Raw genomic sequence first — 144,179 nt, forward strand, 5'->3', positions numbered from 1 at the left:
ATGTACTCGAAAGGGAACTAAGCATTTGGCTCTGCGCACAGGTGAACTGAGCCTCAACTAACTCCTCAAGAGCCATTAGTTTACCTGCAAGGAACCTCTACCAAGCGAGAGGAGTGACAAAGGATTATAATTCGAATCAATAATCATAAATTAGGCAAAAGAAACTGAAAGAACTGTGTAAGGAAAAAGCAAAAGGAATTTTCATAAATTACTTGAAATGGGCCGAATAAAAAACCCTCCTTCATGCCTATTCCCGAATAATGAAGACTGAGAACCCGTGGTTATTGTTGAAGGAGCCATAATAATTTAGTAGAAAATTCATGGCAGCAGCAGATAAGAATAAACAAAACTACATGTTAATTGTAAGCAAAAGGCAAAGGAGTCACCTACGCCTGGAAGACTCCATATAGAACAAACAGGAACCCCCTCCAGGGAAGAACAATGAAAATGAAACGAAGACTATAGCGGAGGCAAATCTCAAGGTCGGCGACGAAACAAACCCACATTAAAGTTTTCCGATGAGCCACCTCACCACCTAGGTCGTCACATAAGTTGAACGTTAAGACAACTGTCAGGAGGTCATTTTGGTGGCATAAATGAACATAGGTTGAACTGCATATAGTCATAGTTAAATCATAAAGTCCTGCCTTAATACGACTGTAAGGAGGCCGTATTGGTGGCATAAATGAACAGAGGCTGAACTACATATAGTCACAGTTAAATCATAGAGTCCAACCTTTAGGTTGCATAACCTTGTGGCAAAAATGTTTGTCTCACATCAATGGCAATGGGCCTGTAATGTTTAACGCTATAACCTTCGATTACTATGAAATATCATAAACCCTTAATTGGTAGATATTTCAAGGCATGTCAAATCAAATAGGATCAAAACTTTTTACATATAAATAATTTCAAATACTATAATATGTAGATCTCGTTGGAAATCATAACATGTATGGTAACACTAATATTTACTCGGTGAAAATATTAAGTAGGAAAAGCATATAGTAATTTATTTTTTTACTTTGATCTTGTTTAACTTTTGGAAGTGTTACACTTTACCATGGATATTATTAGCTTCTAAATAGTGTTTGTTACAATACCATGGCTTATCAATACCACATGTCGAAAAACCATAACTCATTTCACAATAAAAAATTAAAATGTAAAATATTCTAGACATTACATATAACATTACATAGAGTGAAAATTGTTCATCATATAGATGGAGGGAGGGAGAGAGTGGTAAAGGGAGAGATAGTTGATTACATAGAGTGAAAATTCTCCATCATATGGATGGAGAGAGAGAGAGAGAGAGAGAGAGAGAGAGTTGGATGGGGGGAGAGAGAGAGTGATGGGTAAGGGAGAGAGAAAGGGAGGTGTAAGAGAGAGGGAGAGAGAAAAATGAAGAGAGAGAGAGGAGGGTGGTGGGGGAGAGGAGAGAGGGAGGGAGAGAAAGATGGAGTTGGAGGGGGGGAGAGAGGAATGGAAGAACAAAGACATAGAGAGATAGAGGTAGAGAAAGACAAAGTGACAAGGTAGAAAGGGAGAGAAGAGATGTGAGAAGATAGAGAGAAGAGGTGAGAGAGAGGGAGAGAAAGGGAAGAGAGATTGGGAGACAAAGAGATGGAGCGTTGAGAGAGAGGGGGGGAGAGAAGGAGAGAGGGAGGGAGATAGTGAGAGTTGGAGGGTATAGAGAGAGATGGGGGAGAAAAAGGGAGAGAGAAGGAAGAGAGAGAGGAGAGAGGGATAGAGAGAGTAGAGAGGGAGGGAAGAGAGATATAGAGAGAGATGGATCCAACCTAGATATGGTATATGTATATAAAAACTAGTCTAGATCCATATTAACCCTAGATCTATCAAATATCTTATATCTCAATAGATTTGATCTATCAAATATCTTACATCTAAAGGGATTTGATCCTTTGAACACTTAATAAATTCTCATATTAAAATGGATCTAGATTGATCTAACATGATAATAATATTATTTTTAACAATATTTCCTCGCCCATTCTCATAAAAATTAAATAAATAAATAAAAACTTGAACCGAACACTAATCCTTAAATCTCTAAAATCGAAGATATAGGACGGGGATTCTAGGGGTTTAGTTTTTATTCTGTATTTTTTTGGTTGATAGGAGGTGGATGAAACCTTTCTCAGAGTTATTAAGAGATGCAACCCAGTTTAATATTCTAATTAGAGTAGCAGAATTTGTTGATATTCATGTGTGTTTCGGGTTCTATCTCTCAAGCTCAGTCCACAGAGGCAATGAGAGGTCTGCGAAGGGAGTCACTCTTTCCTTGGTTTCCTTGGATATAGCATGCAACCATGGTCATGTTTATAGGGTTGAATGGCATGCTTACCTATTTGCATACGACAAGAATCCAAACCTTACAAAAGTGACAATAGCACGAACAAAATACTAACCACAAGGAAGTAAGAAGGCATTGATAACCATGCAACTTAATTCCCTAGTTAACCCCCAAAAGAAACTGAAGATCCATTGTGTGTGTCCAGTAGCAACTTCGATCTTGACAGCCATGAACGTGGCACCCTACAAGAGAAACTAGATGAGCAAAGCATCCTTGTAGCTACAATCCCATTCTTCTGCCCTATTGAACTTCACCACCCAATGGAAGGAGCTTGAAGATCACTTCAACGAGCTGCAGAAGCTCATGAAGAAGTGCTTTGAAGAGCTCGCATGAAAGATGAAGGAAGATGAAAAGGAGAAAAAATCTGCTATAGAAAAGATCACTGTAAACCCTGACAAGACCTCAGAGAAAAATTGCGCCTCAGAAAACAGAACTGGAAACACTAGTAAGATTCCGAAGAAAAAATTCACCGTAGAAAAAAGCACTAGAAGCCCCGGTAAGACCTCGAAGAAAAATTCCATCATAAAAAGTAGCACTGGGAACCCTAAGAAGAGCTCAGAGAATAATTCTATCACAGAAAAGAGCATTGGAAACCCTAGGAAGGCCTTGCTCACCCTAAAAGATGTCGTGAACTCACTCCCGCAACTGAAATATCTATGCGAGAGAATGGATGGCGAGGGCATCCAGAAATTCCTGGTTGATTCCAGCAGTAAGGTCATGACGATCCGTAACGAAGCCCCAACAATGCTAAGATGTGTCACGGACCCTACCAAGCTAGTTCTACCATGGAGGACCTTTATCTGGATGGAAATGGCAGGGGAAATAATACGATCCTTCAAGCAGATTGACAAGTCTGTCATTTTCTCATGTAATCCCTGCCTTTTATACTGTCGCTTGGAGAGGTGTCATCGGAGGCAAAAAATGATGCTCAGAAAATTGCTGCTGCATGGAAATCTAAACTCAACCTCGACGTTGTGATCTCTCATGGGGAGGCAAACGTGTTCTTGTAGTTCTTGCTTTATTATGGAATTTTGAAGGAATTTCACGATGACGATGTCCTTTGTGTGCTAGTCATTCACATTTCCCATCTCCCGGAGGCTCCCGAGCTCTACCGTGCACTTCAAATCAGTCACAAGATGCCAGGTTGGTGGAATTTACCTTATTTTTCTTTTGTTTTAGCTGGCCTTTAGGTTCAGTTTAATTTTTGTATTTAGGCAAAGTTTTCCCGGGGTTACATTCTCAGTTCATTCTGTATTTTTTATATGTAAAATAAAAGTTACACCATTCATTGGCAGCTAGGGTTGGAATTCACTATTTTTTGTGCTTTAATTTGTTTTTCCCATGTTTTTGTATTCGTTTGTTTCAGTGGTTAATTGTTTCTAATCTTCTCTTCCATTCCACACTTAGACTTCTCAGTTCTAGCATATTTTCACTTTTGACTTCTTAGTTCTAGCATTTTTTTTTTTTTCGCTTTTGTAACTTCTCAGTTCTAGCATATTTTTCACTTTTGTAACTTCTTTCATATCTTTCCCACCCATGTTCTATCTCTATTTTTCTTGCAACCTTCTTTTGTACTTTGTTTTAACTAGAGTGGGACACATTCTATTTATCCCTGCACTCAGGATTGATCTAGTAGTTGCCTTTTCACTTCCCCATTTTGTTACCTAGACTTTTGAACTCTTTTAGTCTCATTGACATACTTTTTCCATCACTTCTTGTTAGACATTAATGAACTTATTGTTGGAAATATTGAGAGGGGGTAAATCAATATTTCACTTCAATTAATTAATTTTAACATCACAGAATATTGATTATCATTAGTATTAGTTCAAAACATAAATCAGTAACACAATTCAACAATGCATAACATTACACGAAATTTTTAGGTGTGAACCCTTCTGAAAAACCATCGAACATTTTTCATATAGGTCTTAATGAGTACATCAATAGGAAGCTTCAACTTCCGAGATTCTCTGACAACAACTGGAAGGAGGCTCCAAAACCTTGATTTATCAACTCCAACTGAAAGGATACTCCAACACCCTAGTTTACCAACTCCAATTGGAAGGATGATCCAACGCCTTGGTTTTATTAGCGCTGACTGAAAGGATGCCCCAACACCTTGCATATGCTCCAACCTGCCCTAGCACCACCCTACTGCCCTGAAGTGTTCTTCGGTTCCAATCTGAAAGAGACTTCAATCTCTGCCTTGCACCACCCTGCCACCTTGCTCAACAAGCCACCACTTGCACTGAAGGTTCCAACCTTCAATTCACCACAGTGAACCATGTTTCATAATTTTCAGATTGGATCCACCTGTGCTCAATATCAAAATATCAAAACAAACAACTGACACTATCAGTTTGCAACACTGGCACAAGGTCGTTAGCAACAATAACAATTTCTAGTGCTCAAAAGATCAAACCCCAGCTTGAACAATCCAAAATTACTCAATACTCTCTGCCCAACACTTAGATCCAATGGTGCTCAACATGTATATAAGTTGACAAACTCTAGCAACATAGAAACACGAACTCATTGTATTAAACTATGCTTCAACTGCCTCTGAAATAAAATATAAATACAATACTCACTCATGCAATTGAAACCCCATCTCAACAATCAATAACAATCTTTGCTCAATAATGCACTTTCATTGTCATACCCTAGCAGCATCAATATGCTCTCAACAATGCATTCTTTGATAGATATACTTGTAAAACAATCCTGAAGCTTTTGGCCATAATTAGCAACAAACCCTAACTACTTCAACTTGGAGAGAGACCTTATCAACAATATATTATAATGGTAACAATATAGCATATATCAAACAACCAATTTGAATATTTTGCTCATGAGTACGCAAGGTACAATATAACAGTACTCAGTTTGAACAACTCATGACATTCTTTTACAAATTTTGTTAGCAATTTGTAATTGTTAATTGTAGGTATGTTCTATGCTTAGAGAAATTTATTTCAATTTTCACAGTCATCTCAATATCTTTTCAAGATTAGCAATCACATCAACATTAAAGTAAACTGCAGATAGAACATAAACATAAATTGAAAAAGACAAACCAAGAAAAGATGACACAAGATGTGGCGCTAGCCGGGACAAACCCCAATGAGGGGAAACCCTTGATCAATTCTTCTTATATTTTCTTCAATAGTTCAACAGAGAGATAGAGAGAGTGTTAAAATTGGCAACTAGGGCCAAACTCCATGTGGGTCACCTCATTTATGGCCGCTGATATTTCCTATATTCCTCTTATCAAGAAGTGTAGGATTGATCTAAAGATTATCTGATTCCGACAATTATTTATGGAGATATGAATTTATTTGTATTTACTTGACAAATTGTTAAGGTCAGCAAGCAGTTAAATGTGTGGCACACATGTCCAGTGAATTATATAAATACAAAAGATTATTGATTCATTTTCTCATCATCTCATCTCACTCATTCTTCTCTCTCTCTCCTTAGCTTTGGGTTATACTAGGAGCAGTTCACATGTGGGAAGAAGGAGGACGCATTAGGACAAGGAGGATGCTGAAAGGAGGACACAGAACTGTTGAAGGTCTCTTTGACCTACGTTGACCAAGCATTGACTCATCAAGGGTGTGGTTGCCTCTCCTAGGCAGGCCGCAGATTTTGGCATAAAAATCGAGGCAATCCATCCACAAGTTTGACCAGTGTTGACTGCCCTAGTTTTGGGCAGTAGGTTGACTTCAGTCAACAACAATTTGATTGTTTTTAGGGCTGTTCAAGGGCTGTTTCTTCAGGATTTTCGAGGGCTAGTTGACCGTAATTAACCAAGCATATTGCAGGTCAATTTCAACTCGTTTGACCAAGTTTGACTTTGCTGATCTAGGGTTTGCTACTGCTGATATAAAATTACAAAATTATGTTTTTGTACTATTTCTCTTTGCTGAACTATTGAAGATAAAAGAAGATTTGATCAAAGGGTTTCCCCGCATTGGGCTTTGTTGCTAGCTAACTACCACATCTTGTGTCTATTGTCTTGGCTTGTTTTTTGTTATTCGTTTAATGTTCTATCTGCACTTTACTTAATATGTGATTGCTAATCTATGGCTAATAAGAAGAAAAGAAGTAAATTGCTCTAACCATAGAACATACCATATTTTAACATGGTATCGGAGTTGAGGTGAAGACAAAGCCCAAGCAAGAGCAAGATAAATCACCGAAGAGAAGGTTGGGAAGGCTATCCTAAAAACTTCATGGGGTCCTCAACACTCTTCCCCACCGAAGACAATCTCCTTGAGAAGTCTGACTATCACGGATGGAAGATGCCTCTCAATCTGACTTTAGAAGATTAGGAAGTGTTGGACCATGTGACAGGCAATATTGTTGTGCCTCCATCAAATTCATCCACTGCTGCCAAAAGCAAGTGGTCTGAGGGAGAATTCAAAGCAAGGAAGATCATCCAGAACTCTATCAACAAGCTCCTGGTGGCCTATGTTTCCGAGCTGACAACCTCTAAGGAAATATACGATAGACTGGTTAGTTTATTTAATGTTAATGATGCAAACCAAGTTCTAATTCTTAGAAATAATCTGAAGGAAATTAAGAAGGGAAAAGATGAGAGTATGCAAGCATATTTCTTAAGCATCACCGAGATCAAGAATGATCTCCTATCTATTGGGGAAGTAGTTCCTGACAGGGAAATGACTATCACAACTTTTGGAGGACTGCCACCTGAATGGTATATATTCAGGACTACTCTTCTAAAAAATAATGTCATCCCAGGATTTGAGGAATTAATGGCTAGATGTATTCAAGAAGAGACAAGGATGGAAGAGCAAGAAATACCCGCACTTAAAGGCCACCCCTCTACCTTTTCTTCTTATGCTAAAAGAAGGGACAATTCTGGGGCTAAATCCAAAGAGAAGGTTGGACCAAAGGGTGGAAGAAATAGTTTTTGTTACAATTACATCAAAATGGGCCACCATGCGAGGGAAGTCCACTAGGTGTCATGTCTTGTGACACATCACTTCAGTCCGAACTATGGCATCGAAGGTTTGCTCACATTCATTATAAAGCTCTATCCAATGCAAGGCAAATGGTGACAGGAATGCCTAAGTTCCAAGTAGAGCAAGAAGGTGTATGTCCTGGATGTGCCAAAGGGAAGCTCAAAAGGGGACCATTCCCATCAAACCAAAGTAAGACCTCCGATGTATTGCAATTGGTTCACTCAGACATATCTGGTATGATGCCCATGAACTCTTTGGGAGGATATTTATATTAGGTCACTTTTACAGATGATTATTCTCGCAAAACCTAGATATACTTCTTGAAAAAGAAGGATGAAGTGTTCACTTGGTTTCATCACTTCAAATCCTAGATTGAGATTCAAACCGAAAAGAAGATCAAGATCTTAAGGACTGATAATGGGACTGAGTATGAATCCAATGAGTTCCATGACTTTTGCAAAGAGGATGGCATTACGAGGGATACTACATCACCATATACTCCTGAGTAGAATGGTATGGTGGAAAGGAAGAATCGTACAATTGTGGAAGCTATCCATGCTATGCTCAATGATCAAAGACTTCCAAAGTCTCTATGGGCCGAAGCTATGAATACCGCCGTATATGTGCAAAACCAATGCCCTCATCAAGCATTGGGTTCCAAGACTCCCGAAGATATGTTCACTGGTAAGAAACCTGACGTATCTCATTTTAGAATTTTTGGAAGTCCGGTATATTTTCATGTGCCGAAGGAGAAGAGGATTAAATTGGGTACATTGAAAGAAAGGAATCTTCGTGGGCTATAGCGAAAACACTAAGGGCTATAGAATCTATGTGGCTTGTCAAAGGGAAATCGAGATTAGCCATGATGTCACCTTTGATGAAGATATGGCTCTTAGCAAAGTTGACAATCTTCTTACTCGAAGGGGATCTAAAGAAACTGACACCAGGGAACCAAATGAAAATGAAGATGAGGTGATGCCCGATATGGAAGAACCTATGGATCTTATTGATCCCCCTTCACAAGAGCCTTCCTCTTCTAGGAAGAGGCCTTCATGGCTTAGGGGGGGACACTTGATGATGCTGAAGGGCATGTTGCACCCAGGGGACCTTCCAGGAAAGTAAGAAGCCGACCAGGTATTAGGGATACTTGACCATCATGAGCACGATCATCCAAAATGAGCCTTCATCATTCGTAGAAGCTGTCAAGCATTAAGTATGGAAGGATGCTATGACTGAGGAATATGAGTCCATCATGAAAAACGGTGTCTGGGATGTGGTCCCCAGACCCCAGGACAAAGCAGTTATCACTTCGAAATGGCTTTACAAGATAAAGCATGCAGTTGATGGATGTGCGGAAAAGCATAAGGCTCGTTTTTTTGCTCGTGGCTTCTCTCAGAAGGAAGTTATAGACTATGACAAGATATTTGCTCCTGTTGCCCGATATACCACCATTTGCTCGATCATAGCCCTTGCTTCTTCGCAAGGATGGAACCTACATCAAATGGATGTCTAGATCGTGTTCTTGCATGGTTCGATCAAAGAGGAGGTCTATGTGGAGCAACCCGAAGGATTTGAGATTCATGATCGAGAATCTCATGTGTGAAGGTTGAAGAAGGCCCTCTATGGGTTGAAGCAAGCACCCTGAGCATGGTATGAGAGGATCGATAGCTACTTGATGAAGCTAGGATTCACTAGGAGTGAAGCAGACCCTAACCTTTACTTTAATATTGAGGATGATAATCCTCTCGTACTAGTGTTGTACGTCGATGACCTCTTTCTAACAGGTGCAAACCCTCTCATTCACAAATGTAAGAGGGAGTTGGCTTCTAAATTTGAGATGAAGGACCTAGGACTGATGCACTATTTCCTAGGACTAGAAGTCTGGTAGAAACCAGGGGAGATTTTCCTATCTCAAGGAAATTATGTGTTGAAGATATTGGAGAGATTCGGTATGGTGGACTGCAAGCCCGTGACTACCCCGATGGAGCTTGACTTCAAGAAGTTAAGAAGTAGTGCTGTCAGACTTGTTTTATGAAATGCTACCGAGTATTGTCAACTCATCGGAGCATTGATGTTCTTGGAAAACTCTCGTCCGGATATATGTTTTGTAGTCAACGCGTTGAGTCAACATATGGTTGAGCCTCACCACTCACATTGGAATGGTGACAAGAATCTGTTGAGATATCTTTGTGGCACAATCACTCATGGGTTGAGATACACTGTTGGAGATGTGAGACTACATGGATATACTGATGTTGATTGGGCAGGCAGTGTGGTCGACTGAAAGAGTACTTTTGGGTGTTGTTTCTCTATGGGATCTGCCTCGATATCCTGGATGAGTAGGAAGCAGAAGTCAGTGGCTTTGAGCACCGTCGAGGCAGAGTACATTGCTGCTAGTATGGCCTCTTGTGAGGCAGTCTGGTTGTGAAAGCTCTTCAGTCAACTGTTTGGATTTACATTAGATACCACCGTGATCATGTGTGACAACCAGAGCAGGATTCGTTTATCAGAGAATCTCGTATTTCATGATCGCTCCAAGCATATCGATATCATGTACCACTATATTTGGGATATGATGTAGTGGGGAGCAATAAGGCTCCAATATATCGGTACAGATGAATAGGTCGTTGAGATTTTGATGAAGCCCCTAGGAAATGTCAAATTCTTGATTTTCTGATAATGACTTGGTGTCGTTCAAAGACCCTCTTATGATGGTTGAGTATAATGTATTGAACTCTGGGAGCTCCAGGGGGGGGTGCTGGGTACTTCTTGGAGCGAGATGCGACCACAGGGTGACTCACCATCCCCTGGTGGTGCACTATGTACATGGTGAAAGGTTCAATCTTCCCCTATGACACCCTATGGCGACCATGGAACAGGATGATTAGTTCTACTGGCAACTGTGGAATAGGATGATTAGTTCTCTTGTGGGTTAGGATAATTAGTTCTCTGTGGTGACTATGGAACAGGATGATTAGTTCTCTTGTGGGCCAAGATGATTAGTTCTCATGTGGTGACTGTTGGACAAGATGACTCGTTCTCCTGTGGACAGGATGATTAGTTCTCCTATCGAGGCATCCTACCCATGCAGTCTGGGACTCATGGGAAGTACCTCTCATCTGATCAATGAGTAGGGAAATGGGGATAGGGACCATTAGTAGTACTATCGATGGACGCATCGTTGTATCTACCATACTCCCTATGCTAGGATGACCTCCATTGATCTGGAATCAATGATCCCGATCTGGTATCAATGAGAGTGGTATGACACACTCTAAGACTGACTTCGAGTCAGTGGAGGATGGTATGATACATCCTGGATCGTTTCTTCTTCTTCATAGTTTGAGCACAGCAAAGTAGGGCCAAGTAGTGCAGGGCAGTGCATTTGATGGTTGGGATAGTACTGACGGTCAGAAGGATTGCTGATGGAGTTCTTCCTAGTTGAGAGGGAGTGTTAAAATTGGAAACTAGGGCCAAAATCCATGTGGCCCACCCCATTTATGTCAGCTAATATTTTTCCTAGATTCCTCTTATCGAGAGGTGTAGGATTGATCTAAATATCATTCAATTCCGACAAGTGGAGATATGAATTTATTTGTATTTACTTGAAAAATTGTCAAGGTCGGCCAGTAGTTAAATGTGTGGCACACATGCCCAGTGAATCATATAAATACAAAAGAGGTTGATTCATTTTCTCATCATCTCATCTCACTCATTCTTCTCTCTCTCTCCTTAGCTTTGGGTTATACAAGGAGCATCTCACACGTGGGAAGGAGGAGGACACATTAGGGCAAGGAGGACACTGAAAGGAGGATGCAGAACTGCTGAAGGTCTCTTTGACCTTATTTGACCAAGCGTTGACTCATCAAGGGTGTAGTTTTGGTGTGCTTGCTCTCCTAGGCAGGCCGTAGATTTTGGCACAAAAATCAAGGCAATATGTCCACAGGTTTGACCAGTGTTGATTGCCCTAGTTTTGGGCAGCAGGTTGACTTCAGTCAACAATAATTTCACTGTTGTTAGGGTTGTTCAAGGGTTGTTTCTTTAGGTTGTTCGAGGGCTAGTTGACAGGTAATTGACCAAGCATATTGGAGGTCAATTTCAACTCATTTGACCAAGTTTGACTTTGTTGATCTAAGGTTTTCTGCTGCTGATACAAAATTACAAAACTATGTTTTTGTACTATTTCTCTCTGTTGAACTATTGAAGATAAAAGAAGATTTGATCAAAGGGTTTCCCCACATTGGGGTTTGTCCCTAGCTAGCTATCACATCTGCACTTTACTTAATATGTGATTGCTAATCTGTGGTTAATAAGAAGAAAAGAAGTAAATTGCTCTAAGCATAGAACATACCATATTTTAACAGAGAGATAGTATATTTACAATAGAAGTCAACACTTTGACTTATCTAGATAAGAGCATAGATCATCTATAAGAAGATGATACGTGAGATTAGTTGAAGACATGTTGCTTCAACTAATTCTCCAAGGTGACTCCTTCACCTATCATTGTGCTGAATTTTGTCATCATGTTGCACCTCACTGTGCTGCACCCATCATCACTATGTTGTATCTCATCATGCTTCACCAATCATGACTGTACCATGTACTTGCTGCACCAAGAATCATTGTTGTCCCAAGTACTATTGCTGCACCATGTACTTGCTGCACCTTGTTGTTGCTGCTATCCCATTGTGCCATTGCTGCACAATGTCATAGTTGTCCCATCATAGTTTTGTCCCAACATGCTGCTATCCCATCATTGTTCTGAAGCTGATCATGTTGCCACACAGCTATCCCAAGTGTGATGTTGAACCATGTTTCCACACAACATGTCTCATGTGCTTGCAGCAAAATGCTTTCCATGATGTCCATGCTTGCCATAGCATTCCTTTGTTGTCCCATTTACTATATAGTTGTCCCTTGCCACTGCTGCCTAAATATATAGGTGTAACTGCTGTCCCTAACAGTTATGATATACCTTGCTGTTGTCCCTCTAGCCTTGCCATACCTATTGTTTTACTATGTGTCTTAGTAGCACCATGTAACCCATCTATCCCATTTATTAGCATTGCTATCCTGGGCATGTTTGAGTCCTCAAACTCTCACGTTGTCCCTGTTTTGAGGGTCACCTATAGCCCACCTTTTTAGCTATATTAGGCTTGCATCTAGGGCACCGTAGGTTAGTGTTAGGGCTGCCTTTAGACTATGTTAGGGTTGCCTTTGGATAGCGTTTAGGGCTGCCATTTAGACAATTTTTAGGTCTGCTCTTAGACTGCGTTTAGAGCTGGTCTTAGACTGCGTTTAGGGCTGCCTTTTGGACAGCATTAGGGCCTTTCTTAGACTGCGTCTAGGGCTGCCTTTTGACAATGTTTAGGGCTGCTTTTACACCGCGTTTAGGGCTGCTTTTACACTTCGATTAGGTCTGCCTTTTGGACAGCGTTAGGGCCTCTCTTAGGCTGCATTTACGGCCGCCTTTTGATAGCGTTTAGGCCTGCTTTTAGACTGTGTTTAGTGTTGTCTTTTGGACAACGTTAGGGCCTCTCTTAGACTGCGTTTAGCACTGCCTTTTGACAGCGATTAGGGCTGCTATTAGACTGCATTTAGAGCTGCCTTTTGGATAGCATTAGGGCCTCTCTTCGACTACATTTAGGGCATGCTTCCTTGACAACGTTTTTGACTTCTTCTTTGACAACGTCTAGGGCTACGACATCTCCTCTAGGGAAGCTCCCTTAGTCTTCTTTCCTCCAACATCTAGGGCTTCCACTCCTAGATTTCTCTTCCACTAAAACCCAAGACAAGTGGAGAGAAATCAAGATAGTAGTGTGTGTGAGAAATGACTCTCAAGTCATCTCCTTTTATGCTAAAACATTGAGCACATGTGGGGTTTATTTTGTTTCTAGCCGACCTTGACGAATTGTCTTATAAAAAATTAATTCATAACTCCATGAATACTTATCGGAATCAGATGATCTTTAGATCAATCCTACACCTCTTGATGAGAGGGATCCAAGAAAAATATCAGCTGCCATCAATAAGATGACCCACATAGAGTTTGGCCCTAGTTTCCAATTTTAATAGTAATACCATCACAAGATACTCTTGTTGTTCAACAGTACATCAACCCTCTGCTACAACTGCTCCTTAACCATAACTTCATCCTTCCCTTGAAACTATTTCAAATTTGGCCTTTGATTTACTATGAATGAATGTTACAGGTTTACTTCTTGATTTAGATCTATCAACGGAAGGCTTCGAAACATGTCATGTGACAAATCATTCAAAATTTTCCACAGAAGGCGTGTTGTGGATCAGTTAAATTATGACCAAAAGAATATTCAACAAAGGAAACAATGTGCCTTAGAGATTTGCTTCTAGATGTACCCGTAGAATAAATGCCCTTTATAATATGATTTAGAAGGTTGACCTCAAAACTTGTTAGCCTTCAAATTCAACATATAATTGGTAATTCACCGAACAAAATCGCTTTGCAAATGTCAATTTCGGATTAGGGCTTAGAAACCTTGTCACAATATGCTTTAATTCTCTCCTAGAAATGTCTAGATAAGATCCTGAATGTTGGATTTTTGTAGCTATGTTCGGTCTTCATAATATTCATTTGTACCTATAATGATGAAATATAAATTATATTTGTAAAAGAAAATATTTATTGGCTTTTATATTCAAAAGAAAGATTATGAAAGACATGTTCTTCATGACCTTTGCAAAATAAAATTTGAATTTTTCAATTTATAGTTTTGCCTCCACAAGTGACCAAGTTGGCCCTCCAAGCTATCATGTCAGCTTGCCCAGAGAGACACCCATTTGCATCACCTAAAGGCTATAAGCAGCCTATTCATCCTCCTCCAAGGACACACTTTGGATTATCACACATATCTCTATTCTAAGCAAAGAAAGATAAGGAATACAAGGCCGAAATTAGAAGGAAGAGATACGTTTCAGTTGCCCTTGCTATAGTAAACAGAGGAGGCCGAGTTCTAGATGATTTTTCTGTGGTACATCTGATGAAAAGGATAACTGCAGTGAGGCAATTTCCCTTTCGTTATCATTAATCCTTATGTGAACCTGTGGGTTATGGCCCACACTTACATCGGAAGCCTTTACAATGGTGTATTTAACAAAATCCCGACCAATCACCAAACAACGGAATACAATGAAACTCGACAACGAACGTCGGTCCCACTTCAAACGCACAAGACCGGCCCCAAATAAAATAAACCCGCATCCATAACTTCTCGGGTTCGCTCAAGCCAAGCCTTATCGGCTTCAATCTCCGCCATTGATCTCACCTTCCAATCCGACGGTTGATGATTCACCCGATCATCGAAACTAATCGATGATCCTCCACCGTTTGATCAAGGAACACTTGATCCAACGGTCAACATCGATATCGGATGAGTCACTTGCACGACGTTTACCCACCCTTATAGAGCCGATAAGGATTATAAATCCTTGATCTATAAATGTTCGGGTCCGATTTAGGAATTAAAGTTTGATCACTTTATGACCTGATATTCGATGGATATAAGAGGCCATCAATCTACGGTTTGCAGGACTTCAACTAGCACACGGATTAAAACGACCTTAACCCCCGTAGTTGACTGATCACCATTGATCTAACAGATCTGATGATCCAGATCTATTCCTCTGCCATTCTTCTTCCACCATTAACATCCGTCGATCTAAACGATTCGATGGCTCCCTCTGCGCTTGACTGCTTATGATGGAATTTGCGTTATAACACAACTCCACATACTCTATCTACACACTCACTACATTCATAAAATAGTTAACTCCTTTTATCGTTGGATTGCCATCGATCCTTATAGCAGGGAAAATTTTAAGAACCCCCCCTAAATTTATAAATATAATAAATGAGCGAATCTCCATGGTATATAGGAAAAATGGAAGGCGATTTTATCAATAATATAATATGTATATATAATTTTTTGGCGAATCTCTCACCAGGCATGGCGAATATTTTACTCAATTATAAAATCTTGTAAGATCTTGGCAAGTCTTTCACTAAATAATAAAACTTTGTAAAGTCCTAGTGAATCTTAGCATAGGCTATATGCTGGTTTAATTCCCCCATTTAAATAGGCTACATTCCAGGTGAATACCATGGGTCAATACCATGTGCCATTTTGGTGAATACCATGGGTCAATACCATGTGCCATTTTTATTTTTATTAGAATATTTTACTCAATTATAAAATCTTGTAAGATCTTGGTGAGTCTTTCACTAAATAATAAAACTTTGTAAAGTCCTAGTGAATCTTAGCATAGGCTACATGCTGGTTTAATTCCCCCATTTAAATAGGCTACATTCCAGGTGAATACCATGGGTCAATACCATGTGCCTTGGTGAATACCATGGGTCAATACCATGTGCCATTTTTATTTTTATTAATTCTAATATTAGGGTTAATAATGGTTTTTTTCATGGTATTAATAAGTTTCACCTAAATATAACCCATTTTTTGAGTGTTCGTAAATATAAGGTGACTTATGGAGTAAATATAAAAAAAGTTTTATTTGTTTACCATACCTCTCGTTTATTTATATTTTTTATTAATTTACCATACCTCTTTTACAAATATGGTATTTGGCCCATAGGATTCACTTAAATAAAACCTCTTTCTTGAGCCTTCATAAATAGAACGAGGGTTATGGACTAAATATAAAAAGAGGTTTTATTTATTTACGATACGTCTAGTTTATTTATATTTTTATTTATTTACCATACCTTTTGAGTAAGTATAAAAAGAAGTTTTATTTATTTACCATACCTCCACTTTACTTATATTTTTATTTGTTTACACCCTTACATGTAAGTATAAAAAGACATTTTATTTATTTACCATACCTCCACTTTACTTATATTTTTATTTGTTTACACCCTTACATGTATATAAGGTGACTTATGGAGTAAATATAAAAAATGTTTTATTTATTTACCATACCTCTCATTTATTTATATTTTTATTAATTTACCATACCTCTTTTATAAATATGGTATTTGGCCCATAGGATTCACTTAAATAAAACCTATTCTTGAAAATGGGCGAATGGATTCACTTAAATAAAACCTATTCTTGAAAATGGGCGAATGGAAGGTTGTAAGTCCTAATTTCAAGGGCTAAATTTACCTTTTTTACCCTCTCCCTTAAAATAAGGTGGGCTATTTGAGGTGATTTGTAAAAATGTACTATGATACAAAATATTCGCCCACTAAAAATTTAAAACCCCTTAATTTCGCCAAAGGGCGAACATTCGCCCCTAAAATTATCCTTGCCTTATAGTGATCGATGGTCGATCAATAACCTGTCACATGAAATTTAACTCTTCCAACACATACATCTAAACTATAGGTCAAACATACACATATATACAAAAATCCAAATAACACGTATATTCCTATTATATACGTAATTCGATTACAGACTAAGGCATTTAAGCCTTAGGCACAAATTCTCCTTCAACTACATTGTATCCTATCTCTCTGTCTGTGCTCTATCTATCAGAACATGTAGGTTCATAATATATAGAAATAACTATAGAATCATGGATCATTCTAGATCCATGATCTTCTCCTAAAATCATTCAAAAAATTCCCAAATCTTTCAACACACATACATGGCAGATAATGACATTAAATTAAGTCTTCTCGAGACTTATCAATTCCATCAAATTAGCTCTTTTTTAACATAAATTTGCTCCTGGTTTACATGATTGTCCACGTCTCCTCCTCCATAGCTCAAAATTTGAATTTTGTTTAAAGGTGGTCAAATGCTCTTGCATTAGACTCCCGAGGCACAAAAATATATGACCTCCTGGTCATATGCTTCTCCTCCATCCCATAGCAATTCTACCCACTTCCTCAGTGGAACTACCTTCATGATCTTTCTGTGAGCTACAACAAAACCTCTGTAATAATAGTCTTCTCTACTACACGATACCTCACCAAGCTTCTCTCCTCGAGCTTAGTCTTTTAGCATCTCTCTGGTTCTCTCTTCTCGAACCAATTGAACACTCCTTGCTCTAAGCTGTAGCAAATTTCTCACCTTCTGTTAAAGACCAAAACTCTCCAATCTTCAACTTGACTATATCTCCTCCTTTTTCACAGAAACTCCTCTCTCGTGGGAACCCTTTCCCTGCTCTGATACCACTTGATGAAAAGGATAACTGCCATGAGGAAATTTCCCTTTCATTATCATTAATCCTTACGTGAACTTGTGGGTTATGGCCCACACTTACATCAGAAGCCTTTACATTGGTGGAATTAACAAAAACCCGACCAATCACCAAACAACGGAATACAATGAAACCTGACAATGAACATCGGTCCCACTTCGAAAGAACAAGATCAGACCCAAAATAAAATAAACCCACATCCATAACTTCTCAGGTCCGCTCAGGCCAAGAATTATCACCTTCAATCTTCGCTGTTGATCTCACCTTCCAATCCAACAGTTGATGATTCACCCAATCACCGAAACTAATCGGTGATCCTCCACCAATTGATCAAGGCACACTTGATCCAACGGTCAACAGAAATATCGGATGAGTCACTTGCACGACGTTTACCCACCCTTATGGAGCTGATAAGGATTATAAATCCTTTATATATAAATTTTCGAGTCCGATTTGGGAATTAAAGTTTGATCACTTTATGACCTGATATCCGTTGGATATAGGAGGCCATCAATCTACGGTTTGCGGGACTTCAACTAGCACACAGATTAAAATGGCCTTAACCCCTCAGTTGACTGATCACCATCGATCTAACAGATTTGTCGATCTAACGATCTAGATCTATTCCTTCGCCATTAACATCCGTCAATCTAAATGATCCGATGGCTCCCTCTGCACTTGACTACTTATGATGGAATTTGTGTTATAACACAACTCCGCTCTGCCATACTCTGTCTACACACTCATACAACAATTAACTCATTTTATCGTTGGATCGCCATCAATCCTTATAGTGATTGATGGCTGATCAATAACATGTCACACAAGATTTAACTCTTCCAACACATACATCTGAGCTATAGGTCAAACATACACATATACACGAAAATCCACATAGCACATATATTTCTATTATATACATAATTCTTAGGCACAAATTCTCCTTCGACTACTTTGTATCCTATCTCTCTATCTATGTTCTATCTATTAGAACACACAGGTTCATAATATATAGAAATAACTATAGAATCATGGAACATTTTAGATCCATGATCTTCTCCTAAAATCATTCAAACAATCCCCAAATCTTTCAACACACATACATGGCAAATAATTACATTAAATTAAGTCTTCTCGAGACTTATCAATTCCATCAAATTAGCTCATTTTTAACAGAAATTTGCTCCCGGTTTACATGATTGTCCACGTCTCCTCCTCCATAGCTCAAAATTTGAATTTTGTTTAAAGGTGGTCAGATGCTCTTGCATCAACATCTTCTGTGACATAGTGCGAAGTCTCAAGCAAATTTGCAAGACGAATTTCGGCCCTCTTGGATACCTTGTTTATGTGATATGTTTTTGTGGCATAGTGCGAAGTATTAGGTAGAGTTGTAGGATGAATTTCGGATCCCTTGGAGACCTTGTTACAGAGCATATGTGGACAAAATCTTGGAAATTTGTCTTAGATCATGTGGAGGGTTGACTTGAATCTTGGTGGATGGTCATCTTGTTGGTTAGTTGACTTTGTTGTATCTCTTGTTGCATTGATTCTATAAGGAAAAGGTTGGCTGGGTTTTTCCTCCATTTTGGGTTTTCCAAGGGTAAAATATTCTTGTCTCTTTGGGCATTGTGATCTCTATTTCTCTATTGCCTCTATGGTTGAATTTCTGAATGTGTAATCACTTAACAATACATTGAAAAAGCTAAAAAATCATCTACATAATTGGAAGTAATTATCAAGCTTCAAAAATAAGTACTTGCATCTTTTGTACTTAAAAAAAAAAAATCAACATTGAAGTTGGGTTGGATTAGATCTTAATGATAAATTTAAACAGGGAAGTCTAAACCTCAGATTTTGCTACAATAGGACCTCTACTAAGCAAATTTTAATGTTTCAAACTATTTCAATAATTGAGATATGAATCTATCCTTTCATTATGCCCAAGGAGAAATCTTAAGCCTGAAATTATCAACACTTACAGGGCTACAAAGGCCCTAGAAACCTCTTCTCAATACAAATTGAACCAACCCTTAAAACATGCAAAAATTGACCTATGAAGTTTGTATAGACCCTTATCAAAATGAGAAATTACCTTCAGTCAAGCGTTCAATTTAATTTGATCAATAAAAGGGTCAACCTACCTTAGCCATGGATTGAATCTTGTTTTAATGCTCTCAAATTAGGTCTCACAATAGGTCCGAACTAGGGCATAAAAGGAGGTTTCCAGATCTATTTCAAATCAATTGGAATCACCCTCAAAATAGTGCAAGGTTCCCAAAGTATGTTTCCTTTGGTGGTTTGAAATGATGAAGCCTCAATAAGGTCTGAACAGGCCTAAAAAATGCCTATAACATGTCTTGGAATAACTTGCAATAGTCCTCAACTAAATACACCAGATTACCTTTGAAATTTCCCTTAGAAGAGCTCGGATAAAAGCTTAGGATATTGTTGAAATTTGGGCAACTTTGGGATGAATTTCCCCAAACAAAAACCTATCGTGCCCTAAAGAGGGCTTATATTGGTCAAAAAGAAAATTCACTTGGACAAAAGGGAAAATTATGATTATTAATTTGATAAAGAAATAATTTGAAAAATATATTTAAGGAGAAATTGAGTTTGGGTTTTCCCCCCAAATAGTTTAAGTCAGCTTCACTTTTGATGGATCCATTTCCCCCATCAAATTGTATATAAAGAGAATCCTTGTGATAGATTATCAAATGAGGAAAAAGGCTTGCATCTTTATACTCTGCGTTTCGCATGATTCATATTAATCTGAGGCTCGATACACTTGTGGCTCATATTTCATTATAATCTATGATTCAGATCTGATTTGAGTTGTTACATTTTGAGGTTCGATACACCTATGGCTCACATTTCATTATATTCTATGCATTGAGTTGTTGCATTTTTAGGCTCGATACAAGTATGGCTTGTATTTCATTATATTTTATGTGTCAGATCATTACAAAATTCTATGGCTCGCAATTTTTCGATGGCTCGTTAATTGCAATGATCCACATTGCATCATCTGAGGTTCAATATTAACACAGTGATATCACCACCATTGTTATTATAACCAAACCAGTGATCAAACTGGTAGACCCCCCAGATCGAGAATTGGTCAAAACTGGACAAAAACCAGTAAAAAAAACTAGACTAAAATACTAGTCAACCAAAAACAAATAAAAATTCAAACTTTCAAGAAAACCACATATATTCATGTGCATCCATATGAATCCAAAATATTTATACACAAATAAGCAAAAAGTCTCATTTTTAGAGTATGTAAGGGTGCACATAACCAAAATAACACCGAGTGCAATTCATAGTTGAACTGAAAATACATCAAAAAACAAGACCCAGATGGCCTCTAGCATCCAAAAAATTCATGCTACAATAAATACCTATATATCATCAAATTATTTGACTATATTGGGATTTTTATCATCAATATCACCCTCTAAGCATTAAATTAAGATAAAAAAAAATGTTTAGCATGTCAATTCAATATTTTGTTTGAGTGTGGGTACATTTTTAGTAGCATCATGAAAGAAGAGTTCAACAAAAAATGCCACTAACATCAAGGTACATAGTGGGATGGATGCTCTTTATTGAATGTTGGTTTGATACCCTCATATATGACAAAATCCAATGGAAACATCGTAATCCCCCCAATCCTGCAATCCTGAAAATACTATTAAGTCTGCTAGATTTTGAGTGAGATCTAAAATTCTACTTTCTCCATATGAATTCCAATGAGGTCGGAACCACTCTCAAACATCCTGAGTCATTTCATGGTAATGTTAAAAATTCAAGAAAGTAAAAGGATGAAAACAAAAGATAAAGGATAATGTCACTTTTACTTTAAGAATTTAACATTACCATGAATTGCATAGAAATAGGAGGGCCACAGGCTTGAATATTAAGCACCTATTGTGGGGTAGTGCCCAACCACGACAAAAATTAAAAGAAAAAAAATCAAAACATACCTCACTCGTTGCACTCTACCGGGTTTAGTGAACTGTTACCAAAATTGTTGGTTTAGGGAAAATGGTCGGTTCAGTACTGAACTGACCGGTTTCATTATATAACTAGCCAAAAAAGGTTCAAATCATCTATCCAAACCAGCAAAAAATGGTTCAAATCATCGGTCCGAACCAAATTTTTCCTCAAAACGGTCATACCAATTGGTTTAAATTGTTTTGGTCTTGTCCTAATAACGCTAATCACCGCTGCAATAACTCTATGGTTCACATTATAGGGGCATCATATCACATTTTTTGTGGTATAAATTTTATATTAGGTGGCTTGTGTGATTTATAAGGTTTGCATTTGGTTCATTGATATCTCTTGTGGGATGCATTTTATATTTTGTGGCTCGCGTGGTTTATAATGTTCACATTTGATTCATTGACATATCCTATGGCATGCATTTTATATTTTGTGGCTCACGTAGTTTATAAGGCTCACATTTGGTTCATTGACATCGCTCAGTGTATTTCTTTATTCATAGTGACATCAGTGGCATAAATTTATACACAAGTGATATCGCATTAGTCTGGCATTACTTTTACAGTGATACTCTAAGACTCAGACTCATATACTCAAAGGGGCTCAACTATACATAACAACTCAAATCCATTTTTATGGTTCACATTATTACTCTTTGTGGTTTGTTCTATCACCTGTAGCTTGATTCTATTCTCCATGGCTTGAATTGTTATTCTTTGTGATTGCAGTTTATGGAAATTCTCATATGGCACAACAACCTTGATGATCTTTATGATAGTAAATCAGTGATATATGACAGTGAACAAGTAACTCAGTTGATAGTGATTTTGAGAAACCTATTATGGTAGTGACCTTGAGTGATATTGGTGTATGATATATGATAGTGATGTATATGTATAACAATGACCTTGACACAATCACCTTGACTATGGCAGTGACCTCGTTGTGTAACAATGACTTTGATGAGTGACAGTAAACAATGACCTTGCTATTATGAGATATGATGACAAAGACCATGCTCTTATGATGACAGTGAGATATATGATGACAATGACAATGCTCTTATGATAACATGGACCTTTCTCTTATGATACATGATAGCAATGATGACACTTGACAGTGATTATGTTCCTTGATAGTGAAGACTCTTGATATTAATGACACTTATTGCAGTGACATGGATGATGCTACTTGAGACAGTGATATGATAGCAACTCTCGTAGACTTAATTGATTATTAGAGGTTAGATTGTTCAATTCGCAAACGAAGTTGTGAATTGACTTGGGTTGGCTCTAGTAGGCCTGATGTGATTGTTGCATCTCATTCTTATTGTACTTTGTATCTTAGCTGAAAAATTGATGAATATCTAATAGACGAAGAATCTTGTTGGATTTCTCCCCTTGTGGGGTTTTTCCTTCGTCACTGACCTAAATCCTGGTGTCCCTATTGTGCTTGCTTTTCTTCTACTGTTCTTTTATTGTTTTGTTGCTTTGTCGATATTATTGTTCTCTCTACATAATATTGCTAATAACGATATGATGTCATGGGGTGAATGTAATGTGAAAATGTTGAAAAGCTTATAAATTCAATCATCTAAAACAAAGAACAATATACCCCTAAAAATTAACATGGTATTAGAGTTGGGCTGAAGACAATTCATTGAGATCACCCCTGTGAAGACACATATGCTGTAGTTTATGGGAAAACAGAGTGAAAGGGATGAAGATGGTGAAGACGTAAAAGAATGCTAGGGTTTGAAGGAAAATCTAGGAAGCCTTTGTTTTTGCAAGCAAAAGCTATGGTTTGGGAGAAACCCTAGGAGTGGCCTTGATATGGAAAATGACTTGGTATGATTCAAAAAATTTCATGATGTGATCAACAAGAAGCCTTTCGATTATTCAAGTAGTTGTGTCAAATTTAGAGAAAACCTAGATAAACTTGTCTCCTACCTAATAGGAGATGATATGATATATATCCAGTGATCATATTGTACATTGACAAGTTGGGTTTGGCTACTGATGAAAGAGATCAAGAACATAAGTGGTGCTCAAGAGGTTGTATTTCTTCTGAAGATGACATTATCATATGGTTGATGGACGAAGTGACTCATGGAGGCAGGATCAAGAGGAAGCTGATAGCTTCCTACAATCCCCAGGAAAGATAAATACTTTTAAGAACCTATGTTATCTTCTGCTCTTGTTTTATCATTCTAGACTATTGTTTATTCTTCTTGCATGAATGTTTGAATGATTCTTTCACTAACTTCTTAGATGAGAATGTGATCAAAGAAAGAAGATCCTAAGGATCATAAGGATGAAGGGTAGTACAAGAAGAGTAAGGTTCAAGAGGGAGCTGTTGTAAGATAATGAAGAAGCTACTCTCCTATCTAGAAAATGGATGACAGTCCTTCCTCATCATCAGGTACACTTTCATTATCTACTTTTGTTATTATTTCTCTTAATCGTGTCCTAGGGTCATCACATATAAAAAATGGATGTAAGGACTTCATTCTCAATATCGAAATTGAGAAGGATGCAAAACCATCCCATGAAGTAGAGTGGCACTTGAAAGATGAATAAGAGCTCGGATCTTGAAGGAAGGTTGGTTTCTATGACTTAAGAAGCTTCCTATTCTGAGGGAGTAGATTGTTAGGTTGAATATAACATTTTTAGGAGATGTTGAGAGTTATACATCCTCCATAATTGGACCATTCTTAATGACAAAGATGTTGCAGTGTCAGATGCTTCTGCGATACTAAACAATGATAAGGAATATGCTCTCAAAAGGAGAGGATTATGAAAGGATCCTAGCACCTGTTGTCTGATTCTTTATTATCAGATGTGTGTGAAGTTAGCTTCCTTCATGATGTACTTAAGGAAGAAACGCACTTGGAGCTACCTTAGGGCTTTGAGGCACATAAGAAGAGACTCATGGTTTCAGATTGAAGTAAGTCCCATATGGACTTAATCAAGTCTCGTGGACTTCGCATGCTTGGATTGATGGACATCTGATGCAAACTCCAACCTCCCTTCAAGTTAAAGGTATGTATTTGATATTTGATTTGATATTCTAATTTATTCCTAATAGGATCATATCATCTTAGTATTCAATGCCAAAGGGAGCTGACCTGTGAGCCCAAATTATCAACATCTCGAGATTGGTGATGAGGACTTCATTCTTAAGGGAAGTATGCTTCCTAAGACTTGGCATGATGAGTTACACTAAAGTAGTTTAAAGAGATTCCTCTTTAGGTTCAGATTTTCATGGATCCCATAACGAGATGACAGTGAGATGAATTGTTACTCTAGCTCATAGATATGTATATTGGGTTGTTTCTAAACATGTGCCGAAATATCTACATGAAACTATTAATCATGAGTTGAGATACATTGCCAGAAAGTCGATAGATATATTGATGTTAACTAAGACTGAAAAATTTTGTTGACAAGAAAAGCACATTTGAGTTTTTCTATAGCTTGGGGTTTGCCATGATTTTTTGGATGAGCCGGAAATAAAAATTGGTTGATTTAAGTGCAATTGAGGCAAAGCAAATTATTGAGGCAGTCTGATTGAGAAAGCTCTTTGGAGAGTTGTTCGAGCATGTGCTAGGGCACGACTATGATATATTGCAATAGTAAGAATGGGATCTAACTTTCGGAGAATCTTGTGTTTTACAATTAGTCCAAGCATGTTATATTAGATATCACTATATCTATGCTCTATGGTGTAAAGAGGAGCAATAAGGCTCCTCTTGATGAGAAGATAGTTGACATTATTATTAAGCCTTTGCCGAAAGTGAATTTTTTGGTCTTTAGAGAGCAACTTGGACTGGTGGATGTGACCCTCCTATTAAAGGGTCACGGTTGATCAAGAACAGTGAGCTATGTTATTCCTCCATGTTTGAGCTATTAGAATAATGCTATTTTAGTGTTTAATGCTCATTTATGTATTTTATTTGGATAAGATCATCTGTGATCTTATTAGTATTTTTCTTATTAGAAACTTGTTGTTTCTATTTCTTAGTGGAAACTTGTTGTTTCTGTAAATACATTTGTATTATTTATTGAGCATCATTTCTCATTGTAAATCAATTCAATTCATTCATTGATTATGAGCTCCTAGGGAGAGGAATTGAGTTGGAGCACTCCTAGGGTTAAGGGAACTCTAGAAAATAGGGAACTCTAGAAAAGAGATGGAAAATTAGCCCACCTGCGAATATTAGCCCTTAAAAATTTCCTTAACAGATACTAGTGAAATTTGCCACAAAAGCTTGCATTAGGCCTCAACTATTATTGCCTTAGAACCAGTGTGAAGTGCCTTAGAATGTCCAATGAATGTCCATAGAGAAGCCTCAGGGATAGGCCAAATTTATGCCTCAAGAAAATTTACTTCCCAATGAAATCCTCAGATCTGTCACAAATAGCCACCACAAAAATATCAAAAATAATAAACCCAATAGAACCTCATATTTTGGCCTTCTTCTAATCTCATGCTTTGCCTAGGCCTCCAAAATTTCAGAGTGAATAAGAATGAGAAAATAAGTTTGCATTGTTGTGTTTGAAAGGAGCCCAACCACATATTTATAGAGGATGAAGGGGCACAATAGGGGAGCCGACATGCCCACAAAAATAGTGAATTGACCTTAACCAAAATTAAAATTTGAATTTGAAAATGAATATATTTGGAGCCAGAACTTTAGTCGACTTGAAGTCATAAAATTTTATTTTTAGGAGCTGACTTTAGACAATCTTTGGAGCAAATATGTTCAATAAAAAAATCCACCTTTACAACTCAAAATGGACTAGAATAGCTTGATTTGGAGGGCTGATAAACACAATACAATTCGAACAATTTTTTGAGTATAAATGCCATCATATAACCAAACATCCCTCTTCCATTAACATCATAGTTTGGGGCTCTTTGACCAAATTTCGGGGCTTCAATTTTTAACAACTATATCTCCTCAACTGTGAGGAGATATGTGGTGTGCCGCCTACTATTAGAATCAACACAGAGAGATCTATCAATTGATGATGATCTCGCTTGAAATTGCACTGATATTTTTATCCCAAATATTCATCAAAATCAAGATAGCATGACCATGCCGCATGAGCTTCTCACCCTTCCAAGTCTTATTGTTCATTGGAGCTTCTAATCAATGTTTCCTTAAACGGATATTGAGAGCATTCATGGCTTGATGTTCACATCATTGAAAATGTCATCCAACATTCTCCCCCTTTGTCATTGATGGAAACACACATAATCCCCTTGTGATTACTACTCCCCTTGCCTTCATGCTTCTAATATTCTTCTCCTGATTTTTCTACCCCTTTGACGTAAATGGAAAAGGGTTACTCTCCTTGATGAAATATATTACTTCCTGTAATATGCCTTTATTGGTTTGGATTTTCTCTCCCTGACATGCTTTGCCTCTCACAACTTGCCACAATTGATTCCACCTCTCAATATGCATTACTAAGAACCAGATTCCTTCTACGATTTTGTCCATGAATTTTCTTTCAAAATCTTCTACAAGGCTGACTAATCTGCCCACAATATTGATTACTACTCTGGTGGCTTCTTCACATCGACCATTCCAAATCAACATGCTAAAGGATGTATCTTAAAATTTGCAACCACTGCTATGTAGACTCCCCCCTTTTCAACCTGGATGGCTAATTCCTTGGAAACCTTCACCCCACCCAAATGTTCTACCCTCTCTAAACTGATTCTATTTTAATTAAACTATAAAATAAGATAGGATAAGATGTCCAATCTTTGTTTCAATGTTTTTTTTACCTATCAGTATCCCATCAGAACTTGAGAGCTGGCGAAAATGTTGATCTAGCTTAGTTTAGTTTTATCACCCATTTGATTTTGGTAAGACATTGAAGTGTTGCCGAACTTTTAAGTAGCTTAAATTAGCTACTTCATAACTATAGGCTACATTGACCATTGGGTGAAGGGTTGAATAGCAATTAAGGGTGGCTTTACTTATCTTTGTAGGAAACCGTGAAGGATTCATGAGTAGTTTTTGTATTGGCTTGTTTTTTGAGCAATTATTTTGATGTAATTGTGTCCATAACAGGTGCATTTGTAGGAAACTGCTTGTAATATTTTCATATTAGTTGTTAAAATGCATAGGCGTCCCTTTTCAAACTATGCATCTAATTTCCTAAGATAAAATGAATGCTAATATAATTTTTGAACTATACAGTTTACCCCTTAAAAAATGATAATTTGAGGACTGGACTGTTAATCACCTGATATTTTGGTTCTTCAAAATGATGTTTGTTCTTTCGGCAGAAGATTAGGTGCCCAGTAACCGTGCTTTTCTTAGTTTTCCTAAGGGTTTCAGAGCCTTATGGATCTTCAGATGTAGGGTTTTCCAAAGGGAAGCTTAAAGGATCTACTCCTTGTGAAGTATGATGCCGAGTTCATTTGCACGGGTTTCCATCCTAGCTCAGTATTTTAGAAGTTGATGTTTATTTTTAAGTACAAATACTAGTTGGCTAATGATTTCATTCTTCAGACGGATCTTTATTATGCATACTATGCCTTCAGTAGAAAGGTATGTTGAACTTACTCTTGTGGTCTACATTATTTTGAAATTGGTTACCAAGTTGGGTCATCTTTCCAAGATGGGGTTTATTCAAGTTGTTTGCATTACTTTTGATCTTCCAATGATCCTGGATGACATGTTTGGTTTTTTTTTTTTTTTTCTCATCGATGTTGTAGAAAAAATGAGTAGTAGCGGAAAGCAAATTGAGGCCATACAATTTATCTATGAATTTGGACTTGTAGAAAAATTTACACCTGTGCCTTTGTTGTAGGCATATCTGAAGGATGAAAAGAGAGCATCAGAGGAATTAGCAAAAAAGGGAACAGAGTTTGTTTGTTCACAAGTATGTTTATTCTTGTGTGTAGGGCATGTTCCTCTCTCAAAGTGTAAAGCTATGAAAATATTAACTTGTCTTTCAGACATATGCTCTGAACACTTCCATGTCTTATTGCAGAATACTGGAGATTCAAGATAAATTTCATCGTTGACTACTGTAATTAAGTGTATTGAAGAGCACAAACTTGAATCACAAATGTCTACTAAAGATATTGAAAAACATTTGGCTGAGTTAGAGAAAGCCAAGAAAGAGAGGAAAAGATCTTCAAAAGCCATTAAGTCTCAGTCTGAGAAAGCCAAGAAAGAGGAGAAAAGGTCTGTGAAAGCCATTAAATCTCAAACTGAGAAAGACAAGGAAGAGGGGAAAAGATCTACAGAAGCCATTAACTCTCAGACTAAATGGGCTCATCCTAGTATGGTGGTGGTGTTGTTGCTGGTGCTGGCATTGATGCTGGTTCACTGCTCCGTAAACCTTCACCTCCCAGTTCCTTTTCCCTTCTCAATTCTTCTACACTGCTCCCTAAACATACCTTTTCCATTGCCTTTGCCCATTCCACTTACTCTGACTTACATCGTCCTGCTCTAGTGGCTAGCATCCCATTTTACAATTTACCTGGTTAGGGTATATATGACAGGGAGAGCCAAGGCATCTATCGATCAGCCTATAATGTTGGAAGCAACCCATCATCTTTTTCAAGATCTCATTTATATCCATCGGACAATCTACTGTCCTCTTTATATGGGGTTGGCTCTTTTCATGGATCAAAAGTGGTGTGCCTCCACCATCTTCTTACCGGTCTTCATATTTACATTAGGTTTGCTTTATTTGGTCTTTTGGAAGCCATGTCACATGCTGCTGATCCTAAGTAAACTACCTTCTAATTGAACATTGAAGTAATCACTTCTTAGCTACAAGTCTAGGAAGCATAACCTTTTCAACTATCCAAGTGTAATTTTTTTTTTTTGAAGATAAAAGAAGATTTGATCAAAGGGTTTCCCCACATTGGGGTTTGTCCCTAGCTAGCTGTCACATCTGTGCTTTACTTAATATGTGATTGCTAATCTGTTGCTAATAAGAAGAAAAGAAGTAAACTGCTCTAAGCATAGAACGTACCATATTTTAACAGAGAGATAGTATATTTTCAATAGAAGTCAACACTTTGACTTATCTAGATAAGAGCATAGATCATCTCTAAGAAGATGATATGTGAGATCAGTTGAAGACATGTTGCTTCAACTGATTCTCCAAGGTGACTCCTTCACCTATCATTATGATGAATCTCATCATCAAGATGCACCTCATTGTGCTGCACCCATCATCATTATGTTGTATCTCATCATGCTTCACTAATCATAACTATACCATGTACTTGCTGCACCAAGCATCATTGTTGTCCCAAGTACTATTGTTGCACCATGTACTTGCTGCACCTTACTGTTGCTGCTATCCCATTGTGCCACTGCTGCACAATGTCATAGCTATCCCATCGTAGTTCTGTCCCAACATGTTGTTGTCCCATCATTGTTCTGAAGTTGATCATGTAGCCACACAGCTGTCCCAAGTGGTATGCTGAACCATGTTGACACACAACATGTCTCATGTGCTTGCAGCAACATGCTTTCCACGCTGTCCATGCTTGCCATAACATTCCTTTACTGTCCCATTTACTATATAGCTGTCCCTTGCCACTGCTGCCTAGATATATAGGTGTAGCTGCTGTCCCTAACAGTCATGCTATACCTTGCTGTTGCCCCCTTAGCCTTGCCACATCTATTGCTGTCCCATGTGTCTTAGTAGCACCATGTAGCCCATTTGTCCCATTTATTAGCATTGCTGTCCTGGGCATGTTTGAGTCCTCAAACTCTCATGCTATCCCTGGTTTGAGGGTCACCTACAACCCACCTTTTCAGCTGTATTAGGCCTACATCTAGGGTATCGTAGGTTAGTGTTAGGGTTGCCTTTAGACTTTGTTAGGGCTACCTTTGACAGAGTTTAGGGCTTCCCTTTAGATAGTGTTTAGGGCTGCTCTTAGACTGCGTTTAGGGCTGCCTTTTGGAAAACTTTAGGGCCTCTCTTAGACTGCGTCTAGGGCTGCCTTTTGACAACGTTTAGGGCTGCTTTTACACTGCATTTAGGGATGTCTTTTGGACAACATTAGGGCCTCTCTTAGACTGCATTTAGGGCTGCCTTTTGATAGTGTTTATGGCTGCTCTTAGACTGTGTTTAGGGTTGTCTTTTGGACAACGTTAGGGCCACTCTTAGACTGCGTTTAGGGCTGCCTTTTGATAGTGTTTAGGGCTGCTCTTAGACTGCGTTTAGAGCTGCCTTTTGGACAGCGTTTAGGGCATGCTTCCTTGACAAAATTTTTGACTTGTTCTTTGACAACATCTAGGGCTAGGGCATCTCCTTTAGGGCAGCTCCCTTAGTCTTCTTTCCTCCAACATCTAGGGCTTCCACTCCTAGATTTCTCTTCCACTAAAACCCAAGACAAGTGGAGAGAAATCAAGATATAAGTGTGTGTGAGAAATGACTCTCAAGTCATCTCCTTTTATACTAAAACTTTTAGCACATGTGGGGTTTATTTTGTTGTTGGCCGACCTTGATGAATTGTCTTATAAAAAATAAATTCATAACTCCATGAATACTTATTGGAATCGGATGATCTTTAGATCAATCCTACACCTCTCGATGAGAGCGATCCAAGAAAAATATCAGCTGTGATAAATAAGATGACCCTCATGGAGTTTGGCCCTAGTTGCCAATTTTAATAGTAATACCATCACAAGATACTCTTGTTGTTCAACAATGCATCAACCCTCTGCTACAACTGCTCCTTAACCATAACTTCATCCTTCCCTTGAAACTATTTCAATTTGGCCTTTTATTTACTATGAATGAATGTTACAGGTTTACTGCTTGATTTAGATCTGTCAATGAAAGGCTTTGAAACATGTCATGTGCCAGATCACTCAAAATTTTCCACAAAAGGGGTGTCGTGGATCAGTTAAGTTATGGGAAAAAGAACCTTCAACAAAGGAAACAATGTGCCTTAGATATTTGCTTCTAGATGTACCCTTAGATGAAATTCCCTTTATAAGATGCTCTATAAGGTTGACCTCAAAACTTGTTAGCCTTCAAATTCAACACATAATTGGTAATTCACTGAAAAAAATGGCTTTGCAAATGTCAATTTCGGATTAGGGCTCAGAAACCTTGTCACAATATGATTTAATCCTCTCCTAGAAATGTCTTAGATAAGATCCTAAATGTTCAATTTTTGTAGCTATGTTCGTTCTTCATAATATTCATTTGTACTTATAATGATGAAATATAAATTATATTTGTAAAAGAAAATATTTATTGACTTTTATATTGTATAGATAATCTTCGGCAAAATCACATAACCAATCTTTTGTTGACGCGTTTCGAACCAACCAGTGTGGTTCATCGTCAGGACAAGTTGAAGAACCAATCTGGTTTAGCTGATTAAATAGAGTGTGCAGAGACTCCAACGGCTAATTTGCCGAAGATTATCTATACAATGTTATGGATCACAGAAGTCTAAATTCCTTAATGACTTTTATATTAAAAAGAAAGATTATGAAAGACATGTTCTTCATGACCTTTGCAAAATAAAAGTTGAATTTTTCAATTTATAGTTTTGCCTCCACAAGTGACCAAGGCGACCCTCCAAGCTATCATGTCAGCTTTCCCAGAGGAACACCCATTTGCATCGCCTAAAGGCTATAAGTAGCCTATATTTCCCAGAGAGACACCCATTTGCATCACTTAAAGGCTATAAGTAGCCTATTTTTCCTCCTCCAAGGACACAGTTTGGATTATCACACATATCTCTATTCTAAGTAAAGAAAGAGTAGGAATACAAGGCCGAAATCAGAAGGAAGAGATACGTTTTAGTTGCCCTTGCTATAGTAAACAGAGGAGGCTGAGTTCTGGACGATTTTTCTGTGGTACATTTGATGAAAAGGATAACTGCGGTGAGGCAATTTCCCTTTCATTATCATTAATCCTTACGTGAACCTGTGGGTTACGACCCACATCGGAAGCCTTTACATTGGTGGATTTAACAAAATCCCGACCAATCACCAAACAGTGGAATACAATGAAACCCAACAATGAACACCGGTCCCACTTCAAACGCACAAGACTGGACCCCAAATAAAATAAACCCACGTCCATAACTTCTTGGGTTCACTCAAGCTAAGCCTTATCGGCTTCAATCTTCACCATTGATCTCACCTTCCAATCCGACGATTGATGATTCATTTGATCGCTGAAACTAATCGGCGATCATCCACCATTTGATACAGGCACACTTAATCCAATGGTCAACATCGATATCATATGAGTCACTTGCACGACGTTTACCTGCCCTTACGGAGCCGATAAGGATTATAAATCCTTGATCTATAAATGTTCGGGTCCAATTCGGGAATTATAACACTGTTTTAATCTGTGTGATAGTTGAAGTCCTTCAAACCGTACATTGATGGCCTCTTATATCCAACGTAGTGTTGCAGGAAACGTCCCCCCCTGGATCAAATAATCCCCAAATCCTTCAACACACATACATGGAAAATAATTACATTAAATTAATTCTTCTCGAGACTTATCAATTCCATCAAATTAGCTCGTTTTTAATAGAAATTTTCTCCCGATTTACATGATTGTCCACGTCTCCTCCCCCATAGCTCAAAATTTGAATTTTGTTTAAAGGTGGTCAGATGCTCTTGCATCAACATCTTCTGTGACATAGTGCGAAGTCTCAGGCAAAGTTGCAAGATGAATTGCGGCCCTCTTGGAGACCTTGTTTATGTGATATGTTTTTGTGACATAGTGTGAAGTTTGAGGTAGAGTTGCAGGATGAATTTTGAATCCCTTAGAGACCTTGTTACAGAGCATATGTGGACAAAATCTAGGAAATTTGTCTTGGACCTTGTGGAGGGTTGACTTGATTCTTGGTGGATGGTCATCTTGTTGGTTAGTTGACTTTGCTATATCTCTTGTTGCATTGATTCTATAAGGAAAAGGTTGGCTGGGATTTTCCTCCATTATGGGTTTTCCGAGGGAAAAATATTCTTGTCTCTTTGGGCATTGTGATCTCTATTTCTCTATTGTCTCTATGGTTGAACTTATGAATGTGTAATCACTTAACGATACATTAAAAGAGCTAAATAATCATCTACATCATTGGAAGTAATTATCAAGTTTCAGAAATAAGTACTTGCATCTTTTGTACTTAAAAAAATCAACATTGAAGTTGGGCTAGATTAGATCTTAATGATAGAATTTAAACAGGGAAGTCTGAACCTCAGGTTTTGCTACAATAGGACCTCTACTAAGCAACTTTTAATGTTTCAAACTATTTCAATCAATGAGATATGAATCCGTCCTTTCATTATGCCCAAGGAGAAAGCTTAAGCCTGGAATTATCAACACTTACAGGTCTACAATGTCCCTAGAAACCTCTTCTCATTACAAATTGAACCAACCCTTAAAACATGCAAAAATTGACCTCTGAAGTTTGTATAGACCCTTATCAAAATGAGAAATTACCTTGATTCAAGCATTCAATCTAATTTGATCAAGAAAAGGGTCAACATACCTTAGCCATGGATTGAATCTTGTTTTAATTCTCTCAAATTAGGTCTCACAACAGGTCCAAACTAGGGCATAAAAGGAGGTTTCCAGATCTATTTCAAATCAATTGGAATCACCCTCAAAATAGTGCAAGGTTCCCAAAGTATGTTTCCTTTGGTGGTTCGAAATGATGAAGCCTCAATAAGGTCCAAACATGCCTCAAAAATGCTTGTAACACGTCCTGGAATAACTTGCAATAGTCCTCAACTAAATACACTAGATTACCTTTGAAATATCCCTTAGAAGAGCTCGGATTAAAGCTTAGGATACTGTTGAAATTTGGGCAACTTCGGGATGAATTTCCCCAAAGAAAGGCCTATCGTGCCCTAAAGAGGGCTTATATTGGTCAAAAATAAAATTCATTTGGATAAAAGGGAAAATTATTATTATTAATTTGATAAAGAAATAATTTGAAAAATATATTTAAGGAGAAATTGAATTTGGGTTTTCCCCCCAATTAGTTTAAGTCAACTCCACTTTTGATGGATCCATTTCCCCCATCAAATTGTATATAAAGAGAATCCTTTTGATAGATTATCAAATGAGGAAAAAGGCTTGCATCTTTATACTCTGTGGTTCACATGATTCATATTAATCTAAGGCTCGATACACTTGTGGCTCGTATTTCATTATATTGTATGGTTCAAATCTGATTTGAGTTGTTACATTCTGAGGCTTGATACACCTATGGCTGGTATTTCATTATATTCTATGCGTTGAGTTGTTACATTTTGAGGCTCGATACATGTATGGCTCGTATTGCATTATAGTTTATGTGTCAGATCATTACAACATTCTATGGCTCGCAATTTTTCGAAGGCTCGTTAATTGCAATGATCCACATTGCATCATCTAAGGTTCAATATTAACATAGTGATATCACCACCATTTTTATTAGAACCAAACCGGTGATCAAATTGGTAGACCCCCCAGACCGAGAACCGGTCAAAACTGGACAAAAACTAGTAAAAAAAACTAGACTAAAATACTAGTCAACCAAAAACAAATAAAAATTCAAATTTTCAAGAAAACCACATATATTCATGTGTGTCCATATGAATCCGAAACGTTTATACACAAAAAAGCAAAAGGTCTCATTTGTAGAGTATGTAAGGGTGCACATAACGAAAATAACATCGAGTGCAATTCATAGTTGAACTGAAAATACATCAAAACAAGACCTAGATGGCCTCTAGCATCCAAAAAAATCATGCTACAATAAATACCTATATATTATCAAATTCTTTGCCTATATTGGGATTTTTATCATCAATATCACCCTCTAAGCATGAAATTAAGATAAAAAATGCTTAGCATGTCAATTCAATATTTTGTTTGAGTGTGGGTACATTTTTAGTAGCGTCATGAAAGAAGAGTTCAACAAAAAATGCCACTAACATCAAGGTACATAGCAGGATGGGTGCTCTTTATTGAATTCTAGTCTGATACCCTCATATATGAAAAAATCCAATGGAAACATTGCAATCCCCCCAATCCTAAAATCCTGAAAAAACTATTAAGTCTGCTAGATTTTGAGTGTGATCTAAAATTATACTTTCTCCATATGAAATCCAATGAGGTAGGAACCACTCTCAAACATCCCGAGTCATTTCATGGTAATGTTAAAAATTCAAGTAAAAGGATGAAAGCAAAAGATAAAGGAGAATGTCACTTTTACTTTAAGAATTTAACATTACCATGAATTGCATAGCAATAGGAGGGCCATAGGCTTGAATATTAAGCACCTATTGTGGGGTAGTGCCCAACCACGACAAAAATTAAAAGAAAAAAAATCAAAACATACCTCACTTGTTGCATTCTACCGGGATTTAGTGAACCAGTACCGAATTGGTTGGTTCAGTGAAAATGGCTGGTTTAGTACTGAACTGACTGGTTCCATTATATAACTAGCCAAAAAAGGTTCAAATCACCTGTCCAAACTAGCAAAAAATGGTTCAAATCATCGGTCCGAACCAAATTTTTCCTCAAAATGGTCAGACCAGCTGGTTCAGATTGGTTTGGTTTGGTCCTAATAACACTGATCACCGCTGCAATAACTCTATGGTTCACATTATAGGGGCATCGTATCACATATTTTGTGGCATAAATTTTATATTATGTGGCTTGCGTGGTTTATAAGGTTCGCATTTGGTTCGTTGACATCTCTTGTGGGACGCATTTTATATTTTGTGGTTGGCGTGGTCTATAAGGTTCACATTTGATTCGTTGACATATCCTATGGCAGGCATTTTATATTTTGTGGCTCACGTGGTTTATAAGGCTCACATTCGATTCATTGACATCGCTTAGTGTATTTCTCTATTCATAGTGACATCAGTGAAATCAATATATACACATGATATCACATTAGTCTAGCATTACTTTTACAGTAATACTCTAAGACTCAGTCTCATATACTCAAAGGGGCTCAATAGTACATAACAACTCAAATCCATTTTTATGGTTCGCATTATTACTCTTTGTGGTTTGTTCTATCTCTTGTAGCTTGATTCTATTCTCCATGGTTTGAATTGTTATTCTTTGTGATTGCAGTTTATGGAAATTCTCATATGGCACAACAACCTTGATGATCTCTATGATAGTAAATCAGTGATATATGACAATGAACAAGTAACTCGATTGACAGTGATTTTGAGAAACCTAGTATGGCAGTGACCTTGAGTGATATTGGTGTATGATATGTGATACTGATGTATATGTATAACAATGACCTTGAGACAATCACCTTAACTATGGCAGTGACCTCGTTGCGTAACAATGACTTTGATGAGTGATAGTAAACAATGACCTTGCTATTATGATATATGATGACAAAGACCATGCTCTTATGATGACAATGAGATATATGATGACAATGACTATGCTCTTATGATGACAGGGACCTTTCTCTTATGATACATGATAGCAATGATGACACTTGATAGTGATTATGTTCCTTGATAGTGAAGACCCTTGATATTGATGACACTTATTTCAGTGACATGGATGATGATACTTGAGACAATGATATGATAGCAACTCTCTTGGACTTAATTGATTATTAGAGGTCAGATTGTTCAGTTCACGAACAAAGTTGTGAATTGACTTGGGTTGGCTCTAGGAGGCCTGATGTGATTGTTGTATCTCATTCTTATTTTACTTTGTATCTTAGCTAAAAAATTGATGAATATCTAATAGAAGAAGAATCTTGTTGGATTTCCCCCCTTGTGGGGTTTTTCCTTGGTCTATGACCTAAATCCTGGTGTCCCTATTGTGCTTGCTTTTCTTCTATTGTTCTTTTATTTTTCTGTTGCTTTGTCGACATTAGTTCTCTCTACATAATATTGCTAATAACGATATGATGTCATGGGGTGAATGTAATGTGAAAATGTTGAAAAGCTTATAAATGCAATCATCTACAACAAAGAACAATCTACCCCTAAAAATCAACATGGTATCAAAGCTGGGTTGAAGAAAATTCATTAAGATCACCCCTGTGAAGGCACATATGATGTAGTTTATGGGAAAACAGAGTGAAAAGGATGAAGATGGCGAAGACGTAAAAGAATGCTAGGGTTTGAAGGAAAACCTAGGAAGCCTTTGTTTTTGCAAACAAAAGCTATGGTTTGGGAGAAACCTTAGGAATGGCCTTGATATGGAAAATGACTTGGTATGATTCAAAAATTTTCATGATGTGATCAACAAGAAGCCTTTCAATTATTCAAGTAGATGTGTCAGATTTAGAGAAAACCTAGATAAACTTGTCTCCTAGCTAATAGGAGATGATATGATATAGATCCAGTGATCATCTTGTACATTGACAAGTTGGGTTTGGTTGTCGATGAAAGAGACCAAGAACACAAGTGGTGCTCAAGAGGTTGCATTTCTTCTGAAGATAACATTATCATATGGTTGATGGACAAAGTGACTCATGGAGGCAGGATCAAGAGGAAGCTGATAGCTTCCTACAATCCCCAGGAAACATAAGTACTTTCAAGAACCTGTGTTATCTTATGCTCTTATTTTATCATTCTAGACTATTGTTTATTCTTCTTGCATGAATGTTTGAATAATTCTTTCACTAACTTCTTAGATGAGAATGTGATCAAAGAAAGAAGATCCTAAGGATCATAAGGATGCAAGGTAGTACAAGAAGAGTAAGGTCCAAGAGGGAGCTGTTGTAAGATAATGAAGAAGCTACTCTCCTATCTAGAAAATGGATGACAGTCTTGCCTCATTATCAGGTACACTTTCATTATCTACTTTTGTTATTATTGCTCTTAATCTTGTCCTAGGGTCATCACATATAACAAATGGATGTAAGGACCTCGTCCTCAATATCGAAATTGAGAAGGATGCAAAACCATCCCATGAAGTAGAGTGGCACTTGAAAGATGAACAAGAGCTCAGATCTTGAAGGAAGGTTGGTGTCTATGACCTAAGAAGCTTCCTATTCCGAGGGAGTAGATTGTTAGGCTGTATGTAACATTTTGAGGAGATACTGAGAGTTGTACATCCTTCATAATTGGGCCATTCTTAATGACAAAGATGTTGCAGTGTCAGATGCTTCTGCGATAATAAACAATGATAAGGAATATGCTCTTATAAGGAGAGGATTGTGACAGGATCCTAGCACCTATTGTCTGATGCTTTAATATCAGATGTGTGTGAAGTTAGCTTCCTTCATGATGTACTTAAGGAAGAAGCGTACTTGGAGCTACCTCAGGGCTTTGAGGTGCATAAGAAGAGACTCATGGTTTCAAATTGAAGTGAGTCCCATATGGACTCAATCAAGTCTCATGGACCTGGCATGCTTGGATTGATGGACATCTGATGCAAACTCCAACCTGTCTTCAAGTTAAAGGTATGTATTTGATATTTGATTTGATATTCTAATTTATTCCTGATAGGATTAGATCATCTTAGTATTCAGTGCCAAAGGGAGCTGACCTTTGAGCCCAAATGGTCAACATATTGAGATTGGTAATGAGGACTTCATTCTTAAGGGAAGTATGCTTCCTAAGACTTGGCATGATGAGTTACACTAAAGTAGTTGAGAGAGATTCCTCTTTAGGTTCAGATTTTCATGGATCCCATAATGAGATGATAGTGAGATGAATTCTTGCTCTGGCTCATAGATATGTATATTGGGTTGTTGCTAAACATGTGCCGAAATATCTACATGAAACTATTAATCATGAGCTGAGATACACTGCCAAAAACTTGATAGATATATTGATGTTAACTAAGACTGAAAAATTTTGTTGACAGGAAAAGCACATTTGAGTTTTGCTATAGCTTGGGGTCTACCATGATTTCTTGGATGAGCTAGAAACAAAAGTTTGTTGATTTAAGTACGATTGAGGTAGATCAAATTATTGAGGCAGCCCGATTGAGAAAGCTCTTTGGAGAGCTGTTTGAGCATGTGCTAGGGCACGACTATGATATATTGCAATAGTAAGAATGGGATCTAACTTTCGGAGAATCTCATGTTTTACGATTATTTCAAGCATATTATATTAGATATAACTATATTTATGCTCTATGGTGTAAAGAGGAGCAATAAGGCTCCTCTTAATGAGAAGATAGTTGACATTATTATTAAGCCTTTGCCGAAAGTGAATTTTTTGGTCTTCAGAGAGCAACTTGGACTAGTGGATGTGACCCTCCTATGAAAGGGTCACGGTTGATCAAGAACAGTGAGCTATTTTCTTCCCCCGTGTTTGAGCTCCCAGGGAGAGGAATTGAGTCGGAGCGCTCCTAGGGTTAAGTGAACTCTAGAAAGTAGGTGTGCGTGATCCTTAACCTTACCAATAAGTTTTATCTTTCCTATTGTCATTGGATATAGGGTGGCATATTTATCTCCCCTATGATGATTCTTCTTCTTTAGATCGAGACATCATTGTTTAGCTGATGATTAGAGGAGACAAGTTTAGATAAGAAATGATGAGATGGCTGTCTTGTTGATGAAGCTGGGATAAAGGTCATGAAACATGACTTGGTGACTAGTACGGTTTAGAGGGTCTAATCTATCTCCCCTATCGTTGGTTGTGGATTCTTCTTCTTTTATGAGACAAGATGAAATGAGATGAGACGAAATGAGTTGATATGAAACAAGATGAGACATGAGGTAGAAATGACGAGACATCTGAGATGAGACTTATGATACATATGGAAATTCCTCCCTTGCTGAGAACGAGTGTTGAAATTTGGGAACCTTCAAGATGAATTTCCCCAAAGGGAAACCCAACTACCCCAAGGAAAACCCAACTTCCCTAAAGGAAAGCCTATCATGCCCTAAGAGGAATTATATTGGTTAAAAGGAAAATTTATTTGGATAAAAGGGAAATATTATTGTTATTAATTTGATAAATAAATTATTTGAAAAATATATTTAAGAAGAAATTGAATTTGGGTTTTCCCTCCAAATAGTTAAAGTCGGCTCCACTTTTGATGGATCTATTTCCCCATCGAATTGTATATAAAGAGAATCCTTGTGATAGATTATCAAATGAGGAAAAAGGCTCTCATCCTTATACTTCGTGGTTCACATGATTCGTATTAATCTAATGCTCGATATGCCGGTGGCTTGTATTTCATTATATTTGATGGTTTAGATCTAATTTGAGATGTTACACTCTGAGGCTCGATACACCTATGGCTTGTATTTCATTGTATTCTATGAGTCAAATCATTACAATGTTTTGTGGCTTTCATTTGTTCGATGGCTCGTTAATTACAATGATGCACATTGCATCATTTGAGGTTCGATATTAACACAATGGTATCACGACCACTATAACTTCGTGGTTCACATTACAATGGCATCGTATCACATATTCTATAGCAAGCATTTTATATAGGTTCACATTTGGTTTGTTGACATATCACGTGGCACACATTTAATATTTTGTGGCTCGCATGGTTTATAAGGTTCGCATTTGGTTCATTGAAATATCTTGTGACATGCATTTTATATTTTGTGCATCACGTGGTTTATAAGGCTTAGATTTGGTTTGTTGATATCACTCAGTAGCTCGCTCTATTCATAGTGACATCAGCGGCATCAATCTATACACAAGTGACATCACACTATTGTGGTGTTACTTTTACAGTAATACTCTGAGAATCTCGGTCTCATATACCCTGAGGGGCTCGACAATACATAGTAGCTTAGATCTATTTTGATGGTTCACATTGTTACTCTTTGTGGTCTGTTCTATCACTTGTAGCTTGGTTTTATTCTCCATGATTCAAATTTTTATTCTTTGTGATTGTAGTTTATAGAAATTATCATATGGCACAACAACCTTAATGATCTTTATTACAGTAAGTCAGTGATATATGACAATGAAAAAGTAACCTTGTTGATAGTGATTTTGAGAAACCTAGTATGGCATTGACCTTGAGCGATATTGATGTATGATATGTGACAATGATGTATAACAATGACCTTGAGACAATCACCTTGACTATGGTAGTGACCTCGTTGCATAATAGTGAATTTGATGAGGAACAGTGAACAATGACCTTGCTAGTATGATATATGATGATAGAGACCATGGCCTCAGAGACCACGCTCTTATGATTACAATGAGATATATCATGACAATGCCCATGCTCTTATGATGACAATGAGATATATGATGACAATGACCATGCTCTTATGAAACCTAGATATACTTCTTGAAAAATAAGGATGAAGTGTTCACTTGGTTTCTTCACTTCAAAGCCTAGATCGAGAATCAAACCAAAAAGAAGATCAAGATCTTAAGAACTGATAATGGGACTGAGTATGAATCCAATGAGTTCCATGACTTTTGCAAGGAGGCTGGCATTAAGAGGGAGACTAGAACACCATATACTCCTGAGCATAATGGTGTGGCGGAAAGGAAGAATCATATGATTGTGGAAGCTATCCATGTTATGCTCCATGATCAAAGACCTCCGAAGTTCCTATTGGCTGAAGCTACGAATATTGCTGTATATGTGCAAAACCGATGCCCTCATCAAGCATTGGGTTCCGAGACTCCCGAAGAGATGTTCACTGGTAAGAAACCTGAAGTATCTAATTTTAGAATTTTTGTAAGTCCGGTATATTTTCATGTGCCTAAGGAGAAGAGGAATAAATTGGGTACATTTGGAAAGAAAGGAATCTTCGTAGGCTATGTTGAAAACACTAAGGGCTATAGAATCTATGTGGCTTGTCAAAGGGAAATCGAGATTAGCCATGATGTCACCTTTGACGAAGATATGGCTCTTAGCAAAGTTGACAATATTCCTACTTAAACGGGATCTAAAGAAGTTGACACTAGGGAACCAAAGGAAAAGGAAGATGAGACAATGCCCGATATGGAAGAACCTATGGATCCTATTGATCCCCCTCCACAAGAGCCTTCCTCTACTAGGAAGAGTCCTTCATGGCTTAGGGGGACACTTGATGATGCTGAAGGGCATGTTGTACCCAGGGGAACCTTTTGGGAAAGTAAGAAGTCGACCAGGTATTAGGGATACTTGACCATCATGAGCACGATCATCCAAAATGAGCCTTCGTCATTCGCAGAAGCTGTCAAGCATCAAGTATGGAAGGATGCTATGACTAAGGAATATGAGTCCATCATGAAAAACGATGTCTAGGATGTGGTCCCCAGGCCCCAGGACAAAGCTGTTGTCACTTCGAAATGCCTTTACAAGATAATGCATGCAGTTGATGGAAGTGCGGAAAAGTATAAGGCTCATTTTGTCGCTCGTGGCTTCTCTTAGAAGGAAGGTATAGACTATGACGAGATATTTTCTCCTGTTGCCCGATATACCACCATCTGCTCGATCATAGCCCTTGATGCTTCGCAAGGATGGAACCTACATCAAATGTATGTGAAGACCGCGTTCTTGGTTCGATCAAAGAGGAGGTCTATGTGGAGCAACTCGAAGGATTTGAGATTCATGATCGAGAATCTCATGTGTGCAGGTTGAAGAAGGCCCTCTATCGGCTGAAGCAAGCACCCTGAGTGTGGTATGATAGGATCGATAGCTACTTGATGAAGCTAGGATTCACTAGGAGTGAAGCCGACCCTAACCTTTACTTTAAGATTGAAGATGACAATCCTCTCATACTGGTGTTGTACGTTGACGACCTCTTTCTAATAGGTGCAGACCCTTTCATTCACAAATGTAAGAGGGAGTTGGCGTCTGAATTTGAGATGAAGGACCTAGGACTGATGCATTATTTCCTAGGACTAGAAGTCTGGTAGAAGCTAGGGGAGATTTTCCTATCTCAAGGAAAATATGTGGTGAAGATATTGGAGAGATTTGGTATGGTGGACTACAAGCCTGTGACTACCCTGATGGAGCTTGACTTCAAGAAGTTAAGCAGTAGTGTTGTTGGACCTATTTTATGAAATGCTACCGAGTATCGTCAACTCATCAGAGCATTGATGTTCTTGGTGAACTCTCGTCTGAATATATGTTTTGTACTCAACACGTTGAGTCAACATAGGGTTGAGCCTCACCACTCACATTGGATTGGTGCCAAGAATCTGTTGAGATATATTCATGGCACAATCACTCATGGGTCGAGATACACTACTGGAGATGTGAGACTACATGGATATACTGATGTTGATTGGGCAGGAAATGTGGTGGATCGAAAGAGTACTTTTGGGTGTTGTTTCTCTTTGGGATCTGCCTCGATATCCTGGATGAGCAGGAAGTAGAAGTCGGTTGCTTTGAGCACTGCTGAGGCAGAGTACATTGCTGCTAGTATGGCCTCTTGTGAGGCGGTCTGGTTGCAAAAGCTCTTCAGTGCGCTGTTTGGATTTACATTGGATACCACCATGATCATGTGTGAACCAGAGCGGGGTTCGTTTATCAGAGAATCCCGTATTTCATGATCGCTCCAAGCATATCGATATCAGGTACCACTATATTCAGGATATGGTGCAGCGTGGAGAAATAAGGCTCCAACATATCGGTACAGATGAACAAGTTGCTGACATTTTTACGAAGCCCCTGGGAAAGGTCAAATTCTTGACTTTCCGAGAATGACTTGGTGTCGTTCAAAGACCCTCTTATGATGGTCAAGTATGATGTATTGAACTCTAGGAGCTCCAGGGGGGCGCGAGGTACTTCTTGGAGCGAGATGCGACCACAGGGCGACTTACCATCCCCTGCTGGTGCATTATGTACATAGTGAAAGGTTCAATCTTCCCCTGTGACACCCTGTGGCGACTATGGAACAGAATGATTAGTTCTCCGTGGCGACTGTGGAATAGGATGATTAGTTGTCTTGTGGGTTAACATGATTAGTTGTACATGGCGACTGTGGAACAGGATGATTAGTTCTCCTGTGGGCCAGGATGATTAGTTCTCATGTGGCGACTGTTGGACAGGATGATTCATTCTCCTATGGATAGGATGATTAGTTCTCCTGTCAAGGCATCCTACCCATGCAATTTGGGACTCATGGGAAGTACCTCTCATCGAACAATGAGTAGGGAAATGGGGTCAGGGACCATTAGTAGTACTATCCATGGACATATCGTTGTATCTACTATACTCCCTATGCTAGGATGACCTCCATTGATCTGGGATCAATGATACTGATCTGGTATCAATGAGAGTGGTATGACACACTCTGAGACTGACTTCGGGTTAGTGGAGGATGGTATGATACATCCTCGATCATTTCTTCTTCTTCATAGTTCGAGCAGAGCAAAGTAGGGCCAAGCAGTGCAGGGCAGTGCATTTGATGGCTGGGATAGTAGCGACGGTCAGACGGATTGCTGATGGAGTTCTCCCTAGTTGAGAGAGAGTTTTAAAACTGGCAACTAGGGACAAACTCCATGTGGGTCACCTCATTTATGGCAGCTGATATTTTTCCTGGATTCCTCTTGTCGGGAGGTGTAGGATTGATCTAAATATCTTCCGATTCCGACAAGTGTTTATGGAGATATGAATTTATTTGTATTTACTTGACAAATTGTCAAGGTCAGCCAACAATTAAATGTGTGGCACACATGCCCAGTGAATCATATAAATACAAAAGAGGTTGATTCATTTTCTCATCATCTCATCTCACTTATTCTTCTCTCTCTCTCCTTAGCTTTGGGTTTGTTGTGGTCACCAACAACCCCCCTTCTTCACTTGACATTAGCAATAATGTCAAGCAAAGAGGGGACCCTGCACGAAAATTCCAAAAAATATTTTTCTAAAGTTTTTGTATTTTTCTCCCTAAGGCCTAAATCGCATCTCAAAGAAAGGCCGAAGCATAGCTCGAGCGCGAAAAGCAAATACTGCGAAAGTGCGATGTGAAGTTCATCGCATCGCATACATCACACGCGCCCCTTAAAAGAAAAACCTTTGAGAAATGCCGATCGCCGATATGCGATATCGCAAATCGCAAGCATCACGCTATACGACGTAACCATTAAACGAATATTTGCGATTTGCGATTTGCGATATCTGCGATTTGCGACCTGCGACCAATGCGATATGCGATCTGCGACATTGGCAAACTTCGAAGCTGCGATCTGCGACCTGCGATCTGAAAAGACTTATCACACGATAGACCCAGCATCAAGCGCGCGCCTTGAAAGAATTTAATGACCGCATGCTTAAGCATCTAGGAATGATTGCATTACATTTATCGAGAAGTCAAGTTATGATGAATGTCAGGATTATGCATTCATTAGAGATTAATGCTTTCACGTCAAGTCTTTTCATTTCCCTTCTCCTTTGCGTAGACTGCAAGACACGCAACTAATATAAGTTTATATGCAGGAAACATCTGAGGGAAAGAGGAAAGCGCCAATCAGATAGCAAAGAGAGAATGCCTCCGCAAACGGATGCCGCATGCAGCAGAACCGCAGATTCTAGACTATCAGCCAATCGGCACTGATGAAATTAGACTATCCAGGACTCAGAGTCAAAGGCGCACAAAAGCAGCGTGTTCAGAAAAGATCCTAAAGCTCAGACTTAGTGAAGCAGAGAAAGAAGCGCATAAGAAGGAAGACGCTTCAAGAAAACCTAGAACAAAGAACGGAAACAATTCTTAAAACAGGGGGATGTCCATACAGCACGACTCCTAACCCACTCAATCATTCGCATGACCGGAAACCGAAAACAGCAACAGCAAAATCAGTTCGAGAAGAAACTGGGATACGCTAAGTATACACGCGGTGAATACACCCAGCTAGAGAAAGGTTTTCGAAAATATATTCTGGTCTTCCGGAAGGAAGTGCCAGCTCCTGTTATTTCCACTTTTATCTCCAGAGCGAAAGAAGAAAGTGGCCAGCCGACTCTTCCCAGGAAAACGTTGCACTGTTGACAGCACTAAAGAGAATATACAGAAACGGTCAGAAATTAGATCTTAAGTTTAGAAATATAGTTGCTTTTAGTAAAAGGGCGGTCATTTGAAGCCGATTCCCTAATTTCATGTAATTAAGATTGATTAGTTAGTAGTATTTAACCCTTCTCATGGTTTTTGGAGAAGGGTCCGGAAATCTGTCAAAAAACTTGTCCTCAGAACATGCACTTCTGCACCCTCAGAGGAGGTTTTTGATGAATGGATGGATCGAGATTTACTTATGTTTGCATTTTAATATCTGTTACTGATGTTGCACTTCTGTACTCTTAGCAGATGTTAGAACAAGTAGAAATAAATCATTATTACTTGAAGTTTATTAGTGAAGTTAGTCATAAATGGTACTTTTATCTCTTGACTAGATTCTGCTAGTATCCCTAAAGTGATATGTAGCTGAGTTCTTTATATGTTATTGCATGAATGTCTGCATTACCATTTGGCACTTCTGTACGGTGGGGTCATTTATTTATGTTTAACATATAGAAAACTAATTATGCGATATGTTGTTCACAACCATTATGCCTAACTTCTTATGCAGAATGGTTTATCTTTATTGATTTATATTCTGATATCAGTTGAATGATCTTTATTACCAGCTGCTGTTAGAAATCTTTCTAGATCGCATAACAAAGGAAAAAACACCCCGGGTTAGCATAGATCAGATGTATTTCTCTTCATTAGATTACATTAGCATAGAATTAGTTTAGCAGTTAGAATCAAGACTAGTTTAGAAAAACCTTTAGATTAATATCATCAGACTCTACGCACACACACACACCCATCACATTGGGAAACTGGTCCCATTACCCCCAGTCGGACCCGCTACTCCAAACGGGCAAGGAGCCGCCAACCAGGTTCCGGACCGGGTGGGTATCCCCCTTGTTGTTGACCCGACTTCGGGGCCCTCAACATTTCTGGCGCTAGAAGGAGGGCCAAGCTATGAATGGCGCATAATTCAAAACCCAAATACCATTCTAAGAGCAAATCACCCTCACCAACTTCCCCGACTTCCTCGGTACGACTAAACTTGGAACTGGAAGTCGCTCGGACATCCACCGCTGCTATACATCCCGATACATCAGAACAACTTATTGTTGAGCCCCCTGAAGTTCAAACCTTGATCTGTAAACTCCAGGGATTCTCTATTTTTAATCAGAAGTCTGATAAATCTAAAAGCAGCTTGACTTCGCAATACAACCCTGCTCATCCCCTGACCCGATTGAAGAGTGAAAAGTTTGGCATTCAGCCAACTGAAATCCCTCTCCCCACTAGGAAAAGAGCAAGGAAAGCACTTCTAGAGTCCGACAGAGAGACTCTTTCATCCACCTCGTCCATTTCAACTCCCTCTCCGTGAAGTCAACCACCCACATCTCCACCTCAAATCACTCATCCATCTTCAGCAACCCTTCCTCCACAATCGTCAAAGATCATAACATCTCTATCTTCGCCACCTCAAAGATCATCTTCTGAACTTTTATTAACCAACAACTCAGCGATGGCGCAATCTCCATGGAACAACCCTGGGGCGGTTTTAATGCCTCCACCCCTGAGTCCAATACCTGCTCATCCTGAGAAGTGGTTACCAAAGTTCACTCCAGAAACTAGAATGCTAGCTGAAGAACATATCAATAATTTCATGCTTTCTGTTAATCTCAACGGAGTTACCAACGAAGACGCCGTGGTCCAACTCTTCCCCTATACGATGCAAGGAACGGCCGGGTCATGGTACTTTTCGCTACCCTCCGGATCTATCACCAGCTCGGATATTTTTCAAAATCAATTTCTCACCAAATTCGGCAATGATAGATCGACAGCGACACTGATCAACGATCTGTCCAATCTTAAAGCTGAGGCTAGGGAACCCATTAAAGATTTTAACTTACGGTTCAACAAGATCCTCAATAAAATCCCCGCTGCTTCCCAACCCAGCGAGGAAGTAAGATGCGAATGGTACATCACGGCCTTACCTTCAAACTTGGCCATCTTCGTAGATAGGGCAAGCAAGACAACCTTAGTCGACAACTTGGCTGAGGCATTGGCAGTCGAAAGACGCGTAGTAGCCCTAGAAAAGAGATCTACAATCGAAGAGCGTAAGTCTAAGAAAATCTCTTTCAAAGAAGAAACCAAGAAGAAGCAAACGAAAGACCCTTTCGACATGGAAGGATTACAAAAGGTCTTGAAAGCCATGTCTAATGAGATGATTGATATAAGAAAGCAAGTAGCAGAATCGTCCCCAAGAAAGCCTTTTAGGAATTTCAAAAGAAATCCCCCTATGGAGACGAAGCCACCCAACGTGGTCTCAAATGTGGAATCTGAAGAAGAAGAAGAAGAGAGCACCATCGAAACGCAGACCGACGACGAAGAAGTGGTGGAACTGCAAGGAATGTGGGATTTCATCCTCCCACAAGAGGAAGATCAAGAAGCACTACCGGTTAGCACACGAAGCAGAAATCAACTTGATCCTCCCCAGACTACCCCAAAACAGAAGGGCGCAAGCCCTCCAGCAAAAGAAAGGGTCGCAACAAAGAAGACAACTCCTAAAGCGACCTCATTTAGCCCAGTCCAATCAGAGCAATCGCCTCCATCAAAGACACTAATAGTGTCGGATGAAATGGAGTATAACATCATCGACGACATGAAGAAGACTAGGGCTAATATCACCCTGTACGAGTTGAGAAAATTGAAACACCAACAGAAGATCATGATGAAAGAGTTACACGTTGTACCTACTGCACCTCTACCTACAGCTATAACTTCCCATAATATAGGAAGACCCCCAATCAACGCGATCAATAAAATCGATCCAAATGACATCGCTTTGATTGGAGGGAGGTCTAGATCTCACACTCCCCCTTTCCTCCTCACTTATGAGATCTTTAACAGAAACGTGCATAACTGCTTGGTTGATTCTGGTGCTTCAACCAATATTCTTCCCAAGTCAATATGTGCCAAGCTTAATGTTCAACCGCAAAAATCCGCAGTGCGCATAGTTCAACTTGATCGATCACAAGTCGAAGTGATAGGCGAACTTAATCAAGTGAACATAAGACTGTCGTCCAACCCCAAGGTATGCCAGGTCATCGACATTCTAGTTGCTGACATCCCTGAATTTTATGGTCTAATTCTTAGCAGGGATTGGTCCGAGAAGCTCCACGGATACTTTTCGACTGACTGGTCGCACATGTGGTTACCCTTCAACGGGAAGCCAAATCAAATCAAGGTTGAACGAGAACTGCACCAAAAGTACATAGTGACGGATCTGGAAGGAGAGAACGAAGCCATAGCATACAACAGCAGCATCATAGGCAACTACTCGGTAGACTCTTTCCTTGGAAATTTCAATGCTCACATATCGCCATATTTAGAAAATTCAGTCGTGTCCCAAGTAGAAAATTTTTCCCAGACTGATAGATTCAAAATGTGTTAGTTTCTTAGATAACCCTGTAAATACTTCTTTATTTTGGAAATTATATTTTGATGGCTCTAAGTCCAACGAGGGAGCGGGAGCGGGATGCGTCTTGATTAGCCCAGACGGAAATAAGACCATGCTCACATGCAGGCTGGAGTTCGATTGCACGAACAACACAGCGGAATACGAAGCCTTGGTGCAAGGCCTATACAAAGCAATCGGCTGCAACGTCAAATATCTTCAAGTCTTTGGAGATTCCGAGATCGTCGTCAAACAGGTACGTAACACCATACACTGCCTGTCTAGTCATTTAAAGCACTATCAATCTTTAGTGCAAGATCTCACTGCGCATTTTTCAGCATTCAATATTTCATCAATCCCAAGACTTCACAATGCAAGCGCAGACCTGCTAGCAAACGTAGCCTCCAGACTCATTCCCTCCGAAGACTTTAGTCCAGATAGGTTTTCGATAGAATTAATTTTTAAACCATCTATCCCTGACAACATCACCAACTGGAGAGTATTCAACGACGACCCAGACATCGTAAGTTTCCTCACCCCTGAAGGATCCTACTCAAACCAGATAATCGACGAGGACTGTCATGACCACCAAATACAACAAAATGGCACTGATAATGCTATACCCAAATCGGTGGTCAAATTAGAAGATTTGTATGACTTAAAAAGTCGGTTCAAAAGATCAGCTAACGCTAAACTTTACAGTTCAACCCTGAACTACGAATCAGTGAACTTAGGAACCGATGAGAAACCCCAAAACGTCAATCTAGGCCAAGGCCTAGCTCCTGAAGAAAAATCAGCATACATTCGTCTTCTACGACAGTACAAGAACGTCTTTGCCTGGAACTACGATGAGCTGAAAACTTATAACACTTCTATCATTCAGCACACTATCCCTATGATTAACAACGAGAAACCCGTCCAACAGAAGCTCAGGAAAATCCACCCCAACCTGGAAAATCAGATAAAAACCAAGCTGAATAAGTTGTTGAGAGCCAGAATAATCTTCCCGGTCAGACATTCCAAGTGGGTATCCAATATGGTACCTGTTAGGAAGAAAAACGGAGATATTAGAATCTGCATCGACTTCCGGAATCTCAACAAATCCTGTCAGAAAGACAATTTTCCCCTCCCACCTATGGAGCAAATATTACAGGCTGTATCAGGCTCAGAATTGATGTCTTTCCTGGATGGATTTTCAGGATATAATCAAGTGCTGGTACACCCAGACGATCAGCTAAAAACCACCTTCCGAACTAAATGGGGTACCTACGCGTATCGGAAGATGCCGTTCGGTCTGATCAACGCCGGCGCTACTTTTCAAAGAGCTATGGACATTGCGTTCAAAGGGTTAGTCAATAAATCAGTAGTGATTTACCTGGATGATATAACTGTGTACTCCAAAAGCCGAAGCGACCATCTCAAAGATTTGAAGCAAATCTTTCAAAGATGTTTAAGGTATGGAATCTCGCTTAACCCGAAGAAATCTTTTTTCACGTTGAGTGAAGGAAAATTGCTAGGGTTCATAGTGTCCAAATCGGGCATTCACATTGAACCTGCCAGAATCAAAGAAATTTCCGAGATATCCATGCCCCATAACAAAAAGACCATGCAATCTTTCCTAGGACAGATCAATTTTGTGAAAATATTTGTCCCAGATTTTTCACGTATTATTTCTCCTTTACAAAAAATGATAAAAAAGAATTCAAACTTTAAATGGGGTCTAGACGAGCACGAAGCGTTTAACTTAATCAAACAAGCCATCATCAACGCTCCATCCCTAGCGACCCCAAATTTTTCAGAACCATTCGTCTTATACACGTTTGCCTCAGAAAATTCTTATGCTGCGATCTTGACCCAGGCAAACCAAGAAAAGGCAGAAGCCCCAATCACATTCTTTAGCTCAAACTTACAAGGCGCTGAGCTGAAATATTCGGACGTAGAGAAACAGGCATATGCCGTCTTTAAAGCGGTCAAATATTTCAGACCCTTCTTGCTAAAGGCCCATACCAAGGTCATAGTACCATTCCCAGCGGTAAGAAACCTCCTGATTCAGAAAGACATGGGCGAAAAGAGAGCGAATTGGATCACCGCCTTGCAAGAATACGACCTGGAAATCAAGCCGACACACATCGTAAGAGGCCAAGGCTTCTGCAAGATGTTAGCTGGAGCATCGCAAATCCCCGAAGAATCGCCTGAGGAGGTACACACGTATGAGGTAAGCCTAAACGACGCAGAATCATTTTATGCTGACATCATTTATTTCCTAAAGAACGGATATGCTCCATTTCACCTGGATCACATCAAAAAGAGAGCCCTGAGGTTAAACGATAAACAATACCAGCTCGTAGATGATGTCTTATTTAAAAAAAACTATGATTCTGTGCTTCTTAGATGTCTTGAGAAAACTGAAGCCGAAAAGGTTTTGCAGGAACTCCACGATGGACCAGCAGGTGGACACTATGCTGGAGAAGCCACCGCACACAAAATCTTACGTGCAGGATACTACTGGCCCACGCTGTTCAAAGACTCGTACAATCACGTAAGAAAATGCCAAGTCTGCCAAACTGCTGCAGGGAAACAAAAGAAGTCATCCATGCCGCTGCAGCCGGTTAACATCGAACAGCCGTTCAGCCAATGGGGCCTGGACATAATAGGTGAGATCGTTCCTCACTCCTCTAAACAACATAGGTATATCCTCACTGCGACTGACTATTTTACTAAATGGGTAGAGGCAGTTCCTCTCAAGATAGCTAATTCTGAAAACATTGTTGAATTCATAGATCAGTTTATCATTACTAGGTTTGGATTGCCAACGGCCTTAATATTTGATAACGCTTCATATTTTTCTGGAAATACCATGACTGAGTTCGCACTCAAAAGAGGGTTCAAACTTAAGTATTCCGCCAACTACTATCCGCAAGGTAATGGGTTGGCTGAATCAATGAACAAGAACCTAATCAAGATTATCAAAAAGACAGTTGACCAAAACTAAAAGAATTGGCACAAAGTGCTGGTAAACGCCTTATGGGCAGCCAGAATTACCAAGAAAGCCTCTATCGGGACTTCTCCCTTTAATTTAGTTTACGGGAGAGAAGCAGTTCTTCCTACTCACTTACTCATTCCCTCCTTGTCCTTAGTACAATACATTGATGAAGTACCTACTTCTCCCTTACAACTAAGGCAAATGGAAATAATCAAGTTAGAAGAATGACGAGAGCAGGCCAAGAAAACCCATGCTCACCACCAAGCGCTGATAAAATCCTCTTTTGATTCGAACATAATGACCAGAAAAAACTTTCAGATGGGTGATTTAGTTTTGAAGTGGGATAAGGCTCACGAAGAAAAGGGCAAACATACGAAATTTCAGAAGCTATGGCTTGGTCCTTTTCAAATCATAGAAGTCATAGGCCCATCGACTTTTGTGTTGCAGGACTTGACAGGCAGGAGAGATTCTCTGCCTGTAAACGGAAAAATCCTCAAAATGTATTTCCCATAGAAGGTCATCCTTCTGTTTTTGTAGGATAGCTTTAATTTTTATGTTAGTTTTCCTTTTTTCATAAATAGGGCTGGTTGTGAACGATCATAAATAGTATTCATGAAGAAACATACCATTTCTCTATCAGATTTTGATTTCACTTGTATAAATAGCAAAACTTTTCGAAAAATCTGACTTTTATTATTGACAAGTAGAGTTAACTTTAGCCTGGATATGATGTTAGTTTCAAGCTTTGTAAAGAAGCCTGGGATGAGAGTAACTTTTGGAAAAAAAAGTTGTTTTATGCCAATGCAATGAAAGGTATCATCAATAGAAAAATAAGTATTCTATGCAAAACTGCTGTTCTTAAACTCTATTATTGTCGTCCAGAGCTTTCTTAAGGAAAAACAATGACTTCCTCCCTGCTAAGGAGAATCGCAGCATCCAGAGAGACAATCCAAGAAAACACTATATCTCAAAGAATAAGAGGTCTCATCGCGAGCCGGCTTATCATGATCACAGATATTATAACTTGCTGACTTTGCCACTACTGTCTACCAAAACAGGGCAACGACTCAAGATTGTTGCAATCGAAAGACAAGGGGTCTCATCACGAGCCAGCTTGTTCAGCAAAAGTATAAATCAAGTGGATGACTGTGTCATAATTTGGCCACCAAACCAAGACATTGTTCTTTAGAGAATAAAAAAAAAATCAAAAAAGAAAGAAAAAGTGTCAAAAGGATTTTTCTCTGGAATGTTGTAAATAACCTCAAGCAGGAAAAAGGATCATTGCTGGATAACATGGTAACCCTGTCGAGGCTATGGACGCTTGCGGGCAGCAGAGGCTCTACCTACGACAAATGAGCATACTTTACAAAGCTAGTACGCAGAGAAGACCTTATTTTGTCTTTGAAAAGACTGAGTAATGACTAGGTATGAATACAAGAAATAACCCAGAGGAAACAAACAATCAGAATGAAATAAGAAGTTGTGACGAAGCATCATTGACAGGATAAAAGGTAATACTCTATTTGTCCATAACAAAATTTAGGCATAAGGAAACTTTTATGTTTTGGAAGTGAAAATGCAATAGAACAAGCAGAGATAACTGGTTCTTCACAGTGAATCGCCATTGTTGTGGTCACCAACAACCCCCCTTCTTCACTTGACATTAGCAATAACGTCAAGCAAAGAGGGGACCCTGAACGAAAATTCCAAAAAATATTTTTCTAAAGTTTTTGTATTTTTCTCCCTAAGGCTTAAATCGCATCGCAAAGAAAGGCCGAAGCATAACTCGAGCGCGAAAAGCAAATACTGCGAAAGTGCGATGCGAAGTTCATCGCATCGCATACATCACACGCGCCCCTTAAAAGAAAAACCTTCGAGAAATGCCGATCGCCGATATGCGATATCGCAAATCGCAAGCATCACGCTATACGACGTAACCATTAAACGAATATTTGAGATTTGCGATTTGCGATATCTGCGATTTGCGACCTGCGACCAATGCGATATGCAATCTGCGACATTGGCAAACTTCGAAGCTGCGATCTGCGACCTGCGACCTGCGATCTGAAAAGACTTATCACACGATAGACCCAGCATCAAGCGCGCGCCTTGAAAGAATTTAATGACCGCATGCTTAAGTATCTAGGAATGATTGCATTACATTTATCGAAGAGTCAAGTTATGATGAATGTCAGGATTATGCATTCATTAGAGATTAATGCTTTCACGTCAAATCTTTTCATTTCCCTTCTCCTTTGCGTAGACTGCAAGACACGCAACTAATATAAGTTTATATGCAGGAAACATCTGAGGGAAAGAGGAAAGCGCCAATCAGATAGCAAAGAGAGAATGCCTCCGCAAACAGATGCTGCATGCAGTAGAACCGTAGATTCCAGACTATCAGCCAATCGGCACTGATGAAATTAGACTATCCAGGACTCAGAGTCAAAGGCGCACAAAAGCAGCGTGTTCAGAAAAGATCCTAAAGCTCAGACTTAGTGAAGCAGAGAAAGAAGCGCATAAGAAGGAAGACGCTTCAAGAAAACCTGGAACAAAGAACGGAAACAATTCTTAAAACAGGGGGATGTCCATACAGCACGACTCCTAACCCACTCAATCATTCGCACGACCGGAAACCGAAAACAGCAACAGCAAAATCAGTTCGAGAAGAAACTGGGATACGCTAAGTATACACGCGGCGAATACACCCAGCTAGAGAAAGGTTTTCGAAAATATCTTCTGGTCTGCCGGAAGGAAGTGCCAGCTCCTGTTATTTCCACTTTTATCTCCAGAGCGAAAGAAGAAAGCGGCCAGCCGACTCTTCCTAGGAAAACGTTGCACTGTTGACAGCACTAAAGAGAATATACAGAAACGGTCAGAAATTAGATCTTAAGTTTAGAAATATAGTTGGTTTTAGTAAAAGGGCGGTCATTTGAAGACGATTCCCTAATTTCATGTAATTAAGATTGATTAGTTAGTAGTATTTAACCCTTCTCATGGTTTTTGGAGAAGGGTCCGGAAATCTGTCAAAAAACTTGTCCTCAGAACATGCACTTCTACACCCTCAGAGGAGGTTTTTGATGAATGGATGGATCGAGATTTATTTATGTTTGCATTTTAATATCTGTTACTGATGTTGCACTTCTGTACTCTTAGCAGATGTTAGAACAAGTAGAAATAAATCATTATTACTTGAAGTTTATTAGTGAAGTTAGTCATAAATGGTACTTTTATCTCTTGACTAGATTCTGCTAGTATCCCTAAAGTGATATGTAGCTGAGTTCTTTATATGTTATTGCATGAATGTCTGCATTACCATTTGGCACTTCTGTACGGTGGGGTCATTTATTTATGTTTAACATATAGAAAACTGATTATGCGATATGTTGTTCACAACCATTCTGCCTAACTTCTTATGCAGAATGGTTTATCTTTATTGATTTATATTCTGATATCAGTTGAATGATCTTTATTACCAGCTGCTGTTAGAAATATTTCTAGATCGCATAACAAAGGAAAAAACACCCCGGGTTAGCATAGATCAGATGTATTTCTCTTCATTAGATTACATTAGCATAGAATTAGTTTAGCAGTTAGAATCAAGACTAGTTTAGAAAAACCTTTAGATTAATATCATCAGACTCTACGCACACACACACACCCATCACATTGGGAAACTGGTCCCATTACCCCCAGTCGGACCCGCTACTCCAAACGGGCAAGGAGCCGCCAACCAGGTTCCGGACCGGGTGGGTATCCCCCTTGTTGTTGACCCGACTTCGGGGCCCTCAACAGGGTTATACAAGGAGCAGCTCACATGTGGGAAGGAGGAGGACGCATTAGGGCGAGGAGGACGCTGAAAGTAGGACGCAAAACTGCTGAAGGTCTCTTTGACCTTCGTTGACCAAGCATTGACTCATCAAGGGTGCGGTTTTGGTGTGGTTACCTCTCCTAGGCAGGCCGCAAATTTTGGCACAAAAATCGAGGCAATTTGTCCACAAGTTTGGCCAACGTTGACTGCCCTAGTTTTGTGCAGTAGGTTGACTTCAGTCAACAACAATTTCATTGTTTTTAGGGCCGTTCAAGGGTTGTTTCTTTAGGCTGTTCGAGGGCTAGTTGATCGGTAATTGACCAAGCATATTGGAGGTCAATTTCAACTCGTTTGACCAAGTTTGACTTCGCTGATCTAGGGTTTGCTGCTATTGATATAAAATTACAATATTCTATTTTTGTACTATTTCTCTCTGCTAAACTATTGAATATAAAAGAAGATTTGATCAAAGGGTTTCCCCGCATTGGGGTTTGTCCCTAACTAGCTGCCACATCTTGTGTCTCTTGCCTTGACTTGTTTTATGTTGATCGTTTAATGTTCTATCTGCATTTTACTTAATATGTGATTGCTAATCTGTGGCTAATAAGAAGAAAAGAAGTATATTGTTCTAAGCATAGAACATACCATATTTTAACAGAGAGATAGTATATTTACAATAGAAGTCAACACATTAACTTATCTAGATAAGAGCATAGATCATCTCTAAGAAGATGTTACGTGAGATCAGTTGAAGACATGTTGCTTCAACTGATTCTCCAAGGTGACTCCTTCACCTATCATTGCGCTGAATCTTGTCATCATGCTGCACCTCACCGTGCCGCACCCATCATCACTATGTTGTATCTCATCATGCTTCCACAATCATGACTGTACCATGTACTTGTTGCACCAAGCATCATAGTTGTCCCAAGTACTATTGGTGCACCATGTACTTGTTGCACCTTGTTGTTGGTGCTATCCCATTGTGCCACTGCTGCACAATGTCATAGCTGTCCCATCATAGTTTTGTCCCAACATGTTGTTGTCCCATCATTGTTCTGAAGCTGATCATGTTGCCACACAGCTATCCCAAGTGGTATGCTGAACCATGTTGCACACAACATGTCTCATGTGCTTACAACAACATGCATTCCATGTTGTCCATGCTTGCCATAGCATTCCTTTACTGTCCCATTTACTATATAGCTGTCCCTTGCCACTGTTGCTTAGATATATAGGTGTAGTTGCTGTCCCTAATAGCCATGCTATACCTTGCTACTGTCCCCTTAGCCTTGCCATACCTGCTGTTGTCCCATGTGTCTTAGCAGCACCATGTAGCCCATCTGTCCCATTTATTAGCATTGTTGTCCTGGCCATGTTTGAGTCCTCAAACTCTCATGCTGTCCTTGTTTTGAGGGCCACCTATTCAGCTGTATTAGGCCTGTATCTAGGACACCTAGGTTAGTTTTAGGGCTGCCTTTAGACTGCGTTAGGGCTGCCTTTGGACAACGTTTAGGGCTGCCCTTTAGACAGTGTTTAGGGCTGCTCTTAGACTGCGTTTAGGGCTGCCTTCTGGACAATGTTAGGGCCTCTCTTAGACTGGGTTTAGGGCTGCCTTTTGACAATGTTTAGGGCTGCTTTTACACTACATTTAGGGCTTCCTTTTGGACAGTGTTAGGGCCTCTCTGAGACTGCGTTTAGGGCTGCCTTTTGACAACATTTAGGGCTGCTCTTAGACTGCGCTTAGGGCTGTCTTTTGGACAACGTTAGGGCCTCTCTTATATTGCGTTTAGGGCTGCCTTTTGACAGCGTTTAGGGCTGCTCTTAGACTGCGTTTAGAGCTACCTTTTGGACAACATTAGGGCCTCTCTTAGACTACGTTTAGGGCATGCTTTCTTGACAACGTTTTTGACTGCTTCTTTGACAACGTCTAGGGCTAGGGCATCTCCTCTAGGGAAGCTCTCTTAGTCTTCTTTCCTCCAACGTCTAGGGCTTCCACTCCTAGATTTCTCTTCCACTAAAACCCAAGACAAGTGGAGAGAAATCAAGATAGAAGTGTGTGTGAGAAATGACTCTCAAGTCATCTCCTTTTATACTAAAACGTTGAGCACATGTGGGGTTTATTTTGTCTCTGGCCGACCTTGACGAATTGTCTTATAACAAATAAATTCATAACTCCATGAATACTTATCGGAATCAGATGATCTTTAGATCAATCCTACACTTCTCGATGAGAGGGATCCAAGAAAAATATCAGCTGCCATAAATAAGATGACCCACATGGAGTTTGGCCCTACTTACCAATTTTAACAGTAATACCATCACAAGATACTCTTGTTGTTCAACAATGCATCAACCTTCTGCTACAACTGCTTCTTAACCATAACTTCATCCTTCCCTTGAAACTATTTCAAATTTTGCCTTTGATTTACTATGAATGAATGTTACAGGTTTATTGCTTGATTTAGATCTGTCAATGAAAGGCTTTGAAACATGTCATGTGCCAGATCACTCAAAATTTGCCACAGAAGGGGTGTCATGGATCAGTTAAGTTATGGCCAAAAGAATCTTCAACAAAGGAAACAATGTGCCTTAGAGATTTGCTTCTAGATGTACCCTTAGATGAAATGCCCTTTATAAGATGCTCTAGAAGGTTGACCTCAAAACTTGTTAGCCTTCAAATTCAACACATAATTGGTAATTCACTGAACAAAATGGCTTTGCAAATCTCAATTTCGGATTAGGGCTCAGAAACCTTGTCACAATATTCTTTAATTCTCTCCTAGAAATTTCTTAGATAAGATCCTGAATGTTGAATTTTTGTAGCTATGTTCGGCCTTCATAATATTCATTTGTACTTATAATGATGAAATATAAATTATATTTGTAAAAGAAAATATTTATTGACTTTTTAATTAAAAAGAAAGATTATGAAAGACATGTTCTTCATGACCTTTGCAAAATAAAATTTGAATTTTTCAATTTATAGTTTTGCCTCCACAAGTGACCAAGTCGGCCCTCCAAGCTATCATGTTAGCTTGCCCAGAGAGACACCCATTTGCATCAGCTAAAGGCTATAAGTAGCCTAGATTGCCCAGAGAGACACCCATTTGCATCACCTAAAGGAAATAAGTAGCCTATTCGTCCTCCTCCAAGGACACACTTTGGATTATCACACATATCTCTATTCTAGCAAAGAAAGAGAAGGAATACAAGGCCAAAATCAGAAGTAAGAGATACGTTTCAGTTGCCCTTGCTATAGTAAACAGAGAAGGCTGAGTTTTGGACGATTTTTCTGTGGTACATTTGATGAAAAGGATAATTGCGGTGAGGCAATTTCCATTTCATTATCATTAATCCTTACGTGAACCTGTGGGTTATGGCCCACACTTACATCGGAAGCCTTTACATTGGTGGATTTAACAAAATCTTCACCAATCACTAAACAGCGGAATACAATGAAACCTGACAACGAACGTCGGTCCCACTTTGAACGCACAAGACCAGACCCCAAATAAAATAAACCAGCATCCATAACTTCTCAAGTTCGCTCAGGCCAAGCCTCATCGGCTTCAATCTCCACCATTGATCTCACCTTCCAATCTGACGGTTGATGATTCACCTGATCACTGAAACTAATTGGTGATCCTCCACTGTTTGATCAAGGCACACTTGATCCAACGGTCAGCATCGATATCGAATGAGTTACTTGCACGATGTTCACTTGCCCTTACGAAGCCGATAAGGATTATAAATCCTTGATCTATAAATTTTCACGTCTGATTTGGGAATTATAAGGCTGTTTTAATCTGTGTGCTAGTTGAAGTCCTTCAAACCGTAGATTGATGTCCTCTTATATCCAACACAGTGTTGCAGGAAACGTCCCTCTCCCCCCCAAGATCAAACAATTCCCAAATCCTTCAACACACATACATGGCAAATAATTACATTAAATTAAGTCTTCTCGAGACTTATCAATTCCATCAAATTAGCTCGTTTTTAACAGAAATTTGCTCCCAATTTACATGATTGTCCACGTCTCCTCCTCCATAGCTCAAAATTTGAATTTTGTTTAAAGGTGGTCAGATGCTCCTACATCAACATCTTTGGTGACATAGTGTGAAGTCTCAGGCAAAGTTGCAAGACGAATTTCGACCCTCTTAGAGACCTTGTTTATGTGATATGTTTGTGTGGCATAGTGCGAAGTTTGAGGTAGAGTTGCAAGATGAATTTCGGATCCCTTGGAGACCTTGTTATAGAGCATATGTGGAAAAAATCTTGAAAATTTGTCTTGGATCTTGTGGAGGGTTGACTTGACTCTTGGTGGATGGTCATCTCGTTGGTTAGTTGACTTTGCTGTATCTCTTATTGCATTGATTCTATAAGGAAAAGGTTGGCTGGGTTTTTCCCCCATTATGGGTTTTCTGAGGGTAAAATATTCTTGTCTCTTTGGGAATTGTGATCTCTATTTCTCTATTGTCTCTATGGTTGAATTTTTGAATGTGTAATCACTTAACGATACATTGAAAGAGCTAAATAATCATCTACATAATTGGAAGTAATTATCAAGTTTTAGAAATAAGTACTTGTATCTTTTGTACTTAAAAAAATCAACATTGAAGTTGGGCTAGATTAGATCTTAATGATAGAATTTAAACAAGGAAGTCTGAACCTCAGATTTTGCTACAATAGGACCTCTACTAAGCAACTTTTAATGTTTCAAACTATTTCAATCAATGAGATATGAATCCGTCCTTTCATTATGCCCAAGGAGAAAGCTTAAGCCTAGAATTATCAACACTTATAGGGCTACAATGGCCCTAGAAACCTCTTCTCAATACAAATTGAACCAACCCTTAAAACATGCAAAAATTGAGCTATGAAGTTTGTATAGACCCTTATCAAAAATGAGAAATTACCTTGAGTCAAGCCTTCAATTTAATTTGATCAAGAAAAGGGTTGACATACCTTAGCCATGGATTGAATCTTGTTTTAATGCTCTCAAATTAGGTCTCACAGCAGGTCCAAACTAGGGCATAAAAGGAGGTTTCCAGATCTATTTCAAATCAATTGGAATCACCCTCAAAATAGTGCAAGGTTCCCAAAGTATGTTTCCTTTGGTGGTTCGAAATGATGAAGCCTCAATAAGGTTTGAACAGGCCTCAAAAATGCCTGTAACACGTCCTGGAATAACTTGCAATAGTCCTAAAACCAGACTACCTTTGAAATTTCCCTTAGAAGAGCTCAGATCAAAGCTTAGGATACTGTTGAAATTTGGGCAACTTCAGGATGAATTTCCCCAAAGAAAAGCCTATCGTGCCCTAAAGAGGGCTTATATTGGTCAAAAAGAAAATTCATTTGGATAAAAGGGAAAATTATCATTAATAATTTGATAAAGAAATAATTTGAAAAATATATTTAAGGAGAAATTGAATTTGGGTTTTCCCCCCAAATAGTTTAACTCAACGCCACTTTTGATGGATCCATTTCCCCCATCAAATTGTATATAAAGAGAATCCTTGTGATAGATTATCAAATGAGGAAAAAGACTTGCATCTTTATACTTTGTGGTTCGCATGATTCATATTAATTTGAGGCTCGATACACTTGTGGCTCGTATTTCATTATATTCTATGGTTCAGATCTGATTTGAGTTGTTACATTCTGAGGCTCAATACACCTATGGCACGTATTTCATTATATTCTATGCGTTGAGTTGTTATATTTTGAGGCTCGATACACGTATGGCTCGTATTTCATTATATTCTATGTGTTGAGTTGTTATATTTTGAGGCTCGATACACGTATGGCTCGTATTTAATTATATTTTATGTGTCGGATCATTACAACATTCTATGGCTCACAATTTTTCAATGGCTCGTTAATTGCAATGATCCACATTGCATCATTTGAGGTTCAATATTAACACAGTGATATCACCACCATTGTTATTAGAACCAAACCGGTGATCGAACTGGTAGGTCCCCCAGACCGAGAACTGGTCAAAGCTAGACAAAAACCAGCAAAAAAAACCAGACTAAAATACTAGTCAACCAAAAACAAATAAAAATTCAAATTTTCAAGAAAACCACATATATTCATGTGCACCCATATGAATCCAAAACATTTATACACAAATAAGTAAAAGGTCTCATTTGTAGAGTATGTAAAGGTGCACATAACCAAAATAACACCGAGTGCAATTCGTAGTTGAACTGAAAATACATATAAAAAAAAACAAGACCTAGATGGCCTATAACATCCAAAAAAATCATGCTACAATAAATACCTATATATCATCAAATTCTTTGCCTATATTGGGATTTTTATCATCAATATCACCCTCTAAGCATTAAATTAAGATAAAAAATGCTTAGCATGTCAATTCAATAGTTTGATTGAGTGTGGGTACATTTTTAGTAGCATCATGAAAGAAGAGTTCAACAAAAAATGCCACTAACATCAAGGTACATAGCGGGATGGGTGCTCTTTATTGAATGCTGGTCTGATACCCTCATATATGTCAAAATCCAGTGGAAACATTGCATTACCCCCGATCTTGAAATCCTGAAAAAAACTATCAAGTCTGCTAGATTTTGAGCGTGATCTAAAATTCTACTTTCTCCATATGAAATCCAATGAGGTCGGAACCACTCTCAAACATCCCGAGTCATTTCATGGTAATGTTAAAAATTCAAGTAAAAGGATGAAAACAAAAGATAAATGAGAATGTCACTTTTACTTTAAGTATTTAACATTACCATGAATTGCATAGCAATAGGAGGGCCATAGGCTTGAATATTAAGCACCTATTGTGGGGTAGTGCCCAACCACGACAAAAATTAAAAAAAAAAAAAATCAAAACATACCTCACTTGTTGCGTTCTACCAGGATTTAGTGAACCAGTACCGAATTGGTTAGTTCAGTGAAAATGGTTGGTTTAGTACTGAACTGACTTGTTCCATTATATAACTAGCCAAAAAAGGTTCAAATCATTTGTCCAAACCAGCAAAAAATGGTTCAAATCATTGGTCCGAACCAAATGTTTCCTCAAAACGGTCAAACCAGCTGGTTCAGATTGGTTTGGTTTGGTCCTAATAACACTGATCACCGCTGTAATAATTCTATGGTTCACATTATAGGGGCATTGTATCACATATTTTGTGGCATAAATTTTATATTATGTGGTTTGTGTGCTTTGTGTGGTTTATAAGGTTCACATTTGGTTTGTTGACATCTCTTGTGGAAGGCATTTTATATTTTGTGGCTCACGTGGTTTATAAGGTTCACATTTGATTCGTTGACATATCCTACGGCATGCATTTTATATTTTGTGGCTCACGTGGTTTATAAGGCTCACATTTGGTTCATTGACATCACTCAGTGTATTTCTCTATTCATAGTGACATCAGTGGCATCAATCTATACACATGTGATATCGCATTAGTCTGGCATTACTTTTACAGTAATACTCTAAGACTCGGTCTCATATACTCAAAGGGGCTCAACAGTACATAACAACTCAAATCCATTTTTTTGGTTCGCATTATTACTCTTTGTGGTTTGTTCTATCACCTGTAGCTTGATTCTATTCTCCATGGTTTGAATTGTTATTCTTTGTGATTGCAGTTTATGGTTCTCATATGGCACAACAACCTTGATGATCTTTATGATAGTAAATCAGTGATATATGACAGTGAACAGTAACACGGTTGACAGTGATTTTGAGAAACCTAGTATGGGCAGTGACCTTGAGTGATATTAGTGTATGATATGTGATAGTGATGTATATGTATAACAATGACCTTGAGACAATCACCTTGACTATGGTAGTGACCTCGTTGCGTAACAATGACTTTGATGAGTGACAGTAAACAATGACCTTTCTATTATGATCTATGATGACAATGAGATATATGATGACAAAGACCATGCTCTTATGATGATAGTGAGATATGTGATGATAATGACCATGCTCTTATGATGACATGGACCTTTCTCTTACGATACATGATAGCAATGATGACACTTGACAACGATTATGTTCCTTGATAGTGAAGATCCTTGATATTGATGACACTTATTGCAGTGGCATGGATGATGCTACTTGAGATAGTGATATGATGGCAACTCCCTTAGACTTAATTGATTATTAGAGGTCATATTGTTCAGTTCACAAACAAAGTTGTGAATTGACTTGGGTTGGCTCTAGGAGGCCTAATGTGATTGTTGTATCTCATTCTTATTGTACTTTGTATCTTAGCTAAAAAATTGATGAATATCTAATAGAAGAAGAATCTGTTGGATTTCCCCCCTTGTGGGGTTTTTCCTTGGTCTCTGACCTAAATCCTGGTGTCCCTATTGTGCTTGCTTTTCTTCTACTGTTCTTTTATTGTTTTTTTGCTTTGTCGATATTATTGTTCTCTCTGCATAATATTTCTAATAATTATATGATGTCATGGGGTGAATGTAATGTGAAAATGTTGAAAAGCTTATAAATGCAATCATCTACAACAAAGAACAATCTACCCCTAAAAATTAACATGGTATTAGAGCTGGGCTAAGGAAAATTCATTGAGATCACCCCTGTGAAGACACATATGATGTAGTTTATGGGCAAACAGAGTGAAAGGGATGAAGATGGCGAAGACGTAAAAGAATGCTAGGGTTTGAAGGAAAACCTAGGAAGCCTTTGTTTTTGCAAACAAAAGCTATGGTTTGGGAGAAACCCTAGGAGTGGCCTTGATATGGAAAATGACTTGGTATGATTCAAAAAATTTCAAGAGGTTGCATTTCTTCTAAAGATGACACTATCATATGGTTGATGGACAAAGTGACTCATGGAGGCAGGATCAAGAGGAAGTTGATAGCTTCTTACAATCCCCAGGAAAGATAAGTACTTTCAAGAACCTGCGTTATCTTCTGCTCTTGTTTTATCATTCTAGACTATTGTTTATTCTTCTTGCATGAATGTTTGAATGATTCTTTCACTAACTTCTTAGATGAGAATGTGATCAAAGAAAGAAGATCATAAGGATCATAAGGATGCAGGGCAGTACAAGAAGAGTAAGGTCCAAGAGGGAGCTGTTGTAAGATAATGAAGAAGCTACTCTCCTATCTAGAAAATGGATGATAGTCCTGCCTCATGGGACCTGGCATGCTTGGATTGATGGACATCTAATGCAAACTCCAACCTATCTTCAAGTTAAAGGTATGTATTTGATATTTGATTTGATATTCTAATTTATTCCTGATAGGATCAGATCATCTTAGTATTCAGTGCCAAAGGGAGCTGACCTCTGAGCCCAAATGATCAACATCTCGAGATTGGTGATGAGAAATTCATTCTTAAGGGAAGTATGCTTCCTAAGACTTGGCATGATGAGTTACACTAAAGTAGTTCAGAGAGATTCCTCTTTAGGTTTAGATTTTGATGGATCCCATAACGAGATGACAGTGAGATGAATTCTTGCTTTGACTCATAGATATGTATATTGGGTTGTTGCTAAACATGTGCCGAAATATCTACATGAAACTATTAATCATGAGCTGAGATACACTGCTGGAAACTCAATAGATATATTGATGTTAACTAAGACTGAAAAATTTTGTTGACAGGAAAAGCACATTTGAGTTTTGCTATAGCTTGGGGTTTGTCATGATTTCTTGGATGAGCCGGAAACAAAAGTTTGTTGATTTAAGTACGATTGAGGCAGAGCAAATTATTGAGGTAGTTCGATTGAGAAAGCTCTTTGGAGAGCTGTTTGAGCATGTGCTAGGGCACGACTATGATATATTGCAATAGTAAGAGTGGGATCTAACTTTTGGAGAATCTCATGTTTTACGATTAGTCCAAGTATATTATATTAGATATCACTATATTTATGCTCTATGGTGTAAAGAGGAGCAATAAGGCTCCTCTTGATGAGAAGATAGTTGACATTATTATTAATCCTTTGCCAAAAGTGAATTTTTTGGTCTTCAGAGAGCAACTTGGACTGGGGGATGTTCCCTCCTATGAAAGGGTCACGGTTGATCAAGAACAATGAGCTATGTTCTTCCCCCCCCCCCATGTTTGAGCTCCCAAGGAGAGGAATTGAGTTGGAGCACTCCTAGGGTTAAGGGAACTCTAGAAAATAGGTGTGAGTGATCCTTACCCTTACCAATAAGTTTTATCTTTCCTATTGTCATTGGATATAGGGTGGCATATTTATCTCCCCTATGATGATTCTTCTTCTTTAGATCGAGACATCATTGTTCAACTGATGATCAAAGGAGACAAGTTGAGATAAGAAATGATGAGATGGATGTCTTGTTGATTAAGTTGGGATAAAGGTCATGAAACATGACTCGGTGACTAGTAGGGTTTAGAGGGTCTAATCTATCTCCCCTATCATTGGTTGTGGATTCTTCTTCTTTTATGAGACAAGATGAAATGAGATGAGACAAAATGAGTTGATATGAAACGAGATGAGACATGAAGTAGAAATGACAAGACATCCGAGATGAGACTTATGATACAGATGGAAATTCCTCCCTTGCTGAGAACGAGTGTTGAAATTTGGGAACCTTCAAGATGAATTTCCCCAAAGGGAAACCCAACTACCCCAAGGAAAACCCAACTTCCCCAAAGGAAAGCCTATCGTGCCCTAAGAGGACTTATATTGGTTAAAGGGAAAATTTATTTGGATAAAAGGGAAATATTATTGTTATTAATTTGATAAATAAATTACGTGAAAAATATATTTAAGAAGAAATTGAATTTGGGTTTTCCTCAAATAGTTAAAGTCGGCTCTACTTTTGATGGATCTATTTCCCCATCAAATTGTATTTAAAGGGAATCCTTCTCATAGATTATCAAATGAGGAAAAAGGCTCTCATCCTTATACTTCGTGGTTCACATGATTCGTATTAATCTAATGATCGATACTCTAATGGCTCGTATTTCATTATATTCTATGGTTCAGATCTAATCTGAGATGTTACACTCTGAGGCTCGATAAACCTATGGCTTGTATTTCATTGTATTCTATGAGTCAAATCATTACAATGTTTTGTGGCTTTCATTTGTTCGATGGCTCGTTAATTACAATGATCCACATTGCATCATTTGAGGTTCGATATTAACACAATGGTATCATGACCGCTATAACTCTCTGGTTCACATTACAGTGGCATCGTATCACATATTCTGTGGCAAGCATTTTATATAGGTTCACATTTGGTTTGTTGAAATATCACGTGGCACACATTTTATATTTTGTGGCTCGCATGGTTTATAATGTTCGCATTTGGTTCGTTGACATATCGTGTGGCATGCATTTTATATTTTGTGCATCACGTGGTTTGTTAACATTGCTCAGTAGCTTGCTCTATTCATAGTGACATCAGTGGCATCGATCTATACACAAGTGACATCACACTATGGTGGTGTTACTTTTACACTAATACTCGGAGAATCTCGGTCTCATATACCCTGAGGGGCTCGACAATACATAGTAGCTTAGATCTATTTTGATGGTTCACATTGTTACTCTTTGTGGTTTGTTCTATCACTTGTAGCTTGGTTTTATTCTCCATGATTCAAATTTTTATTCTTTGTGAGTGCAGTTTATAGAAATTATCATATGGCACAACAATCTTAATGATCTTTATTATAGTAAGTCAGTGATATATGACAATGAACAAGTAACCTTGTTCATAGTGATTTTGAGAAATCTAGTATGGCATTGACCTTGAGTGATATTGATGTATGAGATGTGACAATGATGTATAACAGTGACCTTGAGACAATCGCCTTGACTATGGCAGTGACCTCGTTGCATAATAGTGAATTTGATGAGGAACAGTGAACAATGACCTTGCTATTATGATATAAGATGATAGAGACCATGGCCTCAAAGACCATGCTCTTATGATGACAATGAGATATATCATGACAATGCCCATGCTCTTGTGATGACAATGAGATATATGATGACAATGACCATGCCCTTATGATGACAAGGACCTTGCTTTTATGATACATGACACTAATGATGACATTTGACAGTGATGATGTTCCTTGATAGTGAAGACTCCTAATATTGATGACACTTATTGCAGTGACATGGGTGATGCTACTTGAGACAATGATATGATAGCAACTCTCATGGACTTGTTTGATTATCGGAGGTCAGATTGTTCAGTTCGCAAACAAAGTTGTGAACTGACTTGGGTTGGCTCTAGGAGGCATGATGTGATTGTTGTATCCCATTCATATTCTAATTTGTATCTCAGTTGAACAATTGATGAATATGTAGTGGAAGAAGAATCTGGTTGGATTTTCCCCCTTGTAGGGTTTTTTCCTGGTCTCTAACCTAAATCCTGATGTCTCTATTGTGCTTGCTTTTCTTCTACTTTTCCGCTGCATTTTTGATGTTATTTTTCTCTCTACCTAATTACTAATGATGATATGATATTGCAGGGTGAATGTAATGTGAAAATGTTGAAAATTTTATAAATGCAATTATCTACAATAGAGAACAATCTAGCCCTAAAAATTAACAGATACCAAGGAATACTTTAAGGACAATTTTATCCTAAAGTTTAGAAACCTTGGCAAATCTTACTAGTCCCTAATATTTGGCAAAACTTTTTAAAAAATATTTATATTTCTAATGATTTTGTACTAGTCTATATAAATTAAAATGTGGGTGAATCATTTTTAGAAAAAATGGAAATTGGCGAATCATTTTTTTTAAAAGACATGGAAAATTAGCCCATCTGTGAATATTAGCCCCTAAAAATTTCCCTGATAGATACTAGTGAAATTTGCCACAAAAGCTTGCATTAGGCCTCAACTATTATTGCCTTAGAACTAGTGTGAAGTGCCTTAGAATGTCCAATGAATGTCCATAGAGAAGCCTCAGGGATGGGCCAAATTTATGCCTCAAGAAAATTTACTTCCCAATGAAACCCTCAGACCTGTCATGATAGCCACCATATAATAAAACATCCATCTTCCATTAACATCATAGTTTGGGGCTTTTTGACCAAATTTTGGGGTTTCAATTTTGAACAACTATATCTCCTCAACTGTGAGGAGTTATGTGGTGTGCCACCTACTATTGGAATGAACACGGAGAGATCTATCAATTGATGATGTTCTCGCTTGAAATTGCACTAATATTTTTATCCAAAATTTTCATCAAAAGCAAGGTAGCATGACCACGCCGCATGAGCTTCTCATCCTTCCAAGTCTTATTGTTCATTGGAGCTTCTAATCAATGTTTCCTTAGACGAATATTGAGAATGTTCATGGCTTGATGTTCACATCATTGACAACGTCATTCAAAATTCTCCCCCTTTGTCATTGATGGAAACACACATACTCCCCTTGTGATTACTACTCCCCCTGTCTTCATGCTTCTAATATTCTTCTCTTGATTTTTCCCCCCCTTTGACGTCAATGGCCCTTGATGAAATATCTAACTTCCTGTAATATGCCTTTGTTGGTTTGGATTTTCTCTCCCTGACATGCTATGCCTCTCACGACTTGCCACAATTGATTCCACCTGTCAATATGCATTACTAAGAACCATGATTCCTTCTACGATTCCGTCCATGACTTTTCTTTTAAAATCTTCTACAAGGCTAACTAATCTACCCACAATATTGATTACTGCTTTGGTGGCTTCTTCACATCTACCATTCCAAATCAACCTACTAAAGGATAGATCTTCAAATTTGCAACCACTGCTACTTAGACTCCCCCTCTTCAACATTCACAGGACAGGGAGTCTCCAAGCTAGATTTTTAGAACGATATATGAATCTGCTTTGTTGTAGGATTATTCTGAACCTTGACATCTTCCATCTCATTGGTGGACTCATCACGACCTTTTGACTTTACAAAACTTGAGAGAATAACCACTAGGAATTCTTCATTCACTCGATCTTCTTTATTTTGCTTTCTTCTCTAAATCTCCTTGTGCCTGATAATATAGTTCTCATTCATGGAAGATCCCATCATGTATCTGAAATCAAGAGCTATATGTCCATAGTTATGGTATTTGAAGCATTCAATCTTGAAACCGAAGAATCTGTTTGGATATGCCTTATGATCCTGCAAAATTGATTCTAGTGTTTTGATAATGACCTTGATAATCATTCTTGTCATAAGCTCGGCAATCCCTACCCTTATGCCCAAAGTTAGTACATGAAAAGAAATAACCATAAAACATACTAGGGTACCTGGATGAATTGTCTTGTCTTGAAGATCTTCTAAAGATATTCTTTCTTGGAGGAGGTACAACCCTTTGTTAGGCATTACTTCTTGGAGTAACAACATTTTCAACCTTCTTCTATCCTTCACTTTAATTTGGCCTTTGAAGGATTTTGTTATTAGGCTTCTTGTCAACCTTGCTTTCTGGGGTCTTGGACCTTCACCTGCTTCTTTGGCCTTCATCTTCAATTGAGTAATTTTTTGATCCTTGTCATTAATGACATGGTTTTTCCTTTCGACATCTTGCAATTGCTCCTTCTACCATTTCTTGAACTAGTTCATTTCATCTAGAGTGTTATCAAGTTCCTTCTTCTTTTGTCGAAATTTTGTCTTGTACTTTTGAACAGATTCCTCTAATTGCTTTATGAATATTTTTTCTTTCTTCTTTGCTTCCTCCACTTGGAGTCTTAGAAGGACAAGTTCTTCTTCGAGTATTTGATTTCGCTTCCTTGCTTCGTCAATATCACATAAGGTGCTAATCAATTCTCCTTCTATGTCAACTACTACTACTTCTTTGTCACCTACCTCATATGAATCACAATCATCATCATCATCATCTTCATCTTGACCTGCATGCTTCTTTGAGTAGACACTGTGAAGCTTTTTCGAAAAGCCTTTTGGTTGATGAGAATTGATCCACTTTGTCTTTCATAGAATCTGGCAGAGCACTAAGAATGAAATTCATGGCTTTTGTATTGAACCTTCTAGATTTGTTGGTAGATGTGTCTCCAAAAACAACAAAGTGCCATACATCATATCCATGAACTTTCAAACAAGCTTCCATTCTGGATTCCCATATATCATATTTGGTTTCATCGAACTTAAGAGCTAGACCAACTGGATTCTCTTCATCAGTTGTAACAGATTTTGAGACTACCACAATACCAGAGACTTCCTTTGATTCCTTTGAAAGTTTGGTGGCATGTTTCCTTGACCTTCCCATCTTGATTCACCTAAGATCTACCTCCCAGTTGTTATGCTGCAACCACAGGAACCTGTGATACCGATTGTTCGAAATATTGAGAGGGGGGTGAATTAGTGTTTCACATCCTTTAGTTAATTTTAACTTCACAAAGCATTGATTGCCATTAGCATTAGATCAAAACATAAATCAGCAACACCATTCAATAATGCACAACATCAAAGATAGTACATGAGATTTTTAAGTGGAAACCCTTCTAGGAGAAAAATCGTTGAACACTTTTAATATGGGTTTTAATGATTACATCAATAGAAAGCTCCAACTTCCGAGATTCTCTAGCAAAAACTAGAAGGAGGCTCCACCCCCCTGATGGGAGTCAACTCCTAAGAAAAACTTCTAAAAGGGAGCATTATGGAAAAGTGCTTCCTGAACTCTCCTTTGCGAGTGCACTTTTAGAGTGAAGTGCTTATGGGAGGTTGGAACTCCCCCTCGGCATACGTTTGAACCAGTCAAACTAGCTCATTTGGCCCTAGTCAAACCGGTTGAACCAGCCAATTTAATAGGCCGACTCAGTTCACAACACGGTTTAGGCTGTCCAACGGGTGAACTGGTCAAAGCGGCTGGCTTTGGTTCCAGTTTGGTTGGTTTCAAAAACACTGCAAATTACTACCTTTTGTAGTAACCCAACATTGTGGAAAACAATTTTCGCTGTTCATGTTTGGCCCTTCTAATGTTGTATTTTCAGACTCTTCGATAGATGTGCTTTTGGTGGTAGTCTCAGTGATACCACTGTAGCAAGGAAGCACATTTGTCTCTTTAAGGTTAGATTGAGCTTTCTGGTCAATTAGTAAAAATGTGGTGATGCCCAAGAAGGGTATTGGTTTGAACCAAACCACATTGAGAGGCCCATGTTGGTGGTGGAAAGGTAATGATATCTAAGAAAAGTCTTAACTTAGAACTTTCCATCTACTTGGATGGCTAATTCCTTGGAAACCTTCACCCCAACCAAATGTTCTGCCCTCCGCTAAATTGATGCTATTTTAATTAAACTATAAAATAAGATAGGATAAGATGTCCAATCTTTGTTTCAATGTTCCTTTTACCTATCAATATCCCATCAGAACTTGAGAGTCGGTGAAAATGTTGATCTAGCTTAGTTTAGTTTTATCACCCATTTGATTTTGATAAGACGTTGAAGTGTTGCAGAACTTTTAAGTACAACGCCTAACCAGCCATCCCCAGGGTATTTAATGCCCGGGGATATGCACGCTGGTTAACGCGATAACACGGGAGCGGGCAGTTTCGGCCTTAAATAATATTTTGCCTTTCGCGTGTTATCGGGCTAAGCTGCGTGCATATCCCCGGGCATTAAATACCCTGGGGATGGCTGGTTAGGCGTAGCCACTTAAAAGTAGCTTAAATTAGCTACTTCATAACTATAGGCTACATTGACCATTGGGTGAAGGGTTGAATAGCAATTAAGGGTGGCTTTACTTAGGCAGGAAACGGTGAAGGATTCATGAGTAGTTTTTGTATTAGCTTGTTTTTTAGCAATTATTTTGATGTAATTGTGTCCATAACAGGTGCATTTGTAGGAAACTGCTTGTAATATTTTTAGATTAGTTGTTAAAATGCATAGGCGTCCTTTTTCAAACTATGCATAGGCGTTGTTAAAATGAATGCTACTATAATTTGTATAGTTTTGTGAACTATACAGTTTACTCCTTAAAAAATGATAATTTGAGGACTGGATTGTTAATCACCTGATAATTTGGTTCTTCAAAAAGATGTTTGTTCTTTCGGCAGAAGATTAGGTGCCCAGTAACCGTGCTTTTCTTAGTTGTCCTAAGGGTTTCAGAGCCTTATGGATCTTCAGATGTAGGGTTTTCCAAAGGGAATCTTAAAGGACCTACTCCTTGTGAAATATGATGCCGAGTTTATTTGCAAGGGTTTCCATCCTGGCTCAGTATTTTAGAAGTTGATGTTTATTTTTAAGTATAAATTATTAAATACTAGTTGGCTGATGATTTCATTCTTCAGACGGATCTTTATTATGCTTACTGTGCCTTCAGTAGAAAGGTATGCTGAACTTACTCTTGTGGTCTACATTATTTTGAAATTGGTTACAAAGTTGGGTCGTCTTTCCAAGCTGGGGTTTATTCAAGTTGTTTGCATTACTTTTGATCTTCCAATGATCCTGGATGACATGTTTGGTTTTTTTTCTCACAGATGTTGTAGAAAAATTGAGTAGTAGCGTAAAGCAAATTGAGGCCATACAATTTATCTATGAATTTGGACTTGTAGAAAAATTTATACCTGTGCCTTTGTTGAAGGCATATCTGAAGGATGAAAAGAAAGCGTCAGAGGAATTAGCAAAAAAGGGAACAGAGTTTGTTTGTTCACAGGTATATTTATTCTTGTGTGTAGGGCATGTTCCTCTCTCAAAGTGTAAAGCTATGAAATATTAACTTGTCTTTCAGACATATGCTCTGAATACTTCCACGTCTTATTGCAGAATACTGGAGATTCAAGATAAATTGCATCGTTGACTACTGTAATTAAGCGTATTGAAGAGCACAAACTTGAATCACAAATGTCTACTAAAGATATTGAAAAACATTTGGCTGAGTTAGAGAAAGCCAAGAAAGAGAGGAAAAGATCTTCAAAATCCATTAAGTCTCAGTCTGAGAAAGCCAAGAAAGAGGGGAAAAGGTCTGTGGAAGCCATTAAGTCTCAAACTGAGAAAGACAAGGAAGAGGGGAAAAGATCTGCAGAAGCCATTAACTCTCAGACTAAATGGGCTCATCCTAGTAATGGTGGTGGTGTTGTTGCTGGTGCTGGCGTTGATGCTGCTTCACTGCTCCATAAACCTTCCCCTCCCAGTTCCTTTTCCCTTCTCAATTCTTCTACACTGCTTCCTAAACATACCTTTTCCATTGCCTTTGCCCATTCCACTTACTCTGACTTACATCGTCCTGCTCCAGTGGCTAGCATCCCATTTTACAATTTACCTGGTCAGGGTATATATGGTAGGGAGAGCCAAGGAATCTATCGATCAGCCTATAATGTTGGAAGCAACCCATCATCTTTGTCAAGATCCCATTTATATCCATCAGACAGTCTACTGTCGTCTTTGTATGGGGTTGGCTCTTTTCATGGATCAGCAGTGGTGTGCCTTCACCATCTTCTTACCGGTCTTCATATTTACATTAAGTTTGCTTTATTTGGTCTTTTGGAAGCCATGTCATGTGCTGCTGATCCTAGCTAAACTACCTTCTAATTGAACATTGAAGTAATCACTTCTCAGCTACAAGTCTAGGAAGCATAATCTTTTCAACTATCCAAGTGTAATTTTTTGTTTTTTCCATGGGATCAGCCAAATAGTTTTGCCAAACTCTGTTTGAAAGTCATTCTTCTTAGTTTTATTTGGATGCTTCAAAGATTTGCATTTGAAAAAGTTACCTGATTTGTTGTAGTGCTCTCTGTAAATGCTAAATATGCTTTTTATGTATTGAAATTGTTTGGTTGCTAGCATATCATGTCATCAATCCCGTGACAAGTTCTGCTTGGCATATATATGCCAAATTTGTATGAATTGATTGTTTGTTGTTAACTGCATAATCCATATGGTCCATTCCAATTTTCAATCGTATGGTCGACCATCTTACCTTTAGGTAGACAAATAATGTCTGAGAAGTAAAGAAGTGATATATAATCTAGTCCTTTGGTTATCTTCTTTCCTGGTTTTGAAAGAGATTTTACAGAATCAATGTGAGTGAACTTCCCTGTATAAGGGACTTCCTTTCTTCCCCATTGGGATCTTCTTCTGTCCAACTTCTATGTGTAACTTTACCAGTCTTCAAATATGTGAAAGTGTGCACACTGTAAGGTGCTTACTCTTTTTTCCCTCTGGAATATTATAAATTCTTGCTTGTTATGAGCATTATTCTTGTGGCACATTCTCACTAGAATTTGTAGGATTTTCAATTGTTCTGTTGCTAAAATGTCTCACTCCACGTTATTTATTTGTTTCCTGGGGATGTGCAGGACAAATTATCCAGTCTGCTGCTATTTATAATCATCGTGTCAATCATGCTTGTTGATTTGTACCGTTTATGTCTGCTTGAAGTTACCTATTATTAAATTACGAAGTCTGCTTGATTTTCTCATGATAGTTTATTCTACATTGTGCAGGTTGGTTCTCATAGTGTGTTCCTTTGGTCTTTTTCCATTATTATGCAAGTTGTCTGCAGGCTTAAATATTTAGACATGAAAATTGAACTTACACTGACATGGGAATAAGCAAATTTCAACTATTTGGATATTTTGTGCCTTTGTGCAGATCATTGTTAGTCAGTGTGTTCTATTGTCTCTTTGAAGAACATTTTTAAGAGGTACCTATTGATTATTTACCCTGCTTGAGATTTGTGCGTAGTTTATATATATTTTATTTGTAGCCTTTGGTGTGATGCCAAATTGTCACAATTCAAGCACACAACGGTAGATATTATATCTCTAATTGGGTCATGGCTGATGGGAACTGACTTGCTTGGAATAGAATTTGCATCACCACAAAAATTAATTTGGATGGTCGAGTTGCCTGAGCTCAATTCGATAGTCTGTTCTATCATTTTCTTTTAGAAACTTCCACTGGACAAATATCAGAGTAGCATAGGATAGGCTGAATGATCTAAACGCTATTCATTCTATTACACCCTCCAACTACAATAAGTTTAGTTGTGTGGTTACTGAATCAGTCCCTTGAGGACTCTTTCTCCTGCGTTGGTATAGACTTTGGATTTCCAAGATTGTGGAACTGTATTATTTTTCAGTTTTCGTTTTTGTAAATGATTTTAAGGTGTTTTCTGTTGTATTGGTAAAACTAGGCATTGAATTTATAAGCTGTATCGGATTCATTCCAGCACAGACGCATCTCACCACAATTTTGTTGACTATAGGACATGGTTTCCAAAGGCCAATTTTAAATTTATTAGAGAAAAGTCATTGCAGTTTTAGGAAAATCTGGGTAAATTTTGACCATGGACATGGATTTTAAAGTCCATATTTAAAATTATTCGAGACAAAGATTTTTGTTCACGGACATGGGTTTTAAAGTCATTACATAAATCTCCTTTACATCGATTTGAGTGGGCTCTTTCAAATTGATTCTTCAGTCGAATTGTATTTTTAAAGCCGCAAGAGAAATCTGTTTTAAAGTGATTCTCCAAAGGGATAGGTTTTTTATTTATTAATAGAATTTTTTAATTTTCCCTAAAATTATTAGGGAAAAAATCTGTTTGGCAACTTGTTAAAAAGAGTTGGCTTTGATTCTATATTGTAGTTGGTTATGAATCTGTCTTGCTTTCACTTTCCAAATGGTTTTAATTTAGTTATTTAATTTATAAATGATATATAATTTATAATTATATATCATTTTCTTTTATATTAAAAATAAGTTTCAATAAATAATTTTAAATAAGATTTATTTTTTAATTAAATAAAATTTTGAGTTGTTTTTCTAAACCATTTTTTCTTGAGAATTGGTAATTTTGATCAGATGAGTTGTGACAAGTTCCAATATATATTTTTAAATAAAATTTATTATTGATTAAATAAATATATGTTTTCTTAAATATTTATTATTTATTAAATAAATATATGTTTTTATTTATGGAGAATTGATAATCACTATTACATTAGATACAATTATTTCATAAATGCCACTAATGGCCTAGTTACAATATGTCCTAGGAGATTTGAACCGACACAACTAGGGAAACAAATTGTTTGCCAAACCATTCGAGCTAAGATTTTTGACTTGAATGAAAATGATTTTAATAATTGTTTTTAAATAAATTTTTTTTTTTATCAAAGTAATTTTTTTATAACAATGTTTTTGAACATTTATACTATGATGTGTTTTCAATATGAAAAATTATGTAAAATTTATAATTATATATCATTCACATATTTAAAATGAATATGATATCTTAATTTCTATCGAAATTTAAAGCTAGGGTTTTTGACTAGTCATAAAATCAATGGCAATGTTATCATATTTATTTTTCAATTGGTACATTAAATATTGGTCAAACTTGTATATAATTGTTGAAATGACACATCAAATTAGTATGAAATTTTATATTTAGAATAGTTGAAATGAATATAAAGTCTTAATTTCTATTGAAATTTGAAGCTATGGTTTTTTACTAGTCATAAAATTAGTAACAATGTTATCATATCTTTTAGTTGGTACATTAACTATTGGTTAAACTTACATATCATTTTTGAATTTATATATCAAATTAGTGTGAAATTTTAGATTTAGAAGAGTTGAAATTTTTTAGATATATCATAACAAGGGTTGGTTGAAAATATAGTTTTGTTAAATTTGGCTACTAAGGCCAAAATTCACCCTGGACATCTCATATGAGGCAACTGATATTTTTATTGGATTCCTCTCTCCGAGAGGTGTAGGATTGATCTAAAGATTATCTCACTCTGACATGTACAAATGGAATTATGAATTTATTTAGTTTATGCACAAATTATCAAGGCCGACCAACAAACTAATATAGGACCAGAAGCCCAATAGTCATGTCTATTTCCTCATCGTTGCATATAAATAGGAGGCTCCTGATTTAGACACTTCACTCGCTCACATATCTCTCTCTCTTTCATTGATTGGGTATAGATTTCTGAAGCAACTCTCCACATGTGCAAAGAAGGGCAGTTTTGTTCTTGCATTGACCAACGTTGACCAAAGTTGCAGGAAGGGTTTTTGACCAGTGTTGATCCAGGTGGATATTGGTGGCCACCTGCCAGGTCCACCTGGACCCCCACCATTGTCTTTCTCAGCATTTTCAGTTTCTTTAATTGTAGCACAGTTTACTATTTTTAGCAGTTTTTCGGGTCCTGAACTTCCGGAGCTGTTTTAAGGCCCTAAACGACGGTTTTTTGGAATTCTGGGGTGATCGAGCCCTACGTTGCCTCCCAAAGTGGTAGTACTCGGATAGATCTTTCTAACGAGCTATCGTACGCGTCAAACGGAGATCGTATGCCAAAGTTACGACCCCGGGAAATTGATGTACCAATTTACCCAAACGGGGCCCACAATTTGGCGTTTCATCTTCTAGGGTTAGGTTTCGGTATGTGAAGGGTTTTCCATTGTTTCTCAACAATAAATAGGCCTTCGAGCCTCATTGTAATACAGTTCAGAACAGTTCAGAGGCATGTAGCCATCACATCTCTTCTCAGAGATAAGCTACCATTGCCCTAGCTAGTTTATTGCCATTTCTGTTTGTAAGCATATGTCAGTATTTTCCGTTAATGAAATGAAGTATTATTTCCGCTGCATCTTTGTGTATATGGTTATCTCTGTAATTTGTTGCGTTCCTGCTTAAATCTGGATCAGTGGTATCAGAGCGGTCTGCTTTTTCTCTGTTTTTCTTTGCATGTCCCCAACAAGGTCGGGATATAAGGAGTTAGGGCTTGAACTGGTTGAACCTTTGCAAGACCAGCCTCGCAAATCCCGACGGCCTCCCATGGCGGACGAGAAGAAAGACGAGGGGGCAGGAGATCCCATCAAAATCTTGCTCGAAGAAGCGCTCGAGCGACAACGGAACGCGATGATGGACAGCTTTGCGCAGATCCTTCAGCGGCTACCCAGAAGCGGCGCATCGGCTTCCAGCAGCTCCTCTGGAAACGCAACACCCTTTAAGGTACAAGTTAATTTTGAAATCCCCATATTCGAGGGTCAGATAGACGCCGATGCCGTAGATAAATGGTTAAATCTGCTAGAGGGTTATTTTTCTGTTCATGAATTTTCGAGTCGGGAAAAGATTGTTTTTGCTCTTCTCAAAGCAGCCCCCCACGTCAAGGACTGGTGGGAAACCTACTGCGAGCAGAAGGATGAAAGTACTGGCTCACTATTTTCAGCCGCACCCACCTGGGATTCGTTCCGGGATGCCATCAAGGAGCAGTACTACCCTGTCGGAAGCTATGAGGATGAATACATAAAGTGGACCACGCTGCGGCAGGGAAGGGACCAAGATGTGTCGGAGTTCACCAATCTTTTCCATACCCTTCGCACAAAGTTGGGTATCAAGGATTCGGAGCAACATTTGATACTCAAATACCGTGGCTGCCTGCACAAGTACATCCAGGAAGAAATACAGTTCCTAAACATCCCCTCGCTCGGCGCAGCATACCGGTATGCCGTCAAAGTCGAGCAGAAGTTTAAACAAAAGAAGCGAGACTTTGGATCTGCGAATCCAAAGCAGGGGAAAGGTGCCCCTAAACCACAGAACAAAGGACAAAGCCAAGGCGGGACAACCCAAGACAACCAGCTGAAGCTGCAAGCAAAGAGCAACGCCGCGAAGCCGAGAAAGGACACTGGAAAATGGTGCGAGTTCCATAAGAGCTCCACTCACAACACAAGTGAGTGTCGGGCCAAACAGTCACTGGTGGCTGAGCTAAAGGTTTCAGAATCAGATGCATGTTCCGACTCTGAGTCAGAACCCGATAAGGGGTATGAAAAAGGGAAGCAGATCATTGATGCGGATCCCAGCGCCACTGTTGCTACCGCAAAGATCCAGAAAAATGAACCCGAAGATCCAGAGGAGGAGGAGCGTCTCTTCCACTCCCAGATGTGGGTCAAGGGCTCCCCGATACAGTTCATTGTTGATAGCGGGAGTCAAAAGAACCTCATTTCGGCAGAGGTCGTGAAGCGGTTGGGCTTACCGACCACAGCACATCCACAACCATACACCATTGGGTGGCTTTACCAAGGGCGAGATCTTCGCGTGAGCCAGCAGTGTCGCCTTCCATACAACATCAAGCCCTTCACGGATGAGGTATTGTGTGACATTGCTCCCCTTGAAGTTTGTGATGTATTACTAGGACAACCATACTTGTGGAAGCGACATGCTGTGTATGAATCAAGGCCCCGTGCTGTTATTATTACATTGGGAAATAAGTTGTTCAGGATACCAGAGGTACCACCACCTGCCGCCATCTCTTTGATTACTGCAAAACAATGCAGTAAGATCATTTCCAAAACCAGGAAATTTGTTTTCCTGATGATACGCCCTCAAGGGAAGAAGAAGACAGTGGCCGCGGCCTCCAAACGAGGTCCCTCTGCACGGCAGCTACAAATGGACAAGATTGTGGAGGAGTACAAAGACATCTTCACCTCCCCGGCAGGGGTTCCTCTGCACTGTCAAGTCAAGCACTCCATTGATCTGACCCCAGGTGCGCCGCTACCCAATGGACCAATTTATCGGCGCTCCGTTCTGGAGAACAATGAAATCAAGAGGCAGATTCAGGAGCTCCTACAGAAAGGTCACATCCGTCCGAGTTCTTCGCCCTGTGGGAGCCCGATAGTGTTGGTACAGAAGAAGGATGGGACGTGGAGACTCTGTATTGACTATCGGGCGCTGAACAAGATCACTGTCCGTAATAGGTACCCGATCCCGCGGATTGATGACCTCCTAGACCAACTAAAGGGGGCGAAATATTTCAGCAAGATCGATCTGAAGTCAGGATATCACCAGGTACCAATTGAACCCTCAGATGTGTGGAAGACTGCCTTCAAATCCAAGGAGGGCCTCTTCGAATGGTTGGTCATGCCTTTCGGATTGACGAATGCTCCTGCAACCTTTATGAGGCTAATGGATGACATCTTGCGGCCATTCACCAACTCCTTTGTAGTAGTATACTTGGATGACATTCTGATCTTCAGCCAGAGTTGGGAAGAGCACCTCCACCACATCCGACAGGTTCTCCAAACACTGCGGCAACACAAGCTATGTGCCAATTTGGAGAAATGCACTTTTGGCATGACCGAGGTCCAGTATCTGGGATACATCATTGATGAACAGGGGGTGCATGTCGATCCAGCCAAGGTCCAAGTCATTCGGGATTGGCCCTCTCCAACCACTCTAACAGAGCTCCGCAGCTTTCTAGGTCTTGCCAACTTCTACCGCAGGTTTGTGTTGGGATTTTCTCATATTTCTTGGCCCTTGAGTCAAGTCACCAAGGGCGGGGCGAAAGCAAAATTCTTTTGGTCTGAATCTCAACAGAAGGCATTCAGGGAGTTGAAGGATCGCCTCTGCACGGCACCAGTGCTCGCGTTACCAGATTTACAACAACCATTTGAGGTCGAGACAGATGCCTCTGACTATGCTATTGGGGCAGTCCTTACTCAACATGGACATCCAGTGGCATATCACAGTGAAACACTTTCAGACACAGTCCGGAAGTACCCCACTTATGATAAAGAGATGTATTCCATTGTACAGGCCTGCCGACAATGGAAGCATTACATTTTGGGGAAGGAAACGGTCATCCACACAGACCACCGACCTCTGCAATTCATACAGACCCAAGGGAAATTGCAGAATGATCGCCATCAGAAGTGGTCTACATACCTGCAACAGTTTCACTTGAATATCAAGTATAAAAAGGGCAGCACCAATAATGTTGCAGATTGCCTCAGTCGACCACCGATCATGGCGCTAACCACCGTGCTCAACTCTTGCGGGCACGAGACTTCTGATTGGCCACTTCTCTACAAAAGCGACCCAGAATTCGGCCACACATACCAGACACTCTTGGAGGGTCGGCATGTTGCAGATTTTCACCTCCAGGATGCCCTATTATGCCACCTCGGTCACCTTTGTGTTCCTTCAAGCGAGCGTGCCAAGATGATTTGGGAAGCACACTACAGTCGGGCTGCTGGGCATTTCGGGGTCGAGAAAACAGTGGCAGTACTGCAAAACTATTTCTATTGGCCGAATCTTCGACAGGATGTTGGGAAGTACATCCGATCATGTACTGCCTGTGCCATTGCCAAACCGACCATTAAGAAGCAAGGCCTCTATACCCCGTTGCCTACCCCTAGTCGACCTTGGGAATCCATCTCCATGGATTACATGTCAGGCCTTCCTTCCACTAAGCATGGAAATGACTGTGTTTTTGTGGTCGTCGACAGGTTCTCAAAGATGGCCATTATGATGGCCTGCAAGAAGAATATCACAGCAGAAGCCACTGCTAAACTCTTCTTTGAACGAGTGTGGGTGCACTTTGGGATCCCACAGTCTATCATCTCAGATCGGGACAGTCGGTTTCTCAGCACATTTTGGTCCAGTCTCTGGTCAATGCTGGACACCAAACTCACGAAGTCCACAGCCTTCCATCCTCAAACTGATGGCCAGACAGAGGTTGTCAACAGGATGATTGTGCACATTCTGCGCATGTATAACTCAAAGCATCCACGCACATGGGACGAGAGCCTCCCCTATGTTCAGCACAGCTACAACCGAGCTCTTCACAGCTCCACTGGCCATAGCCCTTTTCAGGTGGGTTTAGGATTCCAGCCACTATGCCCCATTGATGTGGCCATGCCACTTGCAGCTACTCACATGAATTCAGCTCATGTCCAGTCCGAAACAGATAAGGCCACCAGCTTCATTGAGCGCATCCAACATATTCGCCAGCAGGTCCATGACATTCTTGAGAAATCAAATGCCAAGTACAAGCAGCGACATGATCAACACCGGGTGCCACACAAGTTTCAGGTGGGCGACAAAGTCTGGTTGCATTTGCAAAAGGAACGCCTTACTGGAGCCTATCGGAAATTGAGACCACTTCGATATGGTCCTTACACCATTACTAAGGCTATGGGAGACAATGCATTTGAGCTCAGCATTCCCCCATTCCTTGGCCTGCACCCAGTGTTCAATGTGGACCGCCTTCGGCCATACTTTCCACCATTGCTAGACACATCCGACATTGCAGAACAGCTCAAACCCACAGAATTAAATCCAGATTGCATGGAACAAGCTGCAACTGATCGGATCATGGACACACAGATCAAGAACACTCGCCAACAGCATATCCAACTGTATCGAGTTGTCAAAGCAGGCCAACTCCTTCAGCAGGGCAAGTGGCTCACCAGGGAACAAGTTCAGCAGAGGTTTCCTCATCTCATGGAGGAGCTCAACGCAATGGGGACCATTGCTTCCTAAGGGGGGAGGAATGATCCAGGTGGATATTGGTGGCCACCTGCCAGGTCCACCTGGACCCCCACCATTGTCTTTCTCAGCATTTTCAGTTTCCTTAATTGTAGCACAGTTTACTATTTTTAGCAGTTTTTCGGGTCCTGAACTTCCGGAGCCGTTTTGAGGCCCTAAACGACGTTTTTTTGGAATTCTGGGGCAACCGAGCCCTATGTTGCCTCCCAAAGTGGTAGTACTCGGATAGATCTTTCTAACGAGCTATCGTACGCGTCAAACGGAGATCGTATGCCAAAGTTACGACCCCGGGAAATTGATGTACCAATTTACCCAAACGGGGCCCACAATTTGGCGTTTCATCTTCTAGGGTTAGGTTTCGGTATGTGAAGGGTTTTCCATTGTTTCTCAACAATAAATAGGCCTTCGAGCCTCATTGTAATACAGTTCAGAACAGTTCAGAGGCATGTAGCCATCACATCTCTTCTCAGAGATAAGCTACCATCGCCCTAGCTAGTTTATTGCCATTTCTGTTTGTAAGCATATGTCAGTATTTTCCATTAATGAAATGAAGTATTATTTCCGCTGCATCTTTGTGTATATGGTTATCTCTGTAATTTGTTGCGTTCCTGTTTAAATCTGGATCAGTGGTATCAGAGCGGTCTGCTTTTTCTCTGTTTTTCTTTGCATGTCCCCAACAAGGTCGGGATATAAGGAGTTAGGGCTTGAACTGGTTGAACCTTTGCAAGACCAGCCTCGCAAATCCCGACGGCCTCCCATGGCGGACGAGAAGAAAGACGAGGGGGCAGGAGATCCCATCAAAATCTTGCTCGAAGAAGCGCTCGAGCGACAACGGAACGCGATGATGGACAGCTTTGCGCAGATCCTTCAGCGGCTACCCAGAAGCGGCGCATCGGCTTCCAGCAGCTCCTCTGGAAACGCCACACCCTTTAAGGTACAAGTTAATTTTGAAATCCCCATATTCGAGGGTCAGATAGACGCCGATGCCGTAGATAAATGGTTAAATCTGCTAGAGGGTTATTTTTCTGTTCATGAATTTTCGAGTCGGGAAAAGATTGTTTTTGCTCTTCTCAAAGCAGCCCCCCACGTCAAGGACTGGTGGGAAACCTACTGCGAGCAGAAGGATGAAAGTACTGGCTCACTATTTTCAGCCGCACCCACCTGGGATTCGTTCCGGGATGCCATCAAGGAGCAGTACTACCCTGTCGGAAGCTATGAGGATGAATACATAAAGTGGACCACGCTGCGGCAGGGAAGGGACCAAGATGTGCCGGAGTTCACCAATCTTTTCCATACCCTTCGCACAAAGTTGGGTATCAAGGATTCGGAGCAACATTTGATACTCAAATACCGTGGCTGCCTGCACAAGTACATCCAGGAAGAAATACAGTTCCTAAACATCCCCTCGCTCGGCGCAGCATACCGGTATGCCGTCAAAGTCGAGCAGAAGTTTAAACAAAAGAAGCGAGACTTTGGATCTGCGAATCCAAAGCAGGGGAAAGGTGCCCCTAAACCACAGAACAAAGGACAAAGCCAAGGCGGGACAGCCCAAGACAACCAGCTGAAGCTGCAAGCAAAGAGCAACGCCGCGAAGCCGAGAAAGGACACTGGAAAATGGTGCGAGTTCCATAAGAGCTCCACTCACAACACAAGTGAGTGTCGGGCCAAACAGTCACTGGTGGCTGAGCTAAAGGTTTCAGAATCAGATGCATGTTCCGACTCTGAGTCAGAACCCGATAAGGGGTATGAAAAAGGGAAGCAGATCATTGATGCGGATCCCAGCGCCACTGTTGCTACCGCAAAGATCCAGAAAAATGAACCCGAAGATCCAGAGGAGGAGGAGCGTCTCTTCCACTCCCAGATGTGGGTCAAGGGCTCCCCGATACAGTTCATTGTTGATAGCGGGAGTCAAAAGAACCTCATTTCGGCAGAGGTCGTGAAGCGGTTGGGCTTACCGACCACAGCACATCCACAACCATACACCATTGGGTGGCTTTACCAAGGGCGAGATCTTCGCGTGAGCCAGCAGTGTCGCCTTCCATACAACATCAAGCCCTTCACGGATGAGGTATTGTGTGACATTGCTCCCCTTGAAGTTTGTGATGTATTACTAGGACAACCATACTTGTGGAAGCGACATGCTGTGTATGAATCAAGGCCCCGTGCTGTTATTATTACATTGGGAAATAAGTTGTTCAGGATACCAGAGGTACCACCACCTGCCGCCATCTCTTTGATTACTGCAAAACAATGCAGTAAGATCATTTCCAAAACCAGGAAATTTGTTTTCCTGATGATACGCCCTCAAGGGAAGAAGAAGACAGTGGCCGCGGCCTCCAAACGAGGTCCCTCTGCACGGCAGCTACAAATGGACAAGATTGTGGAGGAGTACAAAGACATCTTCACCTCCCCGGCAGGGGTTCCTCTGCACTGTCAAGTCAAGCACTCCATTGATCTGACCCCAGGTGCGCCGCTACCCAATGGACCAATTTATCGGCGCTCCGTTCTGGAGAACAATGAAATCAAGAGGCAGATTCAGGAGCTCCTACAGAAAGGTCACATCCGTCCGAGTTCTTCGCCCTGTGGGAGCCCGATAGTGTTGGTACAGAAGAAGGATGGGACGTGGAGACTCTGTATTGACTATCGGGCGCTGAACAAGATCACTGTCCGTAATAGGTACCCGATCCCGCGGATTGATGACCTCCTAGACCAACTAAAGGGGGCGAAATATTTCAGCAAGATCGATCTGAAGTCAGGATATCACCAGGTACCAATTGAACCCTCAGATGTGTGGAAGACTGCCTTCAAATCCAAGGAGGGCCTCTTCGAATGGTTGGTCATGCCTTTCGGATTGACGAATGCTCCTGCAACCTTTATGAGGCTAATGGATGACATCTTGCGGCCATTCACCAACTCCTTTGTAGTAGTATACTTGGATGACATTCTGATCTTCAGCCAGAGTTGGGAAGAGCACCTCCACCACATCCGACAGGTTCTCCAAACACTGCGGCAACACAAGCTATGTGCCAATTTGGAGAAATGCACTTTTGGCATGACCGAGGTCCAGTATCTGGGATACATCATTGATGAACAGGGGGTGCATGTCGATCCAGCCAAGGTCCAAGTCATTCGGGATTGGCCCTCTCCAACCACTCTAACAGAGCTCCGCAGCTTTCTAGGTCTTGCCAACTTCTACCGCAGGTTTGTGTTGGGATTTTCTCATATTTCTTGGCCCTTGAGTCAAGTCACCAAGGGCGGGGCGAAAGCAAAATTCTTTTGGTCTGAATCTCAACAGAAGGCATTCAGGGAGTTGAAGGATCGCCTCTGCACGGCACCAGTGCTCGCGTTACCAGATTTACAACAACCATTTGAGGTCGAGACAGATGCCTCTGACTATGCTATTGGGGCAGTCCTTACTCAACATGGACATCCAGTGGCATATCACAGTGAAACACTTTCAGACACAGTCCGGAAGTACCCCACTTATGATAAAGAGATGTATTCCATTGTACAGGCCTGCCGACAATGGAAGCATTACATTTTGGGGAAGGAAACGGTCATCCACACAGACCACCGACCTCTGCAATTCATACAGACCCAAGGGAAATTGCAGAATGATCGCCATCAGAAGTGGTCTACATACCTGCAACAGTTTCACTTGAATATCAAGTATAAAAAGGGCAGCACCAATAATGTTGCAGATTGCCTCAGTCGACCACCGATCATGGCGCTAACCACCGTGCTCAACTCTTGCGGGCACGAGACTTCTGATTGGCCACTTCTCTACAAAAGCGACCCAGAATTCGGCCACACATACCAGACACTCTTGGAGGGTCGGCAGGTTGCAGATTTTCACCTCCAGGATGCCCTATTATGCCACCTCGGTCACCTTTGTGTTCCTTCAAGCGAGCGTGCCAAGATGATTTGGGAAGCACACTACAGTCGGGCTGCTGGGCATTTCGGGGTCGAGAAAACAGTGGCAGTACTGCAAAACTATTTCTATTGGCCGAATCTTCGACAGGATGTTGGGAAGTACATCCGATCATGTACTGCCTGTGCCATTGCCAAACCGACCATTAAGAAGCAAGGCCTCTATACCCCGTTGCCTACCCCTAGTCGACCTTGGGAATCCATCTCCATGGATTACATGTCAGGCCTTCCTTCCACTAAGCATGGAAATGACTGTGTTTTTGTGGTCGTCGACAGGTTCTCAAAGATGGCCATTATGATGGCCTGCAAGAAGAATATCACAGCAGAAGCCACTGCTAAACTCTTCTTTGAACGAGTGTGGGTGCACTTTGGGATCCCACAGTCTATCATCTCAGATCGGGACAGTCGGTTTCTCAGCACATTTTGGTCCAGTCTCTGGTCAATGCTGGACACCAAACTCACGAAGTCCACAGCCTTCCATCCTCAAACTGATGGCCAGACAGAGGTTGTCAACAGGATGATTGTGCACATTCTGCGCATGTATAACTCAAAGCATCCACGCACATGGGACGAGAGCCTCCCCTACGTTCAGCACAGCTACAACCGAGCTCTTCACAGCTCCACTGGCCATAGCCCTTTTCAGGTGGGTTTAGGATTCCAGCCACTATGCCCCATTGATGTGGCCATGCCACTTGCAGCTACTCACATGAATTCAGCTCATGTCCAGTCCGAAACAGATAAGGCCACCAGCTTCATTGAGCGCATCCAACATATTCGCCAGCAGGTCCATGACATTCTTGAGAAATCAAATGCCAAGTACAAGCAGCGACATGATCAACACCGGGTGCCACACAAGTTTCAGGTGGGCGACAAAGTCTGGTTGCATTTGCAAAAGGAACGCCTTACTGGAGCCTATCGGAAATTGAGACCACTTCGATATGGTCCTTACACCATTACTAAGGCTATGGGAGACAATGCATTTGAGCTCAGCATTCCCCCATTCCTTGGCCTGCACCCAGTGTTCAATGTGGACCGCCTTCGGCCATACTTTCCACCATTGCTAGACACATCCGACATTGCAGAACAGCTCAAACCCACAGAATTAAATCCAGATTGCATGGAACAAGCTGCAACTGATCGGATCATGGACACACAGATCAAGAACACTCGCCAACAGCATATCCAACTGTATCGAGTTGTCAAAGCAGGCCAACTCCTTCAGCAGGGCAAGTGGCTCACCAGGGAACAAGTTCAGCAGAGGTTTCCTCATCTCATGGAGGAGCTCAACGCAATGGGGACCATTGCTTCCTAAGGGGGGAGGAATGATCCAGGTGGATATTGGTGGCCACCTGCCAGGTCCACCTGGACCCCCACCATTGTCTTTCTCAGCATTTTCAGTTTCCTTAATTGTAGCACAGTTTACTATTTTTAGCAGTTTTTCGGGTCCTGAACTTCCGGAGCCGTTTTGAGGCCCTAAACGACGGTTTTTTGGAATTCTGGGGTGATCGAGCCCTATGTTGCCTCCCAAAGTGGTAGTACTCGGATAGATCTTTCTAACGAGCTATCGTACGCGTCAAACGGAGATCGTATGCCAAAGTTACGACCCCGGGAAATTGATGTACCAATTTACCCAAACGGGGCCCACAATTTGGCGTTTCATCTTCTAGGGTTAGGTTTCGGTATGTGAAGGGTTTTCCATTGTTTCTCAACAATAAATAGGCCTTCGAGCCTCATTGTAATACAGTTCAGAACAGTTCAGAGGCATGTAGCCATCACATCTCTTCTCAGAGATAAGCTACCATCGCCCTAGCTAGTTTATTGCCATTTCTGTTTGTAAGCATATGTCAGTATTTTCCATTAATGAAATGAAGTATTATTTCCGCTGCATCTTTGTGTATATGGTTATCTCTGTAATTTGTTGCGTTCCTGCTTAAATCTGGATCAAGTGTTGACTAGTGACATTGACCTGTTTGACTGCGGTTTTGTGAGGGTTATCTTTGTTTGGGAAAGTTGCATTTATGGGCACAAAAAATGAGGCAGATTGTACTATTTGACTAATTGTCACTGTAGAAGGGTTTGACTGCAGTGTTGACTTATGTTGACCAGGTTTGACTTGATATTTTTGGACAGTTTTTAAGATGATTTGATTGGTTGTTGGAGGTTGAGTTGACCAAGTTTGATCGAGCTGTTTTGGAGGTCAAATTTTGCCATGTTGACCAACATTGACTTTCTGGTTAGGGCTTTTTGTCGCTGCTATTTGTTGGGAAAATTTTTACTGTGATTGGGAAAGTGGATATTGCATATTGTACTCTCTCTCTCTGTTGAACTTTTGAATTTAATAAGAAGAATTGATCAAAGAGTTTCCCCATATTGGGGTTTGTCTCTGGATGATGCCATATCTTGTGTCCTCTTGTCTTGGTTTGTCTTTTACTATTATTGTTTATGTTCTATTTGCATTTTATTATCATGTTGATGTAATTGCTCATTTGGATATTGATATTGGGCTAACAAGAAAATTGAAGTAAAATTGCTTTTAAGCATAGAACATACCATTGTTATCTAAAATTAACATGGTATCAGACTTGAGGTGAAGACAAAGCCCAAGCAAGAGTGAGAAGAACAATCACTAAGAAGAGAAATCACTGATCAAGGACAAGATTCAATGGCCTCCACATCCTACTTCAAGTTTGATGATAAGCTTCATGATAACTCTAATTATCATTCATGGACGATGTCTCTTAATTTGACTTTAGAAGAGCAAGATGTTATGGATTATGTGTAAGGAAATATTTCAGAACCTCCATCAAATGCATCGGTTGCTGCTAAGACAAAGTACAAGAAAGGTGAAGTCAAAGCCAAGAATATCATCAGGGATTCTATTCAGAAGCATTTAGTTGCTTACATCTATGATTTGAACACATCAAAGGAGATATATGTCAAGTTGGTTGGCATGTTCAAATCTAGCAATGCAAGCCAAGTTCTCTTTCTAAAAAATAAGCTAAAGGATATAAAGAAGGGAAGAGGTGAAGACATTCAAACCTACTTCATGAGGATTACTGAGATAAAAAATGATCTTCTTTCGATTGGAGAAGTTATTGTTGATAAGGAGCTTACTCTCATTGCCCTTGGATGATTCCCTCATGAATGACACGTGTTCAATACCACTATTCTTAACAATAACAGGATTCCAGGTTTTGAAGAATTGTTGACTAGATGTTCTCAAGAAGAAACAAGGATGATGGAACTAGATATGCCTTCAAATAGGAATGATCCTATTGCATTCTCCGCTCATGATAAAAAGAAGAATAATACAGGTTCAAAGAAGCAATGTCAAGGAAGGTCGAGTTTCAAAAATGGAAGGAAGGGGAGATGCATTAATTGCAACAAGTTTGGCCACTATGATAGGGAGTGTCCTAATAGAAGGGATACACCTCATGATGATGACAACCACAACAATAACAATTTCAGGGGAAACAACAATCAAAGGAATTACATATTCAACAATCGAGGAAAAAGGAATGCCACTGCTCCTCATCAAGGAAATGGTCGCCCTCCCAAGAGATCAAGAAACACCAAGTATGATGAATCTAATATTGTTGATATCAAGCAAAAATAATTTTATCTTATATCTGCGCTCTCTACTGAATCTTCTCCAGACACTTTTGGAAATTGGTTGATTGATAGTGGTATCTCAAGGCACTTCAGTAGGTATAAGGAAGCTATTTCAAATCTGATTGAAAATGATACAGATTTGGAAATTATCTTTGGAGACAATGCCACCTACGCTGTGAAGGGAGTTGGGAATGTTACACTTTAATTGAATCACGGTAACGCCATTCATCTACAAGAAGTACTATATGTACTCGATCTTAAGAAGAACCTGGTATCTATCTCGATAATGGAGGACAAAGGATTCAAGGTGGTATTCATCGATGGAAAGGTTCGTGTGTGGAATAAAAATTTCAAAAATGCATTTACACTTGGATTCAGGGTTGTTAGCCTATATCAAGTTGGATTCAGGGTTGCTAGCCTATAGCCCATAAATGATTTTATTAAAATAATTAATATTTTTAATGGGGTTCTTAAGTCTAAACTTAGGAAATTTAAAATATTAATGGGTATTAATCTAATTAGGGGTGAAACTTCTAGAAAAAAGCCATGGATCAAGCCAAAACGATAAGCGCCTTTGATTATGTTTTAATCTAGGTCGTTGGTTGCCCAACATGAAGATATAAGAAGGGGATTGAGGGTCATTTGGAAAACATGCAGAGAGATAGAGAAAATTGGTCTTCTAAAGTGACAAAACAACGTAAATAACAGTTCACAAGAAAAAACAAAAAAGGGGTCCGAAGAAACTGCTCAGACTTAAAGTCTGAGTTCCTATAGGAATATACAAGCCAGTTACAGCAAGAACAACTATGGCTGAGTTCTGATTGGCTTAAATTAACCCAAACTAGGAACAACAATATTGTTTTCCCCAGCGGAGTCGCCAATTCCATTGAGGGATTAAATCCCCTAGGGTTTTGGGTCAACACCCTAGCAGAGTGGAGGTTATCTACAATAAAAAACAAGCATTCCCCACAGCCATGATACTTATATAAGCAAACTACGTGAATAGAGGTGCACCTAAGGGTCCTTCGTTCGGGTAGATCTAACTAGGGTCCAAACCATCTTGGAGTTCCTTTCGATCTTTGAATCTGCAAAACCACCAACTCAAAGAATCATAGCCATATATAGACAAAGTATCATATAGAAATCAACTTCATAACATATAAATAGATGGTTAGTTATAGATTGAAATAGTCATTCATACATAAACTATAAGAATAACATCAGATGCATGAACAAGGTTGATATCAGGAACAAGACAGTGTTTCTTTTATTGCAGATGACTATAATCAAAACATAGAAAGAGTTCACCTGAATCTTCCTCTTCCGGCTCCAAGCGGAACCATCCTCCAGGTCCGTCCAGTCTCTGTCTTCAAAAGGCTCCTTCCATAACCAACACAAGGATATCTCCAACAAGTGAAATGATATCAACTCTCAAGGAAACAAGGGTTTCCTGAACTTGGGGAAGTGCTTGAAGCTCAGGGATCTTCAGACCTAATCAGGGATAATTTCAGCAGAGTAATTCTCTCTATTCTCTCCTCCCTTTAGGCCTTCCCATTGAAGCCTTTTTATACTTCTCCCAAAGTAGTTTTTTAGTTGGGAATTCGGTGGGAATAGTTGGGCCACAGGCACTAATAGGTAATCAACAGGTAAAACCCGTGATCTCTGCTCGAAATTAAGGAGATTTATTTTTTTAAGTGTTTTAAGACATATACGCGGGTTGGGTATACACAAACCCGCGTACACACGTGTTTAGCTCATGGCAATGTCGCATATAGGGAGTAAAACATTGTTTTTTAAGTATTTGGATAAGGTCTGGAAGGAGGGGTTTCCCTAGGCAATAAATGCAGCATCACAAATATCAAAGGTGAATTTTGGAGCTATAACAAGATCTCTTGCAGTTGAGGGGCAGGGATAGCAGCTTCCAGAGAGAGAGATTCTCAGCCATAGATACATCAGCGGAGAGAGGTAGTGAGTGATCCAAAAGCCTTGACGCGGAGGATGACGCAGGGCTAGAAGGGTCACACAGAACCAACATAGAGGGAGAGTGAGAAGTCTAAAATATGTAGAGTAATTCAATTTTTAGAAGCCGAGAGCCAGGGTGTGAGGCTGGAAGGCAGAAATCGAATTTCCAGGGCAATAGATCGACCAGCTAGAGAAGTGACGCAACACCCAGAGAGCTTGACGTTGGGCTGGTGCACACTGCGCAGAGGTAGCGCAGAAACAACCATAAAATTTGGGAGGTAGTCAGTTTGGGGCTGGATCAACCAAGATTTCTCAATGATTGTATGAGGGGTAAAACTCACAAAGCTTATGCCAGTATTTATCTCTGTAACTGAGTCACCCTGTGAGGTATTTAGTGATGTATTCAAAATGTGCTAATGATTAATAATAATAAACCCTCAAAGATGCTGCACCGATTTTCCCGCATTGGGTTTTTCCAGGGACTTTTGTCCAAAAATAAGTGTGTCCTATGTGTTTCTATTTCAATGTTTATGTTTTAGAATCATGTTTAAATGGTGTAGGTTGCTTTAGTAATTTACTTCAATGTTTCAAGAAGAAATTTGAAATAAGTTTGTAACATAATTTACAATCTAGGTGAAGTAGATTCAGCTGGTTGTAGTTGGATTCCTAAGATTATTAGATCTAGGAATTTTCACATGATATTAGAGGTGTTGATGTGAAACATGGGTAGAGCAGATTTAGCACTGAAGCAAGGGCTAACTTGTTGCAAAAAGTAGCAGTTTGAATACCCCATTTCTAGCCAAGAGGACTACATTTTCATGGGTGTCTCTCTCTGAGTGAGCCGACAGAGAGGTAAGACCTCCAAATTGAAAATTTGTCGAGGCAGAGGGAGCTATGCAGAGCTAGAGGGACACAATTTTCTGCAAGCTGAATGTTGGGCAAAAGCACCATTAGAAGGAAGAAGAAAATCGCATAATGAGGGCATACTTCCTCAGTGATTTCTTGTCGAGGAAATCAAAATTTCTTAATTGCTGAGTAGAAAAGGAGCAACAACTTACCAGCTCCATCAGGCACTGAGTAAGGCAGCCTAGGAGCTATGTAGCAGGGAGAAAGAGGGAGTTGTTCGACAATTTTCAGAGGATATGGAAACTAGTGGCTTGAGGGATCAGGACAGGTTGGATGGGGTTTCCAACTATGCCATCTGGAAGGTTAGGATGACTTTCCTTCTAGATGAGCATGCCCTCAAGACGTATGTTAATAATGTGGTAGTTGTCCTAGTGGATGCAGATCCGCTAAAGAAGTACACAGCTGAGATGACTAAGGTGAAGAGGATGATCCTGGATGGAGTCATGGATCACGTGGTGTGCCACGTTGCTAGCAAAGGGATGGCTAAGGAGATGTGGGATGCCTTGGCCACATTGTATCAGGGATCTTCCAAGCATCGGAAGATGTACTTGAGTAGAAGCTGAGATCTGCTCAGATGCAGAAGGGAGAACTTGTGGGTCCGTTCCACACGAAACTGAAGGAGACCCATGATGAACTGTTAAGTTATGGTATGTTCTATGTTTAGAGCAATTTACTTTTCTTTCTTATTATGATTCATAGATTAGCAATCACATGTGCATAAGTAAACTGTAGATAGAACATTAAACGATCAACAGAAAACAAGCCAAGACAAGAGACACAAGATGTGGTGGCTAGCCAGGGACAAACCCCACAATGTGTGGGGAAACCCATTGATCAAATCTTCTTTTATCTTCAATAATTCAACAGAGAGAAACAGTACAATAAATCTGATTTATATCAGTAGTAGCAAACCCTAGATCAGCAGCATCAACATTAGGGGCTTCATCATCAAAACTAGGGTAGTCGATATCTCACAAACCGATCGTCGGATCGGCTTGATTCCACCACCAAAAGTTGCAGCGTTCAGAGGAGGTTCAGATGAACCTACAAAGCAGTTCAGAAGAGGAGGTTTGATGGTTCACGCTGGCCAAAGTTTGGATCTGCAGTTGCAGCTTCAGCTTCAGTTGCTTCCTTCCACATGTGTGAGAGAGAGACTCTTTATTGTGCAGTAGAGAAGACCCTCTTTTCTGCGCAGGAGAGAGAGAGATTTGATTAGACGAGTGAGTGCAAATGAGGAAAATCCCTCCTGTATTTATACACAATGTTGATATTTGAATAGATGTGACTGTTGGGCTTCTGAGCCTACACGAGTTGTAGGTTGGCTTGATAATAATTCCATAATAAAAATAAATTCATATCTCCATAAATACTTATCGAAATCGAATGATCTTTAAATCAATCCTACACCTCTCAACGAGAGGAATCTAATAAAAAAATATTATTAGCCATGAATAAGATGAACCACATGAAGTTTGGCCCTAGTTTCCAATTTTAACACTTGCTCTTAACTAGGGAGAACTTCATCTGCAATCTATCTGTCGGTCGCTACTATTCATCCATCAAATGCACTGCCCTGTACAGCCTGACCCTTGTCCTGCTCTGCTCTATTGTGCTTTGTCTTGTTCTGCCCTATACTGATCTGTACTGCTCTGCTCTATTCTGCTCTGCTCTGCTTTGTTTTGTTCTGCTCTACTTTTGTCTGAATTATGAAGAAGAAGAAATGATCGAGGATGTATCATACTGACTCAAAGTTAGTCTCAGAGTATGTACCACTGGTCCCAGACCAGTCTCAACCAACCCGAAGTCAGCGTCATAGTGAGTACAACTCCTACCACTGGTCCCAGACCAGTATCATCCTCCAATGACTCAAAGTCAGTCTCAGAGTGCGTACCATTGGTCCCAGACCAGTCTCAACCTACCTGAAGTCAACGTCATAGTATGTACCACTCCTACCACTGGTCCCAGATCAGTATCGCAGTGTCAGAGAGTGTACCACTGGTCCTAGACCAATCTCAACTGACCCAAATTCAGCGTCATAGTATGTACCACTCTCACTGGTCCCAGACCAGTACTGCACTGACACGAAGTCAGTCTTAGAGTATGTACCATTGGTCCTAGACCAGTCTCAACCGACCCGAAGTTAGCATCATAGTATGGTACAACTCCTACGACTGTTCCTAGACTAGTACCATTGATCCCAGATCAATGAAGGCCATCCTAGCGTAGGGAGTACGGTAGATACAACGATGCGTCCATCAGTACTACTATGGTCCCTAAACTTCATTTCCCTGCTCATTGATCCGATGAGAGGTAATTCCCATGAGTCCCACAGTGCATGGGTAGGATGCCTTGAAAAGAGAACTTAATCAATCCCGTCCTCATAGGAGAACTAATCATCCTGCTACACAATCGCCATGGATAACACATCATCCAGGCCTCACAGGAGAACTAATCATCCTGCTACATAATCGTCATGGAGAACACATCATCCAGACCTCACAGGAGAACTAATCATCCTGCTACATAATCGTCATGGAGAACAAATCATCCAGACCTCACAGGAGAACTAATCATCCTGCTACATAATCGTCATAGAGAACACATCATCCAGATCTCACAGGAGAACTAATAATCCTGCTACATAATCGTCATGGAGAAAACATCAGCCAGACCTCACAGGGGAACTAATCATCCTACTACATAATCGTCATGGAGAACACATCATCCAGACCTCACAGGAGAACCAATCATCTTGCTACATAGTCGCCACGGGGTGTACATGTATACCACTAGGGGATAGTGAATCATCCCGTGGTTATATTTTGCTCCAAGAAGTACCCCGCACCCCCCCGGAGCTCCCAGAGCTCAATGCATCATACAGGACCCTCATTGGAGGGTCTTTGAACAACACCAAGTTGTTCTTAGAAGGTCATGAATTTTACTTTCCCTAGGGTCTTTGTCAGAATGTTGGTGACCTGTTCATCTGTACCTATATGTTAGGGCCTTATAGCTCCCTACTGCACTGTATCTCGAATGTAGTGTTACCTGATATCGATATGCTTGGAGCGATCATGAAATACAGGATTCTATGACAGACAAATCCCATTGGTTGTCACATAGGATCACGGTCGTATCCAATGTAAATCCAAACAGCTCATTGAAGAGCTTTCGCAACCAGACTGCCTCACAGGAGGCCATGCTAGCAACAATATACTCTACTTCGGCGGTGCTCAAAGCCACCGACTTCTGCTTCCTGCTCATCCAGGATATTGAAGCAGATCCCAAGGAGAAGTAGCACCTAGAAGTACTCTTACGGTCCATCACACTGCCTGTCCAATCAATATTCCAATAATCATGCAGTTTCATATTTCTGGTAGTGTATCTTAATACATGAGAGATTGTGCCCTGAAGACATCTCAGAAGATTCTTGGCATCAATCCAGTGAGGCTCAACCAAATATGAGCTCACCATGCTAACTGCAAAACATATGTTCGACGGAGGTTCACTAAGAACATCAACACGAATGAGTTTATGAAACTTAGAGGCATTTCCCAAATCTGGTCCGACATCACTACCATATAACTTCTGAAAGTTAAGATCCTCGAGGTAGTCATAGGCTTGCAGTCCACCATACTAAATTTTTCCAAAATCTTAACCACATATTTTTATTGAGATAGGAAAATTTCCCTTGGCTTCTGCCACACTTCAAGTCCTTGGTTCTTCATTTAAAATTCAGAAGCCAACTCCCTCTTACATTTGTGAATGAGAGGGTATGCACCTGTTAGAAAGAGGTCATCCACATACAACACTAGTATGAGAGGCTTGTCATCTTCAACCTTAAGGTAAAGGTTAGGATCCGCTTCACTCCTAGTGAATCCCAGCTTCATCAAGTGGCTATCGATCCTCTCATACCATGCTCATGGTGCTTGCTTCAGCCCATAAAGAGCCTTCTTCAACTTGCATACATGATATTTTCAATTATAAATCTCAAATCCTTCGGGTTGCTCCACGTAGACCTCTTCTTTGATCGAACCATGCAAGAACGCGGTCTTGACATCCATCTGATGTAGGTTCCATCCTTGTGAAGCCACAAGGTCTATGATCGAGCGAATGGTCATATATCTGGCAACAAGTGCAAATATCACATCATAGTCTATACCTTCCTTCTAGGAGAAACCATGAGCAACAAAATGAGCCTTATACTTTTCCGTACTTCCATCTGCTGCATGCTTTATCTTGTAAAGCTATTTAGAAGTGACAATTTTCTCGTCTGGGGGTATGGGAACTACTTCCTAGACATCATTCTTCATAATAGACTCATGTTCTTCGGTCATAACATCCTTCCATACTTGATGCTTGACGACATCTCAGAATGATGAAGGCTCATTTTGTATGATCGTGCCCATGATGGTCAGGTATCCCTGATACCTTTTAGGTTTCTTACTTTCATGGAAGTTTCCTCAGGGTGCAGCATGTCCTTCAGCATCATCAAGTATCCCCCTAAGCCATGAAAGCCTCTTCCTAGAAGAGGGAGGCTTAGGTGGGTAAATAGGATCCATGGGTTCCTCCACATCAGGCACTGTTACATCATCTACCCATAGAGACAACTTCCACAATCGTACAGTGCCACACCATTCTGCTATGGAGTATGTGGTGTAGTAGTCTCCCTATTAATGCCAACCTCAGGTATGCCTAAGTGAACCAACTGTGATATATCGGAGGTCTTGCTTTGGCTTGAGGGGAATGGTCCCCTTTTGAGCTTTCCTTTGGCACATCCCGGACATACACCTTCTTTTTCTACCCGGAATTCAGGCATCCCTGTTACCATATGTCTTACATCGGGTAGATCTTTGTAATGAAGGTGGGCAAACCTCCAATGCCAAAGTTTGAATTTTAGAGATGTGTCGTAAGACATGACACCTAGTTGACTTTCATCGACCTAATATAATGAGTCAAAATGAAACCTAAGAGTAAATGCATCTTTAACATTATTTTTTGATACACGTACCTTGTCATCGCTTAAGGTTACCTTTTAGCCTTTGTCTTCCATTGCCAAAATGGACACTAGGTTTTTTTTGAGATCAGGTGCATTTAATACATCCTGGAATTTCTAGCCTTCTTGAATGGTTGTCCTCTTCCTTGATTCCCAGCTCTCCTCTTACCTTTGCTATTGAATTTGTCATTCCTTTGATTGTCATCAGAGGGATTTTGATCATCGTCCTGGTGTGAGTCCTTTCTATTAGTGAACTCCCTTGCATAGTGACCTGCTTTATCGCAGATGTAACATCGTCCTTTTCTTCCACCCTTAGGTCTAGCCTTTCCTTTTGATTTAGTCCCAGAATTATTTCTTTTCTTAACATGAGAAGAAAAGGCAGCAAGAGGACCTTTAGGCATGGTCATTTCTTGCTTTTCTACCCTTGTTTCTTCTTGAATGCATCTAGCCATTAATTCCTCGAAACCAGGAATTACATTATTGTTTAGAAGAGTAGTCCTGAACATGTACCATTCGGATGGTAATCCTCCAAGAGTCGTGAGTGTCATTTCCCTGTCAGTAATAGTCTCCCCAATAGATAGGAGATCGTTCCTGATCTCGGTGATTCTTAAGAAGTATGCTTGCATACTCTCATCTTTACCTTCTTAATTTCCTTCAGCTTATTTCTAAGAAAAAAAACTTGATTTGCATCATTAAATTTAAATAAACTCACCAGTCTATCGTAGATTTCCTTGGAGGTGTTCAGATCGGAGATGTAGGCCACCAAGCGCTTGTCAATAGAGTCTCGGATGATCTTCTTTACTTTGAATTCTACGGTTTTCCATTTGTTCATGGCAGCAACAGATGCATTTGATGGAGGCTCAACAATATTGCCTCTTATATGGTCCAATACTCCTGATCTTCTAGGGTTAGCTTCATAGACATCTTCCATCTGCGATAGTCAGCTTTCTCACAGAGCTTGTCTTTGGCAGGAAAGAGTGTTGAGGACCCTATAGTTCTTTTAGGATAGCCTTGCCAATCTTCTCTTCGGTGTTTTCTCTTGCTCCTGCTCGGGCTTTGTCTTCACCTCAGCTTCGATACCATGCTAAGTTATGATATGTTCTATGCTTAGAGAAATTTAATTTTCTTTCTTATTATTATTCATAAATTAGGAATCATATGTGCATAAGTAAAGTGCAGATAGAACATTAAACGATCAACAGAAAACAAGCCAAGACAAGAGACGCAAGATGTGGCAGCTCGCCAGGGAAAAACCCCACATTGTGTGGGGAAACCCTTTGATCAAATATTCTTTTATCTTCAATAATTTAGCAGAGAGAAATAGTACAATAAATCTGATTTATATCAGCAGTAGCAAACCCTAGATCAACAACATCAGCGTTAGTGGCTTCATCATCAAAATTAGGGTAATTGATATCTCACAAACCGACCGTTGGATCGACTTGATTCCACCACCAAAAGCTGCAGCCTTCAGAGGAGGTTCAAATGAACCTAAAACGCAGTTTAGAAGAGGAAGTTTGATGGTCCATGCTGGACAAAGTTTGGATCTGCAGTTGCAACTTCAGCGTCAGTTGCTTCCTTCCACATGTGTGAGAGAGAGACTCTTTAGTGCGCAGTAGAGAAGACCCTATTTTCTGCGTAGGAGAGAGAGAGAGATGTGATGAGATGAGTGAGTGAAAATGATGAAAAGTCCTCCTGTATTTATGCACAACGTTGATGTTTGAATAGATGTGACTGTTGGGCTTCTGAGCCAACACGAGTTGTAGGTCGGCTTGATAATAATTCCATAATCAAAATAAATTCATATCTCCATAAATACTTATCGGAATCGAATGATCTTTAGATCAATCCTACACCTCTCGACCAGAGGAATCTAATAAAAATATTATTAGCCATTAATAAGATGACCCACGTGAAGTTTGGCCCTAGTTGCCAATTTTAACATGCATTGTCAGTTGCAGGACATACACCTCAGGATTTAGAGTTAGTGAGACTGGCTCTAAATATCGTCTCAAATGAGTGGAAAATATTTGTCTAGAGTATCGTGGGTAGAGTAACATTGCCAAATTGGAACGAGAAGTGGGTAACTCTGAAACAAGAGGAGCTGAGGAGAGACCTGCTCAAGGTCAAACTTAACGGGAGCAACATCAACAGTGGATTGAAGCCCAAAGTGGAGGAAGAGGATAAAACAACCCTTGCATCGAAGGGACAACAGGGGAAACATAGATGAAAGAAGGACATCTCCAAGGTGAAGTGCTTCAAATGTGGTGGCAAAATGGGCCATTATGCATCCCAATGTCTTTTGAAGAAAAAGGACAAGGATGAGAAGCATGATCCCAAGGTTACAACTGCAAAGATTGAACAAGAGGAGGAGTTCGCCATGACAACCAAGATACTTCTAGGAGGGAGGTGGGCCGATATAAAACTGTAGTTTGATAAGGCTGCAGATGGGCAGGATCCTTTAGGAGCCCACCTCTTGTATCGTCACCTTGCTACGGGAGCCCATGATCAGGAGTAGCAGGATGGTGGAGTTTCAGTTGGTGCCATGGAGTGTTAATTCAATAGATGCAGTGGCTAGGAGAACCAGAGACTGAGCAACACAGAGCAGATAGGCAGCAATGCAAGGAGGCATAGTGCAAAGCTTTAGCAATGCAGTGGCTTCAAAGGCAGCATGGGACTAACAATAGTCAGGATTTCAACACTGAGGAGTATCCACTGGATACATGTCCAGTTTTGGGTGTTTTCAGTTGCTTTTCTCAGCAACTGAGTTGCAGTACAGATGCAGTGCTAGCAACATAGCAGATGCAACATTTGAGAGGGAGCCGCAGTACAGATGTAGCATTGGCAGTGGCAATGTCAAAGGTAGTAATATAGTAGAAACAACAATGTAGTAGTTGGTGGATAGCAGGTCAAACATCAGAAACACATAGATGATGCTTTAGAGTCATAGCAATATGCATAGAGGTAATGTATTGCTAGAGCACATTCCTCGTTAAGAGTGAATGTTGATTTGGGGTAGCATCAGATGTGCTCTAAGCCTCAAATTTTCCAGGGAGGCTTTGGTACAGGTATTCCAAAGAACCCAGAAACCGTTTTGGGAAATTCTACCTAGAAGTGATTCTATTAAAATAATTAATATTTTTAATAAAATTAAAATATTAATGGGTATTAATCTAATAAGGGGTGAAACCTCTAGAAAAAGCCACGGATCAATCCAAAATGATTTAAGCCTTTGATTATGTTTTAATCTAGGCCGTTGGTTGCCCAACAGGAAGATATAAGAAGGGGCTTGATGGTAATTTGGGAAAACACACAGAGAGGTAGAGAAAATCGATTTTCTGAAGTGAGAGGTTCACAGGAGGAAAAATCAATTGAGGAGATCTCTTGCAGTTGAGGGGCAGGGATAACATCTTCCAGAGAGAGAGATTCTCAGCCAGAGATACATCAAGAGAGAGAGGCAGTGAGTTTTCTAGAAGCCTTGACGCAAAGGCTGATACAGGGCCAGAAGGGCCGCACGTAACTAGTGCAGAGGGAGAGAGAGAAGTCTGAAATCTACAGAGGAATTTGATTTTCAGATGCCGGGACTCGAGGTGTGAGACCGAGAGGCAGAAATCGAATTTCTTGGACATCAGATCAACCAGCCAGAGAAGTGACACAGTACTTAGAGAGCTTGACGTTGGGTTGATGCAGACACTACGCAGAGGCAGCATAGAAGCAGCCAGAAAAGCTGGGAGGTCAATTTGGGGCTGGATCAGCGAGGATTTCTCAGTGATTGTGTGAGGTGAAACTCACAAAGCTTTTGCCAGTATTTCTCTGGGTAACTGAATCACCCTATGAGGTATTCAGTGATGTCTTCATAATATGCTACTGCTTAATAATAATAAACCCTCGGAGCTACTACATCGGTTTTCCTGCATTGGGATTTTTTGGGGACTTTTGTCCAAAAATAACTATGTCCTATGTATTTCTATTTTCCTTTCTCAGTTTCTATGTTTCATAATCATGTTTAATTGGTGTAGGCTGCTTCAGTAATTTACTTCATTTTTTCAAGAAGAAATCTGAAATAAGCTTGTAACATAATTTACAATCTAGGTGAAGTAGATTCTGCTGGTTGCAGTAGGATTTATGAGATTGTTAAATCTAGGAATGTTCACACGAAGAGTATGAGTCAATTATGAAGAATGCTATCTTTGTTGTGGTCCTTAGACCCAAGGAAAAATCCGTTGTCACGTCGAAATGGATCTACAAGATCAAGCATGGAGCTGATGGAAGCGCTGAAAAGTTCAAGGATAGATTTGTTGCTTCATGCTTATCTCAAAAGGAAGGTGTGGACTATGATGAGATATTTGCACATGTTTCCTGATATACCACCATCGGTTCAATTATAGCCCTCGCTACGTCACAAGGATGGAATCTACACTAGATGGATGTCAAGGTCGCCTTCTTACATGGTTCAATTAAGGAGGAAGTCTATGTGGAAAAAACCGAGGGGTTCAAAGTTCTAGATCGTCAGACACATGTATGCAGGTTGAAGAAAGTCGTTTATGGGTTGAAGCAAGCTCCTTGAACTTGGTATGGGAGGATTGACAACTATCTGATGAACCTAGGATTTACGAGAAGTGACACTGATCCAAACCTTTACATTAAGATTAAGAATGATGGACCTCTCATCTTGGTGCTTTATTTGGACGATCTCTTTCTGACTGGTGCAAACCCTCTCATTCATCAATGTAAGAGGGAGTTGGCTTCCGAGTTCGAGATGAAGGACCTAAGAATGAAGCATTACTTCCTAGGGTTGGAGGTTAGGAAAAACCCAGGTGAGATTTTCCTTTCTCAAGGAAAATACATTGTGAAGCTACTAGAAAGATTTGGGATGGTGGACTGCATGTCCGTGACTAATCCGATGGAAATTAACTTAAAGAAGTTATGCGGAAGTGCTGTTGCAGAAGTGATGTTGGGCCCGATTTGGGAAATCATTCCGAGTATCATCAACTTGTGGGGGCCCTGATGTTCTTGGTGAACTCTCGTCCAAACATATGTTTTGTAGTTAATACATTTTATGGTCGAGCCTCATCACACACATTGTATTACTGCCAAGAAAATGTTGAGATATCTCCAGGGCACAATCACTTATGGACTGAGATACACTGCTGGGAATGTGAGGCTCCATGGTTACTTGGATGCAAACTGGGCTGACAATGTGGTGGATCACAAAAGTACATCTGGATGTTGCTTCTCTCTAGGTGCTGCTTCGATATCCTGGATGAGCAGGAAGCAGAAGTTGGCTGTTTCGAGCTCCGTTGAGGTTGAATACGTTACTACTAGTAAGGATTCCTGTGAAGTTGTTTGGTTGAGGAAGCTCTTTAGTGTGCTATTTGGACATATACTGGATACCACCATGATCTATTGCGACAACCAGAGCGAGATTTTTCTTTCTGAGAATTCTGTGTTTCATGACCGCTCCAAGAATATTGGTAGTAGGTACCACTTTATTCGCGATATGGTACAATGGGGAGCAATAAGGCTCCGTCATATTGGGACTAATGATTAGGTCCCAAATATTCTTACAAAGCCCTCGGGGAAGGTCAAATTCTTAACCTTTCGTGAACGACTTGGAGTTGTGGAGAGACCCTCTTATGAGGGTCCCATATGAGATGGATGTTGAGCTCTAGGAGCTCCGGGGGGCTTGGGGTACTTCTTGGAGAAATGAGCGACCATAGAGTGAGTGGTTCGCCTTCCCCTAGTGGTGCATAATGTATAGGGTGAGTGGTTCACCTTCCCCCATGATACCTCATGTTGAGATATGCATATGATGAGTGGTTCACCTTCTCTAATGGCATATGAGCAGGATGAGTGCTTCACCTTCTCCTACCGGTACATCCTACCTATGAAGTCTGGGACTCGTGGGAAGTACCTCTCATTTGGCCAATGAGTAGGGAAATGAGGATAGGGACCATAGTACTACCGATGGATGCATTGTGTACTACTATACTCCCTATGCTAGGATGTATGATATTGATTTGGGATCAATGGAAACTGACTTCGGGTCAGTTAAGAGTGGTATGACACACTCTCGATTATTGGAGACTGACTTCAGGTCAGTGGAGAATGGTATGATACATTCTCGATCATTTATTCTTTCTTCATGGTTCAAAAGAGCAGAGATAGGGATGATACAGATTGTTAGACATTTTAGCAAGTGAAGTTCTCCCTAGTTTAGAGGGAGTGTTAAATTTGTAAACTTGGGCCAAAATTCACCTTGGATAGATCATATGAGGAAACTGGTATTTTTATTGGATTCCTCTCTCTGAGAGGTGTAGGATTGATCTAAAGATCATCTCATTCTGACATGTACAAATGAAATTATGAATTTATTTTGTTTATGGACGAATTGTCAAGGTTCGGAAACAAACTAATGTAGGCTTAGAAGCCCAACAATCACGTCTATTCATCCTCAAACTTGCATATAAATAGAAGGAGCCTCCTCCTCATTTAGACACTTCACTCACTCACATATCTCTCTCTCCTTCATTGATTGGGTACGGATTGCGGAGGCAACTCTCCACACGTGCAAAAAAGGGAAATTACGTTCTTGCATTGACTAGTGTTGAACGAAGTTGTAGGAAGGGTTTTTGACCAGCGTTAACTTGTTTGATTGCAGTTTTGTGAGGGTTATCTCTGTTTGGGCAGGCCGCATTTTTGGGCATAGAAAACGAGGCAAACCATAATGTTTGACCAATGTTGACTACAAAAGTCTTTGACTACAACGTTGACTTTCGTTGACCAGGTTCAGTAGATATTTTCATACTATTTTTGGGCTGATTTGATTTGTTATTGGAGGCCAAGTTGACCAAGTTTGACCGAGTTGTTTTGGAGGTCAAATTCCGCCTTGTTGACTAGCATTGACTTTTTGGTTATGGCTTTCTATAGCTGCTATTTGTTGGGAAAGATTTTACTGTGATTGGGCAAGTGGATATTGCATATTGTACTCTCTCTCTCTGCGCTAAACTTTTGAAGAATAATAAGAAGATTTGATCAAAGGGTTTCCCCACATTGGGGTTTGTCCTCGGCTAGTGCCATATCTTGTGTCCGCTTGTCTTGGCTTGTCTTCTACTATTAGTTTTTATGTTCTATCTGCATTTTACAATCATTTTGATGTGATTGCTAATTTGGATATTGATATTGGGTTAATAAGAAAATTGAAGTAAAATTACTCTTAAGCATAGAACATACCATTGTTATCTAAAATTAACAAGTTTTTTAATTTGTGTTCTAAAATGTATGTATGTTTTTTTTTGTAAGTCAATAGATTCTATTAATTCATGAAAATGTTACATTGTGATGAGCATGGGATCAAAACACATATGGCTTAATTCCTACTAGACTTATTGGCCAAATGATACTAAAAAAAAGATACAGATAACAACATAACAAAGTTAAGTGATCATACACGGTTTGCCTATTGAGACTATAATTGCCCATGGAACAAAATACAACCAACATAACTAACCAACAAAGTTTTTTGTTCCCAAATATTCCATCTTGTTGCCATGTGGCAGATGGAAGGCTTCCCAGATATGTGCCATCCTTCCTTCAATGCTTTCAACCCTTGCTTGGAGTTTCTTTTGACCTCGCTAGAGAGAAACAAACTTGTTTAATGTGCCATTGTTTGTGTTGGAGATCATTCATGAAAATGATCTTGTTGCATTAATCGTGTCTATCTCGAGCTAATGGCTCCACCATTGCTGTCAGCTGAAAAATATGGGCTTCACGAACATCAAAGGGTGGTGGCAGATCAACCCTTCTCGGTGAATTACCCTATTGTTGCGCAAGCTCCTCCTCATCATCTACTCGCTCCACACAATGACTAACCTCTTGGCCTCATGAACTGAAACCACGATTTTCCCTTCCTCTTTTGCATATCATCTAGCCCTCGTTTTCCACCTTACAAATTCTACGCAAACCATCTGTAATATGGCCCCTACCCGCGAGGCTTTGAGTCCACCTGGACTCTCCTCGCACCCACACCCTCTGCCCAGTTGGACTGTCAACACTCCTCACCACCATCCAGATGTCATCTTCCCCTTCTGAGACCCCACTATCACCTAAAAAATTCCAAGAAATGCCAAACCAATGTCCCCTAAATACATGGCCAACCCCTGTACAGACATTCCTTCCCGCCACCCTTTTGAGATCTTGGCCTCGCCACTAGGATCTTACAATTTCATCCCTAGTTAAAATAAACCCCCCAATTGCCAACCCCACACCACCCTGAACCCTTTCAACATGTGTGCGAAGAGAGGGGTAAACACAAGGAACCCAAGGGAACTTTAGACCCTCGACGTTCTTCTGGGATCCTACCCAACAAGCCACAAGCTCCACCCCTGAAGCCCCATGGAACAAGAACCTGATTAAAAGAAAAATAAGACCGTACTAAAACCCTGCACTTCTAGGTGAGTTAACCAGTTTCACTCCTCGTAACTGGTAAGTTTCTTACAGGGAGCGTGCCCACCCTTGCCACCAACCACTCCAAACACCCAGTTCACTCTAATTTCCACACAAACCTTCGGATTGTGCTCCACCAGACCCGCCAACCAAGGCTCCAAGGTGGTTTACTAGTAAGAAAGGCACACAAAAAATCCAAGCCACACACACTAGAACATAATGACACTTGAAGCAAGAAAATTTCGTTCCCCCAGGTCCTAAATGTCTAACCCTTTCTCCCTCCCAAGAACCCAAAGGGCATCAGTAGTCTCACCTACGAAACAACATATCCCAGTCCAACATCTCAAAACCCAGAGTGGCCTAGACCAAGAGCCACCCAAATCTGCTATAAATTGCTTCTCTCAACACTCATAACCCTCATCTCCTAAGACCCACAAACCTTCATCATTTGCACGCCCATGGTGTTAAATTGATTGGGATCCTCTAGAAGCTTCACTGGTAAAGTTCCAACTGATGCATCCTCCACACTACCAACTTGCATGATTTTCGCATGAGAAGGGGGATGTCAGTCGTTGCCCATGTCGCCAAACCGTTCTTCGTCACCCTCATCGGGTAGTATTATCAAATGTATGTTAATTTAAAATGTGTTATTTTTAATTGGAATGTTTGATTAAGGATCAACTAATTTTAGACTTAAAAGTGTTGAAATTTTATTGTTCTGAGAGGCGCTCTACAACCTAGTATGGGTAGATGTCAAGTGTAAATGTTTAACATTTACATTTAACAAATTTAATTTAATGTTAATGTCAACCCTAATCATAGTATTGAGAATTGGTCAGTCTAAACTAGAAACCAATCAAATTGACTGGTTCATTTGATAAAACCATTGAACCACTCAAAAATCCCAATCAAACTCCCCATTTTACTGATTTTTTAGACAAACCAGGCCTAAACAACCGGTTTATGACATAACTGTCTGATTTTCCCATAAATTGGTCAGTTTTGTCATAAACCAGTTGGTTCATTGCCATGACGATTTGGGACCCACCAGACACATTTTTGGAGGATTGTGAGGTGGTTTGGAGGGAAGCTAAGGGTTGTTTCCTTCCAAAAATAGTCCCTCCAATCCAATAAAAGGAGGTCTCCCCTCTCGTTTGCCTCACACATCTCATTTAGAGTTTTTGTGATTTTCATTGGGAGCTTGGAGAGTGTTGAGTTTTTGCTGAAGTAGTCATCTTGGAGGCTTAGAGTTGGACTTGGAGCTATTTTGGAGATAGTTTGGAGTTGTTAGTGGAGTTGGCATCTTCAAGAGGATGCTAAGCAAACTAGTTTGCATTTCCAAGTAAGGATTTTCACTTGAAAAAATCCATATTTCACTATTGTCCATGCATTTATTTTTTTATGTGTTATATGCTCCATTGCTATCAAATTTCTAGTTCTAAGCTATCAAATTTTGTAGGCTAAATATGCCCCATTTTCTTCCAAAATTTATCTTAGGTTTTCCATTTTTCTTAGATGCAAATTTTTTTAATTGGCATATTTCTTTGAAAATTTCAAATATGTCTAGCTGCCATGCCTTCAAAATCCAAGGACATTGCATGGGCTCATTGTGATATGATTGATGGAAAAATTTAATGCAAAATTCACAATAAATCTATTGGAGGCGAGGGTATTCCAAGGTTGAAACAACACTTGGTTGGGATAAGAGGCCAAGTAAAACCATTTGATGCACCAAAGGAAGTGATAGGTCCTTTTAGGGAAGAATACCTTGCCAATTTTAGAAGTTTGAGGAGAATAAAGCTAGGGAGAAGGCTATCCAAGAAGAAATTGCAAGGAAGAAGGAACTTTTACAAGCCATGAAAGAGGGGGGGTTATGATGATTTTGAGATTCAAGACTCCTCTTCTATCCCTTCCACCAATGACCCCTTTCACTATGTTCCTCCTTCTCTTGGGTCTTATCATCAAGGCCAATAATCTAAAGGAATAAAGAGGATGAACATCCAGAGTTATTTCTCAACCTCTTCCAGCACTGCCTCTACTAAGCCCTCTCCCAAACAAGTCTAACTCAACGTCAACCCACTTTGGATGACCATTAGAAAAAGCAACACACATAATATTATTTTCAATACATTGCTATATGGTGGTATTATGCAGATATCCCATTTAATGTTGTCTACTTACCTTATTACTAGGCTATGTGGGACTATGTTATAGCTGTAGGAAAGGGCTTCAAAGGCCCTACTATGCATGACTTGAGGGGAGCTCTTTTGCAAAAAGATATTTCTTCCATTGATGAGTATTTGGCTAAGTATAGAGAGTTATGGCTCAAAATAGGTTGTTCCATCATGTTAGATGGATGGATCGATGGAAAGAACCACACTATCATTAATTTCCTTGTTTCTTGCCCTCAAGTAACCATGCTTTTTAGATCAATTGATGCATCTGATAAGGTGAAGGATGAAAACCTTCTATTTGAGTTTTTTGGATGACATTATTCAGCAAGTGGGGGAGTAGAATGTTGTGTAGGTCATCACGAATAATGCCTCAAACTATGTTCTTGATGGAAAGATGCTAGAGTCCAAACATAATCCATATTTTGGACTCCATGTGTTGCACATTGCATAGACCTAATTATTGAGGACATAGACAAAGTGGAGTGGGTAAAACACATTGTAGAGCATGCTAAGTGCATTACAAAATACATCTAAAACCACTCATAGGTATTGAGCCTAATGAGGAAAAACACTGGGGGCAAAGAGCTTGTTAGTAATGTAATTACAAGATCTACAACTCATTGTCTTACGTTGCAATGTCTCAATTCTCAACAAAAAAAACTTGCAGACAATGTTTTCTTTTGATGATTGGACTTCATGTCGGTGGGCTCGTAGACAAGATCACAAAGATACCAAAAAGATTTTTTTTGACAATTATTTTTGGAAAAGGTCTGTAGAGCTTGTGAAAATTAGCGAGCCCCTTGCTAAGGTGCTATTGATGGTGGATGGGGAAAAATTGGCCATGGGATACATCTATGAGGCTATGGATTAGTCAAAGGAGTAGATACACGTAGCTTACAAGGATAAATTAGCTAAATATGGGCATATTTGGGAGACCATTGGTAACAGATGGAACAATCAACTCCATCATTATAAAGCTTGGCTAGGAGATCTACAAGTTGGGGAGGTCAAAGATAGATTGTATCATTGCTTGGAGCGCATGGTCCCTAATCATTCCAACCAGTCAGAAATACATAGACAACTTACTCTTTTCAGTATGGAAGCATGTACCTTTGGAAAAAACTTGGCAAACATGGAAAGAGATGTGGATCAACCAGGTAAACAATTGCAATTTATTTTTTTCTTTTAAAGTTCAATTATTTACAAATTTATAATTCAAATTGTCTGTAAATACTTTTAATTAAGTATTGAAATGAACTAATTTACTAATTAATGTCTTTTTATTTGCAACACATTGGTGGGATCCATTTGGTGGCCAATGTTCTAAATTACAAAAAATTGCGGTTAGAGTCATCTGCCAAACTTGTAGTGCTTCATGTTGTGAGCGCAATTGGTCCGTTTTTTAGCACATACACATGAAGAAGAGAAAACGTTTGGAACAAAAACAATTAAATGATCTTGTCTTCATGCAATACAACTTTTGAATATGGCGCAACCAAATGATGAATAGAAGACTTGATCTAGATCCCATTGTGTAGGATGATATTGATCCAACATCAAAATGGGTTGAGGACACTAAAGATCCTGAGTTTGATGTTGATTTTCATATTAAGAATAAAAAATCACTACACAAATATCTAAAAATCATGCATGAATATTGTAATCATGTCCATAAATTATGGCATAAAATATGTAAGCCAATTATCCACATGGAATTATATTATGCAAATAACGCAATAAGGCCTTCAAGTTGTGATCTAATCAAATGTTTAAAAAATATATATTTTTAATAATATTGAAAAATAAATATTTATTTTTCAAAGTTAAACTTTATAATTTTCACTGGTCAATGCTAAACTAACAGCGATCAACATACAAATTGATTGTTAGAGTTTTGCCTTGGCATGGACTAATAATGATTCCATAACCATATTTATATTTAATGAATAAGCACATAAAAACTTAATATTTAAAAGAAACCTACAATGTAACAAGTTTCTTAACCATGGATATCCATCCACAGTTTACCATGGATATTATTAACTTGTAAATAGGTTTTGGTACAATACCATGGGCCAATACCATGGCTTAAGTATACTACATGCTGGAAAACCATAACTCATTTCACAATGAAAAATTAAAATGTAAAACATTTTAGACATTACATACATCATTGATTAGAAAGAGTGAAAATTATCCATCTATGGAGAGAGAGAGAGAGAGAGAGAGAGAGAGGGAGAGAGAGAGTGATGTGTAGGGGAGAGTGAGAAGGAGGTGTAAGAGAGAGGGAGAGAGAGGAATGAAGAGAGAGAGGAGGGGAGGGAGAGGAGAGGAGAGAGGGAGGGAGATAAATATGGAGTTGGAAGGGGAGAGAGGGGGAGGGAAGAACAAGTACATAGAGAGATAGCAGTAGCAAGACAAAGTGATAAGGTAGAGAGGGAGAAAGGATAGGAGGGAGATAGAGAGGAGAGATGAGAGACAGAGGGAGAGAAAGGGAAGAGAAAGATGGATACATAGATATGGAGTGGGGAGAGAGGGGGAGAGAGAAGATGGAGAGGGGGAGGGAGATAGCGACAAAGTTGGAGGGTAGAGAGAGATGGGGGGAGAGCGAGAGATAGAGAGAGAGAGAAGGAAGAGATATAGGACTTAAGAGAGAGAGCAATGAAGAGAGAGTAGACTTATGAGAGAGAAAGAGAGAGAGATGGATAGAGTAGAGAGGGAGGGAAGAGAGAGAGGGAAATAGTGAGAGATGGATCCAACCTAGATATGGTTTTTGTATATGAAAACCATCCTAAATTCATCTTAACCATGTGCCTATCAAGCACCAAGAAGTATCAAATCTCTTTTCACTTTAAAAGAGGTTTTAACTTCAACACATTTTATCCCTCTCAGCGCTTGATAGCTTTGGGGTTAAGATGGATCTAGGATGGTAAATATATAGAGACAAAGGTTGGACAACCAGATAGAATTAGAGAACTTCTGAGGTCTAAAATGGGCCTCCTAAGAAAAATTCACAACCAAAATAAGATTTATAAGAACCAATAGGATTCAAGATGATAATGTCAACCATGTGGAATGATTCACCATTTTGTGGGTAAAAAAGTAGAAATAAAAAATAATAATAATAAAACTACTTTTTCAACTTGTATTTTCAACTTATCTTCATAAGGGTTTACTCAAAGTTCGAGCGAGAGTACTTGTTGGATGAAAAATTTAATTCCTCATCCAAGGAATACCCTTGTTGCATACTTTCGATGGACCTTGCTACATGAAAAATGAGAAATACATGGATAGACGCGATTGCAATAATGTTTTTCATGTATTTATCATTTTTCGTATAGCAGGGTCCATTGAAAGTATGAAACATGGGTACTCTTGGATGAGGAATCAAATTCTGCATTCAATGCGTCCTTTCCTTCGAAATTTGAGTAAACCTATAGAGGGATATGTTGAAAAAGTAGTTTTTTCTTTTTTTCCCTCTAAAATTTGATGATGTTATCTAATATTATTTTATTATTTCCTCTATTATTTTATAATTTCATTAGGAGGCCCATTTTAGACCTCATTTTTTTTAAATTTTGGTTTAAAATGTTTATCTTTACTTTTGATTGGGATGTTTGAGTGAGGTGATCCAAAAATTATTGGAAAGAAAATATAGGAAAATATATTAAACAAATGATCATCATTATATTCAGGAACATTATTGATAATACATTGAGGTTGTAAAAGTTTAGGTTAAGGTTTAATTAAAAATCAATGGCAATATCCAATTTTAGTGGAGATGAATATAATTATGAAATAAAGTCCCTTGGACTAGTTGAGGATGATAAAATAAACAGATTTGAAACTTTGGTCAATAATTTGTTATTTTCAAGGTAAAACTTTGAAATGGTGGAATAGTCTCGATAAAGATACTATATGCTATTCTATATGGAAAAATTGAAAAACTCTTCTAAAAAATGGATCAAGGATGCAAAATTAAGAAGACAGATAAAATTAAACTTGAATTTGTTAGAAGGCTACACGAAATTGAATGAGATTAATGATAACGTGAATGATACATATTATTAAATGATACACATACATATACTTTTTAACCCTTGGTATCATCTTTCAACTAGTCTCTTAGATTCTTGATGATAGATTATATTCCCTCACAACAACCTTGATGGATTAGGTGTCCAACATTCCCCCCTAATTTGAAGGATTATATGATATTCTGAGAACAAAGTTCAAATATGAAGGTGAACAAAAACCAATCACTAAATGCGCTCTCTGAATGTGATGGTTCAAGGAAACCAAATAGGTAGTAGAAGTCAGAGTCTTCTATTGGTGGTAATTTAAGGTTGATTACCCACTATAAAACTTGGCTTAAAGTAGTTCTCGTGACAATTTTGAATTTGGCTACAAGTTGATGTCTTTTGTGAAATGGAAGTGCTCTCTAATGATGGTTTAAAAATTACCACAAAATGATGAGATGGTAGTTTAAATATTACCACAAATTGTAATATAGCAATAGATGTAAGTCTTCCATTAAGTGGTGGTTTAAGGAGAAAAAACAAAATGCTACTCCTGGAATATGATTCTTTCTTTCACTACCACTTAGATTGGGGATTTTGTTGACTCTAGTTGTTGGCTTAGATTCACTTGATATGATTTTGAAACTAGTTGTTGACTTTCAATTCCCCCCAGATCAAAAAAAAGGTGAGAAGATGAAAATTTTGGGTTGTGTTATATTCTTTCCACGTAGTTAATAGGGGGTTTGAAGGGCACCCGTAACCCCACTTTATGGGGTCCAGCGCCCCGGAAAATTTTGGTTTTGGACCATATGTTAGGTTGGGCGGACCCACCTATGGTTTTGTGCATGATTTTCGCACATGTTTTTTTGGATGTGATGGTTTTCGGTCCATGGTATTGGACGCGATGGATTTCGGTCCATGGTATTGGATGCTTCGGCATGTATAAATATGTATTGTAACATTGAAAGGAACATAATGAAAAATCAAGCTGGTAGTCCCGGTTTTGGGATCCAGGGAAAAATCTCTGTGCATATGTGTTTTATGGGTTATGCTCTTGCATTGTTTATTTTCTTTGTTTAAGAATTCGTATGTAGGTAATTTTTGTACAGGGTTAAAACCTACATTTGGTATCAGAGCTGTTTTGGCTTCAAGGGGACACCTTTGTTGCTAAGGGGTTTCGCTCGGGCCTGTGGTAGACCCTGTTCAGTGGGAGATCTGCAATATCGATTCTGGTGGTGAAAGAAGATGGCGAGCAGTGGAAAGATAGAGATTGATAAGTTCAATGGTCAGAATTTTGAGTTGTGGAAACTCAAGATGGAGGATCTATTGGTGGATAAAGATCAGTGGATCGCGGTAGATCCGGGTACTAAACCATCGGGAGTGACCGATGAAGAATGGAAGAAGTTGGATCGGAAGGAAAAGAGCACAATACGATTGTGTGTCTCAGATTCAGTATTGCTGAATGTATCAGGGGAAGCTACGGCAAAGGCTTTGTGGGTCAAGTTAGGGACTTTGTACCAATCTAAGTCTCTAGTGAATAAACTATTCCTGCGGGAAAAGCTGTATAACCTGAGGATGAAAGATGGAGACTCGGTGACAGAGCATCTGAATGCGTTTAATACTGTGGTAAGTCAGTTATTATCTGTTGATATTAAAATTTCAGATGAAGATAAGTGCATCAGTCTGTTGTGTTCTCTACCAGATTCGTGGGATAGTCTGGTTATTGCAATAGGTAGCAATGCAACTGCTTTGCAGTTTGATGAAATTGTCTCAGCCTTGCTGACGGAGGAGATGAGATGGAAAAATATGGACAACCAGAATGGTGATGCCTTGTCTGTACGAGGACGGTCCCAGAACAGAAACAAAAATAAGTCATCGAGTGGGAGATCTAAATCTAGAGGGAGATCTAAATCTCCAGGAAAACCTACAAAGGTGGTGTGCTGGAAATGTGGAAAGGAAGGGCACTTCAGAAGGGATTGTAAATCTAAAGCTCCTGATAAAGGAAAGGGATCTGATGATGCTCCTTCTGCAGAGGCAAAAAACACCTCAGATGAAGGTGGGGATGTGTACTTGGCTTCTTCAAGTACACATGTAGATCATGAGGCATGGTTGATTGACTCAGGTGCATCCTTTCACTTCACTCCCCATAGAGAGTGGTTCTGCGAGTATGAGAAATACGATGGTGGTGATGTCTTCTTAGGAGATGATAGGAAGGCTAGAGTCTAGAATCATTGGTCGGGGAAAAGTAAAGTTGAAGTTGCAAGGTGGAAGGGTTAGAACACTTCCGAGTGTTCTACATATTCCTGCATTGGCTAGAAATCTGATTTCGGTAAGCAAGTTGGATGATGCAAGTGTAAAGACGGTGTTCGAGAAAGATACCTGCAAGATGGTTCGAGGAGCACTGATATTGATGTGGGGAGTTCGGATTGGAACTCTGTACAAGCTGCAAGGTAGCACTATTGTTGATGGGTGCAATAGTTCTATGGTTCCTGAAAATGGAGTAGAAAATCTAGTGGTCTCTGGAGAGAAGACCATGTTGTGGCATCAAAGGCTTGGAGATATTGGAGAGAAGGGCCTTCGAATACTTCATGGTAAAGGTATGGTAGAAGGTATGAATAATAGCTCTCTGGATTTTGATTTCTGTGAAAATTGTGTGTATGGGAAGCAAAATCGGGTGAGTTTCCCCTCTGGTGGTAAGAGGACGAAACAGATATTAGAGCTTGTGCACAGTGATGTGTTTGGACTTGTGAAGATTCCATCACTGGGTAAGTCTGTGTACTATGTATCATTTATAGATGACTTCTCAAGGAATACATGGATATATTTCCTTAAGAAGAAATCTGAAGTCTTTGACAGGTTTAAAGAATTTAAGGCTCTGGTGGAAAATCAGACAGAGAAGAAGATAAAGGTGTTAAGGACAGATAATGGTGGAGAATTTTACAGCAAGGAATTTGAAGAATTCTGTAAGAAGTGTGGTATAACACGGTAGAAGACTACTCCATATACACCTCAGCAAAATGGAGTCGCAGAAAGAATGAACAAGACGTTGATGGAAAGGGCAAGAAGCATGCTCAGTGGTGCTGGGTTAGGACAGGAATTCTGGGCGGAGGCGGTGGATAGTGCATGTTACCTGGTCAACAAGTCACCTTCATCAGCGTTGGAGGATAAGACTCCACAAGAAGTATGGACTGGTAAGAAACCCTCTCTTTCACATCTGAGGGTATTTGGATGTGATGCATATGTACATGTTCCAAAGGAGAAACGAACCAAGTTGGATAGTAAATCTGAAAAGTGCATCTTTATTGGGTATAAGGATAGTTTAAAGGGTTATAAGCTTTGGAACCCAGTCACACGGAAGGTTGTGTACAGCCGAGATGTGGTGTTTAGAGAGGTAAAAGATTTTATTCAACATGAAGTCCAACCAAAGGAACCTGAGAAGATAGAGTTTGAGCCAAAGGAGGAAGAATCAGACTCTACAGCAGAGGAGGAATCAGAAGATGAAGAGCCACAAACTCCGACTGTGAGAAGATCAGTTCGAGAAAGAAGGCAACCAGAAAGGTATAGTCCATCTACTATTGCTTTGTCTGTTACTGATGATGATCCCAGAACTGTGAAGGAAGCAGTGGATTCAGAGGATGGAAAAGTCTGGAAAGAGGCCATGGTTGATGAAATGGCATCTTTGCACAAAAATGAGGCTTGGGATCTGGTGGAGTTTCCGGCTGGAAGGAAACCCATTGGCAGCAAATGGGTGTTCAAGAAGAAGACAAATGTGGAAGGAAAGGTGGAGAAATACAAAGCTCGGTTAGTAGCAAAAGGTTATTCCCAGGTGCTGGGAATTGATTTTGGTGATATTTTTTCTCCTGTTGCCAAGGTAACTTCTATTAGATTACTTTTATCTATTGCTGCTGCTTTTGATTTTGAGGTAGAACAGATGGATGTGAAGACAACATTTCTTCACGGGGATTTGGAAGAGGAAATCTACATGAAGCAACCTGAAGGCTTTGCGGTGAAGGGTAAGAAGAACTGGTATGCAAGTTAAAGAAGTCTCTATATGGGTTAAAACAGTCACCAAGGATGTGGTATTAGAAATTTGATACATTTATACGGGGACTTGGCTTCACCAGAAGCAAAGCAGATCATTGTGTGTATTTTAAATTAATTGGTGACCGTGTTATTTATCTGGTCTTGTATGTGGATGATATGTTGCTGGTTGGAAATGACAAAGAAATTATCCAGGATTTGAAGACCCAATTGTCCTCCAAATTCGACATGAAAGATCTTGGTGCTGCAAACTATATTTTGGGCATGGAAATTAAAAGAGATCGGTCAAAGAGGAAGCTCTGGTTAAACCAGAGGAAGTATGTCGAGACAATACTGCAGAGGTTTAATATGCAGGATAGTAAACTGGTGAAGGTTCCTATTCCTGTAGGTGTGAGGTTATCTGCTAAACTGTGTCCCAAGACAGAAGAAGAGGAAGAGGACATGTCTCGTGTTCCATATGCAAGTGCAGTGGGTAGCCTGATGTATGCAATGGTCTGTACTAGACTAGACATTGCACATGCAGTGGGAGTATTGAGCAGGTTTATGTCAAAACCTGGGAAGGAGCACTAGACAACAGTGAAGCGGGTTTTCAGGTATTTGCGTGGCACTAGTGATTATGGTTTGTGCTACCAAGGAAGACCAGGATTGGACAGAGTGTTGGATATTCATGGCTTTGTTGATGCAGACTGGGCTGGAGATCTGGATCAGAGAAGATCTACAAGTGGGTATTTGTTTAACCTATTTGAAGGTGTAGTCAGTTGGATGAGTAAGAAACAATCTGTAGTGGCACTATCAACTACAGAGGCAGAATACATGGCAGCCACTCATGCAAGCAAGGAAGCAGTTTGGTTGCAGATATTGTGTTAAAGTATGGGGTTAGTACAGGGAGCTATAAGAATAGACTGTGACAGCCAAAGTGCAATTTTCTTGGCAAAGAACCCTGCTTATCATTCAAAGACAAAGCACATTGATGTTCAGTATCACTTTGTGAGGGATATGATAGAAGACAGAAAGGTGTTGTTGGTAAAGGTGGACACTTTGAAGAATACTGCAGATGCATTGACAAAATCTGTGAGCTCTGAGAAGTTCTCTTGGTGTAGAGAAGTAATGGGAATCTCAGGGCTGAAAAAAAAAATGACTAAGCTCTCCTGTGGCCCCCTGTGGAAAGAAAACAACAAGTGGGAGATTGTTGGGTTGTGTTATATTCTTTCCATGTAGTTAATAGGGGGTTTGAAGGGCACCCGTAACCCCACTTTATGGGGTCCAGGGCAGCGCCCCGGAAAATTTTGGTTTTGGACCATATGTTAGGTTGGGCGGACCCACCTATGGTTTTGTGCATGATTTTCGCACATGTTTTTTTTGGACACGATGGTTTTCGGTCCATGGTATTGGACGCGATGGATTTCGGTCCATGGTATTGGATGCTTCGGCATGTATAAATATGTATTGTAACATTGAAAGGAACATAATGAAAAATCAAGCTGGTAGTCCCGGTTTTGGGATCCAGGGAAAAATCTCTGTGCATATGTGTTTTATGGGTTATGCTCTCACATTGTTTATTTTATTTGTTTAAGAATTCATATGCAGGTAATTTCTGTACAGGGTTAAAACCTACAGAAAATCTCTCCAATGCAATATGTGTGAATACTTGAGAACGAATTTTACAGTATGAACAATATATATTCTTGAATGTTGAAGATCATTCCCAAGAAGTGATCCATTCAAGGCGAATCTTTTCTTTTATAGGTTTTTGTGGCTGGAACATATGTTTGAATGATACATATGATTTTCACAATGTTGACAAGGGTTAAGATCAAAACATTGATCTTTCATGTGGCCAAATCAATAACAATGATGGCATTTGAGAATCGATGTGGATGTGTAGCAAGTGAAGATGAGATTTATTTAAGGAAATTAGCACTCTGAAAATTGGATTTCTTTTTAATAGTTTGGAATACGAAAGAACATTTTTTTTTTCATATCCGAGATCGGGTTTTTTTTTTTTGGGTTTTTGATGACTTTCCTAAGTTTTGATTATGGGCTTGGGAAACGTAGGCAAAACTTGTTTTTGACAACCTCCATCTTCATTTGAATTTGCTCATAAATTGACATCATTGATTTTGATCATGTGTTCATTGCTGAAAAGATATTTTCGCAAACTAAAAAAGAGAGTTATTTTGAACAAGAACTAGTTTATAATGTTGACTCTTTTGTTGTAATTAATTACGTTGGTGTTGAGGCTCAAGTTGAAGAAACTTGATCTTGTATTGTGACTCTTGTAAATATGTTCGAACATTTGTGAGAATGGCTTTATTAGTTTTTATTGCATTGTTGATAGTGAAGTGTATTAGAGTATAGTAACCCTAATAACTCATCAAATGAAGGGTGTCTACATTCTTAAACATACAAAAGATAGATAGCTCCCAATGGAAAATAACTATAATTTTACAACGAGTGGCATGTTAAGAAACAAAATATCAAGAAATCATCTCAATTGTGAATCAAATGAATCTCACAAACATCGCTCCAAATGGCTTCACCATAAATGGACAATTAGGGACTTGTATACTTGCTCCATACAATGAAAGAGAAGTCTGAAAAATTTATGGTGAACGCAAGTAGACATCTAGGAACCATTTTGATTTTGAACCCATATTTTTTGTAGGATATCTATGAGGTTGACATTGTTGGAATACTTGAGTTTTGAAAAAGGGTGCGTCGACTTATTTCATGAATATTTTTAAGGCAACCCCTCTTATCTTTTGGTTTGCAAGTATTTATATACTGATTTAGGGTGCATTTGATGCCTCTTTAGCACACCAATACACCATAGAAATGATTCATGGCATTACACAGTTCCTAAAGTTTGTTTGAAGTTCACAATTTATGAAATCTTTGAAGTATGATTGCAAGCCTATTTACACCATCAAATGAAAGCGTAACCTTGTAGCATATGGTAGAATATTAACAAGAATTGAGGTCAAGTTGATTTAATCATAAATTAAAAGTAGGGTTGGTCGTCACCTTGACAATTCAAGGTCTCAAAAGGACTGGTAACATTAGATTTTGAAACACGAAGGCAGACCATTATTTACCCACTATGAATTCAACAAGTGCTACGTAGTAGCTAGTCCCTGCCACTTAGTTTAAATATAGTAGAGCTGCAATTTGATAGGTGGATGACGGATTTTTGAAGATTGATTATATATATATATATATATATATATATATATATATATACACACACACACACATTTAAACTTATCAAATTTAAAATTAATAATTTAAAATATTAAATTTGAAAAAATATTTTTATAAATGTTAAAAAATTAAGATACAAAGTATTTAATCATTATATATAATACATGTTCATTTTTTTTAATGAATTATGTAAAAGTTAAAAATGAAAATAATAGGAGCTTGGTAAATCCATATTTAAAATGGATTTATGCTAATCTTTATTTCTTCAAATATCATGTGAAAATTATATGAGCAATTTAAACATTTCATTTTTGAACCTTTTATGAAAATTAGATTATATTTATAAGTAGGAAACCCTTTAAGCTTTATCTCTTCGAATATAATGTGTAAATTATATGAGTAGTTGAATATTTATTTTTGAATATTTATGATTTTATTTTCTAATTAGTTTTGTCAGCAATTAGTTTGTTGTTTTCTAATTAACTTTGCCCAAAATTTGATTTGATGCTTTTCAATTAAGTTGAGTTAAAATATATATTTATACTAAGAAAATTATTATAAAATCAATAATTACCTTCAAAATGGTTCATAACATAATGCTTTCATAAGACAAATTTTCACGTAAATGTCTAGAAAGGTATTAAATAAAGGATGGATTTACTTAATACATAATTAAGAACAAGGGTTAAATGCGCTAAGAAAACTTGGAAAGCTTCGTTAGAAAAATATTTAGGAAAAAGAGTCATCCCTTCCATTCCATAATACAATTACAGGTTTTTTTCACTGTAATAAATTACTTTTTTGTTATTCAATAAAGTTGAATAAAACAAAGTACAGATTAGTTGGATTGCTAACTTCCCAGAAAAATACTGGAAATGGAATTGTAAGAACAAAGTGAGGTTGCAATACTCAAGCCTAGCTGAGAGAGGCAGATAACTTGCAAACCTAAATCCCATATAAAGCTAAAAAAAAGGCTCCAAAAATACTATAACAACTGAAATGAAAAAAAAACAAAAAAAAGAAATGCTTAAGTGTGCACACTGAAAACCAAAGCTACCAGTGCTGACCTGCGTTATTTGGAGTTAAATTGTTGAAGCCTTTATTATGTCAGCAAGCAATTGGGCGTTGTACTTTATGTCAAAGTTAAATTAATATGCAATCAATGAAAAACTCATGAATTATATATTGCCTGCGACAAGTATAATAATAACTTAAAATGAATATATTAAAATGTAAAATACTAGTTAAGGTATGTTGAAGATAAAAACTAGCCTAAGGATGAATCAATTGCCCATTGAGAATCTTGATTAGCCTTGATATCATGCCTGATTGTTGTAATCCATCTCCTTCATTGAAGAAGAATTAATTGACTTCCACTACTAAAAACTGAAGGGTTGATAACAATACAAATTATCAGAACGGACTAAACAATGAATGCGCTAATGCAATGTGATGAAGATGAGGTGAAGTCTTGATGAAATTGGAAAATCCAAATAGCGTACTCAATACGCCTAGAAAAATAAAAAAGGCACTAAAGATCCTGATGGAATATTATTCTTCCAATGTCATAGACATATGTGATGGAGAGGAGCTACAAGAAGGTCATAATCCACACTTCCCAAAAGAAAGGATAACATCGAAAACCTATCCAAGTGACATGATGAGAAGGGAGATGAATTGAATGACTTGCAAAGGGTTTATTTTAGCAAGAGAAGTAAATATTCAAGGATGATATTGCACTAATGGTGAAGAGTTTGGTGTGTCTAGACTAGAGTTTAGAAATTGGCGTGAGAGAAATAAAGGATTCCCAATGAGGGAATGAAATGATAAATAAAAAATATAGATCATCTTTGCTACAAGAGATGAACCTTAAATGTCAAGTCACCCAAGTTGTGTGAGGAGCATCTAGGTCAAGGAAGGCCATAAACATAGAGAGAGATGGCACCAAATGGAGGCAAGAGTAGACATGGTAGAGTAACAGACGATTCTAAGCGATAGGGATGAAAAAGATCATAGCTCAAAACGACAAGATATACTAGGTTTGATGAGATTAGAATTGCTTGCACACATACAAATGATTGTGGATATAGATAAAGCCAATGTTGGATTCGACGGAAACACAAAGAGGAAGAGCTAGGGTTTTCTGGAGTGGGAGAAAAAGAAATAAAATAAGGGGATACGCGTGAAAATGAATAGTCACTCGTGACCAACGACTAGCTGATTGAAGGAAGAGGTCAGAAATAACCACTTAGCTATGACACCGCCAAAAGACATGAGATTAACAATAAGGCATGTGATATATATATATATATATATATATATATATATATATATATATATATATATATATATATATAATATAATATAATATAATATAATATAATATAATTTTGTGATATTTGGTTTCATTTTTCAAGTGGCTTCCTGGATTCCCGATGGAAGTTCATATTCATTCACACCAATCCTAAATTTTCAAATTATAATAGAAAATTGAGGATTTGAACAAATATATTATATAAAGCAAGACAACAAAGTTGTTAAGAGACAACCTTAATAAATCACTCATTAATGGTGTAAAAAATTTAAAGCAATAAAAGACTTGCTAAGGAAAATTGGAAAATGATGAATTAATAGAAGAATAGAAAAAGAGAGATGAAGAAATAAAAGGTCATGTGGACATAATATTTTTTCTTAATGATGATAGGAAGATAAAAGAAAATTTTCAAGAGTTTGAATAAAATTTTGATTAACGATTTCACGTTGCAACTTCAAAAGTAAAAAGAAAACAATATTTAAGAAGGTTAGCATGAGATATTTGAAGAAGTTGACCTCGATGTAGAGGATGCATATGTCAAATATGATGATATTATATCTATATCTAGAGTTATCAAAGACCAAACAAAGATGATATACGATGTCATTCTCTCTAAAAAAGATAGGAAATGAGTGTAAGGAAAATCATCACATGTGAAATCATATCAACACCTCACTAGTAGAAAATGAGATATTAGTGACTAGGTGACTAAAAACGTTAGCCATCACATCTTTTCCAAGTGAAATACTACAAAAAATGAGTAATCTTAAGTGACCCAATTAAAAATGACTAACATAAACTACCAATTTAGTCCCAAGTTAAATTATATGACTAACTAATAAGTAATACAACTAAAAATGACTAACGTCCAAGGACTAATTTAGTATAAGAACAAAAATATGACTACCTAACAAGTATTATCGTGGTATGAATCAATTGTTTATGTTATTCATTTTAATTATGCCACTTCAACAATCTAACTTCATTTTAAAAAACTAGGGTTTGTGCCATGCCCATTACCACATGATCACCCATGTGGTTGCAAATGTTGCCGGCTTAGAAGAAGTGTGATATCATCAATTCAACAAGCTCTTGATTTTTTAGGTATAAGCATGGCTTGAGGATGATGACAAATGTTGGTTGCTCAAACCTTGCGGTTCATGAGAATTCAACCCTATCCATCTAGTCTTTAACTATACTAATGGAGTTGGACATGCTTAAACTCTAAAGGGTAGTACATCCAAACCCCATTAGTGTGGACGAGGATGATGAATACATGGTGGAATATAACCTTCCACTCCTATCATTACATAAAATTTTGATAAATTTGTTATGTTATATTAATTTTTCACACTGAGAGGTGTTCGACCTAGTATGGGAGTATGTAACAACCCTGGTTAAAAATTCATGTAAAAAATATAAGACCAAGGTCATGGGACATGTATTACAAGATGAATGGTGGGAAAAACATCCTAGTGGGTGTCACTTTCGGTTTATTATGGCTAAGAAAATTGGAAAAGGAAAAGAGGCATTATTTTCCTTTTATTTATGAAAATAAAGGAAAATAGGAGAAAATGAAGGTGAAAGGTCACATATTTGCATGAGAGGGAAATTGAAGCAAAAATAATGGAAAATGAATAAAAGATAGGCATCAATGATAAAAAAAACTTATGAGGATTGATTTTGTCAGTGTTAGCTTTTGTTAGTCTTAGCTTGGATCTCCCTCTCTATTCTCTCTCATACTATTGCACACTTAGAGTTTTCTTGGAGCACTTGGGATTTGGAGCAAGAAGGAAAAGGAAAAGCAAAAAGCACAAGGGACAACAAGATCAACAACTACAACGGGTTTTCTTTGCAAGTACCAAGTTGCATGTATGATATCCTTGCTAGTTTTGGCATGCATGTGGTTTCTTGGTTATGAGTTGTCATTGTCATGGAGGATTGCCTAGATTGACAATTGTTTTGCCTAGCTTTGCCACTTCCTAGATAACGATGGTGTTGTGGGGTCTCCCTTTTGTTTTTTGATTGGTGCTCATGTTCCTTATGGTTGTGGGTTGAATTATTAGTTCCTAGAGCCTTGGATGAACAAACACTCTGGAAGTTTGACAAGAACTGTGGGTTGAGTTATTAGTCCTGGAATCCTTGGTTGGGTAAATTCTCTAGATCCCAGTGACAGTTGTGGGTTGAGTTACTAGTCCCGGAAGACTTGGTTGGAACAAACAGTGTGGAGCACATAAAAACTTGGATAAAGACCAATCTGGTGATAATTAGTGATGTCCGATCATGAGGTGGAATCACTAGTTGAGGGTTGAGTTGGTATAGCCTCTAGAAGCTCTGGTTTGGTTTTCTTGGTTTATTCCAAGAGATCCCACATTCATGCTTGGAATATGGAATGACAGTGACTGGCTGAAAGAAATATCTGGTTCAAATTAGTCTATGGTCGGGTGGTACGTGGAAGTCCTTGACTTGGTTGGAATTTTCATATGTTAACAAGAGGTATTTTCTATTATGATTCATGTCTATATATATATTGGTTATGATGGTGATATTATGGCTGAGTTGGCATGGTTTATAAGTTGGTTATTGTTGGTTTATATGTTGGTTATATGATGTGTATTGTTTATGGCTCTTAACATGTTTGATGAATAGGTGATTAGTTATTGAATGCATGACCTAATAGATGATATTGTAGCTATTGTGAGAGGGCATCATACCTTCTTGACGGTTCTCAGATAAGTATGAAACCCCTATGTTCATATGTGTATTTATGACTTGTAGATTTCATGTTCATGATATGTTTAACATAATGACCGTCATGGTTAGGCCTTGTTAGGTAAAGTTCTTGTCTAATATTTGCATGGAAGGATTTGTCCTTGTGTCATTCATGGTTTTGTAAAGTTTCATTAAGTTTTGGGAAAAGGTCTAGATCCTAGCTTGAAAAGTGGCTTAAATCTTGCGGTCACAGGCACAAAACTGGGTGAAAAACATAGCTGTCACTCCCTTGTAGGTATCATGTGTGTGACTGGAGGGTTTCAATCGAAATTGGGCAGTGTTGTGCCAACGTTTTGGATATCATGGAACTGAAAAAAGGAGGTTTAATTCAGGGTTTGGGCACCCGGAAGGGTGGTGTAGCCCTTGGGGGTCCTGTAGCACCTAATGGGGAAGTCATTAAGGGTTTTGGTTTGTCGATTCCACTTCCTTAAGGTGATCTAGGAGGTTTAATCATATCATAGTAACTCTTCGTCACATGTTTACCATGATAGGCTGGTAACTTGGGTAAATGTGGGAGGAGGGTGTTACTTAGTGGCATCAGAGCATGGTTCAACCATTAGACTGGATGGATGGAATGTGGTTGTCATGCATGCATGTAGGTTGGATATGTGCCTGATGTGTATGCATGATGGTATTCATTGTTACAATTGTGTTATCATGTAGGAGTTGATGATGTTGTTGTTGGGACGTGTTTGTCATGAATGCATGTTAGTTTTATGCATTTGTTATGCATGTCAGTGTCTATATGTTGTTACACATGCATTTTTATGGGCATGGTTTTCATGCATGAGGTCATGGTATGCAGTTCATATTGTCATGCATGATGTCTATACACTGTTATGATTATGATTAAACATGTATCATGTTAATCTGGTTGATCTTGCAGATGCGATATCCTCCCTTGAACTACATTGAGGTATGTTGGTTAATGGTTATTATAAGCATTAGGGTTATTTACATGTTTGTCAGTCTATTGTTGTTTCAATTACATGTATGATAGATGTTAGTTAATTAGTGTGATCATATGTACATGCGTCAGTTAGTCATGCATGAAAGTAACTGGTTGTTGTATGCATTGTGGTCATATGTATGATGATTATGGTCATTGAATTCAAGGTCTTGATGTTATATGTATCATGTTAATATGGATCGATCTGTGTAGATCGTTATGGTTATGATATTCAGGTATGAGTCGATATTTTGTGATATTAGGTCATACTAATCTAGACTGACTTGTGCATATGTGATAGCCTCCCTTGAGATACATTGAGGTATGAGTTTGATTATGCCATCTATTTGGTGTTTGAGTGTTGGATTATGTCGTCTATTTGATTTATCTAGCATGGTATGTTTACGTGTTGTTTGAATGTTTTATTAATTGCATGATATGAGTACGTGTCTATAAGATGGCATGAAGGAATGCATTTGTTTTAAGATGGTTGTACTAACACATTATGTGTTGAGACAATTGATATGGACTTGAGTGTAAGTAGGTGATAGTTGTAGTATTATGATTGTTGACTATGAGTTGATTATGACATGGTTGTTATTCTTGATAAAGGTTGATTTCAAATTAATAGACATGATATCTTGATATTTGAAACATGTGAATGACATGTGTGAGCAGTTGTAGGGAAACATGTTTGGTATTAGCATGACAATTTAATATTTGATTTGTTTATATAACTAACAAATGGGTGATGTGATAACACATAATAAGACTCAATTGTAGTAAGGAAAAGGGTAAAAGAAAGAAATTGGGTGAGAATTTATTTGGCTATGTTTGGAAACCGTAACTCCAAATGAATGAGTGCTTTACATGAATACATGAAGTCTTCTTAACCTTTATTTTATCTTACATTATGTGGATATGTGCTAGATTCGTGAAGATGTATTTGACAGGTATAACTGTTTGTTTTCAGTTATGGCAAGATTCGTCAAAGAATTAGAGTCCCTTGAGAGATGATATATGTATGTGTTCAACTATAGATAAACGTACTTGTCACATCAAGGCAAGGTAATCCATATATTGTTATGTTTATTTATGCACTGATAGTTATGTGTTTATGGAAATATGACATTGAGATTGCATGGAAAAAGAGACTGTAATGAAATCTTGAAGAAGGCTCGGGTTGAGCTTCCCTTGGAAGCATTGGGAACCCATGGGGCTTGAGTCATGGTGTTTATTTCTAGTTTTGTGCTTTCAGTCTTTGTGATTTTCTTTTGCTTGATTTCTAGTTTTGTTTAGGTCTAGTGTATGGACATACCACTTTGTTTTTGATGTCATATTGCTATTGGTTTTTCATGGTTTTCTTCTTGTTTGTTTCTTGTTCTTACCTTTTGTGTTTTGAGGGTCTTGGGAATTGGTTGGGAAAGAGGAAAGTTAATGGAGCTCAGGAAGATTTGAATGAAATCCAATAGGTAATGAAAGACTCAAATGAAGCCTGATGCATGTATAAGGCAGTTGAAGGCAAGAGTATAACATCCAATTGGATTGATTGGTTCCATTGGGGTAAATGGATGGTGGCAGGACAGTCATGAGAAAGGCAAGATGAAAGGTATAATAAATGGATTTTTGGCGCAGATGCCTCAACTATGTTGGGAATTGTTGTTCTCAATGTTGTGCATGGATAAAGAGAGTTCTCTTAACCTTGAACTTATGATATATGGTAATTATGTCATGATCATGATTATGTCGATGTCTCTATATGTATACATGTATGTGTTTATTTTGGGTAGCATAGGATGTGCTCTAGATCCGAGAATTTGTGGAGGGATTAGAAGACATGAGATCTCCATAACCCAGAAATCGTTTGGAGAAATTCCATCCAGATGATGTGTTATTAAAATAATTAATATTTTAATGGGTTCCTAAGTCTAAACTCAGGAAAATAAAAATATTAATGTATATTAATAAGAATATGGGTGAGAAGGTTCTAAGTGACAAGGATCAATCCAGTTCTAATATTAGCTGTTGATTAGAGATTAGATCACGACCATTGATTCATCAACAGGAAACGTATAAGACAAGGCTTGAGGGTCAGTTGGAGATACACTGAAGAGATCAAAGAGTTCGATTTTTCTAGGGCGAGGTTTGCTAAGAAAATCGAGCTAGTGATTTGAGTTTCAGTGAGGGGAAGTTCGGCAAGGGAACTTCAGTCCAAGGCCGAAGAATACATATAAGAGAGGCAGAGCAACACCGGGAGAGATAACACAATCCCAAAGAGGGTAACCTAGAGGTCGTCGGGGCTGACGCAGGTGACGCAGAAGCCGTAGGGTCTGACGCAGGCCCTTAGAGGCAACCCTGGGGAGAGTCTGTGGGACAGAGAGGGAGTAGTTCAACAAATTGAATTTCTAAGCAAGGCTCATTGTGGGGGTGGCACAACTCCTAGAGGAGGTGACACAGTTCCAACATAGAGCTTCGAGTAGCCATCTCTGCCTAGCATTGGGAACAACAATTGTCATATGTGGGGTTTGATCATTCAGTTACTGGATTTCCAGAATATCTGTCTTCGGATAGAGGTACTTCTGCAAGGATATTTCTCTGTTGGGTGAACCATATCTGGCACCCTAATTGTATTCAAGAATCTGCTTAATAATACAAACCCTCTATATGCTGCACCAGTTTTCCCGAATTGGGTTTTTCTGGGGACGATTGTCCAAAAATAATGGTGTCCCTTATGTGATCATCTCATTGTATTTTAGTTCATGATTTGTATGTATGTGTAGGCTGCAATAGTGTTTTACATTGATATTTAAGTAGATGTTAAACCAATAATTGTGATAGGGGTTTCTCATTTGTAGATTCAGGAATTCTCACATGGTATCAGAGCATTGCAAATCATAGAAGACTAAAGACACCAACCAAGAAATCTAGATAATTTGTAGCAAAAAAGCAGTTGTCTTGAGTGACAACGTTGTTCTAGAGCGAGATACACAGAAGGAGGAGTGACGCATTGCAGAGAAGGTGACGCAGAGGCTCACATAGTTCCTGCATTAGCAATCTGAGCCAAGTGAGGGTAACACAATAGCTGGGAGGAGCCCATGCAGTAGCTGCATCAACTTTCCAGGTCAGTGTAGAAACAAAATGGGGGTAGATCAAGCTCATGCAATGCCACGTCATGTTTCTGATCCAGGAAGGATTGATGAAGTGGCTAGGAGGAGCTGATCTGGATCACACAGTGATTGCACAGAGACAGAAGGGCTTAGATCCTTCAGTTGCCGAGTCTAAGGGATTTGAGTAGATTTCAACTTGAGAAGTTGGTGGGATGTTGTTTTTTTTGGTGCAGAACATTGTCTAAGGAGACTAAACCAAGGTAGATGGAATCACTGCCTTGACAAATTTCTAGCCAAGAAATTTAGATGCGGGTTGCAGCAGCAAAGGAGATTTGGAGAGGAGTGATTCAACAGTTGGCCGAAGGATTTCCGAAGGGGAATCAGGATCCAGAGGGAGTCTAGAGAGGAGCTTGTTCCTTATAGGGTTTCTTGCACCCAAGGAGTCTAGATCCAAGTCCTGCTCGATTGTTGACAAGAGAGGGAGAAGAGAACCAATCATATTTTTGAGCAGATATGGCCATAAATGGATTAAGGGATCATGACAGTTTGGACAGAGCATCCAATTCTATCATCTGGAAGGCTAAGATCTTGGAAATCCTAGTTAAACATCGCATCAAGGACTATGACTTGAAAGTGGTTGTTGTTTTGGTTGACATTGATGTGGAAAAGAAGTACGAGGAGGCCCAAGCAAAGTAAAAGTGCATGACCCTACATGGGGTCAAGGATCATGTAGTACCACACATTGCTGAGAAGGAAAAAAAACAAGGGGGATGTGGGATACCCTAACCACCTTGTACCAGGGTTCTTCCATGCAATGGAAGATGCTATTGGAAAATCAACTGAGACAATACCAGATGCAGAAGGGAGAGGAGATAGATCCATTCCTTATCAGGTTGCAAGGGATTTACAACCAGTTGACTTCCGTGGGGTCTACTCTAGATCCTGAGTTCATGGTTAGGACTGCTTTGAATGCAATAACCAAGGACTGGGAGAAATTTTTCCAAAGTATTTTTGGGTTGTGTTATATTCTTTCCACGACTAACCCACGTAGTTAACCAGGGGTTAGAAGGGGGGTGGAGCCCCCTGTTCATTGCATAATGGGGGGTCATAGGGGGTTTGAGGGGTGCAGCTAACCCCACTCTATGGGGTTCGGAGTAGTGCCTCAGAAAATTTTGGTTTTGGACTCTATGTTAGGTTGGGCGGACCCACCTATCATTTTGTGCATGATTTTCGTACATGTTTTTGGACGCGATGGTTTTCGGTCCATGGTATTGGATGCTTTGGCATGTATAAATATGTATTGTAACATTGAAAGGAATATAATGAAAAATCAAGCTGGTACTCCCAGTTTTGGGATCCAGGGGAAAATCTTTGTGTATATGTGTTTTATGTGTTATTCTCTCGCCTTGTTTATTTTTGTGTTTTAGAATTCGTATGCAGGTAAATTCTGTATGGGGTTAAAACCTACAAGTATTTTGGGTAGAGTGACTATCCACAGCTGGGAGGATATGTGGGAATCTCTTTGACAAGAAGAGCTTAGGAGATTGACCAAGATAAGGAGTAGCGACAAGGGAGCCCGAGTCAAGAAGGAGGAGGAGGAGGATGAAGCTCTCGCATCGTCAGTACAACAAGTCCATTGAAAAAGGAAGAAGAAGGACATCACCATGGTCAGATGCTTCAACTGTGGGGAAGTGGGACATTATCCCACTTAGTGGCCCCAGAAGAAGGGCAAGGGGGAAGCTTTTGAATCGAAGGATGCACCAGTGATAGAGGACAAGGAAGGTGAGGATGGCGATTGTGCCGTGAGTGCTCATGCACTTCTGGAGAAGAGGTGGGGCAACATGGAGGGATAGTCGAGAGGGCTACATGAGGGTAGGATCCTTGAGGTGCCCAAACTCTTGGAGCACATATGGCTATAGGAGCCCTTAATGACAGTAGCATAATGACGGGTGTCAGTTAGAGCGAGGTGTGATGGAGAGATAGTGGCATTCCTAGAGTGCCAAAGTTTGAGTCAGTGCAGTAGATGTTGTAGCAGTGCGAGAGGCATAGAGAAGGTTGCATCATCATAGTAATAGCAAAGGGTTAGCATAGATTAGCAGCAAAGGTAGCTGCAGCATCACGAGGCATCTATAATGACCAGGATGTCAGTGTTTGGGTGAGTTTTTAGTTGCTTAAGAAGAAGGGCATGGGGGAAGATTTTGAATTGAAGGCTGCACCAGTGATAGAGGACAAGGAAGGCGAGGATGACAATTGTGCCATGAGTGCTCATGCACTTCTGCAGAAGAGGTGGGGCGACATGGAGGGATAGTCGAGAGGGCTACATGAGGATAGGATCCTTGAGGTGCCCAAACTCTTGGAGCACATATGACTATAGGAGCCCTTAATGATAGTAGCATAATGACTGGTATCAATTAGAGCGAGGTGTGATGGAGCGATAATGGCATTCCTAGAGTGCCAAATTTTGAGGCAGTGCAGTAGATGTTGTAGAAGTGCGAGAGGCATAGAGCAAGTTGCATCATCGCAGTAGTAGCAAAGGGTCAACACAGATTAGCAGCAAAGATAGCTTCAACATCACGAGGCATCCAAACTGACTAGGATATTAGAGTTTGGGTGAGTTTTAGTTGCTTACTTCTTAGAAACTGAGTTGCAGTGCAACAGTTAGTGGTGACAGTGCTATGGGTAGCATGATGCAACATTTTGAGAGGGAGCTGTAGTACAGATGTAGCAGTGACAATGGTAGAGTCATGGGAACCATCACAGGAAGCAATATTGTAGTGGATGAAGGGAAACATGCCAATCATCAGCAGCATAGAGGATCGATGTAGTGGATTAGTGTAATGCTTCTATGGGGAACTATTGCTAGAGCACATTCCTCTCTAAGAAGGAGTGTTGATTTTGGGTAGCATCGGATGTGATCAGCTCCAAAATTTTGTGGCGGGGCTAGAACACATGAGATCTCCAGAACCCAAAAATATTTTGGAGAATTTCCACTCAGATGAGGAGTTATTAAAATAATTAATATTTTAATGGGTTCCTAAGTATAAACTTAGGAAAATAAAAATATTAATCTGTATTAATAAGAATATGGGTGAGAAGGTTCTAAGTGACGAGGATCAAGCCAGTTATAATATTAGCCATTGATTAGAGATTAGATCATGGCCATTGATTCATCAGCATGAAAAGTATAAGAGGAGGTTTGAGGGTCAGTTGGAGATACACCAAAGAGATCAAAAAGTTTTATTTTTCTAGGGTGAGGTTTGCTGAGAAAATCGAGCTAGTGATTTGAGTTGCAGTGAGGGGAAGTTCAGCAAGGAAACTTCAGTCTAAGGCCGAAGAATACACAACAGAGAGGCAGATCATCACCGAGAGAGACAACGTAGTCCTAGAGAGGGTGACGCAGAGACCGTAGGGGCTGATGCAGGTGATGCAAAAGCTATAGGGGTTGACGCAAGCCCTTAGAGGTAGCGCTAGGGAGATTCTATTTGATAAAGAAGGAGAAGTTCAAAAAATTGACTTTCTAAGAAAGGAAGGCTCATTGTGGGGGTGATGCAGCTCCTAGAGGAGGTGACACAGTTCCAGCATAGAGCTTGGAGCAACCATCACTGCCCAACACTGGGAACAACAATTTTCATTTGTGGGGTTTGATCATCCATTAGCTAGATTACGGAAATATATGTCTTCGGATAGAGATACTTCTGATAGGATTTTCCTCTATTGGGTGAGCTATATTTGGCATCCTAGTTGTATTACGAATCTTCTTAATAATACAAACCCTCTATATGCTGCACTGGTTTTCTTGAATTGGGTTTTTCCATAGATGGTTGTCCAAAAATAACGGTGTCCCTTGTGTGATAGTCACAATGTATTTTAGTTCATGATATGTATGTATGTGTAGGCTGCAATAGTGTTTTACATTGATATTTAAGTAATTAAATAACTTGTTAATGAAAAAGAACAAGTAGGAGATGTTAAACTAGTAATTGTAGTAGGGGTTTCAGATGTGTAGATTCAGAAATTCTCACAGTATGTACGTATGTCGTTGTTTGATAGGGTCATCAGATATCATGATTGTTTTATGCTAAAATTTATATGTATATATGTACATATGTATGTCATTGTCTCACATGATCATGATTGTTTTATGGCACTGTGTGTGTGTGTCTATATATATATATATATATATATATATATATATATATGTATGTATGTATGTATGTATGTATGTATGATTGTATGTATGATAGGGTCATTGGTGATCATGCTTGTGGAGGAATGCTTGCATATGTAGGTGAATGACGTGAAGAGGTTCATAGTCTTATGAGGAATCAAGTGGGAAGAGTAGTCCTAAAAAATATAGGAGGTCAATATCATGTGGATATGAATTGATATTATGTGATTATACTATGTCTATGTTATGGAAGGTAATGCTAAGGGATACATCAACGTAATGAAAGTAGTGGGATTTGCGGCATGCTGGGGCAAGCATGGATGGTGGAAATACACTAGAAGCAAGGTTACTTGGTAGAGAGTATGGTCTTTGGATGTGTAATACTACTATTGTGTATATTTTGTACATATTGTACATGTTGTACTTGTAATGTTGTATACACGCGATGTTTTGTATATTTGGTGTTGTGTACATGTTGTTTATGCAATGTTGTGTACAAATGGTGTTGTACGCATGTTCGATATGCAGTGTTGTGTATATATGGTGTTGTGCGCATGTTGGATATGCGATGTTGTGTACATATGGCACTGTGTGCATGTTTGTACCTATGGTGTTGTGTGCATGTGGTGTTGTGTACATGTTATACATGGGGCGTTGTGTGCAGGTGGCATTGTGTACATGTCGTGCATGTGGTGTTGTGTATATTTGGTGTTGTGTACACATCATGCATGTGGTGTTGTGTATACATCATGAATGTGGTGTCGTGTACAAGTGGTGAAGTGTACATGTGGTGTTGTGTACACATTGTGCAGGTGGCACTATGTACATGTGATATTGTGTACACATCGTACACGTTTTGTTGTGCGCATGTGATACTTTGTCATTGTGTTACATGTATTGTGTAGTTGTTGTATCATGACGTGTGTAGTCATTGTGTTTTTCCTTATATAAATATATGTATTGTGTTGTAGATTGGGTGTAGGTGTATGTGATGTGTTGTACACCGGGTGTAGGTTTATGTGTTGTGTTGTACCCTAGGTGTAGGTGTATGTGTTGTGTTGCATGCCGAATGTAGGTGTATGTGTTGTGTTGTACACTGAGTGTAGGTGTATATGTTGTATGTTGGGTATAGGTGCATGTATTGCATGGATTTGTATGTCATGTGTGGTTGTATGCATGTGGTGTATATTCTGTGTATGTGTACGTGATTGAAGAGAGGAGATGGAACTAGGTGCTTACCAGGTGTGGAAATTGATCTAGTGTGTGTGTGGAAAGGACTAAGGATAAAGGAAGAAGCAAAGAATCAAGTCAAGGATCAGTGTTTAGTCAATTTAAATGTTCTTAAATTGTAATCATAAATTATCAACCAAGGTAGGTAAATTGATGAAGTACAAGTGCAGTGTATGTGTTAGAAGTTACTTATGTCATTAAGGTGATTATGTTATTGTTATCTAAATTAATGTCAAATTCTAGAATTAGTATGGAGATGATGTTACTATCTATATTAGAGTGTTATTTTTTAGATTTGTTAATTTATTATTCTAAATGATATCTCTAGAGTTAATTCTAATTGAATTGAGCTTTGTAGGATGGTTGAATAATGATCTTAACTCTTTTCAATGAATATACTAAGTTAATCTACTTTTCAATTGTTTTTGGATTTTTATGCTGCAGCTAAACAAAGCTAATTATGAGAGCATGGAATGATATGAAGGAGATCCTATTTTATCAAATTGGAAAATGAAAGATGCTTGAATTCAGATGCTCAGAAAGATTGTCACTCTTATCTACTGCAACTTCATTCAATGCAAAAGTAAAGGAGAAACAAGATTACTAAGCTATGAAATAACTAAACTATGAACGCAATCGAAATGACTGAGTTATGCTAGGTATAAAGAAAACGAGATGATTGATTTGTGCTAGGTATAAAGAAAACAAGATGATTGAGTTATGCTAGGCATAAAGCAAACGAGATTAATGATGCAAAGATCAATCTAGTCACGAATTCCATTGAATTGCATCCTAAAAATATAAAAACAGAGCATCCACAAATTAAATCTATGAAATAAAAGAAAATCTAATTGCAGTGAATCAAAGACCTGATCTGCACGCAGGGGCCCTCCACGAGGCAATCAACAACTTTAATAAAAAACATATAAAATGTATGAACCAAGATATTTGCATTAATCGGAAAATAGTTTTTATAAGATGCTTTAAAATTACATACGATGGCACACCCTTAACACAGAGCGCTCATTGTTCTTCTAGAGTTTTTAATTAAAAACATGAGAAATTCAAGCCTACGGATCTTCGCTACAATCCTTATCAAACCAAATCATATCTCTTATTCGTCGATTTGCTATTGAAAAATCAAATCGATAATATCTCTTGAAACTCAGACTTTGTTCCAACACATTATCTTGCGGTTGACTATGATGGTTGACCGTGTTGTAGTGCAAACATCTTGAAGGATTATCTCAAGTAAATACGAAGAAATCCATGAGAGGGTCATTCCCTATCTACCCATATACTCCTTTGATGAGCTGACGCACTCGGACCCTGTCAACAATGGAAGTAGCTATGGATCTGTGGATTAGCTGCAATATTATGTCAATTCTGTAGCTACATGTAAACTTTAATAAAACAATAAGGAATATTGACAAAATGTGAAAAAGAGGACATATGAGTGATTACCTCAAGAAAACCTTATATTTATTGCATTTTTCTGGATGATAGCAATAGGAAAAAGGAAGTAGTATGGGCAAAAAGGGTGTCAAGGTAAAGCAATTCTTGGACTCTATATTCCCCCACACTAGAGGTTTTGTATGTCCTCATACAACACAACATTGCCATTCTCCTGTATATCCTTGCTATCACATCCAGATTTCACTTTCTTCTTTTTGGCAGCCACTGCCATCCTTGGTTTCCTCATAAGGATCTTATACTTTAGGTTAATGATTTCTCTTTTCATTACCCTGTTTTCTTTCTTCAATTTCTTGTTTTTTATACAATAGACTTAAGTGAAGAATGAGGTTTTCACTCTTGGCAATTTGAATTCCATTTTGTGCTTTCAACATTTGATTTTCAGTTTTGAGGTACCTGTTTAATGTCTCCAGCTCAAATATTTCTTGTTTCAAGGCATTAGATGCCAGAGGTTCTTGTGGCTCATTAAAATAATTACTTCCTTCTTTTGGGCTCTGGATTTATCCTTTGGTTGCTACTTCCTTTCTCTCTAATGATTCTATGTAATCATAAATTTCTTGCTGAATAGGATCAATACCTGGACTTTGTACTAGACTCCTTGGAGGTGAACTGAAGGGAGGTGGTGACACCCTTGGTGACAGTTTCAGTGATTCTCTTGTGGAGTCCTTAAGACCTTCTGATTTCTCTTTCGACTCAATATCGATATGTTATTCAACTCCCGAGGTTGCTTCTTTCATTGTGTTCAATCTAGTGCTTCTTCTCAAACCTGTGACTGGAAATCCTTGAGTTTTCTTCTCTTTATCTTTTGGAATTTATTTCCGAGGAAGGATTTTTGTTTGGGGTAATTTCTCTGTTTCCTTGTTATCTTTCTTTCTTTTAAGACTTCCTCTGTTCATTTTCTGCAAAATTTCTACAATTGCTAGATAATCCTCTGATAATTCTTGTTGGGATTGTGGTTCTTGTTCTATTATTGTTTCCATTTTTCTCTTTCTTCCCCTTAGGGTTCTGCTACCACTTCACTGTTCGGGGGTTTTCTCTTCCAAATGATTTCTTATTAGAAAATTTTCCCAATTGTCACCTATGCTTTGAAGATGAAACTCAATCAAGATTTTTATCAATCCATGATGGTACATTGTGTTGTCTATAGACTGGATTTTCTTCTAAACATTCACTGACATTTTCTTAAGGCTATGTAATAGAAAGTATGGAAGATTCATTTGATTCTTTTTAAGGAAATTCATCAATAGCCTAATGTGATAGAAAAACATACACCCAAATCGACCTTCGCAAGTAATAAATTTTGAAGGACAAGGAGAAAATTTCTCCATTTAATTTTGAGGATAGAACTAGGCATACCTTTTCTAAATATGGTATTATCCATGCTTGGGTTTTTCATGAAGATTTTTCCAAAATTCCTGTTCGATTCTTCTATTCTTGAACCACTTTTCTCTAGCTCTAGGTAATTTGGTGGCTTATGCAATTAGGGACTCTGTTACTGCGAACTTGACATCGCCTATTTCAACCTTTGTTCCATCAAAAGATTGTGCAAAGGTTTTCGTCACCTCCTTGTGGAAACCATCAAACTTTTCTATGAAATTTAACCACTGAACTTTCTGTAGCAATTCTCTGGTCTGAGGGTATCCTTCCAAAAATTTCCTTCCTGTTGGTTTTGTTCAAACAATAACGCCCATGGTGAGAGATGTTTCATCTCAAGAACTATTTACTTGACAGGGAAAATGGTCTTGGTAGGGTTTTGTTCTGTGATGGAGAGAGATGGAGAGGTTGTATGAATTGGAGGAATGAGAGAACGAGTGAATATAATGAAGGTTTGCGGAGATGAGTTAGCCATTTGAATGCATTCAATTCAATGATTTGGTGATCAAATCGATGGATTCAAAATGAGGACGAGATAGGAGTTAAAATGGTGGCGAACTATAATGGATTTGGCAAATTTAAGGTGCCAACAAGAGTTGGTTTTCAATTTAAATTTTCAGTATAAGCATGTCGACAACTTGCTGATTTTCATGTTTATATATATATGAGAAAAATAAAATTTCTAAGGTGGAAAAGAAGAAGAATTCTTCTCAACCATCTTCAACTCTGAATTGTCTTGGAAAATTTTGACAAATTCTTCTTTTGTCAATGGCTTCTGATAACGTCTAAGTCGATGTCCATTCACTAAAAGAGGAATTTTCACTTCATCAATAGTCCTGATTCTAACTGCACCATTGTCAAAGACATTTTAAACTTCATAAGGTCCAAGCCAATGAGTTTGGAATTTTCCTTGGATGTTTTTGAACTTTGAATCAAAAAGTAATGCCCAATCTCCTGGATGAAATTTTCTCTCTTTAATATATTTTTCATGCCATCTGGATCTCTATTTCTGAACTAGGTTGGTCTTTTGGAAGGATTCTTGTATTATGTCATCAAGCTCATTGAGTTGTCCCATCCTTTGCTTTTGTGCTTTTGATAAGTCAAGATCCAACTAGACTGTTGTTTTATAGGTTTGGATTCAGAACTCTATTGGAAGTTAGACCTTCTTCCCATAAACAAGTTCATAGGGAGTATGTCCTATATTACTTGTCCATGTAGTTTTATAATCCCACAAAACTTCTAGAAGCTTTTATGCCCAGTCCTTCCTATGTAAGTGTCTAGTCTTGGTAAGAATTGATTCAATCACCTTGTTTGTTGACTCAGCTTGTCCATTGGCTTGAGGATGGTATGGAGTGGATCTCTGATGCTTGATTTTGTAATGATACACAAGTTTCTGCACTAATATGGATGTAAATTGCGTTCCTTGATCTATTACAATTTCTCTTTGGACACCAAAATGAGTGAAAATATCCTCAAAAATAAATGAAACTACAACATTTTCAGTAGCAAAAGGAAATTCTTTAGCTTCTACCCATTTAGTGACATAATCAGTACATACCAAAATACATCATTTTGTTTTGAAGGTGGATTGATTGGACCAACAAAATCTAGTGCCCATTTTTCAAATGGTTCAATGAGTACCTACAGCTGTAATGGAATTTCATTTGAAAGAGTAGGTTTCCCCATTCTCTGACAACTGTCACATCTCTTAACATATTCCTTGGTATCCTTAAAAATGGAAGGCCAATAATATCCTAAGAGTAGGACCTTATAAGAAGTTCTTCTGTTAGAAAAATGTCCTCCACACGGTTCATCATGGCATGCTTTAAGTATTTCCGGTATCTCATCTTCTGATGACGAGATCTGGTCCTGCTTTTCATAGTTCTTCATTTATCCATGAATAAGATGTGTTATTGTGAATTATCCTTCTCTTTTCTCTAGGAGACAAATGAAATGGTAATTTCCCTGTAGTTAAATAGTTAGCAATATCTACATACCAAGGTGATTTAGTAGATATTGAAAAGAAATATTCATTAGGAAATTTATCCTCCACAGGTTGATCACTGTTATCATTTTGAATTCTAGATAAAAAGTCAGCAATTGTATTTTGTTTTCTGGGTCTATCTAGAATGGTGATGTTGAATTATTGTAATAGTTTGAGGCATCTGGTTATTCTTCCATTAATGATTGGTTTATTTATTAGATATCTAATGGTAGAATGGTCTGTGTGAATGGAAGTTTCATAGCGAGTTATATAATGTCTGAATTTTTTAATGTCATGAACTGCAGCTAAAAACTCGTTCTCAGTTACAATATAATTTAGCTCTGTTGGAATTAAATTTTTACTGGTGTAATAGATTGCATAAGGAGTAAGGTATTTTTATCCTAACACATCTCCTAAGTTTTATCTGAAGCATCAGTTGATATATGGAAAGGAAATTTCCAATTAGGTCCATTTAAGTAGGTGCTTTAGATATTTTCTTTTTCAAAGTTTCAAAGGCAGCTTGACAATCAAGATCCCAACTGAATTCACAGTCTTTGGTAAGTAGTTTGAAGAGTGGAGATGGAATTTTTGTGAAGTTTTTTATACATATTCTATAATATCCAGTAAAACTAAGAAAATTCCTAACATCTCGTTGACAGTTTGGCACTGATAATTTAGAAATGACCTCTACTTTAGATGAGTCTACCTTAATTCCATCTCCTGAAATATGGTGACCTAAAACAATTCCTTCATTAAACATCATAAAAAATTTCTCATGAATTAACGAAATATGTGCTTCTTTACATATTATTAGAACTTTTTCTGAATTTTCAAGTGCTTCTTTAAAATAATCTCCATAAACTATGAAATCATCCATATACACTTCCACACAATCATGAATAAGATCGGAGAAAATTCTGAGGACCACTCTTTGGAATGTTATCGGAGGATTGCATAATCCAAAGGGAAGTACTCGTTCAGAATAAGTTCCCCATGGACAGGTAAATGTGGTTTTATCTTGAACCTCAGGTGCTACCTGAATCTGATTATATCAACTAAAATCGTCAAAAAATGAAAAATACTTTTTCCCTGCTAATGTGTCCAAGACTTGATCTATGAAAGGGAGTGGAAAGTGGTCTTTTGGTGTTGCTTTATTCAATTCCCTGTAATCGATACATACTCTCCATTTCACATTTTTATTAGGAACGATTACTAGGGGTGAAACCCACTGACTGTCTGATATTGGATAGATGAAGTTTACATTTAGCAGTTTTTGTAATTCCTCAACAATTTCTTTCAGATTTGGGTTCATTCTTCGTTGTGGCTGTCTAAATGGTCTTACACTTTGGTCAATTTAGATATGATGCATGCAAGTTTTAGGATTAATTCCTCTCATAGCCATGTATTCCCATGCATAAGAAGAAGAATGTTTTTATAAAATTTCTACCAGTTTTTTCTTTTGTAATTCTTCCAGGTTTTTATTAATGTTCAAATTTTTATTTGGAAAAATTTCTATTGAAGAATTCCCATTTTTTTCCATAGAGAGTAAAGTTACTTTTCTAGATGAGAGATATTTGTTTCGATTATGGTCATAATGTGAGGAGGATTCATTAGTTTCCATTAGATTTAAAATTTGGTCCTCCTCTCTTACTTGTTCAGTAGTGAAAACAAGTTGTATATCATCATCATCATTTATCCATTCCCCATTCTCTATTTCTATTGTTGTTTTTGCAGGTGGATACAATGTAAATTTATTTGTAGAATTTCCATCTGAGATAAACATGTCACCTAATCTACAACTAATGAAAGCATTAGCTGTAGCTAACCAAGGTCTTCCTAGGATTAATGGATGTCCTCCTAGATTATTCTTGGGTGTTAAGACCACGAAATTGATAGGATATTCCCAAGAATTTAAGGACAGAAACATATTATAACACACCATCAGGTTTAATGTTAGGAAACCAGCTCACAAAAAGATAGAAAAGAGAGATCCACGCCTTAGAATTCAGCCTCTTCGAGGGGGCAACCTCTTTTACATTACATAAATGAACAATTCTTGGATGATACAAATGACAAAACCTCCTTTCTATATATAGGAGTCTAAGGAGTCACAATATAATCCAGCCGACCTAACAATAATAATATAAAGCCACACAAATAACAATAGGGGGCTTCTATGGGGCACATAAATAACAATATGGGGGGTAATAGGGGCACAACAATATAAATAAGGGGTATAACTACAATATTAATGGGGTAATCACTAGTATTATAGGGACCCAACATGCCCCTCTCCTTCAAAAAAGTGTTGTCCTCAACGCTTGAGTAGTTCTGGATACTTCTGCATAAAATTCTCATCCTCCCATGTGGAATCTTCAGCGGATAAGTTCTTCCACTTGATAAGATACTCTGAAATTGATCGATTTCGTAGCTGTCGAGTTCTTGTTTCTATGACTGCTTCCGGTTCCAATATAATTTTTCCTTCCTCATCAAGTTCTGGCAATATTGTTTGAATTGGGAGCTTGTCACCTATAACCTTCTTTAAACATGAAACATGGAAGACTGGGTGCAATCGAGAAGCTGCAGGAAGCTCCAATTTGTATGCCATAGTACCAATCTTTTGCAACACCTTGTACGGACCATAATACTTTGGTGATAATTTATTATCCTTCTTAGCTTGCTTTAGGGACATTTGCTTATATGGTTGTAGCCGTAGGAATACCCAATCACCTACATCAAAACTTCTTTCACTGCGATGTTGATCTGCCTGTTGTTTCATTCTATTTTGTGCCAACACGAGGTTATCCTTTAAGAGTTGGAGGACTTGTTGTTGATGTTCGATGTGATGTTCCACTGCCTGAACCTTAGAACTTTCTCTTAAATATGATGTGATGGATGGTGGTTGATACCCATAAAGTTCCATAAATGGGGTCATTTTTGTTGCTGTATGGAAGGAAGTGTTATACCACCATTCAGCCAGAGGCAACCATTTGACCCATTGTGTCTGCTTATTAGATACAAAGCAACGAAGATATCCTTCCAAACATTTGTTTACTATCTCAGTTTGCCCATCAGATTGAGGATGATAAGATGAGCTATGAGCTAACTGAGTACCAAGACAAGAAAATAATTCTGTCCAAAAATTTCCAGTGAAAATGGGATCTCTGTCACTTACAATAATCTTTGGGTTTCCATGTAGCTTTTGAACTGTTTCCATAAATGCAGTAGAAACTGTACTGGCTTTAAATGGATGTGATAATGCACAAAAGTGTGCATACTTGGTAAGTCTATCAACTACCACCATGATGACACTCTTTCCCTCAGACTTGGGTAAACCTGTGATAAAATCCATTGAAACCTCCTCCCAACGTTGGCTTGGAAAGGATAAAGGTTGTAATAGACCCGGCGTCTTCATTGTTTCAACTTTATTTTGCTGGAAAACCAAACATTCCGCCACAAACTTTTGAATATCTGATTTAAGCCAATCCCAAAAAAATTCCTTCTTAACCCTGTGGTAAGTTTTTAAAAATCCTGAGTGCCCTCCTAAGGGAGAGGTGTGCAATT

The 144,179-nt window shown here is 39.0% G+C and overlaps 1 pseudogene across 1 annotated transcript; it reads left to right on the forward strand.

Annotated features, from left to right (window-relative positions):
* The first annotated feature begins 2,575 nt into the window (after nt 1-2,575).
* On the forward strand, nt 2,576-76,112 carry LOC149201277 (uncharacterized; annotated as a pseudogene). Its single transcript, XR_016253678.1, has 4 exons — nt 2,576-3,520; nt 74,156-74,331; nt 74,442-74,656; nt 74,738-76,112. The product of XR_016253678.1 is annotated as an uncharacterized LOC149201277 (transcript).
* Nucleotides 76,113-144,179: the final 68,067 nt, after the last annotated feature.

The sequence above is a fragment of the Pinus tabuliformis genome, chromosome 2_1 (assembly GCF_031772625.1).
Source record: "Pinus tabuliformis cultivar Carrire ecotype Pingquan chromosome 2_1, CPIR1, whole genome shotgun sequence".
Taxonomy (NCBI): Eukaryota; Viridiplantae; Streptophyta; class Pinopsida; order Pinales; family Pinaceae; genus Pinus; species Pinus tabuliformis.